This window comes from Ranitomeya imitator, chromosome 2 (assembly GCF_032444005.1).
Source record: "Ranitomeya imitator isolate aRanImi1 chromosome 2, aRanImi1.pri, whole genome shotgun sequence".
In the NCBI taxonomy this organism is placed as follows: Eukaryota; Metazoa; Chordata; class Amphibia; order Anura; family Dendrobatidae; genus Ranitomeya; species Ranitomeya imitator.
Window position 1 is genome coordinate 47694970 of NC_091283.1, and position 144179 is coordinate 47839148.

The 144179-nt window shown below is 43.5% G+C and overlaps 2 protein-coding genes across 6 annotated transcripts; both read left to right on the plus strand.

Annotated features, from left to right (window-relative positions):
• The first annotated feature begins 17179 nt into the window (after positions 1-17179).
• On the plus strand, positions 17180-80693 carry LOC138661754 (cytochrome P450 2A4-like). 5 transcript variants are annotated; one of them, XR_011317963.1, is made up of 12 exons: positions 17180-17410; positions 19231-19393; positions 20870-21022; positions 22914-23074; positions 34230-34406; positions 43351-43492; positions 47064-47251; positions 47678-47819; positions 50185-50317; positions 78232-78334; positions 78451-78665; positions 79067-80691. XR_011317963.1 is itself a non-coding variant. In XM_069746648.1 (10 exons), exons 1-10 carry the CDS (start codon positions 17231-17233, stop codon positions 51013-51015), a joined length of 1527 nt encoding a protein of 508 aa, XP_069602749.1. In that variant the 5' UTR covers positions 17180-17230; the 3' UTR covers positions 51016-51183. The 5 variants fall into 5 exon arrangements, 3 of the variants coding, with proteins under 3 accessions (XP_069602749.1, XP_069602752.1, XP_069602751.1); XR_011317962.1 differs by having other exon boundaries at positions 78232-78665; positions 79067-80693; XM_069746648.1 differs by lacking the exons at positions 78232-78334; positions 78451-78665; positions 79067-80691 and adding an exon at positions 50928-51183.
• A 13532-nt stretch (positions 80694-94225) lies between these two features.
• On the plus strand, positions 94226-134552 carry LOC138661755 (cytochrome P450 2G1-like). Its single transcript, XM_069746652.1, has 9 exons — positions 94226-94462; positions 97237-97399; positions 99040-99192; positions 119983-120143; positions 122448-122624; positions 125812-125953; positions 127768-127955; positions 128052-128193; positions 132377-134552. The coding sequence occupies exons 1-9, from the start codon at positions 94283-94285 to the stop codon at positions 132556-132558; spliced, it is 1488 nt and encodes a 495-aa protein (XP_069602753.1). The 5' UTR covers positions 94226-94282; the 3' UTR covers positions 132559-134552.
• Positions 134553-144179: the final 9627 nt, after the last annotated feature.

Genomic DNA, 144179 nt, shown 5'->3' on the forward strand with positions numbered 1-144179 from the left:
AAAAATTGGCATGTTTTACAGGCAGACAGGGATCTCACATTAATTTGTAATAATGCTCCAAGGTTTTCTTATAAACGAGCTCATAATTTGGCAGATTTATTAGTGCATAATAAAATTACAGTGCCCAGAAATATCTGGTTATCTAATAATGCCCCAGCCGGAAACCATAAATGCGGCAATTGTAGATTTTGTCACCTACACATTACAAAAAATCCTTTACATATAGGTTCTATTTTTCATTCAGTAAAAGATTTCATATCTTGCAAAAGTAGGTTTGTTATTTATGTTCTATTTTGCCCCTGCCGATATTTTTATATCGGAAAAACAATAAGACCGCTAATCACCAGGTTCAAAGAACATTATAATTCTATAAAAACAGGTAAAGGTTGCCTGAGACTAATTGAACATGTGGCACCCCTAGGGGTATTTGCCACAAAAACAGTTACTGACACTGGATACAAATACTAAAATAGCAAGACTGCACTACCACCTCCGGCCAGAAGGGGGAGCTCCAGAGACTCCCCTTGATCTATTCTGGTCTGAGAGAAGAAATGGCAGTTGGGCCAAGGAGCTGAAAGTGAGAGGTCATACAGTTGAATCTCTAACAGCCCTGTGACTGTTACCAGGCCTAAATCACCGGCCTGAGGAGAAAAGGGAGAGAGAAAAAGGACATTGTGAGAACCGGGTAGCATTAATCACTACCCAGAACAGGCGCAAAGACGGATACCGGATCCGTGGCTGTATTCATTATATATAATACAGCAACCGGAAAAAGGTGAGGTGATATCAGCTTCACTAGGGCCGGACGCAGCAACAGACACAGAGTTCAGCTGTACTCCTGGAGAGGGTAAGCCGATAAAAGGACTCGGGTTGCCCGTCGAACCAAGACCCGGAGGGGACAGATTGGGCCGGCAGCCAGTTCACATACAGCAGCAGGGCCATACAGAAACTGCGTACAATAAGAGGCGAAGACCCCAGCAAGGTCAAAGTAACTCAGAGTTCCCATACAGACTCCGGTGACAGGACTGGTTGTAAATCCCTTTATGTTGAAGTAAATTGGTTAAATGTTTCAGTGCCTCAGTCTTTCATTTGGACAATAGCTATCTATCCAGGATCGGGATCATCACCGCTGGGAGAACCTGCTGCTGATCAAGTAAGTGCCTGTTCCCTCACGATACCCTTACACTGTGCATTGCCTGAGGCCACAGCACCGGGTCAAGCCACCCGTGACATACCCCTCGAGACAGACTCCATTGGTCCTGTGCTGGGTACCCCGGTCTCCTGGGCGTCACAATTGGCGTCATAAACAGGATTCAGCCAGCCCGTATACCGGGTATTGTGTGCCGTGATTGGAGCCCAAAACTGTGAAAACTTGGATGAAAAATCTTGAAAATTGACTTTATTAAAGAAAATTCCATTTCCCATTAAAAACTATTGAAAGTGACTTTTCCCCATTGGTTATAATGGAGTAAAGATGGCCGCCATCACCTCATAACCGTTAGGCACGAGACTGTTAATTGAGCTACGCCATTACCTGAGCCCCAGTCTGACTGAAAAACTTCAGAATCCGCCATTACAGAGCGCGCGGCGGGCGGGAGCAGCAGGGGGCGTGTCATTGTGGGCGGCACCAAGCTGAGCGCTCTGACGTCAGAGCAAGGGGAAAACCAATCCTGCTGCACAGTGGAACGAATCTACACTATCCCGACGGAAGCGGAGGACCGGAAGGGTCCGGATTAACTAAGGGGGCACAGTATGTCGCAGCACGGAGACGCCGCAGCACCCGGCGACGCTAATGCAGCTGAAAGACAGAGTGTCGATAGAGAGTCCGGTAGCGCAGCGGTGCAAGGAGTGGTGCCCTTCATGCCGGTGCTGATGCCATATACCCCGGGTGGCCCATGGCTTCCAATGTATGAAGGTGAGCCTAATACCCTTGACGATTTCAGAGAAAAGATGCTGGCCCATTTTGACATGTTCCCCGTGAGTGAAGTTCAGCGTGTTAGTCTCCTGATGATGCAGTTAAGTGGCCATGCTAAGCGAGAAGTCACAGCATGGGCAGCTGATCTAAAAGGCACTGTTGAACGCATATTTGCTGGATTAAAAGCTACATTTGAAACCACTGCCAGCAGCAAAGCTAAAGTACGATTCTTTAATTGCAAACAAAAAGTTAATGAGGGCGTGAGAGACTTTGCCTTAAACCTGCAGGAAGCCCTTAAATCACTTACACTGGCTGAACCCATTTTTAACACCGGAGCGGATAAACTGCTAAGAGATCAATTTATTGAGGGACTCTACACCCCTTCTCACCGGGGGCATGTGAGCATGCTTGTTTTTAAGAACTCTGAATTGACATTTGCCCAATTAAAGGAGAGCGCTATACGTCCAGCTGGCAGAGGCACCTCGGGATCAGGAGCCTGCGCAACCCATGGCAGAGGCTCCTCAACAACACGGAGTGCCAGTGACATCAGCTATGTCCGGGGCCATTGCTAAGCCCCTGGGGCCCAGTACTAATGAGGCTCTTCAACAAAAGCTTGACTCTTTAACTGATGTTGTTGCTTCAATGGCTAAAACCATGCAGGAGATGAGAGGACCCAAGATGGAGTTGGCAAACCATAGAGAAGATGTTCCATGGGTGAGACCCCGGAGATACCCGACATGGAGAGGACGACCCCGCGACCGCTACCAACCGGATGGACAGCCCATTTGCTGCCGTTGCCAGCAGCCAGGCCACTTTGCACGAGATTGTGATTTAAACGGGAATCCCCTGGGAATGCGGGCCGCTTCGCAGGAATGAACTTTCAAGGCCCAACACCCTGGCACGACAGGTACATCGGAGGACGACCCATTATCCCTATCGTGCTGGACGGAATGCCCCTCAATGCTTTGCTGGACACAGGTTCCCAGATTTCATCTATACCGTATATCCTTTATAAGAGGTACTGGGCTGATGCAGATATTGATAAAGGGCCCTCTGATGTTTAACTAGATATATGGGCCAGTAATGGTAAGTTGGTACCGAAACTAGGATTCAGGGAGATGACCATAAAGATTGGTAAAGTAGAATTGAAGAAACAGGGTATAATTGTTGTTGATGTTGACCGGCGGAACTGTGAACCAACTGTATTGATAGGAATGAATGTGTTAGAGAACTGCTTTTCCGAAGTTATTTCTGTCTTACAGCAAATTGCTGAAACTGCCCAATCCTGCCAGCAGAGAGTTCTCCAAAGGGAAATAAAAGTATTGATGTTAAGGCAACAGGTAGAAGTTGCAGGTGGAGAAATCGGCAGTGTGAGGGTAAGTGATTCAACGTCTATTGTAATCCCACCAAAAACAGAAATGCTGGTATGGTGTAGAGCAGCCATTGGTACTAAGGGACGAGATTATCAAGCCTTAATAGAACCAGTGTACACCAACAGCAGGCCCACTATACTCACAGCACGAGGGGTAGTCGAGGTACACCGGGGACGAGTGCCGGTACGACTTTTGAACTGTGGAGAGGAAGAGGTCACTTTGCCAAGGTATGCTACAGTGGCAAAGCTATATACTGTTGACAACAATGCCATCACAACCATTGAGCCCTTAGAACCAACCTGTCAGGTGGAAGGCAACGGCTCAGACGGAGAATTGGAGGATTGGTGCCAACAGCTACACGTGGGCATAAGTTCAACACCTACCCATCGAAAACAAGGGGTGTATAGGCTAGTGACGGAATATGAACAAGTCTTCAGTAAACACCCATTGGACTTCGGACGGATAGGAGGGGTAGAACACACAATCCCCACCGGTGACCATCCCCCAATAAAAGAAAGATATAGACCCATACCGCCCGCTCACTATCAATGTGCAAAAGATATGCTGAGGGATATGAAACAGGCCGGGGTAATAAGAGACAGCTGTAGCCCCTGGGCGGCCCCTCTAGTGATTGTCAAAAAAAAAGATGGAACCATGAGAATGTGCGTAGACTACCGGCAGATTAATAACATCACCCATAAAGACGCCTACCCCTTGCCTAGGATAGAAGAGTCCTTGACCGCTTTGAAATCTGCTAATTATTTTTCCACCTTAGACTTAACAAGCGGGTATTGGCAAGTCCCTGTGGCTGAGAGAGATAAGGAAAAGACGGCATTCACCACCCCAATGGGTCTAAGTGAATTTAATCGCATGCCGTTCGGACTCTGCAATGCATCCGGTACCTTCCAGCGGCTGATGGAATGCTGCCTCGGACACAAAAACTTCGAGACCGTCCTGTACCTAGATGATGTGATCGTCTACTCAAAGACTTACGAACAACACTTAAAAGACCTGGCAGAAGTGTTCGAAGCCTTATCCAGGTATGGCATGAAAATCAAGCCATCCAAATGTCACCTTCTCAAGCCAAAGGTACAGTACCTGGGACACATCGTGAGTTCGGAGGGAGTAGCACCGGATCCCGAGAAAATAATCGCCATAAGGGATTGGCCGAGACCTACCAGCGCAAAAGAAGTGAGGCAATTCCTGGGATTGGTGGGTTACTATCGCAGATTTATAAAAGGATTTACCAAGTTGGCAGCACCCTTGCAAGACGCCTTGGTAGGGCAGACGAAGAAACCTTCAAACCGAAACCCTCCTTTCCAGTGGAACGACGAAAGGGAAGACTCCTTTGAACAACTAAAGAAGGCACTAACCGGTGAAGAGGTTCTGGCATACCCAGATTACCATCAACCTTTCATCCTCTACACCGATGCCAGTAATGTGGGACTAGGAGCGGTGCTGTCACAAAAGCAAAAAGGTCGGGAGAAAGTCATCGCCTTTGCAAGTAGAAAGCTCCGGCCTACTGAAAGAAATCCAGAAAATTATAGCTCCTTCAAATTGGAACTACTGGCAGTAGTTTGGGCTGTGACGGAATGTTTCAAACACTATCTGGCCGCTGCAGAATTTATTGTCTATACTGACAACAATCCGTTGACCCACCTGGACACAGCCAAATTAGGTGCGTTAGAACAGCGATGGATAGCCCGGTTATCTAATTACAACTTCAAGATCAAGTATCGAGCAGGTCGCAAGAATGGAAATGCTGATACCCTATCCCGGATGCCACACTTGAGAGATGTAGAAGAAGAAACGGGGGAGCTTGAAGAAATTGAACTACCAGCCTTCCATCATCCCAAGGCAAAACATCATCAGTCAAGTACCTATCAGAAACAACAAGAGGTGAATTTTAATCCGTTAGCACACCATAGATGGGCTGACACCCAAGACAGCAATCCGGCTGTGAAGTTGGTGAAGGAACTGCTGACTGAGCAAAGTGCATATCTCGATGAGGATGCCCCAGAACAGACGCATCAACTCTGGAAAGAGAGAGGCAAAATGTTCCTGTATCAAGGGAAGCTCTGTAGAAGGTACACCAATCCGAAAACACATGAATTGGTTTGGCAGATTATCGTGCCTAAACAAGATGTGAAGATGGTCCTCGAAGCTTACCATAATGGTGCTGGTCACTTCGGTTGGAAAAAGTTAGAAGTACTTCTAAGAGAAAGATTTTATTGGGTCGGGATGAGAAAATCAATCGAACAGTGGTGCAGAAACTGTGGCCCGTGCAACCTCAGAAGAAACGATCAAAAAAACCAAAGAGCACCACTGCAGCCCATAATCACCAAACAACCACTTGAACTTGTAGCCATAGACCACGTGAAGTTGACACCAAGCCGGTCCGGCTATGTCTATGCCTTGACCATCGTGGACCATTATTCACGCTTCTTGGTAGTAGTACCCATAAAAGATCTGACAGAAAAAACAGCAGCCAAAGCGTTCCAAACATACTTTTGTAGACCCCATGGATATCCGGAACAGGTTCTCACCGACCAAGGTACAGCCTTTGAATCAGAGATCTTCAGAGAATTCTGTAATATGTATGGTTGCAAAAAGATCTGGACGACGGCCTATCATCCACAAACAAACGGCTTATGCGAGAAGATGAACCATATTGTAATAGACCTACTAAAGACTTTACCTGAGGCAGAAAGGAATCAATGGCCAGAGAAATTGCCTGACTTGGTGGATCTGTATAATCATGTCCCGGTGAGCTCCACCAATTGCACCCCAGCTTACCTTATGCGTGCAAGACCCGGCCAATTACCAATCGATCTAGAAATGGGAATTCTGAAACCAGACGCAGAAGTCCAAGACTCCAATTGGGATATCATACGGCAAAAGCAGTATCGCCAAGTGCAAGAGAGTGTGGAAAGAAGCCTTCAGCAAACTAGAGAAAGACAAGAGCGAACTTTCAACCAGAATGCTCTAGCGACCCCATTAAGACCGGGTGACCAAGTGCTCAAGAGAAACCATCGAACCAATAAACTAGACAATCAGTGGGAAGCCGTACCCTACACAGTTTTACCAACAAGAATGGATAATCCTAAAATGTGTCTCATTAGCAAAAACGGAGGCTTAACATCTGCATTAGTGTCAAGAGACAATCTTAAATTGTGTCCGGAAGCATTGAAAGAGCCAGAAGTTGTCCAGCCAGAATCAGAAGTTATTCAACCCTTACAGGTTCAACCAGTAAAGGAAAAAGAAGAGGAAATGTATCACACCTGTATAGGAGACTTTCCCAAAACCCTACTAACATACCATGGTGCAGTAGTGGTTCCCATGGTGGCCTTTTACCCAACACCGAACCCAATACCAGAAGTCCCAAGACAGGAAGAGGCTGACCCCGTACTACAGGAGGTTCCAGGCCAGGAAGAACAGATTCCTGATCAGAGTAATCCCATTCACGGTGGACTTGCCAACTCCATAGTCATGGAATTATCTTTAGCAGAGCGGGCAGATACTACATCCGCAGTAGACAGTAGTACACCACATGAAGAGATACCGCTATTACGTAGATCACAGCGTAGTACCCAGGGTCAATTACCGGCCAGGTATGCAGATTACCAATTATAAAACTATAGTCATTGTTATCATTCTGCAACGTTTAAGCCCAGTACCTACAGAGACTTGTCTGTATGAACTTCTTGCATATTCTTGAACTTGTTATTAGCCCGGAGGCACTAAATCAAAGCTCCGGAAAGACTGCTTTTTAAACTTTGCTTTTTGCTCTTTTTGAACTTTCTTTAGACTTTATATTGACAACTTCGTTGGAAAAATGGAACTAAATTCCTGGACACAAAGTGCAGTGCCTTTCCTAGTACCTTCAAGGATAGGACTGTATTAATGGACGCTATTTGAAGTGACTTTTTACAGAACTCTATTTTTGTTTCCTTGAGTGGTTTTTGTAACTTTTCATTTTTAAGACTCTGTACATATTAATTGTTATTTCAAAATGTTATCGTCCCACAGTCCCGGAGTACTGTTCTTAACTAAGGGGGAATGTGGCACCCCTAGGGGTATTTGCCACAAAAACAGTTACTGACACTGGATACAAATACTAAAATAGCAAGACTGCACTACCACCTCCGGCCAGAAGGGGGAGCTCCAGAGACTCCCCTTGATCTATTCTGGTCTGAGAGAAGAACTGGCAGTTGGGCTAAGGAGCTGAAAGTGAGAGGTCATACAGCTGAATTTCTAACAGCCCTATGACGGTTTCCAGGCCCAAATCACCGGCCTGAGGAGAAAAGGGACAGAGAAAAAGGACATTGTGAGAACCGGGTAGCATTAATCACTACCCAGAACAGGCGCAAAGACGGATACCGGATCCGTGGCTGTATTCATTACATATAATACAGCAACCGGAAAAACGTGAGGTGATATCAGCTTCACTAGGGCCGGACGCAGCAACAGACACAGAGTTCAGCGGTACTCCCGGAGGGGGTAAGCCGATAAAAGGACTCGGGTTGCCCGTCGAACCAAGACCCGGAGGGGACAGATTGGGCCGGCAGCCAGTTCACATACAGCAGCAGGGCCACACAGAAACTGCGTACAATAAGAGGCGAAGACCCCAGCAAGGTCAAAGTAACTCAGAGTTCCCATACAGACTCCGGTGACAGGACTGGTTGTAAATCCCTTTATGTTGAAGTAAATTGGTTAAATGTTTCAGTGCCTCAGTCTTTCATTTGGACAGTAGCCATCTATCTAGGATCGGGATCATCACCGCTGGGAGAACCTGCTGCTGATCAAGTAAGTGTCTGTTCCCTCACAATACCCTTACACTGTGCATTGCCTGAGGCCACAGCACCGGGTCAAGCCACCCATGACATACCCCTCAAGAGACAGACCCCATTGGTCCGGTGCTGGGTACCCCGGTCTCTTGGGCGTCACAAACACATGAGAGAAAAACATGATGCAAATCCTGAGGCGCTTAGTTTTGCTGGCATAGAAGTAGTTAAATATCCTCCGCAAGGAGGAGATCAAAATAAAATCTTACTACAAAAAAAGCCAAATGGATCTTAAATTCTAACGCACAGGGACCTATCGGACTAAATGACAGATTAGATTTCTCTGTTTTTTTGTAAATCTTAGAGGTTAAAGTACTAATATATTTTCTAAAAAAGAAATTCTTTAAATATAATGATAATATATACGTCACTATATATTGTTATAGATCGTATAATTGTATTATTCCCGCAGTTCTATCAATCTGTATGTAGATTACTTATGTATAAGCCACATATTGTCAGTTATTTATATTTTTATGTTTATTCACATCTTGTCTATGTATACACGTCATAGATCCTTTAAAAGGAAATGACGTGCAGTAATCTAGCAGCTGGACCCGTCGAAGCACCTGTGTGTGCGAAACAGCCGTCGTCCACACTCCAACACCGCACCCTCCTTTGTACCCGATGTCCTGACGGACGTTTTTCTTTCAGTTTCTCCAATAAAATTCACGATTTCCACTGCCAGATTGGGGTGAGTGCCGCATATTTTTCTGCTTTGGCTATTTTAGTAGCATAGATCACTTTACATGCAAGGAAAGCAGCAACATCCAAATAACATCAAAGGGTAAGACCTGTGCTGAAGAGCCAGCTCAATGGGAAGAATAAAATCCGCGCCATCAATACATATGCCCTGCCAGTTATCAGATACCCTGCTGGCATAGTGTGCTGGCCAAAAGAAGAGATGGAAGTAGTAGATGTGAAGACAAGAATGCTCCTCACAATACATGGAGTTCTCCACCCTACGTCTAGCACACAAAGATTGTATACCAACAGGAAGGAGGGTGAGCGAGGCTTGATCAGCATCTAAGGCACCATCACGGATGAAACAAGGAGTATCCAGGAATACATCAGGAAAAAGGCACCAAATGATGAGATGCTGAGAGAAAGCCTAAGGCAGCAACAACAGATCTTGAAGGAAAAACAGGAACATGAAGCACCATGGCAAGACAAGCCGCTGCATGGGATGTACATTCGACAGATAATGGAGGTGGCTGACATGGAGAAATCCTGCCAATGGCTGGAGAAAGCGGGACTCTGAGATAGCACAGAGGCACTAATCTTAGTGGCACAAGAGCAAGCACTAAGTGCCAGAACCATAGAAGCAGAAATCTACCACACAAGACAAGACCCAAGGTGCAGACTATGCAAAGAAACCTCAGAAACCGTCCAACACATAGTGGCAGGATGCAAAATGCAAGCAGGAATAGCGTATACCGAACAACACAACCAAGTAGCGGGGATTGTATGCAGGAACATCTCCACAGCATATGGGCTAAGTCCCAGTGGGAGACCCCAGATAAAGTGGTGTAGAATGAAAGGGCAAAAATCCTGTGGGACTTTAAGATCCAGATGGATAAGCAGGTGTTGGCTAACCAACCAGACATTGTGATGGGAGACAAGGATCAGAAGACAGCAATGATAATAGATGTGGCAGTGCCAAGTGACAGCAACATCAGAAAGAAGGAATATGATAAGCTGAAGAAATACCACGGCCTCAAAGGAGAACTGGAGAAGATGTGGAAGGTGAAGGCAACAGTGATTCCAGTGGTGATAAGAGCACTTGGAGCAGTGACCCCTAAGTTGGGAAAATGGCTGTAACAGATCCCAGGAGCAACATCTGAGCTCCAGAAAAAGGACAATGCTGGGAACAGCTAAGATCCTGCTCAGAACCCTCAAACTGGTAGTTTGTCCTCTTTCCCTGCAGCCCTGCTCTGATGTAATTTAACCCCTCTTTTCATCCTCCAGTATATATAATTGTATGAACATATAATTTAATATCATATAAGAATGAATAACGAACAATAAACAGTGATTGAAAAGGAACAAAGGAACAGAGATCAGAGTCGAATTTCGAGATTTTCTATGGATACAATAACATTGTCATTTCTAGTGTAGAAGTCATTCTTGTCACCAGTGTAATATCTGAGGGGACATTCCTCAACAATGTGCTGAATTGTTTGACGGTCAGCTCCACAGTCACCGGCAGGGGAGTCAGATTTTCCCCACTTATGCATAGGATCTGCACAGACACCAAAGTTTGTTCTGATATGATTCAGAGTAACCCAGGTTTTCCTTGGCAGATTGAAGCCTGGTGGTGGATTTTGTAAGTGACGAAACGTTTGAGGCTCACCGTCTACTGCACTGACCCAAAGTTCTCGCCTTTTCTCTTCTAAATTGAAATTATGTTCATACAGGGTAATTGCTGTTCGGATGGGTGGATGTCTTGATTTCAGTCGCTCTATTTAAACATCTTGGATATTTTAATGTATTGGCAGATTTTCATTATTCACTACTTTGGTGTTTTCTTTAAGTATGAGCTTTTGTCTTCTCAGGTTTGCAGGTGCGATATGGCTCAAAACAGGTAACCAGTGGACGGGCGTAGGTCTGATGCCACCAGATATTATGCAAATAGAGTTGTTCAGCTGAGTGTCGATTGCATTCACGTGACTATTGTTCAACCATTCTGGAGCACAATATTCTGCGGCAGAGTGCACCAAGGCAAGGGTAGACATTCGCAAGACAGGCGTGGAGGAACACCAAGAGGATCCGCAGAGTTTCTGAGTAATATTATTGTGTGCTTTCAGTTTCTGTGCTGTCTTATCCAAGTGAGATTTGAAAGTTTGGCTTCTATAAAGGGTTACGCCTAAATACTTAGGATTGAAATTGTGTTTGACAAGTTGACCTTCAAAATATACTTTAAGTTCAGTCTTAGCGCTTGCCTTGTGTAAATGAAAGCAACATACTTCAGTTTTGATGGATTGGGCTTTAGCCTCCATTGTGGAAAATACTTTCACATTACACTAAGATCTTCTATTAAAACTTCCTCTGCTGCCTCCATTGTTTTGCTCACTGTAGCAAGTGCCCGGTTATCGACGTATCCAAATGTCCGTGATATTGTCAGGAATGTCAGGTTCCTTCAGTTGACAGTGTTTGTCATCTATCTTTGGCTGAGGATCATCTCTATTCATCTCCAAATCAGAATTGTCTTTCTACATACTGCAATTGCATATTGTGCCTCTGCAGTCGAGTTGAAGCTATCTGATGAAATCACTTTGTGTGAGTAGTACTGATTCGACAGACATCCATAGAACCTGTGTGTCAAGAGATCCACATTTGCAACCTAGTTATAGAGTCAGAATAGTCACCTAGCTAATATAAGTTACTTTGTATTGGTGATTATGGTTCAGATATACTTAGATCACATAATTGAGCCAATTCATCAAAACTTTTTCTCCATAATTCAGGTGTAAAAAGTATTGAAAAGTTGCACCGTTATCATAATCATGATGAGTGGCTTTGTTCTCTCTGCCACAAATCTTACTCCACCAAGGACTAGAGTAGAATTTGTTGCAAGGTGCACAAAACAGTGTATGCAACTCGTCCGGTCCTGATTCTTGAAGAGGCGTAAGACTCCAGTATATTTCCTCATCAAAACTGGAGTGAACAACTGGAAATATCTTGATGAAGATCTCTTCATGTCTAGAATTCAGCAAAAGTAGATTCAGTTAAAGAAGAAAATTCCTTAAAATGTGGATTTATTTTTTTTGCCTTGCCATAACCTTTTTTTTATCTTTTAGTCAAAATGGCCATATGAGGGCTAGTTTTGTGCGGGACTAGTTGTACTTTTGAATGACATTATAATGTGTACTGGAAATCGGTAAACAAAAAATTCAAAGTGTGTTGAAATTGTAAAAAAGTGCAATTCCACAATTTTTTTTTTACCATGTTCATTAAATGCTAAAACTGACCAGCCATTATGATTCTCCAGGTCATTACTAGCTCACAGATACCAAACGTGTATTGGTCCTTTTTATTTACAATGAACCTATAACTAAAAATGTTATTCAATTTAAAAGCAGATTTCAATTTAACAGCAGATGTAACAATTAATGGTTTGATAAAAAAAAAAACACTTTTTGACTAAGGATATAGCAAAATGGAGAAAAACTACTCTTGATGGCAGTCAAATAATTCAATGTAGGTTTAATAATCGCAATTGCGCCACTTTTTTTGTTTTTTCTAAAAAAAAAGAAAAAAGTTTTCATGTGTCTTAATTACGGTTAATAAATCTACATTGAATTATGTCCAATCGCATGGGGATCCTTCTTTAAACCTAAGAGCCGTCAGAGACTCCACCTACCTTTGCATCCATGTAAAGTGTCTTCAGGGCTGGAAAGCACACTGCCACACTATCATACAGTGGGTACGGAAAATATTCAGAACCTCTCTCCAGCCCTCCTGAGCACTGAATGTGTCTGGAGGCCAACTATTTGAACCCCAGATCCCACCCTGGGGTGGAGATAAGGTCGACAACCTCCCACCCGCTCTATGGTTGTCAACAAAAACCCAGCCCTTAAAATGGCCAATTAACCCCTCTCAACACATAGTGTGCTGGAGGAAAGTTCTAGGTTTCATATAACTGAAGCTAATTGCTTCAGTGAAATGGATCTCCCCTCCAGGACTTTGCCAGTGAGTTTGTCTCAGTGTGTTAGTCTCCTGTCAAACTGAAATTAGACAAGCTGTATAGACCAGTTCTTCTACAGAAGCGATTGTTGCAATAAAAAAAAAGCTCACCGACACAAAATGAGGACTTAAAAATCCTCCAAAAATTTGAAAAAGTCACAGAGAGAAGCAGAGATGATTACTTGCTCAGGCCTCCAAACAAATACACTGGCAGGGTGCAGCGGACCCGATTAATGATGGCAGAAACACAGTTGCAGCAATACCGATGAAACAAACTCTTTCAATCCAGTGTTGGCTGTTTGGTATTTTAGTGCACAAAAGATAAATGATAATAATCTGTGTGCGGCGTTATTCACACAAGCAATGCAGAGCATCTGGCTAACAGCCTATTAGTAACGCACATACAGGCGGGCCGCCCAGTGCTACAAAATGCACACTGTGTGAACAGAGGCCTCAGTTCACAGAGCCATCTTGGTCCAACTGCACCCTGTTTGATAAAGTGCAAAATAAAATCAATATATGTAAGGTATTAGTTAATATTGGGGCCACAATATGTAAGCTGGCAACCCGCATCAAGGGTCCATACATATGCCAGTCCTAGCGCTAAGCATAAAAAGAAAGCTCACAGACACAAAAAGAGGACCTAAAAATCTTCCAAAAATTTGAAAAAAATCACAGGGAAAATAAGCAGAGATGATTACCTGCTCAGGCCTCCAAAAAAAGGAGGCTTGAGCTGTAATAAAAGAAGCAGTCAGGGCAGCCAGGAGCATCTTTATTACCTCAAGATAGAAGTGAGAAAGTTACAAGACAGGACTCACCCCCCTCCCCCACCTTGGTGCATGTGCAACTTTGTGTGAAGAGAAGATATCTGTAAAGAGACTTTCATATTTGTTGATGGAATATTAGAGAAGAGATTCTGTGTGATGAAAAGAGTTTTGAATAAAACCCCTGTGATCAACTTCAGCTCAGAACTGTGTCATAGCTATGTGCCTATGAACTGTTTCCTCCCCTCTACTGTAAAAAATTATCATTAATGGTCAACCCTGAGTGAGATTTACCCAGGATTCAAAAGAACTCATGTTTACATTGTATCGCCTTCATATACTGAGTGGTTTGTATGCAACCCAGTTAATACAGTGATCACAAGTGACATTATACACAGGAGCTCTATATATAGTGTCAGTGTACAGGTAATACAGTGATCACTGGTGACATTATACACAGGCGCTCTGTATATAGTGCCAGTGTACAGGTAATACAGTGACCACCGGTGACATTACACACCGGAGCTCTATATATAGTGCCAGCATACAGGTAATACAGTGATCACCGGTGACATTATACACGGGAAGCTCTTTATATAGTGTCAGTTTACAGTTTTTACAGTGATCAGTGATCACTAGTGACATTATACACAGGAGCTCTGTATATAGTGCCAGTGTACAGGTAATACAGTGATCACCGGTGACATTATACACAGGAGCTCTTTATACAGAGTCAGTTTACAGGTTTTACAGTGATCACCAGTGACATTATACACAGGAGCTCTGTATATAGTGTATAGTGTACAGACAATACAGTGATCACTGGTGACATTACATTCAGCTCTGTGTATAGTATAAATATACAGGTAACGCATTGATTCACCAGTGACGTCTGTAATTGATGTCCTTCATCTTCACTTTTCTACTTCAGCCAGCACAGACCATTATAACGTCTTCCAGCCAGGACTTATCACTGCAGAAAATAACATAGTTATCTAAAGCATCGCTTCCAAAGCAACACTTTCCACTTTCCCCCAACTTTTACATCACTGTGCCCCACTAACTACAAATAGCCACTTATCCCACCCAATGAATATATAAATTAATTAGCCCCAGTACTCTTTCCCCAATTCAAAACCACACAATCCTGCATCCTCCCCGCTCCCACTTAGTACCTCCCACTTCCTTGATTAATTATATTGACATGACCCCACCACCCAGATTCATTATGTTATGTATTCACTCTCTCCCACCACCACCCTCTATTCATTATCAACTCCTCACCTCCACTTTCAATTTTATCATCATTTCATTTCCCCCACAATCAATATATCATTTACTATCCCGCACACTCAATTTATCAATATTTGCTGCCCTCACCCCAATTCATCATCATTTTCTGTCCTCCACCCTCAGTTTGTCATTTGCTTTTCCCTACCTTCAACACATATTCCTTTAATCACCCTACCCCCAATTCATTATTTGCTTTCCCCCACCCCACACTTAATTCAATACCATTTGCTGTCCCCACCCTCAATTCATGTTTGCTTTCCCCACCTTCAATTTATAATTAGCTGTTGCTTGTCCGCCATCCCCAATTCATCATTATTTGCACTTCCCTGCCTCCATACGTCATCATTGATGTCTCCTCACTCTCAATTCGTCATCGTTTACTGTCCTCATCCCCCCCCCCTCAAAACATCTTTTGCTTCCCCACACCCATGCCATTCATTTTATTTTATTTTTTTTAAAAAGGTTTTCATAATTACTTCTTATGCCAGTGCTGACAGCTTTGAGATTACATCATCGCGTAGACACCATCACCAGCAAGTCACAGAAAAAGCGGTGGGAGTGCCCCTGGAGCAGCGCTGCGGTTCTGTTTTGACAGACATGGAGCTCCAGGAAACCTCCTAGCGCTCTGTTACTTAATGCATCATTTTGCTCAGGGGCCCAGAGATTAGAAGCAAAAGAGATGGGGCCCACATACACCAGTTAGGGCCTTAATGCCCTGATGGCAGCCCTGGTGGAAGCAGCGGTCTGATCCATCACTCGCCAGCCAATTGCATAATTATCCTGACGATTGGGGGCAGCGAGGTTGCATTCCCTTGACTACTGGTGGCAGCGGTGGGATCTGTGTGATCTCTCCGCTATCATCTGAGACAAATTGGTAACTGGTAACTGCATGACCCCCTCTCCCTCCCTTGGGTGTGTCCCTGTGTCAATCACCATTAAAAGTAGTCATTACCTCTATGTATGTTACTCTCCATACCTGTTATGCTTATGCCCTCCTTTTTATTATTATGCTGTATTCATGTCTAAGTATTGTCTACATTTATTTAATAAAGGCTTGTTTGTTTTTATAAGTCTTGCAGTTTGTCCTTCCTTTTTGCTTAATATATATGTATTAGTGATGAGAGAGTATACTCGTTGCTCGGGTTTTCTCCGAGTATTTGTTATTGCTCGGAGATATAGTTTTCATCGCCTCAGTTGCATGATTTACGGCTTCCAGAAACGCTGAATACATGTGAGGAATGCCTGTTTGCTAGGGAATTCCCACATGTATTCAGCCTGTCCAGCAGTCGTAAATCTTGCTGCTGAAGTGATGAAAACTATATCTCCGAGCAATAACAAATACTCGGAGTTCACCCAAGCGTGCTCGGGAAAACCCGAGCAACGAGTATACTCGCTCATCAATAATATGTATGCTAAAAATACATTTTACTGTGCTGGCAATTACATAGTAACATAGTAACATAGTTAGTAAGGCCGAAAAAAGACATTTGTCCATCCAGTTCAGCCTATATTCCATCATAATAAATCCCCAGATCTACGTCCTTCTACAGAACCTAATAATTGTATGATACAATATTGTTCTGCTCCAGGAAGACATCCAGGCCTCTCTTGAACCCCTCGACTGAGTTCGCCATCACCACCTCCTCAGGCAAGCAATTCCAGATTCTCACTGCCCTAACAGTAAAGAATCCTCTTCTATGTTGGTGGAAAAACCTTCTCTCCTCCAGACGCAAAGAATGCCCCCTTGTGCCCGTCACCTTCCTTGGTATAAACAGATCCTCAGCGAGATATTTGTATTGTCCCCTTATATACTTATACATGGTTATTAGATCGCCCCTCAGTCGTCTTTTTTCTAGACTAAATAATCCTAATTTCGCTAATCTATCTGGGTATTGTAGTTCTCCCATCCCCTTTATTAATTTTGTTGCCCTCCTTTGTACTCTCTTTAGTTCCATTATATCCTTCCTGAGCACCTTTGTACTCTCTCTAGTTCCATTATATCCTTCCTGAGCATCCTTCCTATAAAGCAATCCTTGCTTTATAGGATTGCATAAAACCAAGTACACAATCCAAGCAATCAAAGGAGCTTTTGCAGCCGGGGCCCCAGCTCTTAGGGACTGTATTATTATATAGGGTATTTTGCTAAATAGCACAAAACACCTAGTTCATTAAATACAGTCTCTTCCTAAACCTAACCCCAAAAAGTTTCTAAAAACTTCCTGAGTTACAAATAGACAAAACACGTGCCAAATGAGGCAACACTTAGCCTCACCCATGTGCTAATCCTTACTTGTCATATCAAGAACAGAATTGTCTTCAAGCAAGAAATCACCTGAAGAACGATCAGAAGCCAGAATGCATTTGTCAGAAAATATTACCTTCCTTCTGACAGTGGTGATTTACTGTCTTATCTTAATCATAAGTTTCATGCATTTTTGGAGAAAGAGGAACTTACCACCTGGACCTACCCCACTGCCAATAATGGGAAACCTACTACAACTAAGCAAAGGAGACATAGTTAAATCTCTGCTGAACGTAAGTGTTTACCAAGATCTGATCAACCTATGAGTGACTAATCTAAAGTTATATTTGCTGCATGTACTGTATGGGCTCGCTATTGTGCCAGCAGAAAGGACAAACGTCAGTCCATGCTGCCATCAGTAAACCACCAATGGTGCAGCAACTGACTTAGGTAAGAGATTCGGCACAGTGGCTGGCACTTTTATTGTATTGAAGGTAAAAAATATTAATGGTCAAGAATAGAGATGACCAAGCCATTCAAGGTTTATTTTGGATACATCCATTCCTGATGTTCGCAGAACAGTTCTCCGAACATACCCAAAGCCTATTGACTTCAATTGGAGGCAAAACCAAAGGCATAGACAACACCCTTATGGGTGCCCAAAAGTTGAAAAAAACATCTAAAATCAGGGGTGAACACCATCAAAAGTGGCATCATTTGACCCATCAATTGTGCTATAAATAAATACTTTAAAAAAAATTGACGTTGGTTCCTCTGTATTTTTGATAACCAGCCAGGCAAAGCTGACAGCTGCGGGCTGCAGCGTTAGCAATGCTTGTTATCAAGAATAGAACCCCACAAATATGAACCCCACTTGCCATTGCCACAGATCAAGTGGGAATAGTCAGGCAAGGCGCTAGAATTGGGGCATCAAATAGAAGATTTTCTGGGGTGGCTGCTATTTTTAGGATGGAGGGAACCAATATACATGGCCCTTACCAGCTTGAGAAAACCAGCCCCCAGCTGTCTGCCTTAGATGTGGTTAGTTGTCAAAAATTGGAGGGTCCCCACACTGTTTTTTTTTAAATTATTTATTTAAATAATTAAAAAGTACGGCATGGGGACCTCTCTGTTCTTGATAACCAGCCTTGCTGAAGCTGACAGATGTCAGTTTTGCCTGGCTGATTATCAAAAATACAGGGGAACCCACATCATTTTTAACATTTATTTATAGAGCAGGCAGCGGCTGATGAATACTCCGATTAGCTGCCACCTGCTCTCACTATTAACAGTTGAATACAACTCTCAACATTGTCCCCTGCTAGTGCTGATCGTAACGCGAGCAGGGGACAGTGATGTGAGATCTCATCAATTCAGCACCCAGCACTGGGGAACAGCGCGAACAGTACTGCTGATTCCCAGGTGCCTGTACTTCTCACATTGGCGACACAGGGATGTCATCCGTGTGTCATCAGTGTGCACATGTTCGGGATGTCTTGTGGCCTGTGCTGCTACCGGAAATACTGACGTCTGAAAAGAGCCCTTAGTTAACTCTGTCATTTACTGAACTTCTGCCAGACTTTTACAGATTTTTAGGAAAATAGCTCGGGAACCAGAAAATTAATCAGGGCAACATTTATGCCAAATTTGAGATTGGTGAACGTTTTCTGAACAAGTTTGCTCATTGCTTGTCAAAACTTACAGGATATCACGTGGACTGATGCAGTATTCTTTTTCCTTTATGGTGCTGTCCCACAGACCAAACTACATAAGTGATGGGGTTTATCCTGACTTCATTAAAAGGGGTGTTTCATGTAGATTTGATTTGTAGATACAGGCAATTTAAAAGTGACCTGCTTTGCGATCCTCCCTTGACTTTGAGCTGCAATCGCCCTTTTTTGTACTGTCTCCTCTGGAAGAGTCTCTCATATAAAGAAAGATTTTCCTCTCATTATGGCTAATAATCCACAGATCATTTGAGGAAGTCGGTTTATTTGCATTACAACAGCGTCATTTTTTTTATCCCAAGTGGAAACCTCAGATTTGTAGGGATTTTGATTAAGGGACTGACATTACTTTGAAATGACAATATTCATTTTCATATTCCATCCAGCTTAGTGAGAAATACGGAGAAGTGTTCACCATCTACCTGGGTTCCCGGCCAGTCATAGTGGTCACAGGATACAAAGCTGTGAAAGAAGTTCTCTTGGACAGGGGGGATGATTTCTTAGCTCGAGGCAATGTCGCTTCCTTTGATTCTGTCTACAAAAACTATGGTGAGTCTTTATTTCAACACTTTAGACGTTCAAAGATCCTGGTGATTCCTGTCTAGGAAAAAACATTACTGGTGAGATCTGTGGTCCTTGTCTGTGTGTACGTATGTAACATCAATATGCAGTCTGTGTGCTGTCCGTGCTTGCTGTCCATATGTCCGCGTGTCCGTGTGTTACATCCGTGTGCCATACATGTGATACATACCTACGCGTGGGAAGAAGTGGTACAGTTTGCGCTGTTCCCAAGTTCCAGCGTCTGCTGAAGGCAGCCCTCATCATTGTCTCCTGCTCGTGCTGAGATCAGCGCGGCCAGGAGACAGTGATGGGAGTTTTATTCAGCAGCAACTGTGCCCCTCCTTTGTAGAATGAATAATTACATAAAAAAATGGCTTGGGCTCTAGTGCATTTTCATAACCAGCACAGGGAAAGCCCACAGGTGAGGGCTGATATTAAAGGGAACCTGTCACCCCCAAAAATCGAAGATGAGCTAAGCCCTTCGGCATCAGTGGCTTATCTACAGCATTCTGTAACGCTATAGATAAGCCCTCGATGTAACCTGAAAGGTGAGAAAAAAGAGGTTATAATATACTCACGGTCCCGCTGCGGTCCGATTCAATTGGCATCGCCGTCCGGGTCCAGGGCCTCCTATCTTCATAGGATGACGTCCTTTTCTTTTCTTCATTCTACGGCTTCGGCGCAGGCGTACTTTGTCTGCCCTGTTGAGGGCAAAGCAAAGTACTGCAGTGCGCAGGTGGCGGGCCTCTCTGAGGGATCAGTGAACTTTCAACAGTCTGCATTATGAATACCTAATCACAGCACCACATGAAGACCTCCCCAAAGGCCACCCCGGAGCACCGGTATATCATTAACTCAAAACTGAAAATAAAGATTAAAAAAACAACCACAAGACAGATTTCAACAACCAAGGTATCATTGAAATCAGTATAACGGTGCCGACCTGACACTGTCTGTAGGTTACTGAGCACAATCCTGCACACAGGTTCCCTTTAAGAAAAGTAAATCATTATGTGCCAAATACTTTGCTAATATCTACTTAAAGGAGAGTCAAAATTGAAAAAGAAAAAGTTTTATTCCACTCTTCGGGCACTATTACATCCTGTATCCAGTTCGTACGTGATCAAACTGCTCCACACCTTCTAAGGATACATGATTTTTCTATCCAAGTTCCATTCAAGTACTAACCAGTCACAACCCTGCGCAGCATCCAAGATCTGATGAGATCGGGCATGTTCAGGGTGGTGTGGATGAAAGCAAATGATTTACATGTTCTAAGCAACCTGCACTTATTGGAAATATCTCCTAATGTGAAAAAAAGTTTTTTTTCCAAAACAACCTAAGAGAACAAGGAAACAAATTACGGTACTACATTATCAACTCCAGTTGATAAATAGATTGCTATGTTACTTGCTTGATTGAACTGGTTGAGAAAAATCTTTCTTGCTATTTTCACCCTCTTAGGAATTGCCTTCACGAGCGACATGGAGAGATGGAAGACGCTTCGCAGGTTTTCTGCTTCTACAATGAAAGATTTTGGCATGGGAAACAGGACAATGGAGGATCGGATTCAAGAAGAAGCTTTGTGTCTAGTGACGGAACTCAAGAAAACAAAAGGTTGTTACGGGCGATAATAACCTGATGTCTTATGCGATGGTTTCTAAAATCAAAACATCTTTTGTTTTAGCAAGAAAATCTTATCACAACCCAAAAATATAATACAAATCACATACATAAAGACATGGATGTAAAAACACATACATACAGTGACTACAATGTTTGCTATATCGTTGCGAATTAATTTGGCGGCAATTTTCCTCCAGGCTTTATATGTGAAAATATCAAGGTGTCTCCTGGCTAGGCCCTGACATGTTTGATTATCATGTTTGCGTACATAATTAAAAGGGAGGATTTATTAATTTTATTTAGCTTTTAAAGGAACATAATAATCCACAACGCTTTACCAACTGTATTATCTCTGTTGCCATTGAGGCTCACAATCTAAATTCTAAATTGGATTGTGGGAGGATATCAAAGAATCCAGAGGAAGCCCACACAAATCTGGGAAAGAACATAAAAACTTGTCAGAAATGTAATGACAAAATAAGAGCAATTTCTAAAATCCTCTCGAGAGGGGACGTGTCACCCTTATATTGAGAATAGAAGCATGGCTTCATTGTAAAATGGAAATGGGAAAAAGAGCTGGCAATTATTGCATATGGAAAATAGATCTCTTACCTCTTTTTCGTTAAAGGGAACCTGTCACCCCCAAAATCGAAGATGAGCTAAGCCCACCGGCATCAGGGGCTTATCTACAGCATTCTGTAATGCTGTAGATAAGCCCCGGATGTATCCTGAAAGATGAGAAAAAGAGGTTAGATTATACTCACTCGGGGCGGTCCCGCTCTGGTCCGGTCCAATGGGTGTCGCGGTCCGGGGCCTCCCATCTTCTTATGATGATTTCCTCTTCTTGTCTTCACGCTGTGGCTCTGGCGCAGGTGTACTGATTTGCCAAGTTGAGGGCAGAGCAAAGTACTGCACTGCGCAGGCATCGGGAAAGGTAAGAGAGGCCCAGCACCTGCGCACTGCAGTACTTTGCTCTGCCCTCAATAGGGCAGACAAGTACGCCTGCGCCGGAGCTGCAGCGTGAAGACAAGAAGAGGACGTCATCCTATGAAGATAGGAGACGCCGGACCGGACTGCGACGCCCATCGGATCGGACCGCCCACCCAGGTGAGTATAATCTAACCTCTTTTTCTCATCTTTCAGGATACATCGGGGGCTTATCTACAGCATTCCAGAATGCTGTAGATAAGCCCCTGATGCTGGTGAGCTTAGCTCATCTTCGATTTTGGGGGTGACAGGTTCCCTTTAAACTCTCCTACCCCATGACTGCTGTGGACAGGTAATTGAAGTGGGTTATCTGATGGTGAGTAGACATAAATTCTGTAAAAAGTCTGAGAGGTGAGACTTTTCTGACCTGTGTGGATAACTCTTCCTGTCTTCGAAAGCAACACAGGACAATGATATCAGATGTTCTGGCACCAGATACTAGATATGAATTTTTGTTTTGTTCTAAAAGAAGATTTTGAATTATTGTCATTGTTCATTGCTGGGAGATACAGCTCACTGTAGGATTGTTACATTGTCAAATGGAGAGATCCCCTATATTTTATAAAGCATCTGGCCTAAAACCTTCATATATTGAAAAAGTTTAAAAGTACTTGTAGGTATAAGGTGCCAGGGCTAAACCATCGGCACAAATTCTAATACTGTAAGTATGTGGAGTCAAACTACCTTATTTCATGGGAATTGTAGTGATCTATGATGCTGTTAGGTCAAGGAAGTTTGCAGGTTTTGACTTTTTGACCAATGCATGAAAGTCCTAGGTAAGGGTCTTTTAAATGGGCTGCATCTTTCTTTCTGTAGTTTTTGATGCACATGGGGGGCGTGGCAGCAATGTGTATAAATATCTAAATAGTTCATGCATATCATTTTCTTTCTCTAGAATCATTGGTGGAGCCTCGCCAATACCTCAGTAAAGCTGCCTATAATGTTATCTTTACCACCATGTTTGGAAATCGTCATGATTACGAGGATGCAGATCTCCTGAATGTTATGTCCATGATGTATACCACAGTCTCAATCGCCAGCTCGAAATGGGGCCAGGTAAGAAGTAAGGATGGATTAATTCCAAATAGACATTGACTTTTGCAAAGTATATTTTTTTTCTAATTTGGAAGCCCAGGTTCCTTTGATAGCAGCCTTCAGCTCATCTGCATTGTTGGGTCTGGTGTCTCTCATCTTCCTCTTTACAGTACCCTATAGATTACCCCATAGGGTTAAGGTCATGCAAGCTTGCTGATCAATCAAGCACAGTGATACTGTTGTTTTTAAACCAGGTATTGGTACTTTAGGCAGTGTGGACAAGTGCCAAGTCCTGCTGGGGAATGACATTTCCATCTCCAAAAAGCTTGTCGGCAGAGGGAAGCATGAAGAGTAGTGATGTGTGAGCACTAAAATGTTCGGGTGCCAGTTGCTCGGGTCAAGCAAATTGGAATACTCGGGTACTTGACCCGAGCAACGAGCCCAATGTAAGTCTAGGGGAAACCCGAGTATTTTTACCGCTATCCTCCCAGTGGTCCTTTTAAGGTCTAAAAACGTCAGAAAATGATGGAAACACAGAAAATGATGGAAACACTGCTCAAATGACACAGGAACATCATGGGGATCGCCCCTGGAAGCATTTCTGACTCCTAGGTCACAGCGGTAAGCAATGTTGTCAGAGTTTCATACCATTTTTGCAGGTGCACCAAAAAACATACAAAGTGTAACCAAGAAGAATTTTGCTGGGAAATATGTTAAGGTACATCCTTTCTAGGTTAATGACTTGTTTATAAGGCAAAATAATTTACCCCAGACCAAAATGTTCCTCCACCACTTGGGCTATGTTCACACGCAGAGTTTTTGATGCGTTTTTCAACTTTAACATTGCTTTCAACCAATACAAATGCATTCACTGGGAAATGTCATTGTAACATTTAACATTCCTAGCTGGCCATGTGGTGTGCGACACATAAGGAGACCCATCTTGTTTCGTTAATGAGGGAGGGACTCTTAAAGTCACAAAGCCTACTTTTAGAAGGGCATCAGGTGGCATTACTATTCTTAAAGGGCCATTGTTAAACAGTGGGTCTTCCATGCTGTTATTGCCTATGCAGTGAGTGGCTGGGCTGCTAAGAATTACAACGCACCCCAATACCCCTCTCACGAGAGGTACAGGAGGGCTTCCTGAAAAAATGTTGCATTGAATGCAAGGCCTGCACTGCTATCAAGTCATATGCACCCCAAGAAGCCTTTGAACCCAGGTACTGGATGGCCACAGGAAAACCCACTTCACAGTCTTCAGTTGGTCCTGCCATACAGTCTCCTTATCCATTGAATGCAAGGGCTGCCTTGACTCAAATTTGCACGCACCCCAATCCCCCCTTGGAAGAAACATTGAGGAGGGCCTCATAAAAAAAACTGTCCCATTACAAAGGAGCGGGTCTCCTAGACTCATAATGCCCATACACTACGTGTATGGGATGACAAACATTTCCCCATGGGGGGTACATTTTTTAAACAATTTTTTTATGGGGATCATAGACACCCTTTCCAAAAAATTGACTGGCTGTAGCAGCATAGAACACGTTCAACCTTGTGTGGCAGTGGATGATGAGACGTGGAGAAAGGCCTCATTAAAAAAGTCACAATTTAGAAGGAGCGGGTCTCCTAGACTCAAAATGCCCATACACTAAATGTACGTGCTGACAAACATTTCCCCATGGGGAAGGGGGGGGGAGGGGGTTCATTTAAAAAAAAAAAAAAATTCAGCCCAAAATAGTGTTTACTGTTTAAAGCTAGGGTAACCCACAGCAAAAAAGGTGAATGGAAGTCTGAAAATCACACTTTGTAGACCATGAGGCGTGTCATGGAGATACTACACTGTAAAATATGTGGTTTTTTTATTTTGGCCCCAAAAATACTGTATAGAAATCAGGTCAAAGACTGCAAATACAGTGGAATGTAGCCCTGAAATGCCACAATTTGTAGGCCACAGATAGAAAAGACATGTGACTGAGATAACAGACTGTTTCAATATGTGGCCTGTATTTTGTAAAAATTTTTGAACCACAAAATACTGTAAACACCAAGGGTAGCAGACCAAAAACTGGAATGTATGCCTGACTTATTTATTTTTCCGTCAATATGGCCATGTGAGGGCTTATTTTTTGCAAGGCAAGTTGTACTTTTGAACGACACCATTGGTTTTAGCATGTCATGTACTAGAATGAGAAAAAAAAATTGCAGTGCAATTGCAAAAAAAAGTGCAATCCCATGCTTTTTTTTTTGTTTGGCTTTTTTGCTAGCTTTACTAAATGCTAAAACTGTCCTGCCATTATGATTCTCCAGGTCATTACGAGTTACACAAAACATTTCTAGGTTATTTTTTATCTAAGTGGTGAAAAAAAATTCAAAACTTTGCTAAAAAAAAGGCGACATTTTCCAATACCCTTGGGTCTCCATTTTTCGTGATCTGGGGTAAGATGAGAGCTTATTTTTTGCATGCTGAACTGACGTTTTTAATGATTCCATTTTGGAGCAGACATGTTCTTTTGATCGCCCGTTATTGCATTTTAATGCAATGTCGCGGCGACCCAAAAAACGTAATTTTGGCGGTTCAAATTTTTTCTCGCTATGCCATTTACTGATCAGGTTAATCCTTTTTGTTTATTGATAGATCGGGCGATTCTGAATGCGGCGATACCAAATATGTGTACATTTGATTTTATTTTTATTGTTTTATTTTGAATGGGGCGAACGGGGGGTGATTTAAACTTTTATATTTTTTTCATTTATTTCATATTTTTTTAAACAGATTTTTTTTTTTACTTTTGCCATGCTTCAATTGCCTACATGAGAGGCTAGAAGCTGGCATAGCCTGATCGGCTCTGTTACATAGCAGCGATCATCAGATCGCTCCTATGTAGCTTAATTACAGGCTTGCTATGAGCATCGACCACAGGGTGGCGCTCACAGCAAGCCGGCATCAGTAACCATAGAGGTCTCAAAGACCTCTATGGTTACTATCCTGACACATTGCTGACCCCCGATCATGTGACGGGGGTCAGCGATGAGCGCATTTCCGGCCACACGGCCTGAAGCGCTAGTTAAATGCCGCTGTCAGAGTTTGACAGCGGCATTTAACTAGTTAATAGCGGCGGGTGGATCGCAATTCCATTCGCCGCTATTGCGCACACATGTCAGCTGTTCAAAACAGCTGACATGTTGCGGCTTTGATGTGGGCTCACCGCCGGAGCCCACATCAAAGCAGGGGATCTGACCTCAGACGTACTATCCCATCATAAAGGGGTTAATAACTAACTTTTAGATAAAATTTAAATGTTTGGACATAGAAATTGAAATAAACCTACAAAAAAGTGTAAGACGGAATTATTAATAACCCCGCAACTCCATTGTCAATTATTTTTTGGATACTTGATGACATTTACCTTAAGCTGCTCCCACCGACTCATGGGTACCCAGACTAAACTTATATTGACCGTACTTTTTAGTGCACTTGGTGACATTTAGCCTTCGTCGCTCCCACTGACTCAAGGGCACATAGGAACGGCATATTGCCATTGGTTTTAATGCACTTGATTACTTTACCCCTAGCTTCTTCCGCAGACTCAATGGTCTCCAGGTTAGGAATACTGTTTTTCCTTTTGATGCACTAGATTACTGCATTGTCCCGACAGCAACCTTGAAAGAAACAGGAATTGGTTGATTTAAGCAAAGTCCCTACCTCAGAATTTTCAAGTTGCATGGAAAAAAGAGAGTGCTGCAGATCGGCATGTTTTCAATACAACTAGTTATGAGCAAGTGTGCTGGTCACTGCTCGATACTTGTTTAAGCATCACGGTTCTCAGGTGTGCTCGTTACTTGATTGAGTGTGTGTTGTGCATGTTAGAAAGCCAATAAACATCCAGGGATATCCTGCCATACACGGTAATGCCATAGCCATGTTGGCTACTGACATTACTGTGATTGACAGGCTGCATCGCATAAACGGGTCTTATAAAAGATTTAGTGACGAGATGCTTGGCACACAGTCCACTGGAAGCAGTTTGGGGACAGTGGATCGAGGAAGGAGAACTTAGATTAGAGCAGGCATAAGGGCAGTGTTTAATTGCAGTACTTGTATACTGTCTCTGCCCCGTTAAAACAAAACTCCTTTTCAGGGCTACACATTTTCTTTTCCCTATTAATACAGTAAAGTTTTCACGCATATATTATATACCAAATTTAAAATGCACAAGTAATTTAAAATGTGCATTAAGGGACCAGGAAGTGAGCGTGCTGCTGACGCTGCACGCAGAGGCTGAGACCATAGGCCAGGTGAAGCTGTGCCTGCCGGGGGAGCACAACAAACATGCTCATCCACAAGATCTATGCAACAGAAAACAAAAATGCGTCTGTAATGTAATTAGGTCTCTCCGCCATGTACCATGCCGCATACAGGTTACACAATATTCTACTTTATTTTAGTTGGCTATTTGATGTCTATTTCTATGTCCTTTTGTTGATTTGGTTCAGTAACTTTGTTCTTGATGATTTACACATCCATTTACTCTTCCTATATTTCATAGCCATAATTTGCACCTAATTGATTTAGGTTACACTGTAAGTTTATTTCTTTGTGCGTTTTGATTGCCTTAGGCGCAATTGTCGCAATTAATGCTATGTAACGGGTCCGTTAGCGCACCCATTGACCGCAATGTGCTAACGGGTCGCTAACGCATCGCTAACATATGCCATTTTTGGCATGCATCAGCGATGTCCCATTATTTTCGGACGGACCTCGAACGCTGCTTGCAGCGTCCGAGGTCCATTCCTCGCTAGTGCAGATTGGGCATCTGCGCTAGCGGAATCGCCAAACGCGATCCCTTTTGGGACATTGCGTTAGCGCAATCCGTTAGCGTATGCAGTACACGGATTGCTCTAACGCAATGTGAACCTAGCCTAAGACAGTGTATAACTCTATTTTTTTACTATCTCACTTTATTGCCTATTTTACACATTGTCTCTTGTGATCTTTTCCATGTGGATGGCATTCATTGGAAGGTTATACTATAATACACTCCCTGATACTGCAGACATGTTTCCTCCTGTTCCTTTGGTGAGCGACAGAAGGACTAGTAGATTATGGAGACAAAAAGCGAATATAGGGTCTTATCCTCAGATTAAGTGCAGTTTTTTAACAGGGAGTTGCTCACCTGATGGCGTAAGGCAAAGAGCATGTGCATATCGGCTGCTGCAGATCCACGGGCCGCCCACGCGACCTTCTCAGAGACGCTGTGCAGAATAGTTGGTGGATTAAGTCTGCGCTGCCACAATAAAAGCAGGTTCAAATGTAATGAAAAGCTTTGGTGGTTTATTCAACGCGTTTCAAGGTCTATCTGACCTCTTCATCAGAAAAATACCTCAACATTCCAAGAGACCGAAGTAGAGAGATAACACAGAAGGTAAAGGTTCCGATAGACTAAGCGACTTACCAACGATCACGACCAGCGATACGACCTGGCCGTGATCGTTGTTAAGTCGTTGTGTGGTCGCTGGGGAGCTGTCACACAGGCAGCTCTCTCCAGTGACCAACGATCAGGGGAACGACTTCGGCATCGTTGAAACTGTCTTCAACGATGCCGAAGTCCCCGGGTAACCAGGGTAAACATCGGGATACTAAGTGCAGGGCCGCGCTTAGTAACCCGATATTTACCCTGGTTACCATTGTAAAAGTAAAAAAAAAACACTACATACTCACATTCTGATGTCTGTCACGTCCCCTGCCGTCAGCTTCCCTGCACTTTCTGTGTCAGCGCCGGCAGTAACAGCGGTGATGTCACCGCTGTGCTCTGCTTTACTGCCGGCGCTGACACAGTCAGTGCAGGGAAGCTGACAGCGGGGGACGTGACAGACATCAGAATGTATGTAGTGTTTTTTTTTTTTACTTTTATAATGGTAACCAGGGTAAATATCAGCTTAATAAGCGCGGCCCTGCACTCAGTAACCCGATATTTACCCTGGTTACAAGTGAACACATCGCTGGATCGGCGTCACACACGCCGATCCAGCGATGACAGCGGGTGATCAGCGACCAAAAAAAGGTACTGATCATTCCCCAACGACCAACGATCTCCCAGCAAGGGCCTGATCGTTGGTCGCTGTCACACATAACGAGATCGTTAGCGGGATCGTTGCTACGTCACAAAGAGTGACGTTGCAACGATATCATTAATGATATCATTATGTGTGAAGGTACCTTAACAGGTTATATCCTCTATACCAGTCCCATCCTTCACACAGTAAGACATCAGGCACAGACAATACTGTCTTGCTTCCTCTTAAGGTACCGTTACACTAAACGATTTACCAATGATCACGACCAGCGATACGACCTGGCTGTGATCGTTGGTAAGTCGTTGTGTGGTCGCTGGAGAGCTGTCACACAGACAGCTCTCCAGCGACCAACGATGCCGAAGTCCCGGGGTAACCATGGTAAACATCGGGTTACTAAGCGCAGGGCCGCGCTTAGTAACCCGATGTTTACCCTGGTTACCATTGTAAATGTAAAAAAAAAAACACTACATACTTACATTCCGGTGTCTGTCGCGTCCCCTGGCGTCAGTTTCCCTGCACTGTGTCAGCGCCAGCCGTAATGCAGAGCGGTAACGTCACCGCTGTCCTCTGCTTTACAGACGGCCGGCGCTGACACAGTGTAGGGAAGCTGACGCCGGGGGACGCGACAGACACCGGAATGTAAGTATGTAGTGTTTTTTTTTTTACATTTACAATGGTAACCAGGGTAAACATCGGGTTACTAAGCACGGCCCTGCGCTTAGTAACCCGATATTTACCCTGGTTACCAGTGAACACATCGCTGGATCGGCGTCACACACGCCAATTCAGCGGTGACAGCGGGTGATCAGCGACCAAATAAAGGTCCTGATCATTCGCAGCGACCAACGATCACCCAGCAGGGGCATGATCGTTGGTCCCTGTCACGCATAACAATTTCGTTAACGATATCGTTGCTATGTCACAAAAAGCAACGATATCGTTAACTAAATCGTTATGTGTGACGGTACCTTTAAAGCAGAATCACTCTTGCTTAACCCCTTCATGACCGGAGGTATTTTCAGTTTTGAGTTTTTGTTTTTTGTTACCCTTTTTCCAAGAGCCACTTGAACTTTTCAATTTTTCTGTCAATATGGCCTTGTTTTTTTTTTGCAGAACGAGTTGTACTTTTGAATGACAACATTGGTTTTAACATATCATGTCCTGGAAAACGGTAAAAAAAATTCTAAGTGTGGTGAAATTGCAAAAAAATTGCAATCCCACAGTTGTTTTTTTGTTTTGCTTTTTTACTACGTTCCCTAAATGCTAAAACTGACCTGTCATTATGATTCTCCAGGTCCTTACGAGTTCAGAGATACCAAACATGTCTAGGTTCTTTTTTTTATCTGAGTGGTGAAAAAAAATTTCCAAACTCTGGTAAATAAAAATTGCGCCATTTTCTAATAGCTGTAGGGTCTCAATTTCTCATGATCTCGAATTGAGTGCAGGCTTATTTTTTGTGCACTGAGCTGACATTTTATTGATACCATTTTATTTTTATTGATACCAGACCTAATACTATCTAATAGACCTGACAGAATAACAAATCTGCAGGTGGTTGGGCATCTAGGAAATAGCGACCACAATATTGTACAGTTTCACCTGTCTTTCACTAGGGGGACTTGTCAGGGAGTCACAAAAACACTGAACTTTAGGAAGGCAAAGTTTGACCAGCTTAGAGATGCCCTTAATCTGGTAGACTGGGACAATATCCTCAGAAATAAGAATACAGATAATAAATGGGAAATGTTTAAGAACATCCTAAATAGGCACTGTAAGCGGTTTATACCTTGTGGGAATAAAAGGACTAGAAATAGGAAAAACCCAATGTGGCTAAACAAAGAAGTAAGACAGGCAATTAACAGTAAAAAGAAAGCATTTGCACTACTAAAGCAGGATGGCACCATTGAAGCTCTAAAAAACTATAGGGAGAAAAATACTTTATCTAAAAAACTAATTAAAGCTGCCAAAAAGGAAACAGAGAAGCACATTGCTAAGGAGAGTAAAACTAATCCCAAACTGTTCTTCAACTATATCAATAGTAAAAGAATAAAAACTGAAAATGTAGGCCCCTTAAAAAATAGTGAGGAAAGAATGGTTGTAGATGACGAGGAAAAAGCTAACATATTAAACACCTTCTTCTCCACGGTATTCACGGTGGAAAATGAAATGCTAGGTGAAATCCCAAGAAACAATGAAAACCCTATATTAAGGGTCACCAATCTAACCCAAGAAGAGGTGCGAAACCGGCTAAATAAGATTAAAATAAATAAATCTCCGGGTCCGGATGGCTCCTGTCAAACCAATCTAATCAGTTTTTATGAAGAGGTAAGCTATAGGCTGGACCACGGTGAGTCATTGGACGTGGTATATCTTGATTTTTCCAAAGCGTTGGATACCGTGCCGCACAAGAGGTTGGTACACAAAATGAGAATGCTTGGTCTGGGGGAAAATGTGTGTAAATGGGTTAGTAACTGGCTTAGTGATAGAAAGCAGAGGGTGGTTATAAATGGTATAGTCTCTAACTGGGTCGCTGTGACCAGTGGGGTACCGCAGGGGTCAGTATTGGGACCTGTTCTCTTCAACATATTCATTAATGATCTGGTAGAAGGTTTACACAGTAAAATATCGATATTTGCAGATGATACAAAACTATGTAAAGCAGTTAATACAAGAGAAGATAGTATTCTGCTACAGATGGATCTGGATAAGTTGGAAACTTGGGCTGAAAGGTGGCAGATGAGGTTTAACAATGATAAATGTAAGGTTATACACATGGGAAGAAGGAATCAATGTCACCATTACACACTGAATGGGAAACCACTGGGTAAATCTGACAGGGAGAAGGACTTGGGGATCCTAGTTAATGATAAACTTACCTGGAGCAGCCAGTGCCAGGCAGCAGCTGCCAAGGCAAACTGGATCATGGGGTGCATTAAAAGAGGTCTGGATACACATGATGAGAGCATTATACTGCCTCTGTACAAATCCCTAGTTAGACCGCACATGGAGTACTGTGTCCAGTTTTGGGCACCGGTGCTCAGGAAGGATATAATGGAACTAGAGAGAGTACAAAGGAGGGCAACAAAATTAATAAAGGGGATGGGAGAACTACAATACCCAGATAGATTAGCGAAATTAGGATTATTTAGTCTAGAAAAAAGACGACTGAGGGGTGATCTAATAACCATGTATAAGTATATAAGGGGACAATACAAATATCTCGCTGAGGATCTGTTTATACCAAGGAAGGTGACGGGCACAAGGGGACATTCTTTGCGTCTGGAGGAGAGAAGGTTTTTCCACCAACATAGAAGAGGATTCTTTACTGTTAGGGCAGTGAGAATCTGGAATTGCTTGCCTGAGGAGGTGGTGATGGCGAACTCAGTCGAGGGGTTCAAGAGAGGCCTGGATGTCTTCCTGGAGCAGAACAATATTGTATCATACAATTAGGTTCTGTAGAAGGACGTAGATCTGGGGATTTATTATGATGGAATATAGGCTGAACTGGATGGACAAATGTCTTTTTTCGGCCTTACTAACTATGTTACTATGTTACTATGTATTTTGGTGCAGATACGATCTTTTGATCGCCCGTTGTTGCATTTTAATGCAGTGTCGCCGCAACCAAAAAAAATGTAATTCTGGTAATTCTTGGGTTTTGACTATTTTTCCCACTATGCCGTTTAGCGATCAGTCTAATCCTTTTTTTATATTGATAGATCTGGTGATTCTGAACTCGGCGATAGCAAATATGTATATGTTTGATTTTTTTTTTACTGCCTTATTTTGAGTGGGGCAAAAGAGGGGAGATTTGAACTTTTATTTTTTTTATATTTTTAAAAACATTTTTTTCACTTTTGACATGCTTCAATAGTCTCCATGGGAGACTAGAAGCTGCCAGAACCCAATCGTCTCTGCTACATACAGGCGATGATCAGATCGCCTGCATGTAGCAGAATACCTCACTTGCTATGAGCGCTGACCACCAGGTGGTGCTCACAGCAATCTGGCAGTGACAACCATAGAGATCTCCAGGAGACATCTGGTTGTCATGCCAAGTCATTAGTGACCCACAATCACGTCACGGGGATCACTGATAGGCGGATTTCCTGCACAATTGCCAGAAATGCATGTTAAATGCCACTGTCAGCGTTTGACGGGTTTACAGCCCACGATTCCTCCCTTGGCTGTTAGCGGCACAAGTCAGCTGATCAGATCAGCAGTCATGTGCCAAAAAAGGTGTGGGCTCTGGCGAAGGGGGAAGGCATCCAATGTTAGGCCGGTTTCACACGTCAGTGGCTCCGGTACGTGAGGTGACAGTTTCCTCACGTACCGGAGACACTGACTCATGTAGACACATTAAAATCAATGTGTCTCTGCACATGTCAGCGTGTTTTCATGGACCGTGTGTCCGTTTGGAAAACACAGAGACATGTCAGTGTTCGTGGGAGCGCACGTATTACACGGGCACATTAAAGTCAATGGGTCCATGTAAAACACTATGGGAGGTGGAGCCGCATATTCATCACTGTAATAGGCGGTACCACGTGACCGCTCATACAGGAGAAGCTGCGGCGAGGACAGGAAGCAGCGCCAGCGAGGGAGTCGGGTAAGTATTTTATTAACAGCGGGGGGCGCACAGGGGGTGGGAGGGGGTTGGGGACAGGGATCTTTTTTAAAACAACAACAAAAAAAGATTTTTCATATCTTCTCTCCAGCGAACGATGCTGAAGAGAAGAAATGAGTGGCGGCTTCAGCACCAGATGCAGGGGACAGCGCTTAACTCTAGCGCTGTCTCCTGCACGGTCCGTGTGGTCTTCAGTCGGCACACGAGCAGCACACGGCTGCCACACGTGTGCCACACTGATGTTCAGCATAAGCACACGGACACGGAAAATTCCGGTACCGATTTTTCCGGTACCGGAATTATCTGGACGTGTGAGACTGGCCTTAAGGAGTTAAAGTCTACGCCGCTATACAAACAAACCTGCCGGAGTTAGCGGTCCACCCCTCCCTAAGTAATTTCCCCCTTTGCTTACTGCTCTGAGGGTGTCTTTATTATGATTTTGCTCTAACCGCACATTTCTTTTCTTAAATTTAGTTATACGAGATGTTTCCCTGGGTCATGCGATATATTCCTGGGAGACACCAGAAGATCTTGATCAGTCTGAAACAACTCCTTCAGTTTGTGAAAAAAAGAGTTGAACTGAACAAAAAAAAACTGGTTGAGAATAACCCCCGGAGTTATGCTGATGTCTTTCTCATTAGAATGGAAAAGGTAAATGCAAAAAGAGCCGCGTGTACAGGACTCTCCCAGCCGATCACTGCAAAAAATGCAAGTAACATAGTAACATAGTAACATAGTTAGTAAGGCCGAAAAAAGACATTTGTCCATCCAGTTCAGCCTATATTCCATCATAATAAATCCCCAGATCTACGTCCTTCTACAGAACCTAATAATTGTATGATACAATATTGTTCTGCTCCAGGAAGACATCCAGGCCTCTCTTGAACCCCTCGACTGAGTTCGCCATCACCACCTCCTCAGGCAAGCAATTCCAGATTCTCACTGCCCTAACAGTAAAGAATCCTCTTCTATGTTGGTGGAAAAACCTTCTCTCCTCCAGACGCAAAGAATGCCCCCTTGTGCCCGTCACCTTCCTTGGTATAAACAGATCCTCAGCGAGATATTTGTATTGTCCCCTTATATACTTATACATGGTTATTAGATCGCCCCTCAGTCGTCTTTTTTCTAGACTAAATAATCCTAATTTCGCTAATCTATCTGGGTATTGTAGTTCTCCCATCCCCTTTATTAATTTTGTTGCCCTCCTTTGTACTCTCTCTAGTTCCATTATATCCTTCCTGAGCACCGGTGCCCAAAACTGGACACAGTACTCCATGTGCGGTCTAACTAGGGATTTGTACAGAGGCAGTATAATGCTCTCATCATGTGTATCCAGACCTCTTTTAATGCACCCCATGATCCTGTTTGCCTTGGCAGCTGCTGCCTGGCACTGGCTGCTCCAGGTAAGTTTATCATTAACTAGGATCCCCAAGTCCTTCTCCCTGTCAGATTTACCCAGTGGTTTCCCGTTCAGTGTGTAATGGTGATATTGATTCCCTCTTCCCATGTGTATAACCTTACATTTATCATTGTTAAACCTCATCTGCCACCTTTCAGCCCAAGTTTCCAACTTATCCAGATCCATCTGTAGCAGAATACTATCTTCTCTTGTATTAACTGCTTTACATAGTTTTGTATCATCTGCAAATATCGATATTTTACTGTGTAAACCTTCTACCACATCATTAATGAATATGTTGAAGAGAACAGGTCCCAATACTGACCCCTGCGGTACCCCACTGGTCACAGCGACCCAGTTAGAGACTATACCATTTATAACCACCCTCTGCTTTCTATCACTAAGCCAGTTACTAACCCATTTACACACATTTTCCCCCAGACCAAGCATTCTCATTTTGTGTACCAACCTCTTGTGCGGCACGGTATCAAACGCTTTGGAAAAATCGAGATATACCACGTCCAATGACTCACCGTGGTCCAGTCTATAGCTTACCTCTTCATAAAAACTGATTAGATTGGTTTGACAGGAGCGATTTCTCATAAACCCATGCTGATATGGAGTTAAACAGTTATTCTCATTGAGATAATCCAGAATAACATCCCTCAGAAACCCTTCAAATATTTTACCAACAATAGAGGTTAGACTTACTGGCCTATAATTTCCAGGTTCACTTTTAGAGCCCTCACTTTTTATAAGCCCAAGTGGCTTATAAAAAAAATAATTTAGACTTCTGCATTAATATCAAACACCAGACCAATCCTGTATTTTCGAGGAAGGCTGGAGCATTGTTATTACCCACCTCAGCTACTATATTATTGTCCCTTTCACTCTTTTTATACACCAGACTACTGTGTTCCCTGTCTTAAAGGGAACATGTCATCAGAAAATTACTTATTTGTTTAAGTCACCTTTTTTTGTTGCAAGCAGTTTTTTGCATTTGCTTTTTTGTTCATATTCCAATCTTTCCAAAAAAAAAAAACCCAAATGAGTCATCTTGCAGTTTCTACACTGGCCACCAGGGCTTTTTTAGACTCATAATTAGTGTTGAACATTCCGATACTGCAAATATCGGGTATCGGTATCGGAAGTTCCTATTGTGCAATGATGCACTATAATGGAGTGTGGGCGGTGCATGGGCGGAGACTGTGTGTTTGTGTGTGCGGGAGGGGTCTGTACGTGACCGTGGGGGGTCTGTGCGGGCCTGCCGAGAGTCTGTACGGGCCTCCTGGGAGTCTGTGTGACCTGCCCGGGGGTCTGTGCGGCCTGCACGGGGTCTGTATGGGCCTCTCGGAGGTCTGTGCGGCCTGCCAGGGGTCTGTGCGGCCTGTCGGGGATCTGTACGGGCCTCTCGGGGGTCTCTGCGGCCTGCCGGGGGTCTTTGTGTTTGTGTGCAGGCATCGTCCAATGGGACTACAAGTCCCATCGGGCTATGTCTGCTACAATGGCATTGATTGACACATTGATGGGACAGTAGTAGTCCCAAAATCCGGCTAATGTGTTGAATGTAAAAAAATAAAACTGCATTCTACATACATAGATACATACATACATACATACATACTCCATACATACATACTACATACATACTACATACAACATACATACATACAGTTAGGGCCAGAAATATTTGGACAGTGACACAATTTTCGCGAGTTGGGCTCTGCATGCCACCACATTGGATTTGAAATGAAACCTCTACAACAGAATTCAAGTGCAGATTGTAACGTTTAATTTGAAGGGTTGAACAAAAATATCTGATAGAAAATGTAGGAATTGTACACATTTCTTTACAAACACTCCACATTTTAGGAGGTCAAAAGTAATTGGACAAATAAACATAACCCAAACAAAATATTTTTATTTTCAATATTTTGTTGCAAATCCTTTGGAGGCAATCACTGCCTTAAGTCTGGAACCCATGGACATCACCAAACGCTGGGTTTCCTCCTTCTTAATGCTTTGCCAGGCCTTTACAGCCGCAGCCTTCAGGTCTTGCTTGTTTGTGGGTCTTTCCGTCTTAAGTCTGGATTTGAGCAAGTGAAATGCATGCTCAATTGGGTTTAGATCTGGAGATTGACTTGGCCATTGCAGAATGTTCCACTTTTTGGCACTCATGAACTCCTGGGTAGCTTTGGATGTATGCTTGGGGTCATTGTCCATCTGTACTATGAAGCGCCGTCCAATCAACTTTGCAGCATTTGGCTGAATCTGGGCTGAAATTATATCCCGCTACACTTCAGAATTCATCCGGCTACTCTTGTCTGCTCTTATGTCATCAATAAACACAAGTGACCCAGTGCCATTGAAAGCCATGCATGCCCATGCCATCACGTTGCCTCCACCATGTTTTACAGAGGATGTGGTGTGCCTTGGATCATGTGCCGTTCCCTTTCTTCTCCAAACTTTTTTCTTCCCATCATTCTGGTACAGGTTGATCTTTGTCTCATCTGTCCATAGAATACTTTTCCAGAACTGAGCTGGCTTCTTGAGGTGTTTTTCTGCAAATTTAACTCTGGCCTGTCTATTTTTGTTATTGATGAATGGTTTGCATCTAGATGTGAACCCTTTGTATTTACTGTCATGGAGTCTTCTCTTTACTGTTGACTTAGAGACAGATACACCTACTTCACTGAGAGTGTTCTGGACTTCAGTTGATGTTGTGAACGGGTTCTTCTTCACCAAATTAAGTATGCGGCGATCATCCACCACTGTTGTCATCCGTGGACGCCCAGGCCTTTTTGAGTTCCCAAGCTCACCAGTCAATTCCTTTTTTCTCAGAATGTACCCAACTGTTGATTTTGCTACTCCAAGCATGTCTGCTATCTCTCTGATGGATTTTTTCTTTTTTTTCAGCCTCAGGATGTTCTGCTTCACCTCAATTGAGAGTTCCTTTGACCGCATGTTGTCTGCTCACAGCAACAGCTTCCAAATGCAAAACCACACACCTGGAATCCACCCCTGACCTTTTAACTACTTCATTGATTACAGGTTAACGAGGGAGACGCCTTCAGAGTTAATTGCAGCCCTTAGAGTCCATTGTCCAATTACTTTTGGTCCCTTGAAAAAGAGGACGCTATGCATTACAGAGCTATGATTCCTAAACCCTTTCTCCGATTTGGATGTGGAAACTATCATATTGCAGCTGGGAGTGTGCACTTTCAGCCCATATTATATATATAATTGTATTTCTGAACATGTTTTTGTAAACAGCTAAAATAACAAAACTTGTGTCACTGTCCAAATATTTCTGGCCCTAACTGTACATGCAACATAATACATACATACTACATACATACAACATACTGCATCCATGCTACATACATACATACTACATACATACTACATACTACACACATACTACATACATACAACATACTACATACATACAACATACATACAACATACATACTACATACAATACATTCATACATTACATACAATACATACATATAGACATACAGTACATATAACATAGAGTACATACTCACCATCACTTGTCACTTTGTTCCCCGAGGCCAGTGTCATCTGTAAAAAAGACTAAAATAACAAACAAACAATATACTCCCTGATCCGCAGAAATCCACGAGTGTCCCATGATGATCTCCCATGGAGAACGGCAGCATCAGCTGATGCGACCGCTATTGTATTCCTGGATCCCCTAGAGAGCGGTTGCATCAGCTGATGCTGCCGTTCTCCACAGGATATCGTTGTGGGACACTCGTGGATTTCTGCAGATCAGGGAGTATATTGTTTGATTGTTATTTTCATATTTTTTACAGATGACACTGGCTTCGGGGATCAAAATGACAGGTGATGGTGAGTATGTACTCTGTTATATGTACTGCATGTCTATATGTATGTATTGTATGTAATGTATGAATGTATTGTATGTAGTATGTATGTAGTATGTATGCAGTCTGTATGTAGTATGTATGTACAGTACAGACCAAAAGTTTGGGCACACCTTCTCATTTAAAGATTGTTCTGTATTTTCATTACTATGAAAATTGTAAATTCACACTAAAGGCATCAAAACTATGAATTAACACATGTGGAATTATATACTTAACAAAAAAGTGTGAAAAAACTGAAAATATGTCTTATATTCTAGATTCTTCAAAGTAGCCACCTTTTGCTTTGATGACTGCTTTACACACTCTTGGCATTCTATTGATGAGCTTCAAGAGGTAGTCACTGGAAATGGTCTTCCAACAATCTTGAAGGAGTTCCCAGAGATGCTTAGCACTTGTTGGCCCTTTTGCCTTCACTCTGCGGTCCAGCTCACCCCAAACCATCTCGATTAGGTTCAGGTCTGGTGATCATCTGGCATAGCATCCCATCACTCTCCTTCTTGGTCAAATAGCCCTTACACAGCCTGGAGGTGTGTTTTGGGTCATTGTCCTGTTGAAAAATAAATGATGGTTCAACTAAATGCAAACCGGATGGAATAGCATGCTGCTGCAAGATGCTGTGGTAGCCATGCTGGTTCAGTATGCCTTTAATTTTGAATAAATCCCCAAGAGTGTCACCAGCAAAGCACCCCCACACCATCACACCTCCTCCTCCATGCTTCACGGTGGGAACCAGGCATGTAGAGTCCATCCGGTCACCTTTTCTGCATCGCACAAAGACACGGTGGTTGGAACCAAAGATCTCAAATTTGGACTCATCAGACCAAAGCACAGATTTCCACTGATCTAATGTCCACTCCTTGTGTTCTTTAACCCAAAGAAGTCTCTTCTGCTTGTCGCCTGTCCTTAGCAGTGGTTTTCTAGCAGCTATTTTACCATGAAGGCCTGCTGCACAAAGTCTCCTCTTAACAGTTGTTGTAGAGATGTGTCTGCTGCTAGAACTTTGTGTGGCATTGACCTGGTCTCTTATTTGAGCTGCTTTTAACCTGCGATTTCTGAGGCTGGTAACTCGGATAAACTTATCCTCAGAAGCAGAGGTGACTCTTGATCTTCCTTTTCCTGGGACGGTCCTCATGTGAGCCAGTTTCTTTTTAGCGCTTGATGGTTTTTGAAACTGCACTTTGGGACACTTTCAAAGTTTTCCCAATTTTTCGGACTGACTGACCTTCATTTCTTAAAGTAATGATGGCCACTCGTTTTTTTTTACTTAGCTGCTTTTTTCTTGCCATAATACAAATTCTAACATTCTATTCAGTAGGACTATCAGCTGTGTATCCACCAGACTTCTGCACAACACAACTGATTGTCCCAACCCCATTTATAAGGCAATAAATTCTACTTATTAAACCTAACAGGGCACACCTGTGAAGTGAAAACCATTTCCGGTGACTACCTCTTGAAGCTCATCAAGAGAATGCCAAGAGTGTGCAAAGCAGTCATCAAAGTAAAAGGTGGCTATTTTTGAGAACCTAGAATATAAGACATATTTTCAGTTTTTTCACACTTTTTTGTTAAGTATATAATTCCACATGTGTTAATTCATAGTTTTGAAGCCTTCAGTGAGAATTTACAATTTTCATAGTCATAAAAATACAGATAAATCTTTAAATGAGAAGGCGTGTCCAAACATTTGGTCTGTACTGTATGTATGTTGTATGTAGTATGTATGTAGTACGTATGTATGTAGTATGTATGCTGTATGTATGTAGTATGTTGTATGTATGTAGTATGTATGTAGTATATAGCAATTTTGTATGTTTTTAGTATGTATGTAGTATGTTGTGTGCATGTATGTATATAGTATGTATGTATGTATGTATGTAGTATGTATGTATGCAGTATGTATGTGGTATGTATGTATGTTTTATGTATGTATTATGTATGTAGTATGTAGTTTTTTTTTGTTTTTTTTACATTCAACACATTGGCCGGATGATGGGACTACTACTGTCCCATCATTGGCTAATGTGTCAATCACTGCCATTGTAGCAGGCATAGCCCAATGGGACCTGTAGTCCCATTGGATGATGCCTGCACACAAACACAAAGACCCCCGGCAGGCCGCACAGACCCCCGGGAGGCCCGCATAGACCCCCGGCAGGCTTCACAGACCCCCGGCAGGCCGCACAGACCCCTGAGAGGCCCGTACAGACCCCTGGCAGGCTGCACAGACCCCCAAGAGGCCCGTACAGACCCCCAGCAGGCTGCACAGACCCTTGCAGGCCGCACAGACCCCCGAGAGGCCCGTACAGACCCCCGGCAGGCCACTCAGACCCCCGGCAGGCCCACACAGACACCTGGCTAGCCGCACAGACCCCCACGGTCCCACACAGACACGCAGTCTCCACCCACGGACCGCTCACACTCTTCCCCCTTCCGGAACAGGATGTACAAGGAAAGAAAGGGCTTATTTTCATTCCGATATTTGTGTCCCATTGACTTGCATTGGTTTCCAGTTTTTTTTTTGGATATCGGCTGATACAATCCGATCCCGATATTTCCGAATATCGGAAGGTATCGCTCAACACTACTTATAATTCCTGTTCTTTCAGGAAGAGCTTTTACAGATTCATAATCAGCTGAGGAAGGAATATAACAACTGATAACATCTGTACAAACAGCCGATAATACAGCAACTGCCAATCACAAATCACAATAGCCGTTGTCGCAGATCATTTCCTCAACCTCCTGTACAATGATTTATAGCTCCTCCATATAGCTAATAAAACAGAATCCATCATTCACAATAGGTAATATCAAAGCTCACCTCCCCCCACTCCTGTATAAGGATTGATAGCTCCTCTACATACAGTAGATAACACAAGATCCATCATTCACAATAAGCAATGTCACAGCTCACCTCCTCCTCCTGTACACTGACTGATAACACCTCCATATACAGTAGGTAACACAGATCCACCATTCACAATAGCTGATATCACAGCTCACCTCCTCCTCCTGTACAATGACTGATAACACCACTATATACAGTAGATAACACACTATCTACCATTCATAATAGGTGATGTCACAGCTCCCCTCCCCTCCTGTACAATGACTGATAACACATCTACATACAGTAGATAACACACTCTCTACCATTCACAACAGGTGATGGCACAGCTCACCTCCTCCTCCTGTACAATGGCTGATAATACCTCTATATACAGTAGATAGCACAGGATCCACCATTCACAATAGGTGATGTCACAGCTCACCTCCTCCTTCTGTACAATGACTGATAACACCTCTATATACAGTAGATAACACAGGATGCATCAATTACAATAGATGATGTCACAGCTCACCTCCTCCTCCTGTACAATGACTGATAACACCTCTATATACAGTAGATTATACAGGATCCACCATTCACAATAGGTGATGTCACAGCTCACCTCCTCCTCCTGTACAATGACTGATAACACCTCTATATACAGTAGATAACACAGGATCCACCATTCACAATAGGTGGTGTCACAGCTCACCACCTCCTCCTCCTGTACAATGACTGATAACACCTCTATATACAGTAGATAACACAGGATGCATCAATTACAATAGATGATGTCACAGCTCACCTCCTCCCCCTCCCATTAAAATGACCTCTGCACATGCTCATTAGAGGATTTAAATACAAAACATAACTTCATACTCTTTTCATGAGTGATTTACATGTGTTTCCTGAGAGAACAAGGAGTCTAGAAAAGCCCTAGTGGGCAGTATAAAGATGATAATATGGAAACACATTTGCTCACTTCATCTACCTCTTCATTTTATTTATACCGTACTTATTATGACCTCCGACAGTACTGCGACCACGACAAGCAAGTTGTAAGAAGTTCAACCTTTTTGGATTTTTTACAACTTGCTTGCTGCAGCTGCAGTACCCTCATGTTCTTTTGCCACACGATAGGTAAAGCAACCAAAAAAACGCTGTGCAGCGTCTAACCTAAGCCTTAGACAACGTTCACACGTCCAGTATTTGGTCAGTATTTTACCTCAGTATTTGTAAGCCAAAACCGTGAGTGGATGGAAAAATGCTGAAGTGGTGATGTGTTTCCATCATACTTTTTCTCTGTTCCATTTCCGATTTTGTCTTACAAATACTAATGTAAAATACTGACCAAAAACTAACTGTGTGAACGTGGCCATAATATGACAAATAATAATAGGCTACAGTATAATGTAGATGTAAATGTCTTTCCTCCTTTGTTCACAGGAAAATACTAATCCAAAAACTGAATTTCATATGAACAATTTATTGAACAGTATTTTACAGATTTTCTTTGCTGGGGTGGAGACCATCAGCACAACCCTGACCTATTCTCTACTTCTTCTTATGAAATACCCAAACATCCTTGGTAGGTAAAGACCTTTCTAGTATTTTCATGATTTTTATTTAACCTAGATATTAACCCTCCGTCACATACAATATTCGGACTAACGAGTTCACATACAATGTGCCTGTCAGGCGCCTGCTGGAAAAATACCTATAATATCTAATGTTTGCAATTTCAGTGCTCTAAAAGTGATCAGTGACCTTCATAGGGATGTAATAAAAGAGACTACACATAATCAGTTGCAAAAAAAACATTTACTTAACATAAAACTAATAACTATGAAATACAAACTTTTCAAAACTCCCGCCAAATAGTCCCCAGTTCGACTCTCTCAAAAAAATGTACAAAGAAAACTTTTGAACACAAACTTAATTTTAAGGTACCTTAAGTACTATTAAAAACATATTCAATCAGAAGTAGATGCTGAGGTTTCCCCAGAAAAGTCACACTTGCAGAGCAAATAGCAAGAATTACACACCATTTTTGCATGTGTCAGGCAAATTGCTTTATGACATTTGAGACATTCATAATTTGAAAGCCTTCTGGTTCCGCTTTCCGTTTGGCAGGTGGTGCATCTCCTTTTGTGAGGTGGTGCAGATGGTGACTTTTCACCATCATCTTCTGGGCGGAACCTTTTGAGCTGAACTTGAAGGCGAGAGGGGATACCGATTGTTTTCACGCTTCTCCTGCGTAGCTCTCCAAGTACTAGTTCATGGGCCAATTTTTTCAGATACAATCGTCTACGGAGTGGTTCAAGCTTGTTTTCAAGATAAATTACTTGTGAATTAATACCACCCAAATTCAACATAGCAAAAAATATGACCATTGGCCAGCGTTTGATGTTTCTGCTGACGTTGAAAGTGGAGCACATCTGATCTGCTGTATCCACACCACCTTTGGTGGCATTGTAAAATGTAATTATCTCCGGTTTTTTTTCTGCCCCAGTCCCAGGATCGATGGCAGCATCATCATGAAGTGTTGATAGAAGAAGTACGATTTTTTTGGCATGTGGTACATAGGAAACTAAAGCCTTTCCATTATGGATTGCAAACATACTGCTGTACTGTTGTCTCTCTTTCACACTTACAAACTGTGGCGGCAATTCCCTTTTGTTTTTTCTTACAGTTCCCACATATGACAGCTTCTGAATTTTCAGATAATCAATCAGATCACAACTTGTAAACCAATTGTCAGCTGTAATATTGCGACCCGATCCAAATAAGGGTTCAGCCAGTCTTTTTACAACATCAATGGGTTTGTTGCTCACACAGTAAGGACCTTCTGGTTGTTTTCCTGCATAAACTTCCAGGTTGTAAGTGTAGGTCTTACTGGCATCAACAAGGGCATACATTTTTATTCCATATTTGTTTGGCTTTGATGGAATATATTGACGAAAGGCACATCTACCACGAAAACCAGGGAGCATTTCGTCAATAGTGAGATTCTCTCCAGGGTAATAACTTTGTTTACAGTTTACAACAAATCTTTGAATTATATCACGAATTGGAGCAAGTCGGTCATGTGTTTTGCGTTCGGTTCGGGTAGTTCTGTCGTCAAACCGAAGGCAACGAATTAGAATCTTGAATCTCTTTATGGACATAACAAGGCTAAATTTTTCAACTCCATCCCCATCTTTACCCCAAAGTTCCTCCAAACTTTGTCTATTTGCCCTATAAGCTCCTGCAAGGTACAGTAATCCAAAAAAAGCACGCAGTTCTATTTCATCTGTGGGCTTGATGGTTCTGTTGCAGATGTACTTGTCCTTTATAATGTCTATATATTGGTTGGTATATGTGACAATAGAGTCCAGAATGTCATCTGTAAATATACTGTTCCAGCATTCAACTGCAATTTTTGCATTACGTGCAGTTCCTATTACTGCAGGAAGGTGAGTAATAATGTTTAAAGGTTCCCTACGTTTTTTCTGGAATGGCTTCTTGTTCCATTTAGTATTTTTATCTTTTCCAATATAATATGATCCAACTTCTTCATCCTCACCACTGTCACCATCTTGCTCTGTTTCAGAATCCAGGACACATTCTTCCACCTCATCATGAGAATCAATCTCACTTTCCTCTCCTAAATCCTCATTCAGTGTGAGGTCTCTATCATCTAACAGCATGTTTGTTACTTCCTCAACATCAAGTTGTTTGGATAAATTGTACATTTTCCTCTCCATTTCAGCAGATAATCTGAAGCAAGAGAAGGAATATGTTAGGGAACTACTGTATATGCCTGAGCAGCACACTTTCTTTTATAAAATCTCCCTTATTTCTATGAAATATCCTCACATTTTGTGCTATACATTCATAAAACAAGCTAAATAAACTATTGTGATGAATAAAAACATAAAATACCAACCTTACTGAATGTGACGTATTCACATACAATGAGCCTGAGAGATCTGTGCAGCTATATCCTCTCCCCTGAAGCTCTGAAATCCAACTGTGATATCAGGTTTCACAGACCTTCAAGAGACAGGAGACTACCTGGAGGGAGAGGGTTTCCTCACAATCTGGTGAGGAAGGAGAAATGAAAGTAAAAGAGAAGCGCCTGTCAGATCAGTTGTATGTGACAGAGGGTTAACACAGGAAAGGGTTGATTGTGCCTGTTTGGCTGCCAGGTGCACCTACACTAAAGGTACCTTCACACATAACGATTTTGTTAATGATATCGTTGCTTTTTGTGACGTAGCAACGATATCGTTAACGAAATCGTTATGCGTGACAGCGACCAATGATCAGGCCCCTGCTGGGAGATCGTTGGTCGCTGGGAATGATCAGGACCTTTTTTTTTGTCGCTGATCACCCGCTGACATCGCTGAATCGGCGTGTGTGACGCCGATCCAGCGATGTGTTCACTGGTAACCAGGGTAAATATCGGGTTACTAAGCGCAGGGCAGCGCTTAGTAACCCGATATTTACCCTGGTTACCATTGTAAAAGTTAAAAAAACCAAACAGTACATACTCACATTCCGGTGTCTGTCCCCCGGCCTCAGCTTCCCTGCACTGTCAGCGCCGGCCAGCCGTAAAGCAGAGCACAGCGGTGACATCACATCACCGCTGTGCTCAGCTTTACGGCCGGCCGGTGCTGACACAGTGCAGGGAAGCTGAGGCCGGGGGACAGATACCGGAATGTAAGTATGTACTGTTTGTTTTTTTTTTACTTTTACAATGGTAACCAGGCTCTCCAGTGACCACACAACGACCTAAACAGCGACACTGCAGCGATCGGCATCGTTGTCTATATCACTGCAGCGTCGCTAAATGTGACGGAACCCTAAGTGATGTCAATGCCGTCTCTGAGACCCGACAATGTGCACTTATTGACGGCGTGGTAGCAGGAGAAGATCCCCCTTCTGCTACTGATTGATATGAACAATTTAGTATTTAAGGGCCTGAGTGAAGGCCCTCATACACATTAGACTAATGTCGGCCGAACCACTCAGTATCGGTGGGTTTGGCAATGAAAGTTGCTGGAGCTCAGGCTAAAGGTGATGCCAAGACTGGTGGGATCATATGGGGGCACCAACCGAGAGAGATTTCGATCAAGCACCTCATATACAATATTTGAATTTCCCATTTCAATTAGAAAAAGTGCACAAAGAAATTGACCAAGTGATTGGTCGGGACCGATGCCCCAAGATGCAAGACCAGAGCCAGATGCCGTTCACTGATGCTGTTATACATGAAATACAAAGGTTCACAGATTTACTCCCTATGAGTTTACCACGGAAAACGACAAAAGACATTACATACAGAGGGTACTCCATTCCTAAGGTGGGTATCCCAAATATTCAAAAGTTTACTTTAATTTTGGTACAAAAGTAAAAACTTTTGGGTAGGCAGTAGTGATGAGCGAGTATACTCGTTACTCGAGATTTTCCGAGCATGCTCGGGTGATCTCCAAGTATTTGGATGTGCTCAGAGATTTAGTTTCTGTCTCCGTAGCTGCATGATTTGCAGCCGCTAGACAGCCTGAATACATGTGAGGATTCCCTAACAAACAGGCAACCCCCACATGACAAGCTGTCCTGCAGCCGCAAATCATACAGCTACAGAAACAGAAACTAAATCTCTAAGCAGGCCGAAATACTCGGAGATCTCCCGAGTATGCTTGGAAAACTTGAGTAACGAGTATACTCGCTCATTGCTAGTAGACAGTTATGGGTTTTCCTTCATAAGCTATACTGTCTGTATTTCCAGGACACCAATGTATATCCAATGTTGACCTCAGTGCTTAAAGACCCTACTCACTTTCCATACCCAAATGAATTCAACCCGCAAAATTTCCTGGATGAAAATGGTGAATTTAAAAAGAATGACGCCTTCATCCCTCTCGCTGCAGGTAAAAGTTTTACATATAACATAGGCATCTTGTAGAGTGAAGTAAAATAAATGGCTGAGGTTTTATGGAATTTTATCATTAAGGCTTAGGTTTGGGTTCAGGGGTAAAAAAAGAAAAAATTTGAGTTAAGAAAAAAAAAATTGTTTCTAGAACAGATTTCTTGGAATTTTGGCGTTTGCTAAAAATCTAAAGGATTCTGTACTAAATTTCCCTCCACAGGATGAAAGTTGCATCTCTAAGAGATTGTCATATGTAACTTTCATGTTCTTGGAAGTCCGGAAGTTTCTATTGATTCGACTGCTGCCTGGTTGACGATGAGGGGGAGATTAATCTCACATATCTATTAGACTGTCTAATTGCTGCCATTTGTTGAGTAATTTAGTGGGTTCCTTGTGTCCTTCTAGTTTATATTAGTTTACCTTAAAGGGAAACTTATAAGATTCATGCTGCCCGAGCCATGGGTAGTATCAAAACCCAACTGCTTGATTGTATTTTATTCCGAAACGTTTAGGAGTTTCAGAGATAACATAGTTTGAACAGATGATTAGGAACCATAGGGAGAGACTGGACCAGTTGATCAACAAGTCTATCCACATGTGCAAAAAAAGAAAACTACTAGTCAGATCACATCCATCTTTTCAAACTATCTTCTCTATGAAAAGCCACATAATTTCAGAGTAGAACATATCTGACTTCAGTCGTGAAGCCAGGCTCCAATTCATGCAGCCTGTGGTTTGGACAGCCATAATCTACTTGCAGGATACCTTTAAAGGGAACCTGTCACCCCGAAAATCGCGGGTGAGGTAAGACCTCCGGCATCAGGGGCTTATCTACAGCATTCTGTAATGCTGTAGATAAGCCCCCGATGTTACCTGAAAGAGGAGAAAAAGAGGTTAGATTATACTCACCCAGGGGCGGTCCCGCTGCTGGTCCGGTCGGATGGGCGTCTCTGGTCCGCTGCGGCGCCTCCCATCTTCATTCCAAGACATCCTCTTCTGATCTTCAGCCACGGCTCCGGCGCAGGCGTACTTTGTGTGCCCTGTTGAGGGCAGAACAAAGTACTGCAGTGCGCAGGCGCCGGAAAGGTCTGCAGTACTTTGCTCTGCCCTCAACAGGGCAGACAAAGTACGCCTGCGCCGGAGCCGTGGCTGAAAATCAGAAGAGGACGTCTTGGAATGAAGATAGGAGGCACCGCAGCGGACCAGAGACACCCAACCGACCGGACCAGCAGCGGGACCGCCCCTGGGTGAGTATAATCTAACCTCTTTTTCTCCTCTTTCAGGGAACATTGGGGGCTTATCTACAGCATTACAGAATGCTGTAGATAAGCCCCTGATGCTGGTGGGCTTACCTCACCCGTGATTTTCGGGGTGACAGGTTCCCTTTAAGTAGGTCTCAAAAGGTCTATCCATCTCTAAATTTTTGCTACCACATTTGAAGGGAAGAAATCCTGATTTCAGCAATGGGTTGCTTAGTCTGCTGACTGCTGTAGTTTTATAAAAATTTCTGTTATATCTGCTGCAGATCTGCTAGTCTTCTCAAAAATGGACTTACGCTATGTAGTTCTTGTTCAAAAGCTCAACCATCCTTATCGCCCACCACTGATTGCAGCTTAATGTCAATGTGCAGTGTTGGTAAAAAAGCTCCATTTTGGGCAAGAGATAGACCAGGTGCAGACGACCATATTTTCAGTCTGAGTGCGATGTGACAAAACAAAAAATGGCACTCGGACTAATCTTAGTCTATAGGGCTGCACACATATCCAATTATTTTTCTCAAACCAAGAAAAAAAAAATCACAATATGTCTGAGTTTCATCAGAAATTCGCATCGCACCCGACCGTGTAAGTCAATGAGTGAGTGGAAATCAATGGATTGCACTAGGATAACATCTGAGTGCGATCAAATTTCTACGAAATAACACAAGGGAGAGGATGGAGAACTTTTCTCTCCATCTTCTTTTCATCTGAGAGAATCAGAGCACAAGATGATCACACTATTATCGAACTCTGATCCAGAGTTTTGCATAATCTGCCCGATTCTCTCGGATTTGAGAATTTATGGTTGTGTAAACCCTTGCCTTAGATGGATGTTATCATTGAGAGCACTAGCAGAGCTGCAGCAAATAAAGCAGTGATTTTATTAAAATTACAGCAAAAAACCCTAAATGGAAAATATATTATAAAATTACCCACATACAATGTTTGAACAGAAGAATGTGGACATTGACTGTTTGCTTGGACCTTGACTGCTGTTGTCTACTCCTTTCCCACCACATGGCAGAAGTCGCCTATGTCCTGGTTATTATAGATGTTGAGTTGCATTATAATGTTGTGACTGCTGCTTTTCATTTTCATTCTGCTCAGGTAAGAGGATTTGCATGGGAGAAAATCTGGCTCGAGTTGAGATGTTTATTATACTAATCACCATATTGCAAAACTTCAGCCTGAAATCACCGGTTCCTCCACAGGACTTGGATATCACTCCGGAGATTTCTGGGTTGATAAACTTTCCAAAACTGTTCAAACTTGCCTTTATTCCACGTTAAGCATGACTGTAATGTTTATATCAGATTTTTATGGTAACATCTTAAAGGGAATCTGTCAGTGGATTTTCACTATTTAATCTGAAAGCTACATAATACAGGGACAAATACCCTGATTCCAGTGATGTGTCAGTTACTCAGCAGCTTGCTGTAGTTTCGACACAATCCATGATTTATCAGCAGGAGATTATCACTTAAGGACTAGGTCTCTTGTGCACAGCAGTCCAAATACTCTGTGTAACCCCACCCACACCACTGATTGGCAGATTTCTTACAGCCTGCCAATCAGTGGTGTGGGCGGGGTTATATACAGCTCAGTATTTGAGCTCTGCTAGATCTACAGAAAATAAAACAGGGATTCTGCTAAAACTGCATCAAGCAGCCCAGTAAGTGACACATCTTAGGAATCAGGCCTACATCGTAAAAAACTCTGCTGACAGATTCTCTTTAAGGTCGCAGCCAAATTTCAATTTTGCAATTTGATTTTTTCCTCCTCTTCTTCCAAGAGCCATAACTTTTTTATTAGTCAATTGACGTAGCTGTATGAGATTTTATCTTTTGCAGGACAAGTTCTGTTTTAAAAGGCGCCATTTTACTATACAAGGTGTCGAAAAACAGTAAAGAAACATTGAAATGGATAAAAATAATGTAATTTTGCCATTGTTCTTTGAGTTTCATTTTTGCAGTATTCATTGTGCTGTAAAAGTGACATTGAAACATGATTTCCCAGGACAGTATGATTACTGTGACAAGCCATATAGTGGTTTTAGTGAATTTAAAATTATGCAAAAAAATTGTAAAAATAAACAAATAAAATATGGTTTGTGTTAACATTTTTGAGATCTGTAACATATGTATTTTTTTGTTGATGGAGGAATGTGAGGGTCTTGTTTTATGGATACCAAGCTCTAGTTTTAAATGGTGCCATTTGGGGGTCCACGCAACATTTTGATCCCTTTTCAATGCATTTTAAGAAAGAAGAGCGGTAACCAAAAAATAAAAAAAAATGGTGTTTCGATATTTCTTTTTTAGTGTTTCCCTTATGGGTTAATTAGTTTTATGTTTTATTAGATTGGATGCTTCAATACCTAATAAGCATATTTATTTAATTTAGTTAAATTATTTATAAAAAAGGTGGAAAGAGAAGTGATTTCAAAGTTTTTGAGGTTTTTTTTTTTTTTTGCATTTATTAGTGCCAATGAGTTACTTTTAATTGCAGTCATTTGATCACTTGGTCTATACGCTGCCGAATTTCAATATTGGAAGTATACAAAAATCTACTGTGAAGCACCAAGTGAATGCCAATGGGGGCCTTTAGACATCCCCCTAGTGACCCCTAGTGATTGCGCCCCCTAGTGGTGGCGCCAGTCAGAAAGGATGCTATTTTTATAATCGCACCTCTGAAATGCTGTGATCAGGAATTGAAAGCAGCTGCATAACACCGCTCAGAACATCATGGAGCTAAAAGAGGTTATCTGCATTTTTCTAAATGATATTATGTTTGTTATATCACAATATTATATCACAATATTATCTCTCACTCTGATGTGTTTTCATGACCCTTGAGCTGTCTGTTCCTGAAGCAGATGGATTCCCATAGCAACAAGGACTGTGCTATATGTTATGTTTTTGTCTTTCTGCTAAGCCAGGAAGGCCAGATTTGTTTTTCCAATATTGCACTGGTTTATGAAGTACTTTATAATAAACCAGTGGAAGATTGAAATAGACCTGTGTCTACCTTTTATGTGCAACCAAGTGAGCCGATCTGCCACAGTTGGTGTTAGAAGTGCGGGCAAGATCCCTAGGAAGCAAGTGTGATGGCTGTGGACTAGCTGCATGCCCTGGGTCAATGCGGCTATAGGGTTTGAACAGCGGTCAGATAAAATAAAGGACCTGATCAAGCACCTGGTTCAATTCCAGCAGCAGCAACAGCTACAGCAACAGCAGCTGGCAGAACAGGAGACACGTAAGCTTCTTCCCTGGGAAGAAGGTGGTTGTCTGCTGCATTCACGGCAATGCTAAAGACTATCCAATGGCCAGGGTGGTCATTGAATGGCCCGAAGTACTGAGTCCCATGAGGTCGGTGTGGTCCAAGATTTATTGCACCCAATTATCATAATTATATAGCTTAATGTCCTAGTAATACAGTATTCCTATAGCAATAGGTACACACTTCCTGTAAGTAATTGATGCAATATCTCAACCTATATGCTCATTAACCACAGGCAGAAGGAAGTGCTACAAAATGAAAATGAATGCATCAACTTTTTTCAATATTATTTATTATTATAGCGCCTTTTATTCCATGGCCCTTTGCATATGAGGAGGTGTATACATAATAAAAACAAGTACAATAATTTTAAACAATACATATATATATATATATATATATGTATATCTAATATATAATTGCCTAGAATACTACTTCCTGCAATTTGTGCCAACTTCCGTGGCTTTGTCCGGAGCTAATGTCCGGAGATAATGTCCGGAGCTAATGTCCGGAGATAATGTGCGGAGCTAATGTCCGGAGCTAATGTCCGGAGATAAGTGACATCAACAGTGTCCAGTGTCTGATTGGTTGCCGCCTGCTGCGAGCGACCAATCAGAAACGTGCCGTACTGTGACACACTCCGCCCGCCATTTTGGTGTGATTTTTGAATTTTTACCTCACAGCAAGTTTCTACTGCGTGGAGGCGGGCCCAGTGACGTTGCTCTTCAAGCTCCTGCCGACTTTCGTCAAAAAAATGATAATACCATTTACCAAAACTATATATATTTAGTTGTGAAGTGGTTCAGTGACATTTTCACACCAATTTTGAACTTTTGTTTGGTGTTTTCTCCATATACTGCCTATTATTTTTGTTCTTAATTACTATTATTTATTAATTGTATTATTCTTACATTTGAATAAATAAAGTATATATGGATTCTAGACTCCCGATTCTTTAGAATCGGGCTGCCATCTAGTATGTGTGTATATATATATATATATATATATATATATACATATATATAAATATATATATATATATATAGTATATACTAGCTATTGAACCCGTTCTACGCCCGGGTGGCAAGCATTTATATTGGTATATGGTCTCCATCCTGGTATGTGCTGCTCCACCCTGCGCCCCCATCCTGTCATGTGCTGTTCCAACCTGCATCCTCATCCTGTCATGTGTCGCTCCATCCTACATCCCTATCCTGTCAAGTGCTGCTCCATCCTGCGTCCCCATCCTGTCAAGTGCTCCCATCATGCGCCCCGTCTTGTCATGTGCTGCTCCCATCCTGCCCCCATCCTGTCATGTGGTGCTCCCATCCTGCGCAACCATTCTGTCATGTTCTGCTCCCATCCTGTGCCCCCAATCTGTTGTAATGTGCTGCACCCATTCTGCCTGTTCCTGTTTCCATTCTGCCATATGTTGCTCCCATCTTTCTCTCTCCGGCTGTGCTGCCCCAGTGCGGCTGTGCTGCCTGAGTGCGGCTGTGCTGCCTGAGTGCAGCTATACTGAGCGCGGCTGTACTGCATGAGTGTGGCTGTACTGTGAGTGTGGCTGTACTGTGTGAGTGTGGCTGTACTGCGTGAGTGTGGCTGTACTTACTGCCTGAGTGTAGCGCTGGCTATAATGGATACAGCACCCCTGCAGCCAGCACAGCGAGGGCTGACTCTGCCCACTCGCATCCGCCCACTCGCTATAAATCCAAAGACGTGTGCCATGGTAAAGATAAGTAAAAATACTTGGACTACTGTACAGAGTTGAAAAAGGAGGAATAAAGCCGCAAGTGAATAAGGGAGAGGGAATTCAAAATTGGCTGCAACTGGTCTCCAAGAAATAGATTCTGGCACTTCTGGGAATGGTGGGGTATTATAGGCGGGTTATCCTAAATTTTGCCATGATAACAGCACCCCTGACCAACCTTATTAAGGACACAAAATGGTCAAATGGTCTCTTGAAGCAGAGATGGCATTCCAAGAGTTGAAATTCAGGGCTACAGGACTTCTACTTTCATATGGATTACAGGCCTGGGAAGCTGAATGATAAATTAGATGCCCTGTCTAAACTTTCATGTTTGGTGACTGAAGGTGCCAAAATCCCTGGCTTTAGGCAAAGGGGGTGGATATGTGACAAAGTCATTGGCGAAGTACTGGAGGGGAGGAATGTGTCACTAAGGGTGTTCGTCTCAGTGATGGAAACCTAGCAAATGCTCCAGCGAACCAAGTGCTGAAAGGGGTTAATCAGCCAAATTTAGTACTAGGCTAATTGAATAGCTGTAGAGCAAAAGGAGTCTAAAGAAAAAAATACCCAGCCTTCTAGAGCATTGAGTGTGAGAATGGGACTGGAGGTGCAAGTTCTAGAGCTGTGTTTTCATGTTAAGGGAAGTTGAAGCTTTAGTTGTCTCTTCCTGAAGCAGACGGATTCCCGTAGCAACAAGGACTGTACTATATGTTATGTTTTTGTTTTCCTGTTAGGCCAGGAAGGCTGGGTTTCTTTTGCTTACTTTGCATTGGTTTATGAAGCACTTTTTAATGAACCAGTGGAAGATTTAAAGAGTCAGTGTTCCTGTGTCTACCTCTATGTCGAGTTAAGTGAGTCGATCTACCTATATACAAGTGTTTCTCACTAAATTAGAATATCATCAAAAAGTTAATTTATTTCAGTTCTTCAAAAAGATAAACTCATATATTATATAGAGTCATTACATACAGCATCGTTTTGGATGCTGTCTGGGCTTTTTAAGTGTTGTTTTTAGATTAAAGTAAATGTTGCTTTTCATTTGGAAATCAAGGTCCCAGAGTCTGGAGGAAGAGTGGAGAGACACACAATCCAAGCTGCTGGTGTAGGTCCACTGTGTTTTATGAAGACCAAAGTCAGCGGAGCTGTGTGCCAGGACATTTTAGAGCACTTCATGCTTCCCTCTGCCGACAAGTGTTTTGGAGATGGAAATTTCATTCTCCAGCAGGACTTGTCACCTGTCCACACTGCCAAAAGTACCAATACCTGGTTTAAAAACAACAGTATCACTGTGTTTGTTTGGCCAGCATGCTGCACCACTGACGAACCCAGACAAGTGCGAGGATGTTGTGGGTTGGATGGCAGACAAAGGATCCAGTGTGTTGACAAGCAGCGCCACAAACTCTTCCACATGGTCCAGTCTCAGTAGCCAAAAGGCTGGGCCTCTGAATCTTCAACCTGGTCTTCCTTCCTCCCACCATTAAGAGTCACCAAGAGTCACAGGAGACATATGACCCTAACCCTGGCCACTCTGAGGAACTGTTTAAATTTTCTTGTAATTTGTCAGGCCTTTCAATGTACACATTAAAGAGGGTCATGAGGAGGTGGAGTGCAGTGATGCCCAAACATTTGAGCACCCACAGTGAGGAGAAAGCCATATTGTGGAAGGTCAATTCATGTCTGAAGAGGTGGAGGACAATCATGATGCACAGTTGCCATCAGGTCAGCTTAAAATCACAACTCAGGAGGATCAGATTGAGGAATTGGAAGATGACGTGGTCGATGATGAGCCCACTGATCCAACCTGACATGGTGTCACACCTAGCAAGCACAGCAGTGCAGACAGGGAAGGATCCGTAGCACAAAAACAGGCAAGAATAGGTAGTGGTTTGACCAGTTGGAGAACTCGGTCAACTGTTCCACAGAGCCCCCCGCACTCAGCTAGATAACAGGCCAAGGGTGCATTGTTCCCCATTATGGCAGTTTTTTTCTGAAACTCCTCTAGACAATCCAACTGTAATTTGCGTTATCTACCAAACCAAGCTAAGAAGAGGCAAGAAAACTGCCAACTTGAGCACCACCAGCATGCAAAAGCACATGGCAGCCAAGCACCCTAGTAGGTGGGCGGAATGCCTGGGTACAAAATCTTTGTCTGATGGTGAAGCCACTGCCACTTCCCTTGTGTTACCGCCTTCCCAATCTGCTGTCCATGAAGCAGGTGCTGTTGCCTTCTGCCCACAACCTGCAGTTGTACAGTCACATCAGTAAGCAATCACGTCCAGTTTGTTGTCCCAGCTCAGCGTTCACTTTTCCCTGCCCCAAGCGTTTAACAGAAAGCAGAAGCATACTGGATGTTCTGCCTGAATACCTGCTACCCTGCAGGTCTGAATGCGCGGAGAGAGATCATGTTCCACTACTGAATTGCAACTATAATATGTATTATGTTTTTCTTGCGTTCCTCTTTATTTATTTTGTTGTAAGTTGTTCAAGTTATTCTTTGTTTTTTTTTGTAAATATAAGATTTTTAACCAGATGATTTGCTCTGTTTATCATGTGATCGACAGAGTAATTCTCATTTGTGACAGCTGGTATTTAACCTTGCTGCCACATGTATGCAGTAGCTTTGAGAAAGAACATACCATTGTTCGAAACGCGTAGCTTGCTACTCTTCACTATGTAATTTATTGGATTGGACTGGACTTTGCCTTTTATCCTGAATAAATTTGTAAGTTTTTGGAAGCTGGATTTTTTTCTCTTTTTTTGGATAGCAGAAATATCCACCCACACACGCGAGCCACAATGCTAAACACCCACATTGCCAGATTGATAGCACTGGAAATATTGCTGTTTTGACTGGTGGGAACTGTGTCTTTCCATGACCTATTGGCGGTGGCAGCCCCACGATGCTCGATTCCCATCTAACACTATTTTGCCTGGTGTGCCGTCAACGCATTACAAAACTATGTGTTACACAATATCAGCCGTGCTCTGGCCATCGCAGTCACAAGGAAGGTCTAGTTTACCACAGGCATGTGGACAATTTCTTGTGGACAGGGAAGCTACAGTTGCCTTATGGAACACTGGATGAATCTGGTGGAGTCTGGGACAAGTCAGAGGCTGGGACATCACACATCTTACCCACACCAAGAATAGCTATCCCAACTTCCATCAGGATTTCAGTCTCCTCTTATTACAGTTCCTTTCTCTCCTCCTCCTAACCAAAACTAGCCTCTCCATCACTCCCCAGCTGGGAGGTCTGCAGAACTGCTTGGCTAAGTGGCAGCGCGATCTGCTGAAGCTCATCTGTTTAGGTGATAAAGCTCACAATGCAGCCGAGCTGTTGAAGGTGATAAAAGAACAGACCGATCAGTGGCTTTCCTTGCTAAACCTCCAACCAGGTCTGGTGGTTGTGCAATAATGGGTGTAACTTGGCGGTGGCTTTAAAGCTCAGCAAGCTGGTAAACACGTTCCATGCATGGCCCACGTGCTAAACTTGGTTGTACAGCATTTTTTTAAAACATACCTTGACTTGTTAGTAGGGTTGAGCGAAACGGGTCGAACATTTTCAAAAGTCGCCGACTTTTGGCTAAGTCGGGGTTTCATGAAACCCGATCCGACCCCTGTGCGGGGTCGGCCATGCGGTACGCGACTTTCGCGCCAAAGTCGCGTTTCAATGACGCGAAAAGCGCCATTTCTCAGCCAATGAAGGTAAACGCAGAGTGTGGGCAGCGTGATGACATAGGTCCTGGTCCCCACCATCTTAGAGAAGGGCATTGCAGTGATTGGCTTGCTGTCTGCGACGTCACAGGGGCTATAAAGAGGCGTTCCCGCCGACCGCCATCTTACTGCTGCTGATCTGAGCTTAGGGAGAGGTTGCTGCCGCTTTGTCAGAAGCAGGGATAGCGTTAGGCAGGGTCCATTAACCACAAAACCGCTTGTGCTGCAGCGATTTGCACTGTCCAACACCACCCTCGGTGTGCAGGGACAGTGGAAGTTTTTTTTTTTTTTTTTTCCCCTCAGCGCTGTAGCTCATTGGGCTGCCCTAGAAGGCTCCCTGATAGCTGCATTGCTGTGTGTACGCCGCTGTGCAAACCAACTGCTTTTTTCAAAGCACAAATCCTCTTGTTCCTTCCTTTCTGCACAGCTATCTTTTTTGTTTGTCCACACTTTTTATTTCATTTGTGCATCAGTCCACTCCTTATTGCTGCCTGCCATACCTGGCTGAGATTACTGCAGGCAGGGAGATAGTAGCTGCCTGCCATACCTGGCTGAGATTACTGCAGGCAGGGAGATAGTAATTGTAGGACATTCCCTGTTTTTTTTTTTTTTTTTTTTTTGGTGGGAGATTAAGATTGGCAATTTGGCATTTCTGCTAGAGTGCCATCCCTGTGTGTGCCATCTCTCTCACATAGTGGGCCATAGAAAGCCTTTTCATTTTTCTGTATTTTTTTTTGTGGGGTGTATAAATTCTCCCTGATAAAAATACAGTGGGAGATTAATATTGGCCTTTGGGCTTGTGTGCCAGTCCTGAGTGTGCCATCTCTCTCACAAATAGTGGGCCATAGAAAGCCTATTTTATTTTTTTTTGGGTTTTATAAATTCTCCCTGAAAAAAGGGAGATTAATATTGGCCTCTGGGCTTGTGTGCCAGTCCTGAGCGTGCCATCTGTGCCAGCCCTGAGCGTGCCATCTCTCTCACAAATAGTGGGCCATAGAAAGCCTATTTAATTTTTTTTTTGGTTTTATAAATTCTCCCTGAAAAAAAGGGAGATTAATATTGGCCTCTGGGCTTGTGTGCCAGTTGTGAGCGTGCCATCTGTGCCAGTCCTGAGCGTGCCATCTCTCTCACAAATAGTGGGCCATAGAAAGCCTATTTAATTTTTTTTTTTGTTTTATAAATTTTCCCTGAAAAAAGGGAGATTAATATTGGCCTCTGGGCTTGTGTGCCAGTTGTGAGCGTGCCATCTGTGCCAGTCCTGAGCGTGCCATCTCTCTCACAAATAGTGGGCCATAGAAAGCCTATTTAATTTTTTTTTTGGTTTTATAAATTTTCCCTGAAAAAAGGGAGATTAATATTGGCCTCTGGGCTTGTGTGCCAGTTGTGAGCGTGCCATCTGTGCCAGTCCTGAGCGTGCCATCTCTCTCACAAATAGTGGGCCATAGAAAGCCTATTTAAATATTTTTTTGGTTTTATAAATTCTCCCAGAAAAAAAGGGAGATTAATATTGGCCTCTGGGCTTCTGTGCCAGTCCTGAGCGTGCCATCTGTGCCAGTCCTGAGCGTCCCATCTCTCTCACAAATAGTGGGCCATAGAAAGCCTATTTTTTTTTTTTGGGGGGTTTTACAAATTCTCCCTGGAAAAAAAAAGGGAGATTAATATTGCCCTTTGGGCTTGTGTGCCAGTACTAAGCGTTCCATCTCTCTCTCTCTCTCAGTCAGTGGGCCATAGAACGCCTATTTTTGGTTTTATTTGTTTTCTAAATTCTCCCTGAAAAAATCATTTTATTTTATTTGGTTTCTAAATTCTTCCTGATAAAATCATATTTTTTTTATTATTTTTTTTTCTAAAGTCTCCCTGAAAAAAAAAAAAAAAAACAACCAAAAAAAACAGTGGGAGATTAATATTGGCCTTTCTGCTTGTGTGCCAGTCTTGACTCCTGGGTGTGCCATCTCTCTCTCTCTCTCTCTCTCCAATTGTGGTCCATAGAAAGCCTATATTTTTTTTCCTTGATTTGGGTTCCAAAATCTACCAGAGAAAATAACTACATCAATCATTGGTAGAAAAATATTGGCCTCTGGGCTTGTGTGCCACTCCTGACTCCTGTGTGCGTCATCTCTCAGTCAGTGGGCCATAGAACGCCTATTTTTGTTTTTATTTGTTTTATAAATTCTCCCTGAAAAAATCATTTTATTTTATTTGGTTTCTAAATTCTTCCTGATAAAATCATATTTTTTTTATTATTTTTTTTTCTAAAGTCTCCCTGAAAAAAAAAAAAAAAAAACAACCAAAAAAAACAGTGGGAGATTAATATTGGCCTTTCTGCTTGTGTGCCAGTCTTGACTCCTGGGTGTGCCATCTCTCTCTCTCTCTCTCTCTCTCTCTCCAATTGTGGTCCATAGAAAGCCTATATTTTTTTTCCTTGATTTGGGTTCCAAAATCTACCAGAGAAAATAACTACATCAATCATTGGTAGAAAAATATTGGCCTCTGGGCTTGTGTGCCACTCCTGACTCCTGTGTGCGTCATCTCTCAGTCAGTGGGCCATAGAACGCCTATTTTTGTTTTTATTTTTTTTATAAATTCTCCCTGAAAAAATCATTTTATTTTATTTGGTTTCTAAATTCTTCCTGATAAAATCATATTTTTTTTATTATTTTTTTTTCTAAAGTCTCCCTGAAAAAAAAAAAAAAAAAACAAACAAAAAAAACAGTGGGAGATTAATATTGGCCTTTCTGCTTGTGTGCCAGTCTTGACTCCTGGGTGTGCCCTCTCTCTCTCTCTCTCTCTCTCTCTCTCTCTCTCCAATTGTGGTCCATAGAAAGCCTATATTTTTTTTCCTTGATTTGGGTTCCAAAATCTACCAGAGAAAATAACTACATCAATCATTGGTAGAAAAATATTGGCCTCTGGGCTTGTGTGCCACTCCTGATTCCTGTGTGCGTCATCTCTCACTCAGTGGCCCATAGAAAGCATATAGTTTGTTACATTTGTTTTCTAAATTCTCCCTGCAAAAATCTATTTTTTTTTTTTTGGGGGGTTTCTAAAGTGTTCCTGAAAAAAATAAAAATAAAAAAAAAATAATAGTGTGACATTAATATTAACATTTGTGCTTCAGTGACAGTCCTGCGTGTGGGGCATCTCTCTAATTTGCAGCCACCAAAAAAAGAGTGTGTAACATTGGGCCTGATTTTCGCTGTGGTCTCACCAACCTGTAAAGGGGTAGCTAAATCATACTGAAGTTATAGCTCACCGTGTAAGTTGTGTGACTGCAACAAATAACGTTAGTTTGGTTACGTTTTTAAAACAATGAGGAAGTCTAGTGGAAGAGGTCGTGGCCGGGGGCGTTCATTGTCAGCTGGTAATGAGGGTAGTGGTAGTGGTGGAGCATCAGGTGGTCGTGGGGAAAAAAATATTGCACCTAAGTCTGGAGCTGTGGAGCCAGGTTCGTCGTCCGGCTACACAAGGCCTCGAACGCTCCCTTTTCTGGGATTAGGAAAACCGCTTTTAAAGCCGGAGCAGCAAGAGCAAGTTTTGGCTTATCTTGCTGACTCAGCCTCTAGCTCTTTTGCCTCCTCTCGTGAAACTGGTAAAAGTAAAAGCAGCGCGTCGTTAGTGGATGTTCACGGTCAGGGACAAGTCACTTCCTTGTCCTCTTCAGCAAAAACAACAACAGAGAAGAATGCAGCAGGCGACACAACGGGTTACTCCATGGAGCTCTTTACACATACCGTCCCTGGCTTAGAAAGTGAAGCAGTTAACAGTCCATGCCCATTACAAATTGAATCTGACATGGAGTGCACTGACGCACAGCCACAGCCAGACTACTATGCTGGTCCTTTGACTCAGACCACAACATTGCCCTCGCAGGGTGCTGATCAAGAATCAGACCCTGATGAGACTATGTTGCCCCATCACGAACGCTATACCACCGAACGACACGGTGACACAGACGAAGTTGCGCAGGAGGTACAAGAAGAGTTATTAGATGACCCAGTTCTTGACCCCGATTGGCAGCCATTGGGGGAACAGGGTGCAGGCAGCAGCAGTTCTGAAGCAGAGGAGGAGGAGGGGCCGCAGCAGGCATCAACATCGCCACAGGTTCCATCTGCCGGGCCCGTATCTTGCCCAAAACGCGTGGCAAAGCCAAAACCTGGTGGAGGACAGCGTGGCCATCCGGTTAAAGCTCAGTCTGCAATGCCTGAAAAGGTATCCGATGCTAGAAAGAGTGCAGTCTGGCATTTTTTTAAACAACATCCAATTGATCAGCGCAAAGTCATCTGTCAAAAATGTTCTACTTCCTTAAGCAGAGGTCAGAATCTGAAAAGTCTCAATACTAGTTGCATGCATAGACATTTAACCACCATGCATTTGAAAGCTTGGACTAACTACCAAACGTCCCTTAAGGTTGTTGCACCCTCGGCCAATGAAGCTAGTCATCAACGCAACATCCCTTCCGGCAGTGTAGGACCACCATTTAGCGCACCACCTGCTGTATCTGTGCAGGTATCTTTGCCAGGCCAAAGCAGTCAGGGTCAGGGAATCACCAGTTTCGTAGTAGGAAACACTGCATCTAGGGCACCGGCGGCAACAATACCATCTCCCACCGTCTCTCAGTCTGCCATGTCCACCGGCACCCCCGCTAGTTCCACGATCTCCATCTCTCCAGTCCAGCTCACCCTACATGAGACTATGGTTAGAAAAAGGAAATACTTAGCCTCGCATCCGCGTACACAGGGTTTGAACGCCCACATAGCTAGACTAATCTCGTTAGAGATGATGCCCTACCGGTTAGTTGAAAGCGAAGCTTTCAAAGACCTGATGGACTACGCTGTACCACGCTACGAGCTACCCAGTCGACACTTTTTTTCCAGAAAAGCCATCCCAGCCCTCCACCAGCATGTTAAAGAGCGCATCGTCCATGCACTCAGGCAATCTGTGAGCACAAAGGTGCACCTGACAACAGATGCATGGACCAGTAGGCATGGCCAGGGACGTTACGTGTCCATCACGGCACACTGGGTAAATGTGGTGGATTCAGGGTCCACAGGGGACAGCAAGTTTGGGACAGTTCTGCCTAGCCCACGGTCTAGTAAACAGTTGTCTGTAGCCGTTCGCACCCCCTCCTCCTCCTCCTCCTCCTCGTCCTCCTGCAGAAGCAAGAGCTCGTCCACAGACCGCAGTCGCACAAACACTCCATCCGCACCTGCCACTGTTGCACACCAGGTCTCCCATTATGGGGCAGCTACTGGCATACGTCAGCAGGCTGTATTGGCTATGAAGTGTTTGGGCGACAATAGACACACCGCGGAAGTTCTGTCCGAGTTCTTGCAGCAAGAAACGCAGTCGTGGCTGGGCACTGTAGATCTTGAGGCAGGCAAGGTAGTGAGTGATAACGGAAGGAATTTCATGGCTGCCATCTCCCTTTCCCAACTGAAACACATTCCTTGCCTGGCTCACACCTTAAACCTGGTGGTGCAGTGCTTCCTGAAAAGTTATCCGGGGTTATCCGACCTGCTCCTCAAAGTGCGTGGACTTTGCGCACATATCCGCCGTTCGCCTGTACACTCCAGCCGTATGCAGACCTATCAGCGTTCTTTGAACCTTCCCCAGCATCGCCTAATCATAGACGTTGCAACAAGGTGGAACTCAACACTGCACATGCTTCAGAGACTGTGCGAACAGAGGCGGGCTGTTATGTTTTTGTGGGAGGATACACATACACGGGCAGGCAGTAGGATGGCAGACATGGAGTTGTCAGGTGTGCAGTGGTCGAAGATTCAAGACATGTGTCAAGTCCTTCAGTGTTTTGAGGAATGCACACGGCTGGTTAGTGCAGACAACGCCATAATAAGCATGAGCATCCCCCTAATGCGTCTGCTGATGCAAAGTTTGACGCACATAAAGGATCAGGCGTCTGCACCAGAGGAAGAGGAAAGCCTTGATGACAGTCAGCGATTGTCTGGTCAGGGCAGTGTACATGACGAGGTACCGGGCGAAGAGGAGGTGGAGGATGAGGAGGATGATGGGGATGAGTATATTTTTAATGAGGAAGCTTTCCCGGGGGCACGGGAAATTGGTGGCGTGGCAAGGCCGGGTTCTGGTTTTTTGAGGGACACAAGTGACGTAGATTTGCCTGCAACTGCCCCTCAACCAAGCACAACCGCAGATTTGACAACGGGAACTTTGGCCCACATGGCGGATTATGCCTTGCGTATCCTCAAAAGGGACACACGCATTACAAAAATGATGAACGATGACGATTACTGGTTGGCCTGCCTCCTTGATCCTCGCTATAAAGGCAAATTGCAAAATATTATGCCACATGAGAACTTGGAACTAATATTAGCAACAAAACAATCAACTCTTGTTGACCGTTTGCTTCTGGCATTCCCTGCATACAGCGCCCGTGATCGTTCTCACACGAGCTCCAGGGGCCAGCAGACCAGAGGTGTTAGAGGGGCAGAAATCAGAAGTGGCGTTGGCCAGAGGGGTTTTCTGACCAGGTTGTGGAGTGATTTTTCTATGACCGCAGACAGGACAGGTACTGCAGCATCAATTCAAAGTGACAGGAGACAACATTTGTCCAGTATGGTTACAAACTATTTTTCATCCCTTATCGACGTTCTCCCTCAACCGTCATTCCCATTTGATTACTGGGCATCCAAATTAGACACCTGGCCAGAATTGGCAGAATATGCATTGCAGGAGCTTGCTTGCCCGGCAGCTAGTGTCCTATCAGAAAGAGTATTCAGTGCTGCAGGTTCAATACTAACAGAAAAAAGGACTCGTCTGGCTACCCAAAATGTAGATGATCTAACCTTCATTAAAATGAACCACAACTGGATTTCAAAATCTTTTGCCCCACCCTGCCCGGCTGACACCTAGCTTTCCTATGAAAAGGTCTTGCCTGTGGACTATTCTGAATGACTTTTCCAATCTCGTAATTTTCTTCACCTGATTGTCCAGCATACGACATGTTTCCACCTCACGAAATGGCCAAACTCCCCACACGGGGCCGTGCTATCGCCACTTTGCGCTTGGACCCTTGAGAGTGCTGTTTGTCTGAAGAGGTGGGTGTGGCCGCTTTTGGTCGACGGCACTGCCACTGGGTCCCTCATAGTACAATAAAGTGTCTCTGGCGGTGGTGGTGCGCACCCAACGTCAGACACACCGTTGTAATATGAGGGGCCCTGTGCCTGTACCGCCGGCCACAAGACAGTTCCCCCCCCCAGCTCAAACAGTGCTCTACCACTAGCAAAATTATCTCTCACAGCTTCACCAATGTGTAGTCTAGGCGCTGACATCCTTCAATGCCTGGCACTGACAATACCATTGTTTTGACATTTTTGTTATGTTAGGCCTTCGAAGCCTGTCTGCGGTCCCTTCTTTCTACAACTACTACACTGACCAGGCCACTGCTGGCCGTGTTACCCTGGAACCAATTTAAAAGTGCCTACAGTCAGCCCAATTTTGTTATGTTAGGCCTTCGAAGACTGTCTGCCGTCACTCCTTCCACTAGACTTCCACTGACCATACACTGCTGCCCATGTACCCCTGGAACCAATTTAAAGTGCCTACAGCCAGCCCAATTTTGTTATGTTAGGCCTTGGAAGCCTGTCTGCGGTCACTCCTTCCACTAGACTTCCACTGACCAGACCACTGCTGCCCGTGTACCCCTGGAACCAATTTAAAAGTGCCTACAGCCAGGCCAAGTTTGTTATGTTAGGCCTTCGAAGCCTGTCTGCGGTCACTCCTTCCACTAGACTTCCACAGACCAGACCACTGCTGCCCGTGTACCCCTGGAACCAATTTAAAAGTGCCTACAGCCAGCCCAAGTTTGTTATGTTAGGCCTTGGAAGCCTGTCTGCGGTCACTCCTTCCACTAGACTTCCACTGACCAGACCACTGCTGCCCGTGTACCCCTGGAACCAATTTAAAAGTGCCTACAGCCAGCCCAAGTTTGTTATGTTAGGCCTTGGAAGCCTGTCTGCGGTCACTCCTTCCACTAGACTTCCACTGACCAGACCACTGCTGCCCGTGTACCCCTGGAACCAATTTAAAAGTGCCTACAGCCAGCCCAAGTTTGTTATGTTAGGCCTTCGAAGCCTGTCTGCGGTCACTCCTTCCACTAGACTTCCACAGACCAGACCACTGCTGCCCGTGTACCCCTGGAACCAATTTAAAAGTGCCTACAGCCAGCCCAAGTTTGTTATGTTAGGCCTTGGAAGCCTGTCTGCGGTCACTCCTTCCACTAGACTTCCACTGACCAGACCACTGCTGCCTGTGTACCCCTGGAACCAATTTAAAAGTGCCTACAGCCAGCCCAAGTTTGTTATGTTAGGCCTTGGAAGCCTGTCTGCGGTCACTCCTTCCACTAGACTTCCACTGACCATACACTGCTGCCCATGTACCCCTGGAACAAATTTAAAAGTGCCTACAGCCAGCCCAAGTTTGTTATGTTAGGCCTTCGAAGCCTGTCTGCGTCCCGTTCTTTCAACTACAACTACACTGACCAGGCCACTGATGGCCGTGTTCCCTTGGAACCAATTTTAACTTGCCTACAGCCAGCCCTATGTTATTATGTTAGGCCTTCGAAGCCTGTCTGCGGTCACTCCTTCCACTAGACTTCCACAGACCAGACCACTGCTGCCCGTGTACCCCTGGAACCAATTTAAAAGTGCCTACAGCCAGCCCAAGTTTGTTATGTTAGGCCTTGGAAGCCTGTCTGCGGTCACTCCTTCCACTAGACTTCCACTGACCAGACCACTGCTGCCCGTGTACCCCTGGAACCAATTTAAAAGTGCCTACAGCCAGCCCAAGTTTGTTATGTTAGGCCTTCGAAGCCTGTCTGCGGTCACTCCTTCCACTAGACTTCCACAGACCAGACCACTGCTGCCCGTGTACCCCTGGAACCAATTTAAAAGTGCCTACAGCCAGCCCAAGTTTGTTATGTTAGGCCTTGGAAGCCTGTCTGCGGTCACTCCTTCCACTAGACTTCCACTGACCAGACCACTGCTGCCCGTGTACCCCTGGAACCAATTTAAAAGTGCCTACAGCCAGCCCAAGTTTGTTATGTTATGCCTTGGAAGCCTGTCTGCGGTCACTCCTTCCACTAGACTTCCACTGACCATACACTGCTGCCCATGTACCCCTGGAACAAATTTAAAAGTGCCTACAGCCAGCCCAAGTTTGTTATGTTAGGCCTTCGAAGCCTGTCTGCGTCCCGTTCTTTCAACTACAACTACACTGACCAGGCCACTGATGGCCGTGTTCCCTTGGAACCAATTTTAACTTGCCTACAGCCAGCCCTATGTTATTATGTTAGGCCTTCGAAGCCTGTCTGCGTCCCGTTCTTTCAACTACAACTACACTGACCAGGCCACTGATGGCCGTGTTCCCCTGGAACCAATTTTAACTTGCCTACAGCCAGCCCAATGTTAGGCCTTTGATGCCTGTCTGCCGTCACTCCTTCCACTAGGCCTCCACTGACCTGTCTATTGCTGCCCGTGTACCCCTTGAACCAACATCATTAAATATAAAAAAAATTAATTTGATTATAAAAAATAAGATCGTGTTGAGATCTCAAATGCAGACATTTTAACAATCAAAACAAACACACAACAAATATCTGGAACTGTACTACAAAGGTCCAACAGCTACAATTTCTTTCTCCTGCAAGAAGTTAACTGAAAGTTTTTTGGAGTTGTTAACACAGATATGGCATCCACCGAGTGTTGTCCTGTCGCGTCTCCTTTAAATTATTTCCAATAAGATGTTAAACTATTAATTTAATAAAATCAATAATTAAAAAAATAATTGAGTAAGTCAAAAGCACATTGCAAATAAACATTAATTACAAATCAAGAAGCATGGCGCGTCCGAGGGTGAGTAGATACCGAATAAGAATATAATCACCCTCGGACGCGCAATGCTTATTTACAACAGCCTTCCTTCCTAAGAATCAGCCCTTCCGTGGTGTAGAGAGAGGTTGTGTTACACTCCAAGGTGTTCCCCAGGTTGCCTTTCCTGAGCTTCGATCTTCCGGCTCTCGTTTAGTAGCTGTTGGAAACTACGCTGCATTAGGCCTACTAATTGTGTATGGGTGAAACAGTGGCGCATCTGCGGTCCCTCCTTCCACTAGGCCTCCACTGACCTGTCTACTGCGGCCCGTGTACCCCTTGAACCAACCTAATAAAATATTTAAAAAATTAATTTGATTATAAAAAATAAGATCGTGTTGAGATCTCAAATGCAGACATTTTAACAATCAAAACAAGCACACAACAAATATCTGGAACTGTACTACAAAGGTCCAACAGCTACAATTTCTTTCTCCTGCAAGAAGTTAACTGAAAGTTTTTTGGAGTTGTTAACACAGATATGGCATCCACCGAGTGTTGTCCTGTCGCGTCTCCTTTAAATTATTTCCAATAAGATGTTAAACTATTAATTTAATAAAATCAATAATTAAAAAAATAATTGAGTAAGTCAAAAGCACATTGCAAATAAACATTAATTACAAATCAAGAAGCATGGCGCGTCCGAGGGTGAGTAGATACCGAATAAGAATATAATCACCCTCGGACGCGCAATGCTTATTTACAACAGCCTTCCTTCCTAAGAATCAGCCCTTTCGTGGTGTAGAGAGAGGTTGTGTTACACTCCAAGGTGTTCCCCGGGTTGCCTTTCATGAGCTTCGATCTTCCGGCTCTCGTTTAGTAGTTGGTGGAAACTACGCTGCATTAGGCCTACAAATTTGGTATGGGGTGTAGAGACAGGTTGTGTTACACTCCAAGGTTTTCACCAGGTTGCCTTTCCTGAGCTTCGATCTTCATGCTCTCGTTTAGTAGGTGTCGGAAAGTAGGCTGCATTAGGCCTACAAATTGGGTATGGGGTGGAGAGAGATGGTGTGTTACACTCCAAGGTGTTCCCCAGGTTTCCTTGCCATTGCTTCGGTCTTCCGACTCTCGTTTAGTAGTTGTAGAAAAGTACACAGCATTAGGCCTACAAAATGGGTATGGGGTGGAGAGAGATGGTGTGTTACACTCCAAGGTGTTCCCCAGGTTGCCTTTCCTGAGCTTCGATCTTCATGCTCTCGTTTAGTAGGTGTCGGAAAGTAGGCTGCATTAGGCCTAAAAAATGGGGAATGGGGTGGAGAGAGATGGTGTGTTACACTCCAAGGTGTTCCCCAGGTTTCCTTGCCATTGCTTCGGTCTTCCGACTCTCGTTTAGTAGTTGTAGAAAAGTACACAGCATTAGGCCTACAAAATGGGTATGGGGTGGAGAGAGATGGTGTGTTACACTCCAAGGTGTTCCCCAGGTTGCCTTTCCTGAGCTTCTATCTTCAGGCTCTCATTAAATTGTGGTTAAATGGAACAACTGCATTTGGCGTACTAGTTGGTTTGGGGCCTACTATCGGTGTCTGCCACTCCTTGCTGTTCTCCTGGTTTCCTGTCCTGAAATACCATTTTCAGCCTCTCGTTAAGTAGTTGTTAATGTTAGACTGCATTTGGCCTACTAGTTGGGTTGGGGCCTACTATCGGTGTCTGCCACTCCTTGCTGTTCTCCTCCACTGAACAAAGCTGTGCCGCCTGTTTACTACAGTTGCCAATTTTGAACTGCATTTCGACTACTTACTGATTTGGCCCTACTCTCTGTGTCAGCCTCTCATTCCAGTTGTCCTCCACTGCAATGCCCCCTGGTTATTCCTGTGTTACCAATTTTGAACTGCATTTAGCCCACTTTCTTCTTTGGGCCTATATCTGTGTTTCCACTTCATCGTGCCCATTGCCCAGCCAGTGATAGATGAGTCTGCTGGTACATTGACCCATAACGCAACATTCCCCGTGCACGCTACACAACAACATTGTGACCCTGCTGAAAGTCAGGTTGCTCTTCCCGCATACCATACCACCTTACACGGGGACAAAGAGGAAGGTGCAGATGAAAGTGCAGGTTCCTTCATCAGGTGGGGGGAGGAATACTAGTTGGCGACGTCACTGGCACAGGGCCTCTCATAGTACGCAAAAGTGTTGCTGCCGGTGGGAGGCGCCCCCGCCGTGCAAACACACCGCTGTACTTTGAGGGGCCCTGTGCCAGTGCCAATGCCAACGAGTGGGCCCCCCCTGCTTGCTCAGGTTCACAGCACTTGCAAAGTTGAAATACTTACCTCTCCCTGCTCCACTGCCGTGACGTGGTCCAGATTTCCTGGGCCCACTAATTACTTGAACCAGCCCTACCCCCCACAACTTTAGCCAAATGACCCCCAATTTCAAATGCCTTCCAATTATTATAAGGTAAATTACGCTTGACAAGCTTCATTAAGAAGAATGGATGGTTTTGACATTAAAATGGGCACTCTAGGTGTTTTCCTGGCCCCCACTCACTGCCGACTATGCTGCCCCATTGACTTGCATTGGGTTTCGTGTTTCGGTCGATCCCGACTTTACGTCATAATCGGCCGATTTCACTCGACCCGACTTTGGACATAGTCGGGTTTCGCAAAACCCGGCTCGACTCTAAAAAGGTCAAGGTCGCTCAACTCTACTTGTTAGACCTACTTGCCAAGGTACTGCGTGTCAGCGCGCATTTCTGAAAGTCTTCTCAGGCTTTTGCCAGACTAGCTTTGCTGCAGCTGCGCTTTAATTTGCTTAGTCACCGACCAATTTGTGACCTGCCTACACACTGTAATTCAACCTTTCATAATAATAATAATAATATTTTTATTTCTATAGTGCCAACATTGTTGTGAATTCTGTGGCAGAGCTCCTTCCTGTGGTCACAAGTGGTACTTCGGCTGATTCTCTCTGTGAGCTTCCGTTGGTGGAGGAAAGTGGTACTGCGGCTTCTGAGTTTCCTTCCTCAGGTGATGTGGTGAAGTCGTTAGGTGCTGCTCTATTTAACTCCACCTAGTGCCTTGATCCTGGCCTCCAGTCAATGTTCTAGTATTGGACCTGTTTTCCTTCTGGATCGTTCCTGTGGCCTGCTGCTCTGCATAGCTAAGTTCCGCTTTGCTATTTTGTTTGCTGTTTTTTCTGTCCAGCTTGTATATTTGTTTTTTCCTGCTTGCTGGAAGCTCTGGGACGCAGAGGGTGTACCTCCGTGCCGTTAGTTCAGTACGGAGGGTCTTTTTGCCCCCTTTGCGTGGTTTTTGTAGGGTTTGGTGTTGACCGCAAAGTTACCTTTCCAATCCTCGCTCTGTTCAGAAAGTCGGGCCTCACTTTGCTAAATCTATTTCATCTCTACGTTTGTCTTTTCATCTTAACTCACAGTCATTATATGTGGGGGGCTGCCTTTTCCTTTGGGGTATTTCTCTGAGGCAAGGTAGGCTTATTTTCTATCTTCAGGCTAGCTAGTTTCTCAGGCTGTGCCGAGTTGCATAGGGAGCGTTAGGCGCAATCCACGGCTGCCTCTAGTGTGGTTGGAGAGGATTAGGGATTGCGGTCAGCAGAGTTCCCACGTCTCAGAGCTCGTTCTATGTTTTTGGGTTATTGTCAGGTCACTGTATGTGCTCTGACCTCTATGTCCATTGTGGTGCTGAATTACCTTATCATAACACAACATATTCCGCAGCACTTTACCTTTTAGAGGAGACTTGTACATAAAATAAGACATTACAGAATACCAATAATCACATAAACAAGAGATACCAAGAGGAATGAGGGCCCTGCTTGCAAGCTTACAAGTTATGAGGAAATAGGGGAAATACGAAAGGTGGATGGTAGCAATTGCTTTGTCCTGATCAGCCATAATGTAATAAATCGGGTGCTCATGTAATGCTGCATGAACCAGTTATCAACCATTATGTGTAAAAGTACAGACACAGAGGGCTATTAAATGCATAAAGCGTATGAGACCATGATACAAGGATCCTGGATATGAAGAAAATTTTGAACACAGGGACGGCAAGAGTACAAAATATTCAAGACTTTGTGGTTCCGAATTCTATGTTAGAACCGAGAATTCCTATTCCTGATTTGTTTTTTGGAGATAGAACTAAATTTCTGAGTTTCAAAAATAATTGTAAACTATTTCTAGCTTTAAAACCTCGCTCCTCTGGTGACCCAGTTCAACAGGTTAGGATCATTATTTCTTTTTTGCGTGGCGACCCTCAGGACTGGGCATTTTCTCTTACGTCAGGGGATCCTGCATTAAGTAATATCGATGCGTTTTTCCTGGCTCTCGGATTGCTGTACGATGAACCTAATTCAGTGGATCAGGCAGAGAAAAATTTGCTGGCTCTGTGTCAGGGTCAGGATGAGATAGAGGTATATTGTCAGAAATTTAGAAAGTGGTCCTTACTCACTCAATGGAATGAAGGTGTGCTCGCAGCTATTTTCAGAAAGGGTCTCTCTGAAGGCCTTAAGGATGTCATGGTGGGATTTCCTATGCCTGCTGGTCTGAATGACTCTATGTCTTTGGCCATTCAGATCGGTCGACGCTTGTGTGAGCATAAATCTGTGCACCATTTGGCGGTATTACCTGAGCTTAAACCTGAGCCTATGCAGTGCGATAGGACTTTGACCAGAGTTGAACGGCAAGAACACAGACGTCTGAATGGGCTGTGTTTCTACTGTGGTGATTCCACTCATGCTATCTCTGATTGTCCTAAGCGCACTAAGCGGTTTGCTAGGTCTGCCACCATTGGTACGGTACAGTCAAAATTTCTTCTGTCCGTTACCTTGATCTGCTCTTTGTCATCGTATTCTGTCATGGCATTTGTGGATTCAGGCGCTGCCCTGAATTTGATGGACTTGGAGTATGCTAGGTGTTGTGGGTTTTTCTTGGAGCCCTTGCAGTGTCCTATTCCATTGAGAGGAATTGATGCTACGCCTTTGGCCAAGAATAAGCCTCAGTACTGGACCCAGCTGACCATGTGCATGGCTCCTGCACATCAGGAGGTTATTCGCTTTCTGGTGTTGCATAATCTGCATGATGTGGTCGTGTTGGGGTTGCCATGGCTACAAGTCCATAATCCAGTATTAGATTGGAAATCCATGTCTGTGTCCAGCTGGGGTTGTCAGGGGGTACATGGTGATGTCCCATTTCTGACTATTTCATCATCCACCCCTTCTGAGGTTCCAGAGTTCTTGTCTGATTACCGGGATGTATTTGATGAGCCCAAGTCCGATACCCTACCTCCGCATAGGGATTGTGATTGTGCTATCGATTTGATTCCTGGTAGTAAATTCCCAAAAGGTCGACTGTTTAATTTATCTGTGCCTGAGCACGCCGATATGCGGAGTTATGTGAAGGAGTCCTTGGAGAAGGGGCATATTCGCCCGTCATCGTCGCCATTAGGAGCTGGGTTCTTTTTTGTAGCCAAGAAGGATGGTTCGCTGAGACCTTGTATAGATTACCGCCTTCTAAATAAGATCACGGTTAAATTTCAGTACCCCTTGCCGTTGTTATCAGATTTGTTTGCTCGGATTAAGGGGGCTAGTTGGTTCACCAAGATAGATCTTCGTGGTGCGTATAATCTTGTGCGTATTAAGCGAGGCGATGAATGGAAAACTGCATTTAATACGCCCGAGGGCCATTTTGAGTATCTAGTAATGCCATTCGGACTTGCCAATGCTCCATCAGTGTTTCAGTCCTTTATGCATGACATCTTCCGAGAGTACCTGGATAAATTCCTGATTGTGTACTTGGATGACATTTTGATCTTCTCGGATGATTGGGAGTCTCATGTGAAGCAGGTCAGAACGGTGTTTCAGGTCCTGCGTGCTAATTCTTTGTTTGTGAAGTGATCAAAGTGTCTCTTTGGGGTTCAGAAGGTTTCATTTTTGGGGTTCATCTTTTCCCCTTCTACTATCGAGATGGACCCTGTTAAGGTCCAAGCCATCCATGATTGGACTCAGCCGACATCTCTGAAAAGTCTGCAAAAGTTCCTGGGCTTTGCTAATTTTTATCGTCGCTTCATCGGCAATTTTTCTAGTATTGCTAAACCATTGACCGATTTGACCAAGAAGGGTGCTGATGTGGTCAATTGGTCTTCTGCTGCTGTGGAAGCTTTTCAAGAGTTGAAGTGTCATTTTTCTTCTGCCCCTGTGTTGTGTCAACCAGATGTTTCGCTTCCGTTCCAGGTCGAGGTTGATGCTTCTGAGATTGGAGCAGGGGCTGTTTTGTCGCAGAGAAGTTCTGATTGCTCGGTGATGAAACCATGCGCCTTCTTTTCCAGGAAGTTTTCGCCTGCTGAGCGAAATTATGATGTGGGCAATCGAGAGTTGCTGGCCATGAAGTGGGCATTCGAGGAGTGGCGTCATTGGCTTGAAGGAGCTAAGCATCGCGTGGTGGTCTTGACTGGTCATAAGAACTTGACTTATCTCGAGTCTGCCAAGCGGTTGAATCCTAGACAGGCTCGTTGGTCGCTGTTTTTTGCCCGTTTTGACTTTGTGATTTCGTACCTTCCGGGCTCTAAAAATGTGAAGGCGGATGCTCTGTCTAGGAGTTTTGTGCCCGACTCTCCGGGTTTATCTGAGCCGGCGGGTATCCTCAAAGAGGGAGTAATTGTGTCTGCCATCTCCCCTGATTTGCGGCGGGTGCTGCAAAAATTTCAGGCTAATAAACCTGATCGTTGCCCAGCGGAGAAACTGTTTGTCCCTGATAGGTGGACGAATAAAGTTATCTCTGAGGTTCATTGTTCGGTGTTGGCTGGTCATCCTGGAATCTTTGGTACCAGAGAGTTAGTGGCTAGATCCTTTTGGTGGCCATCTCTGTCGCGGGATGTGCATTCTTTTGTACAGTCCTGTGGGATTTGTGCTCGGGCTAAGCCCTGCTGTTCTCGTGCCAGTGGGTTGCTTTTGCCCTTGCCGGTCCCGAAGAGGCCTTGGACACATATCTCTATGGATTTTATTTCAGATCTTCCCGTCTCTCAAAAGATGTCAGTCATTTGGGTGGTCTGTGATCGCTTCTCTAAGATGGTCCATTTGGTACCCTTGTCTAAATTACCTTCCTCCTCTGATTTGGTGCCATTGTTCTTCCAGCATGTGGTTCGTTTACATGGCATTCCAGAGAATATCGTTTCTGACAGAGGTTCCCAGTTTGTTTCGAGGTTTTGGCGAGCCTTTTGTGGTAGGATGGGCATTGATTTGTCTTTTTCCTCGGCTTTCCATCCTCAGACTAATGGCCAGACCGAACGAACCAATCAGACCTTGGAAACATATCTGAGATGCTTTGTTTCTGCTGATCAGGATGACTGGGTGTCCTTTTTGCCTTTGGCTGAGTTCGCCCTTAATAATCGGGTCAGCTCGGCTACCTTGGTTTCGCCGTTTTTCTGCAACTCTGGGTTCCATCCTCGTTTCTCTTCAGGGCAGGTTGAGTCTTCGGACTGTCCTGGTGTGGATACTGTGGTGGACAGGTTGCAGCAGATTTGGACTCATGTAGTGGACAATTTGACCTTGTCCCAGGAGAAGGCTCAACATTTCGCTAATCGCAGACGCTGTGTGGGTCCCCGACTTCGTGTTGGGGATTTGGTTTGGTTGTCTTCTCGTCATATTCCTAGGGGGGGTACTGTTGTGAATTCTGTGGCAGAGCTCCCTCCTGTGGTCACAAGTGGTACTTCGGCTGATTCTCTCTGTGAGCTTCCGTTGGTGGAGGAAAGTGGTACTGCGGCTTCTGAGTTTCCTTCCTCAGGTGATGTGGTGAAGTCGTTAGGTGCTGCTCTATTTAACTCCACCTAGTGCTTTGATCCTGGCCTCCAGTCAATGTTCTAGTATTGGACCTGTTTTCCTTCTGGATCGTTCCTGTGGCCTGCTGCTCTGCATAGCTAAGTTCCGCTTTGCTATTTTGTTTGCTGTTTTTTCTGTCCAGCTTGTATATTTGTTTTTTCCTGCTTGCTGGAAGCTCTGGGACGCAGAGGGTGTACCTCCGTGCCGTTAGTTCTGTACGGAGGGTCTTTTTGCCCCCTTTGCGTGGTTTTTGTAGGGTTTGGTGTTGACCGCAAAGTTACCTTTCCAATCCTCGCTCTGTTCAGAAAGTCGGGCCTCACTTTGCTAAATCTATTTCATCTCTACGTTTGTCTTTTCATCTTAACTCACAGTCATTATATGTAGGGGGCTGCCTTTTCCTTTGGGGTATTTCTCTGAGGCAAGGTAGGCTTATTTTCTATCTTCAGGCTAGCTAGTTTCTCAGGCTGTGCCGAGTTGCATAGGGAGCGTTAGGCGCAATCCACGGCTGCCTCTAGTGTGGTTGGAGAGGATTAGGGATTGCGGTCAGCAGAGTTCCCACGTCTCAGAGCTCGTTCTATGTTTTTGGGTTATTGTCAGGTCACTGTATGTGCTCTGACCTCTATGTCCATTGTGGTGCTGAATTACCTTATCATAACACAACATATTCCGCAGCACTTTACCTTTTAGAGGAGACTTGTACATAAAATAAGACATTACAGAATAACAATAATCACATAAACAAGAGATACCAAGAGGAATGAGGGCCCTGCTTGCAAGCTTACAAGTTATGAGGAAATAGGGGAAATACGAAAGGTGGATGGTAGCAATTGCTTTGTCCTGATCAGCCATAATGTAATAAATCGGGTGCTCATGTAATGCTGCATGAACCAGTTATCAACCATTATGTGTAAAAGTACAGACACAGAGGGCTATTAAATGCATAAAGCGTATGAGACCATGATACAAGGATCCTGGATATGAAGAAAATTTTGAACACAGGGATAGCTAGATAAATGTGTTAGGTGGTGTTCGGTACATATATTGGCAAGGCTTGGTGAGCAGCAGAGAGCAGTGTCTGAATTCCAGCTTCTCAATGCCCATCATTGTAACACTCAGCCCCCACACGTAACAACTGCCGAGTGGGTGTGGATCAATCATATGCAAGGTTCATCAAAACTTTGAGTGCTGAACTTAGATAGTGAGCGCTGACGATGCTATTGTCAGCATAACCATCCCACTGCTCTGTCCACTAAAACATTCACTGCAGAATCTCACAGAGGAAGCTTTGAATGCCTATGGCTATGGAGCAAGATTTTACAGTGGCTGATACCACACAGCCCAGCCTCACACAATATTCTCAAGCTACATTGGGTGATGATAAGGTACAGGAGGAGGAGGAAGATTAGGAGGAACAGGAGTTTGTGGTCTGTGCTACAGAGGGGACCCCCAATCCAGGCATCATCTCTGTCTAGCATTGACGGCCTGAAGAGGAGGAGGAGGAGTCTGTGCATTGTGAGGAGAGGATGGTTAGTGTTCTTCCTCATCAGGACACTGAACTTTTAACTCTTTGCAGGCTGCCACACAAGGCAGAGTTCATGTCCAGATGCCTTTCCCAAGACCCTCGAATGAATTGTATTTTGCCCAACATGAAATACTGGCTGTGGACCTTTGTTGACACATGGTGCAAGGAGAAATTTCCTTTTCTCATGTCGGAGGCAGACTTGCCGTTTTCAATGCAGGCACCCAGAGGGCCATTGTGGAAGACTTGATAAAACTATTACCCTCAGACAATGCTGCTGGCAGAGGTACCAGCTTTTTTCACCCACAAGTATTACAGGGGAGGGCCATGCACACCAGATGCAACTTGGGAGGGGAAATGTCCACCAACTGGGCCATTTTCATGAGATCGTCACATCAGCAAGAGCTATCTGTGGGTGTAACTATGACAAGGAGGGAGAAGTTGACAAAGATGGTGAAGGACTACTTAAGTGACCATACCAGCATCCTTCCTTATTCTTCAGTGCCCTTTAACTGTTGATTGTCCAAGCTCCACATCTGGCCCGACCTCTCCGTGTACACCTTGGAGGTGCTGCCATGCCCTGCCGCAAGTGTGTTGTCTGAGCAGGTTTTTAGTTTGGCTGGTGCAATCATAACAGATATGTGCACACACCTGTTAATGGAAAATGCAGACAGGCTGACTCTTCTAAAATTTAGCAAGAGCTTGATTTCCTCCGACTTTGTAAGCCTTACTGATGACAGCAACATCATGTAAAAGCAGCTCAAATTTTTTTTAGGGATGTTGTATTAATACTGATGGAGTCATTTTGACTCCTTTCGTTTTTTATTTCTCTTCTGTGACTACATTTTTCAGAATTCCGGCTTGAAACTCGGTGACTTTTCCTCAAATATGATGTGAAAAAAGATTTTGTGAGAATAAATAATTTTGGTAAAAAATTTGCGCGTTTTTTTCAAAATTTACCAAGAACTACTGAAGGGAGTCATTTTGACTCCCTACTATATTTTGAGGTCCTTTTGTCACTAAATGTTGCTATAAAGTTTTGTGCATAATTTTTTCACTCTGTCTTATTTACCCTGATGTTCATATAGATGTAGTTCAATTTACATGTCAACATTTCACATTTTCCTTGTGTTTTACCTGCTTGTATTACTGTGTAATGCTGAACAAAATAGCTTGTTTACTCTACGCTCTTATCTTATGCTAATGAAGGGTGGTGTTTTTCTAAGGTCCTAGCAGGAGACAGTATTCTGGATACTAACTTTACTTTCAGTTCAGCTGAAGAGACAAAGAGAACAGACGCAGACATACGAGCTCTGAAGACTCATACAGGTATGAATTGTTATGAAATAGTTTAGCTGTCTGTCAACTTATTCAGCCCACCTACTTTTGAAGGTGGCAGAACAGTTATTATTTCTTTTAGTTTTCATTTCATTTCTATTTTTCAGCAGGGAACTATATAGAATTATGGAATTTGTGAGGAATATGGAGAGAAGACGTTTGATAAAGCCTCAGGATATTCTGGCTACTTTGCAATCCATACCGGAGGATGAATCGGAATCCGAATTGCAGGAACATGTATTTGATTCTGACAGTGATGAAGATTTCATTCCTCAGAACATATCAAGTGAATCTGAAGACTCAGAAGGAACAAATCCAGAAGGTAAGTAGTTATGTGTATTTATTTGCTCTTCCACACACTGAGTTAGGGCCTGTGCACACTAGCAGAATTCTGGCTGAATAGCCATCTGGATATTCTTGCCGCAATACAGGCCGTACCTGCCCGCTCATGCCTGAAGCTCCGCTCCGAACCCAGGGCTGAAGCCGCTGTCAGGGACAGAGCAGCGCTTGCTTACGTGCGAGCACGGCTCCATCCCAGACAGCGGCTCCAGCCCGGGGTTCGGAGCGGAGCTTCAGGTATGAAACTCCGCTCTGTACCTGAGCGGGCAGGTACGGGCCGGATTGTGGTGAGAATATCCGGTCGGATATTCCGCCGCTAATCCAGCCAGTGTGCACGGACCCTTACAAAACAAAAATTCTAAATATTCATCAACTTTTTTCCAGATATTCCAAGCACATCAACTGGGGATCGGGCTCATGCAGTTATGTTGCCTCGTGACCATCCTCCTGGTCGTGGACAGAAAAAATCAGCAAAACGTCCCAGAAATGAAAGAACAACAGATAACGATGGCGGCGAAGGTAATGCAACAACAAACACCAGAGAAGACGAATCTGAAGGAATACTAGTTTCAGCGGATGGTATTCAATGGAAACCTGTTGAAATTGGACAACACTTGCCTGGTAGGCGTGACAGCCAAAATATTCTTCGAGAAGCACCTGGCCCTACAGGATACGCCAGAAGAAATATCATTATCGATAGTCCTTTGAGCGCATGGCATTTATTTTTTGATTCATATATATTGACACATATAAAGAACTGTACGCTTGCAGAAGCATGCAGGAACAATAGTTTACAGTTTACTCTATCTGATGAGGAGCTAGATGCATTCATTGCAATATTCTATGCTCGTGGAATATCTGGCACGAACCGTCACTCGATTAGCAGTATTTGGTGTAATGACTGGGGAATACCGTTTTGCAAAGTGACAATGTCTAGGGACCGCTTTGTTGAAATTATGAGGTTTCTCAGATTTGATGAGAAATCTACTCGATCGGAGAGACTGCAAACGGACAAGTTTGCTCTATTTTCTACTGTGTGGGACAGGTTTATTGAAAATTGTATTGCGTGTTACAAACCTGGCCCATACATAACGGTGGATGAGCAACTTTTCCCAAGCAAAACTAGGTGTCCATTCACGCAGTACATGCCTTCCAAACCAGATATATATGGCCACAAATATTGGCTAGCTGTTGATAAGGAGAGCAAATATCTGGCAAATGGCTTCCATTATCTAGGCAAAGATGACACACGCCGTGCTGAGGACCGTTTAGCTGACCATGTGGTAATGAAGTTATTGGACCCGTTTTTGAAAAAAGGTCGCAATGTTACAACCGATAATTATTTTACTTCATTAAAATTAGCTAAACAGCTAAAAAGCAAAGGAACAACCATCGTGGGAACACTGAATAAGATAAGGCGAGAAGTGCCTAAAGAAATAAAATCCATGAAAGAGGAATTGTACAACACTAAAGTGTTTAGAAATGAAGACAATTTTACACTTACAGTATATCAATGAAAGCCCAACAAAAATGTTGTCATTTTGAGTTCCGTCCATCCAGATGTTGTTGTTGCGTCTGATTCCGCTAAAAAAACTCCAGAAACGGTAAAGTTTTACAATGAAACAAAATATGGAGTAGATGTAGTGGATCAGATGGCACGAAAATATACCACACGAACATCCACAAGGAGATGGCCTGTTCATGCATTTGAAAATGCCTTAGACTTTGCGGGTATAAATGCATGTATAATATTCAAGGAGATTACCCACCAAAAAATGTCACGCAAGGCATTTTTGCAAACGCTTGTGAGAGAGTTGAGTGGTCCTTATGTCACAGATAGGGAAAAGGGTTCCACGTCCCAAGTTTCTACATGTTCAGAAGTGATGGTTCAAACAAAATTTTGCCAGATCAAAGAAAAGTGCAAGAAAAATAGATCTGTCGGCAATTGTAAGACTTGTGGTAAGTCTTTGTGTGGGCAATGTACTGCCATAAATCAAAGGCAATGCCTAAAATGCGAAACACCAAATGTTTAGAAGGTGAATTCTGCGCCATATTTTCATTTTTATGCTCCTCCACCTACATTTTCTCTGCTTTTTGTTCTTCAGTTGTTGTTTATATGTGTGCACTTGAATAAAAAAAAATGTTTGAAAAACGTCTATTATAATTATTGTTATTTTCTGTAGAAAAATAAGAAAAGCAGAAAAAAAACAATCAAAAGCATTACTGTTGGATCTCACAATAATAATACATTACAAAAAATATAATTATTAATAAATAACCACAAATGAAACTCTAAAAATAAACGAAAACAAGCAAGGAGTCAAAATGACTCCTTTCAGTAGTTCTAGGCGGGGTCACGAGTCCAGTAGTCCTAGTGTTAATAACCATCCCTTACTATCCAAACCCATTTTTTTCAGTAAATTACCTCCTCCTCCTGCTTCTGCAACAAGTACTTAGTGGTCATGTATGTATCCCCAACGTGGCTAATGTTTTGTACTTTGTGAAAACTTGGCATATTGTGCAATGGTGAAACTTGTAGTCGCTATTGATTCCCTTGCTGACACACTGCAATAGCAGAGTAATGAAGATTATTGCCCCCGCGAAATTGTCACATAAGCTTATCTGTACCCGGATTGTTCCAGTCATGCAACTGCTAGATAAAGATACCGTATTTTTTAAACCAATAGAAAATTATAATATTTTTAAAGATTGCCTTGCTGACTCACTCCAAATGCGGAGTAATGAAAATTATTGCCAATGCTAAATTGTCACGTAAGATTATCTCTACCGGTATTGCACCAGTCGCACAACTGCTAGATAAAGATATGCTATTTTTTTAACCAATAGAAAATTATGACTTTTGTTTAGGTTACCTTGCTGACACACTCCAAACTAATATTTTTGCCCCTGCTAAATTGTCATGTAAGATTATCCGTACCCGGATTGCGCCAGTCGCACAACTGCTAGATAAAGATACTCTATGTTTTAAGTCAATAGAAAATTATGATCTTTGTTTCGATCGCCTTGCTGACACACTTCAGATGTGGAGTAATGAAGATTATTGGCCCTACTAAATTGTCACGTATGATTATCTCTACCTGGATTGCGCCAGTCGCACAACTGCTAGACAAATATTAGGCATTTAAGCAATAGATGAGGAATATTATTTAGCAATTAGATTTTAAAATGGATGTTGCTATATGCTGCCACTGAAGAATGTTAAAAAAAATGTATAGACTGCTAAACAGGATTAGTATGTAGGGCTTTTGTATATGGTGTTACTACCTAATATTAATTCCCTCTCCAAATAGCTGATTTTTATATTTTGGTAGTGGATGAAACCTTTCCTACTTCACTCTAATCCCACAGTCTGTTCCAAATACTAACTACTATATAAGGCCTGTCCCACACGTCCAGATAATTCCGGTACCGGAAAAATCGGTACCGGAATTATCCTTGTGTCCATGTGCTTACGTAGCACATCAGTGTGGCACATGTGCGGCAGCCGTGTGCCGCCCATGTGCCGACTGAGGACCACACGGACCGTGCAGGAGACAGCGCTACAGTTAAGCGCTGTCCCCTGCGTGTGGTGCTGAAGCCGGTATTCATCCCTTCTTCCCAGCAGCGTTCGCTGGAAAGAAGGAATGATAAATCATTTTTTAACATTTTTTTTGTTTTTAAAATAAAGTTGCTGGTAATCTGCCCCCTCCCACCCCCTGTGCGCCTGCCCGCTTGCATTAAAATACTTACCCAGCTCCCTCGGTGCTTCTATCCTCTCAGCGTCGCAGCTCTTACTGTATGAGCGGTCACGTGGTGCCGCTTATTACAGTAATGAATATGCGGCTCCACCCCCATGGGAGGTGGAGCCGCATATTCCTCACTGTAATGAGCGGGACCACGTGACCGCTCACACAGCACAGGCTGCCGGCGCTGAGAGGAGACATCGCTGGAGCTGGGTGTCGGTGAGTATTTCCTGGCAAGCGGGGGGGGAGGGCACACAGGGTATGGGAGGCGGGAGGGGACGCAAATACTTTATTTTTAAGGGGAAAGACAAAAAAAAAGATTATTCATTCCTTCTTTACAGCGAATGCTGCTGGGAAGAAGGGATGAATTCCGGCTTCAGCACCACACGTGGGGGGGACAGCGCTTACAGTAGCGCTGTCTCCTGCACGGCACAGGGACTGCACACGGACAGCATCCACGTACGATACGTGTTTGACATGGACCCATTGACTTTAATGGGTCCATGTGATCCGTGCGCTCCCATGAACACTGACATGTCTCCATGTTTTCCAAACGGACACACGGTCCGTGAAAACATGCTGACATGTGCAGAGACACATTGATTTTAATGTGTCTGCATGAGTCAGTGTCTCCGTTACGTGAGGAAACTGTCACCTCATGTACCGGAGCCACTGACGTGTGAAACCGGCCTAACAGAGTGGAAAGTAGTAGAGATCTGCAGCATGTACTTGCAATGATGAGAACATCCTGCTGCCTGCATTTAACTCTCCTCCTATTAAATTTCTCCCTCCAAAATTCACACCTATCAAACAAATAATCTTGACAATCTTCAGCTCTTAAAAGAGCTTTTGGAAATGAATAACACTTACTATAAGCTCCAATCACTCTCCCTACGCTCCTTTCACACTCCCTACGCTCAAACTACGCTCTCCCTATGCTGTTTCCGGCTGCAATGTGCGCAAGATGGAGCCAGTAGTCTTTAAATATCTCCTATGATGCTGGAAGGCCAGAAATTGTCTGTAAATAAAGCTCCAAACATGCTGGGCGGGTTATTCAAATATACCGAGGCGAATATCTAATTTGTTCGAGGAACGAATAGCCCAAATACTGTACTCTTCGTGCAAGTAACGAATAGTGCTGAATGTATACGCTCATCACTAATAGTTATCTGTTATCTTACTTGCTGCTCATAGATTACAGAAATACTGATTGAAAATATTGTGCAATGCCTTAAAGAACAGTTTGTAGGACAAGCTAAACACGAATAGCTGGAATTCCAGTGCACTGAATATAGAGTTGAAAAACAGAGAACAGGTTGTGTAATAGGGATGCAGGAAATAGGATTTCATTACATAGTCTACCAAATAATACAAAAAGAAATGACCTTCCACTCTTGTTCTCCTACCAGGAAGCTGCAGCTAATTACATGCTTCGGCTGTGTCACTTAGGCTGGGTTCACAGTGCTTTATGGCGGTACGTTTAACGGACTACGTTACACCGCGGCATAACGCGGTGCAACATAGTCCGTTAATGCCGCCATAGACTGCAATGTCAGATGCATCGCTAGCGCATGCCCACAATGGGCGTGCGCTAGCGATGTGCCATCATTTGAGTGACGGACCCGAGACGCGGGCTGCAGCGTTTCCGGGTCAATTACTGCTAGCGCAGATGGAGCTAGCAGAAGCTCCATCCATGCTAGCGCTGTGCAAAGTCGGCACTTGCGTTAGCGCAGTCCGTTTAACGTATGCGTTGAACGGACTGCACTAACACAATGTGAACCTAGCCTTATGCACAGATCAAACACTCCATCCAGAGCCAGAGAAACCTCTTGCACACACTGCAGAGAATATCTACAGGGTAAACTGGTTGATATTACAAGTTTGAAAGTCATGACATGGTAATTTATGCTGTGAATGTCACTGTGGATGTTTCCCTGCACTGCAGTACATTTGGTTTCACACAAATGTATTTCATGGTCCACAAACAGATCCGAATGCATGGACAGACTAGATCTACCGACCTGAATATAAATTCTCATAGTAACAAGAGGCATTGTAGTCTTTACATGGACCTAGAAATACGCTCGTGTGAACCGGACTTACTTGCTTTCAATGGATAACACCTTATCGAGCACTATATCACCAATAAGTCATGTTAAAACATCATTTTTATTAGAAATGATTAAAATGTACCATAAATGTAATAAAATGCAACAGATTTAACCAAAAAATATCGCTTCTATGGATATCATAGAGGGAGTATAGATTTGCCCTATTGAGCGACTGATGTCTCCTACCTTGCCGGGGAGGTTGGCACCACGGAAGTTGACAAATGGCGCCTATGCTCACTGTCGGCTATGCCTATGCAGCAAATTTAAGTACAAAAAGTTCTAATCCCACCCAGGACAACATCTGCAAAGAGTTTGTATGTTCTCTCCGTGTTTGCGTGGGTTTCCTCCGGGTACTCCGGTTTCCTCCCACATTGCAAAGACATACTGATAGGGAATTTAGATTGTGAGCCCCAATGCGGGGACAGCGACGATAATGTGTGCAAACTGTAAAGCGCTGCGGAATATGTTAGGGCTATATAAAAATAAAGATTATTATTATTATTATTATTAGTATAACAAAGACAACATCCCAAACACAGTGTCATGGGTTAACCGTGACAGATAGGAGCCAGAAGACTGCAAGACTGATTTTTCATACTCCGGCACTGATTAGAAGCACTTCACCTTCACATTAAAAGGTGCAAATTTATTTTAGCAGTGCAGGGGTTAATCTGCCCAGTTGAGAGGTCCTGAAAACTTTAAGGCTCTCAGCTATGCAATGTTTGTCATTCCCATCTCCTACATAATCTGGACCCTGGCTAGCAATCATTGTCAGAGTAGCTTATGCTGCATGGTTGGAGGTTGTTGGTGGCTGTTATTAGAGAAGGCGTTTGGTGGATTTATCTGTAACTGTTGCTAGGTTTTTAGTGTATGCTAATTCCCTTTCTTCTACTTTGGTTTAACTGCCCAGTGTTTACCTCTGTTGTTTATGTGTGCATATTTGCATGATTGGCATTTTCCTTTATCTCTGTTCATATTACCTTGTTAGTCTGGTTGGTGTATTACAGTACTTCTCCCCTCTTCCCTGGGTGGGGGAAGGGTACAGACTGAAGACAGATTCAGAAGCTAAGGAAAGGTACGTGGGCCCAACATCTTCACCGTTCAGAGTAATCTGCGGAACACGGCAAGCCATGGTGCTCTTAGCGTTAGGGACAGGGAAGGAGCCAATCTCAAATTTGGCATGAACGTAGTGGATTCGGATTCGTGTTTGTTTTCATGAGCATTTTTACTCAAAGTTGGCAAAAGTCAGTCACAGTTCGGGAAATCAATAGGTTTCCACTAATGCTTTTGGATGACTTTGACTAGGATAGTAATGCTGTATGATGAGCGAGATGGACAAGGGGGAGGGGGTGTGGAGAGGTTAAAGGAGAGTCTGTAGAGATTACAGGAGCAGCACATGTTTTTTTCTCTTTACTTTATGTGTGTTGATTCCAGCAACCAACCAGGGCACCAAAACCATCCACAACATCATAACACAAGGATTTCTGTGATTGGCTGCTGAAGTTACATGTTTCTGGACATATAAAAAGTGGACATCTTGTTTGGCTGGTGCCATTTGCTCAGTGTCACAGTGTAGAGAGGTCGCTCCTGCACTAGTGCTGGTGCTGCTGATAGTGAACTTGTGTGTGAAATGGATTTTCCAGCATCGAAGTAGATTGTGCAAAAACTGTGTGGCAGTCTCCAGAAGGCTCAATTGCTACTCCAAATCGCTTGTGCTTAAATTGCGTTTCACAGGTAAATCAGAATGCCAGATTTCCACTTAAAAATTGTTAGTACTAATATAGTGTTCCAGCCATGGGGGCCCAATTCGTTATTCCAAATCATTTGTGCTAAAACTGTGTTTCAGTGGGAAATCAAAAGGACAGATTTCATTTAAAAATCATTAGGCCTAATATATGCAAATTGCCTCTTCAGAGAAAAACAGGACTTGAACTCTATAGCGCTTCCTTTTGGGAGTAGCGATCCTACAAGTCGCAATCAACCCTTTAACGAGTCTTGCAATATGGCTTAGGATAAAAGCCAAATCAGTATCTCAATTTTTCAGACACTATGTTTTGGGCTGTTGGCCCTCGTCAATGCGAAGCATGAGCTCTAATTTGGCTAGGTGACAGGCTCTGGACTGAGATTTGCATATTAAATTTTCCAGAGGAGCATTGCACAGCGAATAAGCCTCCTTACCTTGACAAGCCAGAGCTGGTAGATCACTCTCCACCAGGAGAAACCTTACCCCTTAGACCTTAGGCCTAATATAGTGTTGCATCCATGAGGCACAATTAGCTACTCCAAATTGTTTATGCTAAAACTATGTTTCAGAAGGCCATATTTCCACATAAAAATAATTAGGCCTATTATAGTGGTGCAGCCACAAGGCCCAATTAGGTTTGCCTTGTAGATGAGGTTCAGAAAGAGCATGTGCTCCAGTGGATGGCCAACGCTGCATCACATGTCCTCTCCTTTTCCTCCACCTTAACATCACACACAATACAATCCCTTTGAGGTGGCACCCCAATCATCCTTATTTCCCCCCCGCATCAAAAATTTCCAAACGCCCAACTGAATGTGGGACACCTCAGAAGAGCCATTATGAAGAGCTGTTCACACATTGTATTCAATAGCCAACAGAGGTCTGCTCCGAAGAATCACAAAGTCCAGAGGAGGAGAGCATCTGCATTGATGCTCAAATTTTTTTCATGTTGGATCCAAAGCCCGTCGAAATTGGGTCCGAGCAGAATCCAGCCCTCGTCACCAAACGTTGACCATCAAGAGTGGAGGTAATCCTGATGAGACTCAGATATCAGAGGCACGTGCAAACTGTACTTTGGTTTCAGGACAGGAAAAGGAGGAGGATGATTCTCGGGGTGAGGAATGTAAGAACAGAAGAATGATGATGAGGTTGTAGATCCCACTTGGTGTGAACCCAGAGGTACGCAGCTGAGTAGCTCAGCAGAGGAGGAGGAAGATGAGGAGGCTACTTTGCGTCTTCCTACGCAGATATAAAATAATGCAACCATGCCAAGCACTGCATCCTCAGCCCCAACTCTGGCTGTGACCAACACTGGTTGCGACTGTTCGCAAGTGCAGCATGGGTTGCCTAACCTAGGCTTTTTTTGAGACTACAAAGGATGACCCAACACATACCATCTGTCAAATTTGCAAAAAAAACTCAGTAGAGGCAAAAATTACAATAATTTGACAACAACATCCATGAACCAGCACATGTGCAATCAACATGCCTTAGTGTGGGAATCTCATTGTGCTAAAATGCGGATTAGTGGGTCTCGCCAACCACCGGCAGTCCCTTCAACCTCATCGCATGCTTCTTTCTCCTCCATCACCATTCCAAGTCTTCTCACACAGGTCTCTGGCCGCAGAAACTAAAATTGTTTACCCACTACAGTAGGGAAGAGTGAGAGATGGTCAGCTGTTATGGAAGAAGACATGACTGCTGCTTTTGTGTCACCTAGCACAACACATCTTTCTGAATCCATAATGACATCTCCCTCTGCACCTCACTCACAATCCAGCAGTTTGTCCTGTTCTCTGTACTCCTTCTTCTCTCTGCACAGCTGCCACTCTTGGTCTTGCAGTTGTCATCATGTAAAAGAATGTTTCCTCCTACACATGGCAAAGCTAAGAGCTTGAACTTCACCATCTCCAATCTGTTGGCCATTGAAATGTTGCCTTTCCACCTGGTGGATACACATGGTTTCAGAAAGTTGATGGCCATCACAGTCCTCCAATACCCATTGCCCATGTGCCATTACTTCTCTAAGAAAGTTGTGCATGTGCTGCACCAGCATGTCACAGACAACAACACTTGTTCCTTGAAAGAATCTATGTCTGCCAAAGTGCATTTTATCACTAACACCTGGATGAGCAAACATGGGTAGGTGCGTTACATCTCGCTGACTGGGCACTGGGGACTCTGGTGGCTGTGGATCAAGTGGTCAAGGGGCTGCTCCACAAGTCTTTGAATCCCCAAGGCTTGCGGAACAAACCTATGTATCTAACAGTTATTCCACTGCTTTTGCCTCCTCTACCTCTTCTAGAGTCTCCACCTGTGCCATCAGCCTCTCTCTTAATCAGACATGCATTCCAACAGTACAGATAGAATCTATCCCACCTCTGTACTGCACAGCTATGGCTCACCACAATTAGGCAGTGTTAAAATTAATATGCCTTGGGGATCTCAGCCAACAGCTCAAGAGTTGTGGACAAGTATCCAGGCCAAGTTGGAGCAATTGCTGTCTCCACTAAACCTGGAGCCAGGGAAGGCCATGTGCAATAATGGTGCCAGCTTGGTGGTGGCCCTATACCGTGAAAACCTCACACATGTACGTTGCATGGCTAACAGCCTCAACCTTTTGGAACAGCAAATTCTCTGCCACTATCCCAACCTTGATGCGCTGCTACAGAAAGCACGGTCGCTGTGTGCTCAATTCCACCGATCGCACCCCACAGGTCATCAACTTGCATTACTAAAGAGGTCTTTCAGTCTACCGGTTAGCAATTTGATATGCAATGTTTCTGCATGGTAGAATTCCTCTCTGCACATGTTGCAGTGGCTGTGACATCAGCGACGAGCTCTTGTGCAGTATGTCCTTTTGTTTAGCCTGGGCCAACGCAGTCTGGACATGTTGCAAATTAGGCTTGCGGAGTGGGCACAGGTGTAGGACCTCTGCACCCTTCTGCACAGCTTTGAAATAAGCATCAATATTCTGGTCATCTACAGTACAGACCAAAAGTTTGGACACACCTTCTCATTTAAAGACTTTTCTGCATTTTCATGACTATGAAAATTGTACATTCCCACTAAAGGCATCAAAACTATGAATTAACACATGTGGAATTATATACTTAACAAAAAAGTGTGAAACAACTGAAATTTTGTCTTATATTCTAGGTTTTTCAAAGTAGCCACCCTTTGCTTTGATGACTGCTTTGCACACTCTTGGCATTCTCTTGATGAGCTTCAAGAGGTAGTCACCAGGAATGGTCTTCCAACAATCTTGAAGGAGTTCCCAGAGATGCTTAGCACTTGTTGGCCCTTTTGCCTTCACTCTGCGGTCCAGGCCAGGTAATCTGGCGTAGCACCCCATCACTCTTCTTCTTGGTCAAATAGCCCTTACACAGCCTGGAGGTGTGTTTGGGGTCATGGTCCTGTTGAAAATTAAATGATGGTCCAACTAAACACAAACCGGATAGAATAGAATGCCGCTGCAAGATGCTGTGGTAGCCATGCTGGTTCAGTACGCCTTCAATTTTGAATAAATCCCCAACATTGTAACCAGCAAAGCACCCCCACACCATCACACCTCCTCCTCCATGCTTCACGGTGGGAACCAGGCATGTAGAGTCCATCCGGTCACCTTTTCTGCGTCGCACAAAGACACGGTGGTTGGAACCAAAGATCTCAAATTTGGACTCATCAGACCAAAGCACAGATTTCCACTGGTCTCATGTCCATTGCTTGTCTTCTTTAACCCAAACAAGTCTCTTCTGCTTGTTGCCTGTCCTTAGCAGTGGTTTCCTAGCAGCTATTTTACCATGAAGGCCTGCTGCACAAAGTCTCCTCTTAACAGTTGTTGTAGAGATGTGTCTGCTGCTAAAACTGGTGGCATTTACCTGGTCTCTAATCTGAGTTGCTGTTAACCTGTGATTTCTGAGGCTGGTGACTCGGATAAACTTATCCTCAGAAGCAGAGGTGACTCTTGGTTTTCCTTTCCTGGGGGTCCTCATGTGTGCCAGTTTATTTGTAGCGCTTGTTGGTTTTTGCCACTGCACTTGGGGATACTTTCAAAGTTTTCCCAATTTTTCGGACTGAATGAGCTTCATTTCTTAAACTAATGATGGCCACACATTTTTCTTTACTTAGCTGCTTTTTTCTTGCCATAAAACAAATTCTAACAGTCTATTCAGTAGGACTATCAGCTGTGTATCCACCAGACTTCTGCACAACACAACTGGTGGTCCCAACACCATTTATAAGGCACGAAATCCCACTTATTAAACCTGACAGGCCACACCTGTGAAGTGAAAACCATTCCCGGTGACAACCTCTTGAAGCTCATCAAGAGAATGCCAAGAGTGTGCAAAGCAGTGATCAAAAGAAAAGGTGGCTACTTTGAAGAACCTAGAATATAAGACATAACTTTTGTTGTTAAGTATATAATTCCACATGTGTTCATTCATAGTTTTGATGCCTTCAGTGTGAATGTACAATTTTCATAGTCATGAAAATACAGAAAAAATCTTTAAATGAGAAGGTGTGTCCAAACTTTTGGTCTGTACTGTATATGCTGGAGCACACTTTAAATAGTCTGTGTGAGGAGGTGATGGTCCCAGAGCAAGCAGTGGAAGCGGAGTAGGATGCGGAAGGGAAAACAATATTTCAAATTTCTGGACTGTCATCACACAGGTGGGTGCCATGGGACGATGGCTTACAGTGATCAAGGGAGGCTCATGGTACCAGAAAAATTGTTAGGGAAGTTGAATGAGCCGAGGAACAAATGGAGGAAGAGGAGGTGATGGTCATACAACAGTCAGGAGATGAGAATAATGAGCCACTCTCTGTTGTCTGTGGTTGGCGGGAGGGGTTGGAGGAAGCAATCTTGAGTGTTACCCCGCCACCAACACACCATGGACTTGGACCTCATGGAAGTTCCTTTTTGCTGCACTATCTTCAGGCACTATGCCCCTTATTGGTAGGGTTATAAATGGAGCTGACTACTGGGTTGCCACTCTGTTAGATCCATGGTACAAGAGTAAATTTATCCGTATGCTTCTCCCATGGAAAGGGATAACCACATGCTGGAGTATTGAAATACGCTTGTAGACAATTTTAAGAGTGGTTTCTCCAATACAGCAGTGAGGGTCTTAGTGTGCATCCCAGTTGTAGACGTCCAATCCTGGGAAAGTCAAGGCGTCACCGCCAAATCATTAGCAGCAGCAGCAGTGTAAATGGCATAAGCAATTTCTGTGAGTCATTTAACATATTTTTTAGACCAGCCTGTGAACCACCAGAACAGAATACATGTCTGACATGAGAAACAACTGGATAGGATGGTGCAGGTGTATCTGGATCTCAATATCAATGCCATCTGGGGACATTTAGACCCTTTTGCATTTTGCTCTTCAAAAATGGAAGAGTCCTGAGCTCACCTGTCACGCCTTGGAGGTTTTTTCATGCCCGGCAGCCATCATTCTGTCAGAATGTGCCTTCATCGCTGCTGGTGGTATCCCAATATATAAGCGCATTCGGCTATCCCCTCAAAGTGTAGACCGCCTAACTTTCATCAAATCTAACAAGTCATGGCTCTGATGAGTTTTGCACACCAATTGCAGATTGGGCAGACTAGGTGATGGTGTCATTTTTAGTGTCATGTATTGATCTCACATTATTGCAGTCTGTGCCATCTTTGCAGTGTTTTCTGTGCCTGCTGTTGCTACTGCTGCTAATGTTACAATTTATTTTTAAATATGGAGACTCCAAATTGTTTCTTCATCTGGTGGGCTGCCTGTAGTAGAAGGTGTGTCAGAGACCAATTATAATGTTTCTACTCTGTAGAAATTAATGCCACTTTAGTGATATGTGACGATTAATTTTTTGAAATGTGGAGACACCAAGTTAGGTCTCCATCTGGTGGGTTGCCTATGTCAGTAGGGCTCCCAGACAGGCAGGCCAGCACAACTACCTGTGTTACTTTCTTTATATTTTTCTACTAATATTACTATATGAAACTGATATTTGGGCCATCTGAGTGTGGCTGGAATAATAAAAAAAAATTGGAGGTGTTGCATTTGGTATGAGGTCTCCGAGCTAAGAAAACTTACACTGCTTTCTTAACCACTAGATCCTCATTAAAACTTCAATTCCAAGCTGTAAATGCTGGGCCAGACACTGATACCTCATGAAGGGCCCATGGCTGACTGCTGCTGTGCCATTTGTAAATTTCAACTTTGACTCAATGATGCCACATTTCATTGTGTCTGCCCCTAATTTTAGCTGTTTGAGAATCTTTTTGTCACCCCTTAAGACTTGGTTTTGCCTCCCATTGAATCTAGTGGGGTTTGAGTACGTTCAACGAACTTTTTGACAATGTGTTTGTCAAACTGCGGTCCGTTTGGCAAATCCGAACCAAACTCTAAAAGGTTCGCTCATCTCTACACCTGACAAAAGTGACATGCAGATTGGAGAATATTTTGATATATATGTAGATTATACTAGGGCATTAAGAAATTCGAACCCCCCCAATAGAAAAACTTGTAGGAATCCCTTACCTAAAGCTCTCCAGATGAAACACGCTCTATGTCTTAAATGATAAGCTATATTAGCCTGCATACATAGCTCATACTAATGTATGGCAGCTCACACTTATGAATAGCGATATCTTGTGCCAGGACACTTTTAACCCAAAGTAAGGTGCACAAAAAGTGCTAAGCACATGTCGAAATTTATTGGCTATGCGATCACAGAGGTGAATATTCCTGTACATACATAATTGCAACGTTAAAAAAGTCAACCAATATTTATATAATTACAACCTTTTCCCAACAAAAAACGTAAACCACTATTTTATATACACAGAGATATTGTGCATATTACCATTCAAGTTTGCATATTCTAGACCCGTTTCCTCTCCAATGGGTTCGTCAGGAGAACATGCTCCGCTTTCATCATGGCCAAAGAAACATGCAAGTATAGACTTGCCACAGTAGACAACTTAAAAGATGGTTTAGTCACTCAGAGAGTCCAGAAGGCTTGAGGGGAACAGTGTGTATTTTCTCTCTAGAGGAAAGATATATATCTTGGTACCGTGTTAGCCAGTAGATAGAAAAATATTTAGAATTGAGAGTCCTCAGTGGTTGATACCTTTTAATGGCTAAAGATGGTAACAAATTGCAAGCTTTCGAGACTACACAGGTCAAGACTAAAAGAAATTCTGAAGAATCAGATATTTATGCACAACATTTTTTTTTCTGTGCTATGCTGTGCATAAATATGTGATTCTTCAGGATTTCTTTTAGTCTTTGCCTGATGAAGAGACCTGTGTAGTCTCGAAAGCTGGCAATTTGTTACCATCTTTAGCCATTAAAAGGTATCAACCACTGAGGACTCTCAATTCTAAATATTTTCTCTCTTGCATTTACTACTTGACATACATTGATTTGTGGATTACACCTTATCATCTAACCTCAAGATAAGTATAAACTCAGTGTTTTGCCAGTTGTTGTGGGTTACAGCAGTCTGACCACCACTGATCAGTAAGTTATCTGTCCTGTGGATAGATAACTTAAATACTTAAAAACTTAAAAACGTTAAATACTTTTACTTTCTTTATGACTGCTATATTTACCACTGTATTCTTTGTTGCAATAAAGGTGGTAAAAGAAGATCTCTCAGGAGATTAGCTGTCATATAAATGACTAAAACTCTATAACGTATGGGATTTAAGCAAAGAAACAAGAACCTGCAGCTGTGGGCCTTAACTTTTGGCAATGGTATTTTTGCAAGAAGTCAGCACATAGTGTTCAGTTGCAGGTTGAACTGTCTCTCCCATGCCTAAAGGAACTCCATACTTTATAAACTGTACATTTCAAATCTAGAAATTTAAAGACTACAGGGGAGATTGAGCAACACCTTCCCCACCCATAAACTTATTGTACTTAAGTAACGTGTCCTTAAAAAGAACAATCTGTCTTCAGAGGTGTTATTTGGGAAAAGAAAAGAACTATCAGCAGCCAAGATGTTCCTACTAGAAGATGTTACTCTCCTCCTTACAGTGATGGTATCTTGTCTCATCTTATTCTTAAGCTTTATGCATTTTTGGAGAAAAGGAAACTTACCACCTGGACCTACCCCACTGCCGATAGTGGGAAACTTACTACAGCTAAGCAAAGGGGGCATAGTGAAATCTCTGCTGAACGTAAGTGTTTACCAAGCTCTGATCAACTTGTCACTAATTAACTTAAACTTATATTTGCCTTGATGCACCTATACACAAAAGGAGGCTTAAGTGGTGGCGCTTCCCACAACAATAACACAATCCAAACCGAAAAACACCCTTTGGGGCGCTGGGAAGAGCCGTGGGAGGATGCACACCTTCTAGACCTCAATTAGGTAACCGCATTTGTACTTTCTTACTTACCTTACGTCATATGTCATGTGTTACATGGTTAGTTTATGGTGGTATGGTGGAGTAGTAAGGTCCTAAGGGTTGCTTCTATGTATGGGACACTGATATTAAGAAGGGATGCTGTAAGCACCTTATATTTTCTATGTGTTTGTTAAGAAGCACAGGCGGTTTGTGAGATATGTACCTTATTTGTCTGAAGATATGTATTGGTGGGCTTCTCACGGCTTTCCCATGGGGTATTACCCGGAAAGAATGAAGTAGCTTTTTAATATGTATATGTATTGTCTTTATTTTTTTCTGCAATAAAATTTATTGGAGTTTTTATCTATGGTTGGCTTCTTTATAGATGACAGGGATCTTACTGCCATCTTGTGGTTGTTCATATAAGTGTACAAGGGTATACGACCTGGTTAGGCAGCGTGGGTCCCCGACGTGCATTTCGCGTACCGCTTCTTCCTGGGGGGTTTTGTCGCCGGCACGCACACCTCCATCCGACGCCCTGGAGACGCGTCTGAACTGTGGCTGGCTCCGCCCCTCCATCCTGACGCATCGGATGGAGGTGTGCGCGCCGGCGGCACATGACGCCGAGAGGGGCTGACGTCATGCCCGGTATGGAGGCGGAAGCGCCGCAACAAACCACTGCCACCATTGATTTACGGGTAGATAAAAGCACGCTAGACATGCTCACATACACGGCAAAACCCCCCAGGAAGAAGCGGTACGTGAAACGCGCGTCGGGGACCCATGCTGCCTAACCAGTTCGTATACCCTTGTACACTTATGTTGATTCAGACTGATCTCCTGTGTCCATATGCGGCTGCTGCTAATATTATATTGGAGGTGTATGCCCCTGTCTATTGAATGTATGCAACATCTTTATTTGTGACTGCTATACCTGTGTCTGCTACATTGGGATTATATTCAGGCATTATCCTGCTAAAGATCTGTGACAGACTTTAATTAAGCACTGTGCACTTTATTTGTGGTTTAGGTTATCATCACTATACTGGAGACGCATGCTCCAAATATACTAATATATATGTAACATACCTTGAAGCAATTGTATGCCCATGTTAAACTGATCTTACAGCTTTATCTGTGTCTGCCACATAGAGATTATATTGAGATTCTTACCTGGTTGATTAATACATATGTAATATAACTTGTGACAGACCCTGAACAGGCACTATGCGCCTTACTTTATGGCACTAGTTTACATTCTCTTATAAGCAGTCACCCAAGTTTACTATAGACCTCATATACAGCTTTATATTTCTGCTAGTTTCTTTGATATCAGAATAATTCTATATCCTCCTAGGATAGAGGGTTGTAGGCTAAGATTATCCACTCTGAACAAGAGGAATATATATAGTGCGGCATTATATGCATTCTTTCTAGCCCTCAGTCTGTATGTGATGTCCAGCATAATGGATGGTAACTTATGGTGATAATGACAGGATATTCAGGGGTACACTACCTAGTTGGCCAGCTATATTGTGCACTAGTATCTTCATTTTTAAATTGTTTTGTATTTTGTTTCTAAATTGTTTCTAATAAAGTGTTTATAAATTTTATAATGGCATTTGCTTCCGGTGTTTTTCGGTTTGGATTGTGTTATATTTGCCTTGAGTATGCACTCGCTATTGTATCAGCAGCAGGGACAAAAGCCAACCGCTGCTGCCATCTTTGAACCAACAATGGCATCATGACTACCCAAGGCAAAAGATACGGCACAATACCTGGCTGGCACAGTTATTGTACTGACAGTAATTAGTTTGGGGGTATATCTTGTATTTTATTTTATTTTTATGTTCCAATTACATAGAGTCAATTATTACCTTTACCTCTGCAATGTCAAAATATTGACCTTTAGATCAGCAGAAGACACCTTAGTAGAAGTGAATCCGAGCGGTAAAGTTCGAGGTTCTTACCGGACACCCAGTGTTGTCCGGTGCTGAACACCGAACACAGACTTCTCCTTGAAGTCTATTTTACAGTTTGGGAGTTTGGAGAGGAGAGAGAGATTCCAAACTCCATTGATTTCAAGAAGTTTTCAAAACTTTGGACGAAAGTTCGGTCGGGTACCAGAAACCGAACTTCCACAGGTGGTCATCCCTAGTTAGTACCAAAAGAAATGTAGGGACAGTCAAGAATCAGTCAATTCTTGCAGGATAGCATATGGACTGGTGCAGTAGTCTTTTGCCTTAATGGAATTGTCCCCTGACCAAACTAGAAATGAAATTGGGTTTATACTAACTCCATAGGTTTTTTTTTAATGTAGGCTTAGGAGATATAGCGGGTTGAGATGGACAATTTGTAAATGAACTGCTTTTTAGCACCCACTATTGACTTTCAATTGCAATCACCCTTTTTCTGCAGTACCACCTGGAGAAGAGAGTCTCATGTAAAGAAACTTCTTGCTGTCATTTTAGCTAATAAGCCACAGAGCTTAAAACAGTTTACATGCATTACAACAGTGTTATTTTTCATCCCCAGAACCTCAAGTTTTGAGGAATGTGCAGATTACTTTGACATAACAGTATCTATTTTTGAATTCCATCCAGATTACTCAGAAATATGGAGAAGTGTTCACCGTCTACCTAGGTTCCCGACCAGTCATTGTGGTAACGGGATACAAAGCTGTGAAAGAAGTTTATGTGGACAGAGGGGATGATTTCTTAGCTCGAGGTGATGTCTTTTGCTTTGATCTTGACTACAAAAACTATGGTGAGTAGTTTGTCATTATTTCCTTAATCCAATGTGTTCAGAGGCAGCAATGGTGTAGCTAGATGGCAGAGGATCATCTGTTTTGGAATCTGTGTGCTCTCCCGGATCATCAAGATCCATTGAGGGAAAAGATTACTATCTAATTGCTCTTTAGCAAATTCTAAACTAATTTCAATTTTTTGGTGTATACAAAATTATACATTTGTTATGTGAACAGTTTTTATGGTTCCACCCACAAACTATTTGATGTCTGTAGTTTAAACCTCTCTCCTTACAAGACACAAGGCATATGAGAAAATTCTGCCGATTTGTCTACTATTTCATTGAATTTGGAAGTCCACATTCCGGCTTTATGTACTGAGCTGCCAAATTTTTGGCAGTCAAATTGAAGAAATTCCCAGAGGATACCTCTCATAGAGAATAGACTGGGGTACTAAAAATGTCCGCACCACCAATATGCTTGATTTTTTTTTATTACAAACTTCCTATACAATACTTTGCCCATGTTCATTTGTAGAGATGACCAAGTCAATTCTAATTTTATCAAATATGCTATAAACATTCCTAAAAACTAAAATTATTTAGGAATTCAATTTCTAACAGGGGGACACTTTTTGAGGCTTGTAATAGGATAAAAAAATCAAACTATGATGATCGCCAATTTTTGTCCCCCGTCAAGGTTGACCAGCAGCCACCTGGTCCTCCAAAGGCTCCAATTTTGTCTTCCTCTTGTTTTGGGAAAGTAGATGACATAAGTAGTGCCCCATGTGACTGTATAGGGCTTGGCACAGAATGGAAGTCTCAGAGTTCTGGAATGAGAAGAAGATAGACAATAGAAGAGAGAAGATGGAAGAACTGATCAGAGGACTTGTGGTGGTAGAAGAAGTATAGGGAGGGCTGAGGAGAAGTGAATATAAAATTTATCTTAACCACTTCCCAGTAGTGATGAGCAAGTGTGCTTGTGACGTTAGTTTTCCGAGAATGCTCGGGTGTTCTCCGAGTATCTTGAGCATGCTCTTAGATTATTTTTGTGTCCCCGCAGCTGCATGATTTGTGTCTGTTAAACAACCTGAACACATGCAAGGATTGCCTGTTTGTTAGGGAATCCCCACATGTGTTCAGGCTGTCAAGCAGCCGTAAGTCTTGCAGCTGCAGGGACACCAACATGATCTACGAGCACGAACAATATACTCGGAGAACACCCGAGCATGCTCGGAAAACTCGAGTAACGAGCACACTCGCTCATCACTACTTCCCAGTGGATTAGATTTTTGCTGAATTTATTCTTAGTTAGTCAATTTTCCAAGCTAAAGATAACTAAATCTGACAAATTTTGAACTTCTATATAGTCAGATATCTCTATCCATGGGTCTGTGTACGCTTAGATGGTTTCTTTTTTAGTGTTCTGTCCCTGTAACTGCACTGCACCTAGGACTAAATATTTTATCTAAGCCATTTTCCTGTGCTAGACTATTCTACGGAGGTGTATACATAACAAAAAGAAATTTTCCACAACAACCTAATGAAACGGCTAAAAAGTCTCACTTTGTACTGTAGTTGATGTAGTTGGTGAAGCTATCTGTTTGCATCAATGTGAAATTGTAAAACAAAATATATTCTGAATATTTTCATCCCTCCAGGAATTACTTTCACAAGTGACATGGACAGATGGAGAGACCTTCGTAAATTTTCTCTTTCCACATTGCGAGATTTCGGCATGGGAAAAACTAAAGTGGAGGATATGATTCAGGAAGAAGCTCTGTTTCTTGTGACGGAATTCAAGAAAGCAAAAGGTAGTTACAGGCGATAGCAAGATTACCAAAAGTCTAAATTTTAAATAAAAATCATACTATTAAAAATCACATTTATACACATAAAGAAACACATCATGAACAGTGAGTAAAATGAGTACATCTTTGTAGATTACCACAAAAGCATTTATCGTCCAGGCTTTGTTAGTAAAAGTATTTGTATTGGCGAAAAGAGGCACCCGTGATACACTGAGACACATTTGTTGCGTTGTTTAGTGCCGACATCTTTAACTATCATGATTTGTATCAAAATCAAAAGGGAGAATGAACTTCTTTCTTGTCTTTTGTATAGTGTCCTATTCTATATTTGGAGAGCAGTAAATGACAGTACTCAATTAAATGAGTTAATGAACGAACCCAACCTAATTCCCCATTTATTTTGTTGTAAAGTCCTGAATCAAGAGCGAGTCCTAATGAAAGCATAATAGATCCCCAATTTTGTTGTTAACTCAGATTATTTCCCCCAAACTGGACTTCTCTTTAGACATTCCAATGAAGCTTTAATCTATTGATTGTTTAAAGTCAATGTGCCATTAGAAAATGTCCAATTGTTTAAATTGGGTTTCTGTGTTAAATATATAGATATATGTATATATAAAATTTTGTCTAAATTTTTACTATATTACAATCTGAATTAGGAATATAAATTCGAAATCTTGCAATTTTCACAGTCCTGTGAGGCTTTTTAGACTAAAGGCGCAGTCAAATGGTCGTACAAATCGGACCGAGATTGGAATGCAGTGCATGGGTTAGCCACCGACAGATTCATGTATTTCTATGCAGCTGTGGCACTCGAGTCAGGAGAGCTACTGGCCAGTTTGCGCATCACTGTCCAATCTCAGTCCAATTTATATGGCAGATACAATAAACAGAAATGGATCTATCCTGGACGGTTATTGAAGCATCTTGTTAGGACTGGCGGAACGCACCAAGAGAGATGATATAGATGCGTTCGCAGTCCGGGGTCCACCGTGCAGGTGAAACCTGCTGCTAGGAAATGACAGACTATATGGCGGTATCCAAAAGTATACACGCGTGGGTTAAACCTCACCCAGCATGAAGAAAGCGATCCTGTTGCGTCACAGGACCGCGGTACCGCACATAGAGCGTGAGCAAGTGGTCAGCAAACTTAACCCCAACAGGGATTGTAGTCCGATTAGACCCTTGCTGGCACTACACCGCTACTGGGTGTGTAAGGAAATATATAATTATAGCACCGAAGTGCGAACTGTGCCGTGCTGGCAGGTACCACAAAGCACCCAGACGTGGGTCAGGAAGCGCACACTGGCGCGTGGCACCGCACTGGCGGTCACAGCGATAGACGCTGATACGTGTGTGACACGTTGAGTGATTAGTCGGGCGCTAGATAGCAGCCATACACCATACGCGAACAGTCATACAATAGGGTAGGGGTATTTAAAGAACGACTTGCACTCACAACAAACACACGTATTAAATTGTACACTAGCGCATGGCCGTGCGGTCATGCGCAGTTTATATAGTTGCAGGACAGGAAGTGGCCACAGAAACTTTGCCCTTCCAAGACCTGCCAAGAGGACCAATAGAATGCGCTGCAGAGTCTGAGCACATGACCCTCGATCTCCAACGGGAGATCTTGCCCTGGGCATGCTCAGTGTGCGCAGACAAGGACTTAGTCCCAGAGAAGTCCACTCGCTGCTGACCAGCACTGACTTTAATGGCAGGAGCTGAAGAAGCAGCAGTAACTCTCTGAACAGAGTGAGACCGAGCAAGACGCTGGGACCGACGTCCCTGCTGAGCAGGCTCCACTGCGGCTGGATAGGAATGGGGGACCGCAGCGGAGACGGCTCGAGATTCCCCCTGTGCAGAAGCGGGAACTCGAGACCTAACATTACCTCCCCTCCTAGGGCCCCCCCCTCCTTGGGCCTCGCTACGCTCAAAGGCAGCAATGAGCTGTGGGGCCCGAATGTTTTCAGCAGGCTCCCATGACCTGTTCTCTGGACCATAACCCTTCCAATCCACCAGATAGAACTTTTTGCCGCGTACCACCTTACACCCCAAAATAGCGTTCACCTCGTAATCGTCCGTAGACGAACCCGATGTCCCGGCAGATGACTCGGAAAACCGGGACATGTATACGGGTTTCAAGAGGGACACATGAAAGGTGTCGGTGATACCCAAGCGAGGAGGAAGAGCCAGGCGGTAGACCACAGGATTAACCTGTTCGAGAACCTTGAAGGGACCCAAGTAGCGAGGAGCAAACTTAGTGGACTCAACTCGCAGCCTGATGTTACGGGCGGAGAGCCACACCAAGTCGCCAGGAGCAAAGGTCGGAGCGGGGCGCCGATGAACGGCGTAGGACCTCATTCTCTCCTTGGAAGCCCGAATGGCATCCTGAGTGCGATCCCAAATGTCCCGTGCCTCCACAGCCCAGTCTGCCACCCTGGAATCGGCCGAAGACACGGTCATGGGCACAGGTACCCGCGGATGCTGACCATAGTTAAGGAGGAATGGAGTCTGTCCAGTGGAGTCAGCTACAGCATTGTTAAAAGCAAACTCCGCCCACGGTAGCAAAGATGCCCAGTCATCTTGCTTAGCAGAGACAAAATGTTGCAGATATGTGACCAAGGTCTGGTTGGCTCTCTCCACCAACCCATTCGTCTCGGGATGATATGTCGAAGAGAGATTAAACTCGATACTGAGAAGGCGACAAAGCTCTCTCCAGAACCGAGACGCAAACTGGGGACCCCGGTCACTGACAATTTTGTCTGGCATACCGTGAAGACGGAAGATGTGTTTAACAAACAATGCTGCCAAGGCCCAGGCAGAAGGTAGCCGAGGAAGCGGCACCAAATGCACCATTTTAGAAAAATGGTCGGTGATAACCCAAATGACAGTACAGCCACGTGACTTGGGCAAACCCACCACAAAGTCCATCCCGACCATCTCCCAGGGCCTGTCTGCCACCGGCAGAGGGTATAACAACTGTTGTGAATTCTGTGGCTGAGTTCACTTCGGTGGTCACAAGTGGTATTGCAGTCTCTGGGCTTCCTCCCTCAGGTGTTTTGGTGAGCTCGTTGGCTGCCTTGCTATTTAGCTCCACCTGAGTCTGTCTTCCTTGCTCCTTGTCAATGTTCCAGTGTTGGATCTGAGCTACTGCATCTTTCCTTGGGCCTGCTGCTCTGCTAGATAAGTGCTTCTAGTTTGTTTTCTGTTTTTTCTGTCCAGCTTGCTATTAACTTTTGCTGGAAGCTCTGAGAAGCAAAGGGGTGCACCGCCGTGCTGTTAGTTCGGCACGGTGGGTCTTTTTGCCCCTTTGCGTGGTTTTCGTTTTAGGGTTTTTTGTAGAGTGCATAGTTCTCTTTGCTATCCTCGCTCTGTCTAGAATATTGGGCCTCACTTTGCTGAATCTATTTCATTCCTACGTTTGTCATTTCATCTTGCTAACAGTCATTATATGTGGGGGGCTGCCTATTCCTTTGGGGTATTTCTCTGAGGTAAGTCAGGCTTGTATTTCTCTCTTCAGGCTAGTCAGCTCCTCAGGCAGTGCCGAGTTGCATAGGTAGTGATAGGCGCAATCCACTGCTGCTTATAGTTGTGTGAGGATAGATCAGGTACTGCAGTCTACAGAGATTCCACGTCTCAGAGCTCGTCCTATTGTTTTTGGTTATTGCCAGATCTCTGTATGTGCGCTGATTACTGCACGCTGTGTTGCCTGATTGCCAGCCATAACAGTACAAGGAGCCACCCAATGATTCCCAATAGAGGGAAAAAAGAAATCCTGACATCATTTTTTTTTCTTAGCTCTGTCTTCAGTCTTTTTTTCCCCCTAGACATTAGAGTGCTTCAGGACACAGCTGTGGACATGGATATTCAGGCTCTGTGCTCCTCAATGGATAATCTCGTTGTAAATGTACAAAAGATTCAAGATACTATTGATCAGAAATCGATGCTAGAACCAAGAATTCCGATTCCTGATTTGTTTTTTGGTGACAGAACTAAGTTCCTGAGCTTCAGAAATAATTGTAAGCTATTTTTGGCCTTGAAACCTCATTCTTCTGGTAATCCTATTCAACAGGTTTTGATTATTATTTCTTTTTTGCGCGGCGACCCACAGGACTGGGCGTTTTCTCTTGCACCAGGAGATTCTGCATTGAGTAATGTTGATGCATTTTTCCAGGCGCTGGGATTGCTTTACGATGAGCCTAATTCAGTGGATCAGGCTGAGAAAAATCTGCTGGCTTTATGCCAGGGTCAGGATGATGTAGAAGTATATTGTCAGAAATTTAGGAAGTGGTCAGTACTCACTCTGTGGAATGAATCTGCACTAGCGGCTTTGTTCAGAAAGGGTCTCTCTGAAGCTCTTAAGGATGTAATGGTGGGATTTCCTATGCTTGCTGGTTTGAATGAGTCTATGTCCTTGGCCATTCAGATCGGTCGTCGCTTGCGCGAGCGTAAATCTGTGCACCATCTGGCGGTATTGTCTGAGAGTAAACCTGAGCCTATGCAGTGCGACAGGACTATGACTAAAGTAGAACGGCAAGAACACAGACGTCTGAACAGACTGTGTTTCTATTGTGGTGATTCTACTCATGCTATTTCTAATTGTCCTAAACGCACTAGGCGGTTCGATAGCTCTGCCGTTATTGGTACTGTACAGTCCAAATTCCTTTTGTTCATTACCTTAATGTGCTCTTTGTCATCGTATTCTGTCATGGCGTTTGTGGATTCAGGCGCTGCCCTGAATCTGATGGATTTGGATTATGCTAAACGTTGTGGATTTTTCTTGGAGCCTTTGCGGTGTCCTATTCCGTTGAGAGGAATTGATGCTACACCTTTGGCCAAGAATAAGCCTCAGTACTGGGCCCAGCTGACCATGTGCATGGCTCCTGCACATCAGGAAGTTATTCGCTTTCTGGTACTGCATAATTTGCATGATGTGGTCGTGTTGGGGTTGCCATGGCTACAAACCCATAATCCAGTATTGGATTGGAACTCTATGTCGGTAACCAGCTGGGGTTGTCAGGGAGTACATGGTGATGTTCCATTTTTGTCTATTTCGTCATCCATTCCTTCTGACATCCCAGAGTTCTTGTCGGACTTTCAGGATGTATTTGAAGAGTCCAAGTCTGATGCCCTACCTCCGCATAGGAATTGTGATTGTGCTATCGATTTGATTCCTGGTAGTAAATTCCCTAAGGGTCGTTTATTTAATTTGTCCGTACCTGAACACACCGCTATGCGCAGTTATGTGAAGGAGTCCCTGGAGAAGGGACATATTCGCCCATCGTCGTCACCATTGGGAGCAGGGTTTTTTTTTGTAGCCAAGAAGGATGGTTCGCTAAGACCGTGTATTGATTACCGCCTTCTTAATAAGATCACTGTTAAGTTTCAGTATCCCTTGCCATTGATTTCTGACTTGTTCGCTCGGATTAAGGGGGCTAGTTGGTTTACTAAGATTGATCTTCGTGGTGCGTATAATCTGGTGAGAATCAGGCAGGGAGATGAATGGAAAACGGCATTTAATACGCCCGAGGGTCATTTTGAGTATCTGGTGATGCCGTTCGGACTTGCCAATGCTCCATCTGTTTTTCAGTCTTTTATGCATGACATTTTCCGTGAGTATCTGGATAAATTCTTGATTGTTTACTTGGATGACATTTTGATCTTCTCAGATGATTGGGAGTCTCATGTGAAGCAAGTCAGAATGGTTTTCCAGGTACTGCGTGCTAATTCCTTGTTCGTGAAGGGATCAAAGTGTCTCTTCGGTGTGCAGAAAGTTTCATTTTTGGGGTTCATCTTTTCCCCTTCTACTATCGAGATGGATCCGGTTAAGGTTCAGGCCATCCAGGATTGGACTCAGCCGACATCTCTAAAAAGTCTGCAGAAATTCCTGGGCTTTGCTAATTTTTATCGTCGCTTCATCTGTAATTTTTCTAGCATTGCCAGACCATTGACCGATTTGACCAAGAAGGGTGCTGATTTGGTTAATTGGTCTTCTGCTGCCGTGGAAGCTTCTCAGGAGTTGAAGCGTCGTTTTTGCTGTGCCCCTGTGTTGTGTCAACCTGATGTTTCTCTTCCGTTCCAGGTCGAGGTTGATGCTTCTGAGATTGGTGCAGGGGCGGTTTTGTCACAGAGAGGTTCTGGTTGCTCAGTGTTCAAACCATGTGCTTTCTTTTCCAGGAAATTTTCTGCTGCTGAGCGTAATTATGATGTGGGCAACCGAGAGTTGCTGGCCATGAAGTGGGCATTCGAGGAGTGGCGTCATTGGCTTGAGGGTGCTAAGCATCGCGTGGTGGTTTTGACTGATCATAAGAACCTTACTTATCTTGAGTCTGCCAAGCGCTTGAATCCTAGACAGGCCCGTTGGTCGTTATTTTTTGCTCGTTTTGATTTTGTGATTTCATACCTTCCGGGCTCTAAAAATGTGAAGGCGGATGCTCTGTCTAGGAGTTTTGTGCCCGACTCTCCGGGGTTATCTGAGCCGGCGAGTATCCTCAAGGAAGGAGTCATTGTGTCTGCCATCTCCCCTGATTTGCGGAGAGTGTTGCAGAAATTTCAGGCTAATAAACCTGATCGTTGTCCGGCCGAGAAACTGTTCGTCCCTGATAGGTGGACTAGTAAAGTTATCTCTGAACTTCATTGTTCGGTGCTGGCCGGTCATCCAGGAATCTTTGGTACCAGGGAGTTGGTTGCTAGATCCTTCTGGTGGCCATCTCTGTCACGGGATGTGCGTGCTTTTGTGCAGTCCTGTGGAATTTGTGCTAGGGCTAAGCCCTGTTGTTCACGTGCCAGTGGGTTGCTTTTGCCCTTGCCGGTCCCGAAGAGGCCTTGGACACATATTTCGATGGATTTCATTTCTGACCTTCCCGTTTCTCAAAAAATGTCGGTCATTTGGGTGGTCTGTGATCGCTTTTCTAAAATGGTCCATCTGGTGCCCTTGGTTAAATTGCCTTCCTCCTCTGATTTGGTGCCTTTGTTCTTCCAGCATGTGGTTCGTTTACATGGCATTCCTGAGAATATTGTTTCTGACAGAGGTTCCCAGTTTGTCTCGAGGTTCTGGCGAGCCTTTTGTGGTAGGATGGGCATTGACCTATCTTTCTCCTCGGCCTTCCATCCTCAGACTAATGGCCAGACCGAACGAACCAATCAGACCTTGGAAACATATCTGAGATGTTTTGTTTCCGCTGACCAGGATGATTGGGTGTCATTTTTGCCGTTGGCTGAGTTCGCCCTTAATAATCGGGCCAGCTCGGCTACCTTGGTCTCTCCATTTTTCTGCAATTCTGGGTTCCATCCTCGTTTCTCTTCAGGACAGGTTGAGTCTTCGGACTGTCCTGGTGTGGATTCTGTGGTGGACAGGTTGCAGCAGATCTGGACTCAGGTAGTGGACAATTTGACCTTGTCCCAGGAGAAGGCTCAGCTTTTCGCTAATCGCAGACGCCGTGTGGGACCCCGACTTCGTGTTGGGGATCTGGTTTGGTTATCTTCTCGTCATATTCCTATGAAGGTTTCCTCTCCTAAATTTAAACCTCGTTTTATTGGTCCGTATAGGATTTCTGAGATTCTCAATCCGGTGTCTTTTCGTCTGACCCTCCCAGACTCCTTTTCCATACATAATGTATTCCATAGGTCGTTGTTGAGGAGATACGTGGCACCTATGGTTCCATCTGTGGAGCCTCCTGCCCCTGTTTTGGTGGAGGGGGAATTGGAGTATATTGTGGAGAAGATTTTGGATTCTCGTGTCTCTAGACGGAAACTCCAGTATCTGGTCAAATGGAAGGGTTATGCTCAGGAAGATAATTCCTGGGTTTTTGCCTCTGATGTCCATGCCCCAGATCTTGTTCGTGCCTTTCATGTGGCTCATCCTGGTCGGCCTGGGGGTTCTGGTGAGGGTTCGGTGACCCCTCCTCAAGGGGGGGGTACTGTTGTGAATTCTGTGGCTGAGTTCACTTCGGTGGTCACAAGTGGTATTGCAGTCTCTGGGCTTCCTCCCTCAGGTGTTTTGGTGAGCTCGTTGGCTGCCTTGCTATTTAGCTCCACCTGAGTCTGTCTTCCTTGCTCCTTGTCAATGTTCCAGTGTTGGATCTGAGCTACTGCATCTTTCCTTGGGCCTGCTGCTCTGCTAGATAAGTGCTTCTAGTTTGTTTTCTGTTTTTTCTGTCCAGCTTGCTATTAACTTTTGCTGGAAGCTCTGAGAAGCAAAGGGGTGCACCGCCGTGCTGTTAGTTCGGCACGGTGGGTCTTTTTGCCCCTTTGCGTGGTTTTCGTTTTAGGGATTTTTGTAGACTGCATAGTTCTCTTTGCTATCCTCGCTCTGTCTAGAATATCGGGCCTCACTTTGCTGAATCTATTTCATTCCTACGTTTGTCTTTTTATCTTGCTAACAGTCATTATATGTGGGGGGCTGCCTATTCCTTTGGGGTATTTCTCTGAGGTAAGTCAGGCTTGTATTTCTATCTTCAGGCTAGTCAGCTCCTCAGGCAGTGCCGAGTTGCATAGGTAGTGATAGGCGCAATCCACTGCTGCTTATAGTTGTGTGAGGATAGATCAGGTACTGCAGTCTACAGAGATTCCACGTCTCAGAGCTCGTCCTATTGTTTTTGGTTATTGCCAGATCTCTGTATGTGCGCTGATTACTGCACGCTGTGTTGCCTGATTGCCAGCCATAACAAACAACCCAGCTGGCCGTTGACGGAGAGACTTATTTTTGGCACAAGAGACACATGCCCGAACGTAGTCTCCTACGTCACGAACCATATGTGGCCACCAATACATTCTCGCCAACAACTCAGATGTCCTCTTTGCCCCAAAGTGTCCACCCACTCTGGACGAATGAGCCCACGAGAGAACCTCCGGACGCAAATTGATGGGAACAAAAGTCTTGCCCGGAGACACAGACTCAAGCGAAACCGGAGCTACGGTTCTCAGACTCTCTGAAGGGACAATGAGCCGAGGCTCGTCCTCCTCCTCCACAGTTGACACCAGGGAGCGAGAGAGAGCGTCAGCACGAATGTTCTTCTCCCCGGCGAGATAATGTAGAGTGAAGTGGAACCGGGAGAAAAACAAGGACCATCTGGCCTGACGAGAATTCAGCCGCTGGGCTGTCTGTAAATAGACCAAATTCTTGTGATCCGTGAAGACTTGGAATGGGAACTGAGCACCCTCCAAGAGATGTCTCCATTCCGAAAAGGCCAACTTCATTGCCAGCAGCTCCCTATCCCCGATGGAGTAATTTCTCTCCGCTGGTGAGAAGGTCTTTGAGAAGAAGAAGCATGGGTGCTTCCGACCTTGAGCATCCTTTTGATAGAGGACTGCTCCTGCACCAACGGATGAGGCATCCACCCCCATTAGGAATGGCTTATCCACATCGGGACGATGTAAGATGGGAGCGCTAGCAAAGTGGGACTTAATAGAAGTGAAGGCCTTGGAGACCTCTTCGGACCACAATTTAGGATTCGCTCCCTTCTTGGTGAGGGATACCAAGGGAGCTACCAGGGTTGAGAAGTGGGGGATGAACTGACGATAGTAATTTATGAACCCCATAAAGCGCTGCACCACTTTCAGAGAATGGGGTTCCTGCCAGTCCATCACTGCCTGTAGTTTGGCAGGATCCATAGCCAATCCCTGGGCCGAGATGATTTAGCCCAGGAAAGGTAAAGACTCCTGCTCAAACATACACTTCTCCAACTTGGCATAGAGGGAGTTTGCCCGTAGGAGGTCGAAGACTTTGCAAACATCTCTCCGGTGGGAGTCAATATCTGGAGAGTAGATGAGAATATCATCCAGATAGACTACGACCGAGGTGGAAAGCATATCCCGGAAGATATCGTTCACAAAGTCTTGGAAAATGGCTGGGGCATTACAGAGCCTGAAGGGCATCACCAGATATTCATAGTGCCCATCCCTGGTGTTAAAGGCCGTCTTCCATTCGTCCCCCTCACGGATGCGAATCAGGTTGTAAGCACCCCGCAGATCTAATTTAGTAAATACCCTTGCTCCCCGAAGTCTATCGAATAACTCAGATATCAAGGGCAAAGGATACTTATTCTTAACGGTGATGGCGTTAAGACCCCTGTAGTCTATGCATGAGCGCAATTCCCCATTCTTCTTCTGCACGAAGAAGAACCCTGCCCCAGCAGGTGACACTGACTTCCTAATGAATCCTCTTGCCAGATTTTCCTGGATGTACTGTGACATTGCCTCCGTCTCCGGGAGAGATAGCGGATAAACTCGACCCCGGGGAGGCTCAGCACCAGGCAAGAGATCAATAGGACAGTCATAGGGGCGATGAGGCGGAAGGACCTCCGCCGCCTTTTTGGAGAACACGTCTGCATAAGACCAATACTGCTTGGGGAGAGAGGATAGATCTGCGGGTACCTCAGTAGTAGCAACCTGAACGCACTCCCTCTGACATCTACCCCCACAAGATTCACCCCAACCCAGAATTCTGCCTGAGGACCACTCAATATGAGGAGAGTGGTACCGTAGCCAAGGTATTCCCAACAGGACCTCATCAATTCCTTCCGGAATGACGAGCAGAGAAATTATCTCCTGATGAGATGGCGACATGGACAGAGTAAAAGGGATGGTCTGGTGTGTTATCTGTGAGGGCAATGTCGACCCATTCACCACTCGCACCGTTACTGGTTGAGCAAGCATTACCACGGGTATTGCGTGACGTTGGGCGAAGGCAGAAGACATAAAATTGCCCTCCGCCCCAGACATAAAATTGCCGAGTGGGAGAATGAGCCAATAGTAATTGTCCCCTTAAAGGACAACTTAGAGGCAAACGTCGCCGTGTCTAGTGTACCTCCACCTACTACCACTAGACGCTGACGTTTCCTCGACCGCTGAGGACATCTGGTGGCTAGATGTCCTGACTGCTGGCAAACATGACAGACCCTGAGTGCACAAGCGGTCCGGGACTTAGATCCTGCTTGTGACACTTCCCTGGCCTCATGTGGCTCAGTAACCAGGACCGGAGATTCCAGAGGTTTGGCGAAAGTAGGAGGGCAATTTTATGTCCGAGTGGGAGAATGAGCCAATAGTAATTGTCCCCTTAAAGGACAACTTAGAGGCAAACGTCGCCGTGTCTAGTGTACCTCCACCTACTACCACTAGACGCTGATGTTTCCTCGACCGCTGAGGACATCTGGTGGCTAGATGTCCTGACTGCTGGCAAACATGACAGACCCTGAGTGCACAAGCGGTCCGGGACTTAGATCCTGCTTGTGACACTTCCCTGGCCTCATGTGGCTCAGTAACCAGGACCGGAGATTCCAGAGGTTTGGCGAAAGTAGGAGCCAGCCGAAACCTCTGCCTACACTGGGCTCGCTCTAACCTCCGCTCGTTAAAACGGAGGTCAATTCGAGTGGAGACAGTTATTAACTCCTCCAGTGTGGCAGGAATCTCCCTAGTGGCCAAAGCGTCCTTTACGTGGTCAGCCAAGCCCCTCCAAAATATGGGGATAAGAGCTTTATCCGACCAATCCAGCTCAGATGCTAAGGTGCGGAATTGGACGGCAAAATGACTGACCAAGGACTCACCCTGAGTTAATGCCAGCAATTGGAGCGCAGTATCATGGGTGACTTGAGGTCCTAAAAAGACCTGTTTCAGAGCGCTCAGAAACAGCGGAGCACTCTGCACCACATGATCGCCACGCTCCCACAGCGGCGTAGCCCATTCCAACGCCCTGTCCGACAATAGAGACAGAATAAATCCCACCTTAGCCCGCTCTGTGGGAAAACGTGCAGCCAGGAGCTCGAGGTGAATAGAGCACTGACTCACAAATCCCCTACAAAACTTGCTATCACCAGAAAATTTTTCTGGCAGCGGGAGGCGAGATAGTGTCGGAACAGGGGTGGCAATGGACATAGTAGCTGCAGCCACGCTGGCAGCCTGTACAGCTACTGCAGTAACATCCACAGCTGAAGTCGCGCTCTCGAGAGCCGCCAACCTACCCTCCAGCTGCTGGATATACCGCAGAGATTGCTGTTTGTCTGTCATCACTAGCCAGACCCTGGCGCTAGTGTAATGTTAGGACTGGCGGAACGCACCAAGAGAGATGATATAGATGCGTTCGCAGTCCGGGGTCCACCGTGCAGGTGAAACCTGCTGCTAGGAAATGACAGACTATATGGCGGTATCCAAAAGTTTACACGCGTGGGTTAAACCTCACCCAGCGTGAAGAAAGCAATCCTGTTGCGTCACAGGACCGCGGTACCGTACATAGAGCGCGAGCAAGTGGTCAGCGAACTTAACCCCAACAGGGATTGTAGTCCGATTAGACCCTTGCTGGCACTACACCGCTACTGGGTGTGTAAGGAAATATATAATTATAGCACTGAAGTGCGAACTGTGCCGTGCTGGCAGGTACCACAAAGCACCCAGACGTGGGTCAGGAAGCGCACACTGGCGCGTGGCACCGCACTGGCGGTCACAGCGATAGACGCTGATACGTGTGTGACACGTTGAGTGATTAGTCAGGCGCTAGATAGCAGCCATACACTATACGCGAACAGTCATACAATAGGGTAGGGGTATTTAAAGAACGACTTGCACTCACAACAAACACACGTATTAAATTGTACACTAGCGCATGGCCGTGCGGTCATGCGCAGTTTATATAGTTGCAGGACAGGAAGTGGCCACAGAAACTTTGCCCTTCCAAGACCTGCCAAGAGGACCAATAGAATGCGCTGCAGAGTCTGAGCACATGACCCTCGATCTCCAACGGGAGATCTTGCCCTGGGCATGCTCAGTGTGCGCAGACAAGGACTTAGTCCCAGAGAAGTCCACTCGCTGCTGACCAGCACTGACTTTAATGGCAGGAGCTGAAGAAGCAGCAGTAACTCTCTGAACAGAGTGAGACCGAGCAAGACGCTGGGACCGACGTCCCTGCTGAGCAGGCTCCACTGCGGCTGGATAGGAATGGGGGACCGCAGCGGAGACGGCTCGAGATTCCCCCTGTGCAGAAGCGGGAACTCGAGACCTAACACATCTAATGAGTGTGTTCAAAATTGTAGTTGTTACATCTCCTTAGTGTGAATGAAAGCCAAAGTCAAAGCCAAACAAAGCCAAAATCTGACAACTTGGACAACCACTCCATTCCAGACACAAAAGCATCTATCTGTTTCATTAATCTCTCAACCACTGAGGACTCTCAATTTTAAATATTTTTTTAGTGTGAATGATGAATTCTCTGCTATATCTTGTAAATAGAGATGTTAGCTTTCATTATATTGCTGTCTGTGATGATAATGAGACAGCTGAAAAGTCTTCTGTTCAGAACAGGAAGTATAAGTCAAGTATAGAGCCTATTGGACAGTTTGAAAATTGTAAGATTTCCTACTTTTTCATAGTGATATGGAAAATCATGGATGGATCCTGTGTTATCAGCTGTGTATAGGGATTTAATCTGTTATTGTAATCCTGACTCTGATGGTAATGAGCCTGCCGAGAACTCTTTCTGAAGTATGAGTCTAAAATTCTAAAATAGACACAGTGGTCAGTGTGAAAATTGGAAGATTAATAGTCTTGTATTATTTAATCTTAGAGATTGCAATATAAGAAAGTAAAAAACATTTCCAACATTTAAAAAAAAAATCTTCATAAAAGAAAAACCTGATTCAAACAATAGGTCATTTTCACATGGCAAATTCCATTAAAAAAGCAAAAGAAGACTGGTAAGATTAAAAGAAAAGTTTGGACTATCTACAGTATTAATGAATTAGCTTTGTAGCGGATCATGCTAAGTAAATAGGACAGATTCCTTAACTTCTGGGAGAAATGGACAATTTTCATTTTTTTGACTTCTGCTTTTAACTTCTTTCTTTATAAGAGTCATAACTTTTATTTTCTTAAATCAACAATAGCCATACGAGTCTTGTTTTATTTGAACAAGTTGTAGTTTTGAACTAAAGTATTCATTTTATCATATAGTTTACTGAAAATGGGAAAAAATTAAATGGGACAGAATTGAAGAACAAAACACATCAAGTTCATCATTGCTTTTTTCAGTTTTGTAGTTACAACATTCGCCTTGCGGAAAAAAATACTCGATTACTTTTTCCATAGATCAGTATTCAGTACGTTTTTGGAGATATACAGTAAAACAATATTTTTGTTTGGTTAACTACATTAAAAAAACAAAAAAATTACAAAGATAAAATGTGGCTTCAATCATTGCATTCTGAGACCCATAATATTTTTATTTTTTGGTCAACAAAGTTATAGAGATGTTTTTATGGGATGAGCTTCAGTTTTTACTGATACTATTTTGGTGTCCAAATACTTTCTGAATGATCTATTTTTATTCCAATTTTTTGGGGGGGAAATGACAACCCAAAATGATTTTTGCTATTTTTTTTTATTTCTCATTCACTATTTGGAAAAACTTATTTTAATATTTTGTTAGTTCACATGCCTTGAGAAACTTGAGAAATTCACTACAAGTAGTTCTAAGGCTTTGGTATTTCATTATCTTAACGGGAACCTGTCAGCACGATTGTGCACAGTAGCCTACAGACAGTGTCAGGTCGGAGCCGTTATACTGACTAAAATTATAACTTGGTTGATGAAATCCGTCTTGTGGTTGTTGTTTAATCTTTATTTTCAGTTTTGAGTTAATGATATGCGTGTGCTTTGGGGCAGCCAGTGGGGGGTCTTTATAAGGGGCTCTGCTTAGGTATTCATTATGCAGATTGTTGACAAGTCACTGATCCCTCACTGACCTGCCCCCTTGTTTGCATAATGAATATTATATATACATACTGAAAATAAACCCCTTCTTCATATAGGTGATCCGATAGCTGTTCTTGCACAGGCGCCAGAAGTGCCATCTTGCTGAAGAAAATCCTCTTCCAAGATGGCGATGCCTGCGCAGTAGCAGTTCACAGAGATCGCTGAGAGCACAATAGTAGCTATCGGATTTCTATACTCACCGATAGCTGCTACTGCGCAGGTGCGGCGGGTGCCATTTTCAAATTGATTTTTTTTTGTACTTGCTCAATAACATCAAGAATAGTTATTGCTAGGACATTAAACATGTGATTATGCTGCAGCGCAGGGACCACGACAGGCACCTGCCTGCAGAAGGTTTTTGGTCTTCTTCAGTATGTACAGATATTCATCATGCAAACTAGAGGATGGATCAGTGAAGGATCAGTGACCTGTTAGCAGTCTGCAATATGAATACCTAAGTAGAGCACCACATAAATTACCCCCTACAGGCCTGCCCTGGAGCACGAGCATATCATTAACTAAAAACTGAAAATAAAGATTACACAAGAACCACAAAACGGATTTCATCATCAGATATCATTGTAATCAGTATAACGGCTCCTACCAACATGGTCTGTAGGTTACTGTGCACAATCCTGCTGACATAAGCCCCTTTAAGAGGCTAGGATAAGCAGACACAGTTGTCTGGTAGCTGCTTGGACACACTCAGACACAGGGTTTACTATAAAAAAAAAGTAAAGTTTATTCTCCTTCATAAACTTTCTAGCTCCAAAAATGGAAAAACAACCTTTTTCAGCAAAAATGAAAACAAAACAGTCCTTTTTTTGGGTACGGCAAGACAAATTACATGGTCTCACCAACTTGCTGTCACAAGTACTTCTCTGCCTCTAACATAGACTATCCACCATGAATAGTCTTTCCCCAGCTCCAGCGCAATACACCCTGCTGAGCTACCATATATACTCGAGAATAAGCCGACCCGAGTATAAGCCGACCCCCCTAATTTTGCCACAAAAAAACTGGGAAAACTTAATGAAAAAATAAAAATATGTACCAATAATAGTCAAATTAATTGAGACATCAAAAGGTTGTGTTTTTGAATATCCATATTGAATCAGGAGCCCCATATAATGCTCCATATAGTTCATGATGGCGCCATAAGATGCTCCATATTAAAATATGCCCCATATAATGCTCCACACAGTTCATGATGGGCTCCATAAGATGCTCCATATTAAAATATGCCCCATATAATGCTGCACAAATGTTGATTATGACCCCATAAGATGCTCCATACAGACATTTGCCCCATACAATGCTGCACAAATACTGATTATGGCCCCATAAGATGGTCCATAGAGATATTTGGCCCATATAATGCTGCACATGGCCCCATAAGATGCTCCAATACCGATATTTGCCCCATATAATGCTGCACATGGCCCCATAAGATGCTCCATACAGATATTTGCCCTATATAATGCTGCACATGGCCCCATACAGATATTTGTCCCATATAATGCTGTACATGGCCCCATAAGATGCTCTATACTGATATGTGCCTCATATAATGCTGCACATGGCCCCATAAGATGCTCCATACAGACATTTGCCCTATACAGGTCCTTCTCAAAAAATTAGCATATAGTGTTAAATTTCATTATTTACCATAATGTAATGATTACAATTAAACTTTCATATATTATAGATTCATTATCCACCAACTGAAATTTGTCAGGTCTTTTATTGTTTTAATACTGATGATTTTGGCATACAACTCCTGATAACCCAAAAAACCTGTCTCAATAAATTAGCATATTTCACCCATCCAATCAAATAAAAGTGTTTTTTAATAACAAACAAAAAAACCAACAAATAATAATGTTCAGTTATGCACTCAATACTTGGTCGGGAATCCTTTGGCAGAAATGACTGCTTCAATGCGGCGTGGCATGGAGGCAATCAGCCTGTGACACTGCTGAGATGTTATGGAGGCCCAGGATGCTTCAATAGCGGCCTTAAGCTCATCCAGAGTGTTGGGTCTTGCGTCTCTCAACTTTCTCTTCACAATATCCCACAGATTCTCTATGGGGTTCAGGTCAGGAGAGTTGGCAGGCCAATTGAGCACAGTAATACCATGGTCAGTAAACCATTTACCAGTGGTTTTGGCACTGTGAGCAGGTGCCAGGTCGTGCTGAAAAATGAAATCTTCATCTCCATAAAGCATTTCAGCCGATGGAAGCATGAAGTGCTCCAAAATCTCCTGATAGCTAGCTGCATTGACCCTGCCCTTGATGAAACACAGTGGACCAACACCAGCAGCTGACATGGCACCCCACACCATCACTGACTGTGGGTACTTGACACTGGACTTCAGGCATTTTGGCATTTCCTTCTCCCCAGTCTTCCTCCAGACTCTGGCACCTTGATTTCCGAATGACATGCAAAATTTGCTTTCATCAGAAAAAAGTACTTGGGACCACTTAGCAACAGTCCAGTGCTGCTTCTCTGTAGCTCAAAAGTGGCTTTACCTGGGGAATGCGGCACCTGTAGCCCATTTCCTGCACACGCCTGTGCACGGTGGCTCTGGATGTTTCCACACCAGACTCAGTCCACTGCTTCCTCAGGTTCCCCAAGGTCTGGAATCGGTCCTTCTCCACAATCTTCCTCAGGGTCCGGTCTCCTCTTCTCGTTGTACAGCGTTTTCTGCCACATTGTTTCCTTCCAACAGACTTACCATTGAGGTGCCTTGATACAGCACTCTGGGAACAGCCTATTTGTTGAGAAATTTCTTTCTGGGTCTTACCCTCTTGCTTGAGGGTGTCAATGATGGCCTTCTTGACATCTGTCAGGTCGCTAGTCTTACCCATGATGGGGGTTTTGAGCAATGAACCAGGCAGGGAGTTTATAAAAGCCTCAGGTATCTTTTGCATGTGTTTAGAGTTAATTAGTTGATTCAGAAGATTAGGGTAATAGGTCGTTTAGAGAACCTTTTCTTGATATGCTAATTTATTGAGACAGGTTTTTTGGGTTATCAGGAGTTGTATGCCAAAATCATCAGTATTAAAACAATAAAAGACCTGACAAATTTCAGTTGGTGGATAATGAATCTATAATATATGAAAGTTTAATTGTAATCATTACATTATGGTAAATAATGAAATTTAACACTATATGCTAATTTTTTGAGAAGGACCTGTATAATGCTGCACATGGCCCATACAGATATTTGTCCCATATAATGCTGTACATGGCCCCATAAGATGCTCCATACAGGTATTTGCCCCATATAATGCTGCACATGGCTCCATAAGATGCTCCATACAGACATTTGCCCCATATGCTGTTGCTGCATTTAAAAAAATAAAAAATATCACATACTTACCTCTCAGGCCCCCGATACTTGCTATATTCACCTGCTGCATGTTCCACCGTCGGCGCGCTGTGTCTTCCTGTCCTCTGCACCGACGTTCAGGCAGAGGGCAGCGTGCACTAATCGCGTCATCGCATCCTCTGACTGGGGCGTCACTGCAGAGGACACAGAAGACGCAGCAACGCCGATGGTTGAACAGGGAGCAGGTGAATATCGCGCACTGCCCCCGTCATACTCACCTGCTCCTGGCGCCGTCGTTGCACGTCTGTTCCCCCGGCGCCGGCAGCTTCTTCCTGTAGTGAGCGGTCACATGGTACCGCTCATTACAGTAATTAATATGCAGCTCCGCCCCTATAGGAGTGGGGTCCATATTCATTACCTGTAATGAGCGGTACCATGTGACCGCTCACTACAGGAAGAAGCTGCCGGCGCCGGAGAAAAGACGTGCAGTGACAGCGCCAAGAGCAGGTGGGTATTATTACACAGCTCCGCTCCCCCTACTCTGCCGACCCGTGGGTATGACTCGAGTATAAGCCGAGAGAGTTACTTTCAGCCCCAAAAAATGGGCTGAAAATCTTGGCTTATACTCTAGTATATACGGTAACTAAGCTGCCTATTATTAGGCATGTAAAACCTGGACTGGATTATGGGAGCAACCTTTCCTTTTGGTCACTCCTATAACTCTGACCCAAAATCTAGTAAAAATAAAAACATTTCAGTAACTCATTGTTATTGGTGCACTTTCTTCCCCGACTTAAATCACTGAGGCCAGCCACCTGAGTGACAAATATCTGTCTTCCGGGACCTTGCCTCCTGCTTTCTTATACGACAAAGAAAGAACCTGAGTCTTTAGGTGACAACTTTGTATATTAATATGTATCTCTCTAAACCTTTTTTGAAATATAACACGGATTATCAGCCACAACTTCTGCATCAATACTCAAAGCACAGCCAACCAAAACCCTATTCTTAAAGGGACTCTGTCACCTGAATTTGGAGGGAACAATTTTCAGCCATAGGGGCGGGGTTTTCGGGAGTTTGATTCACCCTTTCCTTACCCGCTGGCTGCATGCTGGCTGCAATATTGGATTGAAGTTCATTCTCTGTCCTCCATAGTACATGCCTGCACAAGTCAAGATTGCCTTGTGAATAGGATAGCCATCTATCTGTGTCAAAAGTAAGACCGTTTTCTTTCTTTTTGAGGAGCAATATTTTCTTACTTTATACCCTTCTGATTGAGACTTTTTCAATAATGTTTTTTGTGATAACTAGTGTTGAGCGATACCGTCCGATACTTGAAAGTATCGGTATCGGATAGTATCGGCCGATACCCGAAAAATATCGGATATCGCCGATACCGATATCCGATACCAATACAAGTCAATGGGACATCAAGTATCGGAAGGTATTCTCATGGTTCCCAGGGTCTGAAGGAGAGGAAACTCTCCTTCAGGCCCTGGGATCCATAGGGATGTGTAAAATAAAGAATTAAAATAAAAAATATTGATATATTTACCTCTCCGGCGGCCCCTGAACTCAGCGCGGGTAACCGGCAGGCTTCGTTGTTCAAAATCAGCGCTTTTAGGACCTGAGAATCACGTCCCGGCTTCTGATTGGTCGCGGGCCGCCCATGTGACCACCACGCGACCAATCACAAGCCGCGACGTCACCGCAAGCTATTAACGCGCTCATTTTTAAAAATGAGCGCGTTAATGGCTTTCAAAGACGTAGCGGCTTGTGATTGGTCGCGGCCAAGCGACCAATCACAAGCCGCGACGTCACCGCAAGCTATTAACGCGCTCATTTTTAAAAATGAGCGCGTTAATGGCTTTCAAAGATGTAGCGGCTTGTGATTGGTCGCGGCCACGCGACCAATCACAAGCCGCGACGTCACCACAAGCTATTAACGCGCTCATTTTTAAAAATGAGCGCGGTAATGACTTTCAAAGACGTAGCGGCTTGTGATTGGTCGCGGCCACGCGACCAATCACAAGCCGCTACGTCTTTGAAAGTCATTACCGCGCTCATTTTTAAAAATGAGCGCGTTAATAGCTTGCGGTGACGTCGCGGCTTGTGATTGGTCGCGTGGCGGTCACATGGGCGGCCCGCGACCAATCAGAAGCCGGGACGTGATTCTCAGGTCCTAAAAGCGCTGATTTTGAACAACGAAGCCTGCCGGTTACCCGCGCTGAGTCCAGGGGCCGCCGGAGAGGTAAATATATCAATATTTTTTATTTTAATTCTTTATTTTACACATCGCTATGTATCCGATACCGATACCCGATACCACAAAAGTATCGGATCTCGGTATCGGAATTCCGATACCGCAAGTATCGGCCGATACCCGATACTTGCGGTATCGGAATGCTCAATACTAGTGATAACTCATACCAAAATCTTGATTTGGCAAACATTTTATAGAATTACTGCCCTTGCTTGGGCTCTACATGCCATCATTTGGGGGCAAATTTTGGTCTGTCTGTGGATCTACTGGTGATGGTGTTAGCTTGAGGCACTTTGTTGATTTTGACTTTTTGACCAATGCTTTGACGTTATCTCCTTTCCTTAGAAGTTTGCAAAGGGCTGTATCCCTATATAGTGTTTTGGAACATTTGGGTGGCAGAAATGTATCTAAACATCTAAGTTTTTAATGAATTTCATTCTTTTTTCTTTAGAGTCATTCATAGAACCTCGCCACTACTTAAGTAAAGCGGCCTGTAACGTTATTTTTGCCATTGTGTTTGGAAATCGTCATGATTATGAGGATGCAGAGCTCCTGAATGTTATGTCATTGATGTATGCCACACTCTCAATTGCTAGTTCAGAATGGGGACAGGTGAGAACTAAGGAAGAATTGATAAATTAGAGAAAAGCAGAGTTTTTTTTACTCATTGAATTTTTTTTACTGTTTAGCGTTTTGACAAATAGAAAAAAATTGTGAAATGGAGTCTGATTAATAGAGGTCACGGTCATTTTAATAATATAGCTGCAGAATTGGGCAGGGCTTGCAAAAATTAGCAGTAATAGGCCCCCTTCACCGATCCGCTTCGAAATTATTATGAGCATGACTAGTTACTTTGTAGTGACTTGCTTCGAACCAGCAAAAGTACAGACACAGATGCCCTTTGTGCAATCCACCACTGCTAGGCAAGTCCTTAAAGGCCAGGATATTCTTCACCCACTCCAGAAGGGGAGGAGGACTTTACATATCCCTTCCCAGACTGCTGTCGCAGGATACCTGGCGTCTGGTGACACGGAAGATGAAGAGTCAGGTAACAAGAGTAAATCCAAAGCTAGCAGCATAAAATCCAATAAAAAAACAAATGGAAACCCTAAGACAATAGACAAAACTACTGAGAAGCAGCCAGAACCCAACCAGGAAATACTCACCATACCACTACGCAAGGGAACTCAATAAACAGCACTGGACTGGATTGGATTGGTAGCAGGCTTTACATAGCCAGCCCAAATCTACATATAACAATCCACTCCCTGCTCCCCTGTACAGCAGGATGCATACATTTCCACCATTGGCTAACACTGGGCAAGGCATCACACACGACTTCCACACATGAGGCATCACCGTGTGTAGTCGCACCACCGAAGTGCGTGATAGCTTTGCACCCAGCATGGCAGAGCAGTCTGAAAACTGGAGTAGGACGATTGTGTCCATGGCAGGTATTCCTAACAACAAAAAGTATGCATGAAACAGTCCGTTTTTACTATCTTTGTAGATTTCTGTTGGTCATTCGTGTATGTGTGTACCATCTTTGTGAAATCCATGCAGATCCGTATGCCATTTATATATTGGCTGTGTAACACATACTGGAATAAAATGCATTCAATAAATTACTGCTTTTTATGTGTTAAAGATGTGAAAAGATAATAGATAATAAATAGATGATAGATATCCTTCAGATATATAATTTGTTTCTTGCATGTGTAGCTTATTGTACATGTAGTAAGTAAATAAATAAATAAGTGAATAAAAGGACGTGGGGTCCCCCCATTTTCGGTAACCAGCAATGGTAAAGCAGGCAGCTGAGAACTGATATTATCAGGCTCAGAAAATCCATTGTTATTGGGCCTTTCCCAGTTTAGAACTGCCAGCCCACAGCCGCCCCAGAAGTGAGGCATTTCAGGAGAGGCTCCAAATCTGGCGCTTCTCCTTCGTTCTTCCCGATTTCCTTGGTAATGGGATTTGGAGTTGATGTCAGCTGTGATCTGTACAAAAGCACACCTGACATCAATCCATGGTGCTATTAATGGAGACGTGTCTATCAGACAACCCCTTTTGTAACCCAGTAATAAAAAAACATAATAAAAAAATTACATTATTGAAATAAACACTCACGAAACATTTTCTTGTTCACTACTTTATTAAAAAGAAACAAAATCTCATGAAGCTCTAATGTAGTCCAGCGAATCTGACCAAGTCCAGCGAATTTATCGATTGCCAACCCATGGCAAAGTGCCAGAAATGTAGCATCTAATGTGATGCTCCACTTCTGGGGCGTCTGCGGGGTGCTATATTTAGGCTGAGAAAAGCCCAATAACTAGGGACCTTCCCAGACTGAGAATATCAGCTCTCAGCTGCCTGCTTAACCTTTGCTGGTTACCAAAAATGGGGTGGAACCCACATTTTTTATTTATTTGTTTATTCATTAGGTTAATACATGACAGTAAGCTACACACTCACGGCACTAATTATACATCTCACAGATATCTGTTATCTTTGCACATCTTTAATACATTAAAAACAGTAATTTCTTGAATGCATTTCATTCTGGTATTTGTCACAAAGATGAAATCTGTCTGCTGCACATATTTACACAGACTCATTGACTTATATTGGCCCTCGTCATCCGTTTTGCCATAGAAAAAGAGTGGACATTTTTCCATGTGGATCAAACGGACACACGAACACGTAAAGATCACCTTAGGATTTAATAGGTATGTGAAGAACACCTTAGTGATGTTTTGAGGTAGAAAGGAGGCAGGGTGAGAGGGCACTGCTTGCTTGATGGTTTCACAATGCTTCGACAAATTATCTGTTGCTCTATTAGAAAACATTTGATGTTAACAGTCTATAATTATGATTAATACTATTATGTAAACCATTTTTATTTTTTCATTTCAGTTGTACGAAATGTTTCCCTGGGTCATGAGTTATATCCCTGGGAGACATCACAAAATATTTTCCAGTATGAAAAAACTTATCAAGTATGTGGAAAAAAGAGTTGACATGAACAAAAAAAATTTGGATGAGAGTAATCCTCGGAGTTATGTGGATGCTTTTCTCATTAAAACAGAAAAGGTAAATGCAAAAGAAATTTTCCCATTGTGTCACTGCAAAAACATAAGTGTATATATCAGGATCCTGCCTTATAAAAGTTATGTATTTAGTTCCAGTACATTAATATCAAATACCAGACCCCTTACCCCTAATTACTTTCGGATCCACACTCCCTGTTAAGGCTAGCGGAACGCACCAAATAATAAGACAGGTAGAGAATGGTGCGTTCGCAGCCCGGGGTCCACCGTGCAAAGATGGAACCTGATGCCAAGTAATGACGGATTATATGGCGGTACTCATAAGTATACACACGTGGGTTAAACTTCACCCAGCGTGAAGGAAGCGATCCTGTTGCATCACAGGACCGCGGTACCGCACATAGAGCGCGAGCAAGTAGTCAGCGAACTCAACCCCAACTAGGATTGAAGTCCGATTAGACCCTTGCTGGCACAACACCGCAACTGGGTGTGTAAGGAAACTATATAACAATATTAAGGCACAAGAGTGCATGCGGTGCCGCACTGACGAACGCCACTAACCACCCAGGCTTGGGTAAGGAAAGCACAGAGGAAGTGCACGGCGCCGTACTGGCGGTCACAGCAACTGGACGCTGTAATGTGTGATTCGTGCTGTAGGATAAGTCGGGCGCTAGATAGCAACCATACACCTTCCGCGAACAGACATTCAATAGGGTAGGGGCATCCAAGGACGACTTGCACTCACAACATACACACATTAACAATTGTACACTAGCGCATGGCCGTGCGGTCATGCGCAGTTTATATAGTTGCAGCACAGGAAGTGGCCACAGAAACTTTGCCCTTCCAAGACCTGCCAAGAGGACCAATGGAATGTGCTGCAGAGCCTGAGCACATGACCCTCGATCTCCAACGGGAGATCTTGCCCTGGGCATGCTCAGTGTGTGCAGACAAGGACTTAGTCCCAGAGAAGTCCGCTCGCTGCTGACCAGCACTGGCTTTAATGGCAGAAGCTGAAGAAGCAGCAGTAACTCTCTGTACAGAGTGAGACTGAGCAAGACGCTGGGACCGACGTCCCTGCTGAGCAGACTCCACTGCGGCTGAATAAGAATGGGAGACCGCAGCAGAGATGGCTCGAGATTCCCCCTGTGCAGAAGCGGGAACTCGAGACCTAACACTCCCTAAATAGATGTAGAGAACACTATAATAATATCGACCCTCAATCAAAACTAATATTATAACTTAAAATACCTGCAATGTCCATATTCTGGCTTTGCCCTTTTCATGTACCCAACTACTGTCCTTTCTTGATGAAATTTACAAAATTGCTTTTGTTCTTCACTTTTTGTACTACATCAATGTTAGCCCTCAGTCCATATAACAAATAAATATTCTTTCCTACTTACATATTGAACCAACCGATTTTGTACTGAATAATCTCAATGAGCCATGGCAACTAGTAGAGTTGTTGCCCGTTCGGTACACCACTGGCTCAGTGTGGAAGCCAGTGACTGCATTTAATTTTTACCAGCAATATTAGTTATAACTTATTGATAATTTTTACAAAGAATTTTCAAGTTACTCTGCCTTATCAGAGGAGGAAAATGAAAAAGAACAGGCAATATACCTTCCCCTTCCTTTCTGTATTTTACCAGTATGTTTGATTTTCATAATTGAATGCTAAGGATTACCGTCTGCTTCAGCGTACTAGAGTACAGAAGGTCCGACCATGGCTGCCCACCTTCAGTCAGGCTGCTTTAATTGTCAAAACCCCAATCACACTGACTTAATTCCTAGCACTGCATGTCTAAATTAGATGCACCTGCCAAGCTTTGACTAAGAACCAGAGCATGTGTTCATTTGGAAGTTGTCAGTTTGCTGGGAGTTGAACAGAGTTGAGTGTGTACAAGCTTATGAGTGATCAGTCAAAATATGAACTGTAACTGGGAGAGAGACAGGCCAGAGCTTCTTACTAAATGGAGGCAGCACGGGTCAGCTAGAAAAGCTGAGCAGTCTGTGTGTTGGAGCTGCATAGTAACATGTGGAAGCTGCAGCCGGTTCAGTGTAAACTGTGCATGGAATTAAACCATTCTGTTTAGTGCTGAAAGCTGCTGGAGCTCAGTTTGAAGATGGTACAGAGACTTGTAGGACCTTATCTCTTCTGTGTGTAAAGCTTGCTTTGGGAGAAAGGACTAGTCTGTTCGGGTGAGCCCAAACTGACATATATGTGCCCGCTGAGTTAGCTTTTTATTTGCTGTTATACCTTTGTGCCCAGAAGAGGCTATTTTTGGTTTTGAATCACTTTGAGTTTTATGAAAGCAAAAAAACTAATTCTTGGACCAAACCGCATTGCCTACCTACCAGCGCTATCTAATTCCTACCTGAGAGTGTGAATCCCGCTGTAGAAGCTGAATATGATACAGTTCTGAAACATTAGAAACCCTTAGGCAAAAAATTATCTGGTAAGGGAATGGCTCGCTGACAGAAGAGTAAATGTAGCCATTAAATAATGGGGTTGCCCAGTCATTGGTTTCACATCTGTAGTCACTCTGTGACTGCGGACTTGTGAGTCCTCACATCATGCATTGTGCACGCTGTCAGGATTGTCCGGAGAGCTGGAACAGGCTGGCGTCTGAGCACAAGTAAGCGATTTGTATATATACAGTCACATACCCAATAGTCGTGCACTTATACACTTTTATTGAGTGAGGAAGGACACTTCTAGTTGAAATGGGGCCAGAAGTATGCAAATCGCATACTGGTGCTTACATGACCGCCCATTCCCACCACCGACCCTGGAGAATCCTTACAGTGTGCAAACTGTGTGCTGTAAAATTTCAGACTTGTACCCCAAGCCTGGACAACCCCTTTTAATAAATAGGTCCTCATGCAGGATTGCCTCTTGGACCCCTTGCTGCTTTTCCCTCTCAGTCATGCAGCTTTATAATTACACAGCTCAGTGCCATGAAGATTGAAGACACATCGAGTTAAAGGGTTAAAAAATACCACATTTGGTTCTTTTCTCCCTCCCATTTGTTCCTCTCTCTATGGCTGGTGTGCTTGGGAATGTTATTCTCATCATGGAGTTGCAATGACTTTGTCCCTTAAAATTAAATCCTTCTATGCCGAAATGGGAATCGAATTTTAATGAAAGGATAATGATAATTTCAATATGAAAAGTAGGCTACAGTAATATACACATGTAAATATGTTGGTTCTTTTGTTTACAGGAAAAGAATAATCCCAAAACTGAATTCCAGATTACCAATTTAGTGTACAGTACTTTACAGATTTTCTTTGCTGGGGTAGAGTCTATCAGCACAGCCCTGAACTATTCTTTACTTCTTCTTATGAAATACCCAGATATCCTTGGTAGGTAAAGATCTTTTTAACTTTTTCATTTTATGTACCGAGCCTAGAAGATGACCTACTGTGTAAATAAGGTTTTTGTGTTAAATGTATTTATTAAACAATTTTGACATTTTTCTCTTCACATAATAATGATCTATTCTAAAATACATTGCTCAAAAAAAATAAAAAGAACACCAAAATCCCACATCCTAGATATCATTGAATGAAATATTCCAGTGGTAAATCTTTATTCATTACATAGCAGAATGAGTTGAGAACAATAAAACCTAAAAATGATCAATGTAAATCACAACGAATATCCCATGAAGGTCTGGATTTGTAACGATACTCAAAATGAAAGTGGAAAATCAAATTACAGGCTGATCCAACTTCAGTGGAATTGCCTCAAGAGAGTCAAGAGAAGAAGATGATTCTCAGTAATGCGTGTGGCCTCCACGTGCCTATATTACATCCCTACAATGCCTGTGCATGCTCCTGATAAGACAGCGCTGCCAATATCTGACAGCGGCATATAACTCGCGCTTATTGGAAGCGTGCTGCTAATCCCGCCCATCGGTGACCCCATCACATGATCGTGGGTCACCGATAGGTCGGAATGACAACCAGAGGTTGTTTGTCGTTCCCAGATTGCTATGAACGCCACCCAGTGGTCGGCGCTCATAGCAAGTGAGCATTTCTGCTACACACAGGCAATCTGATCATCGCATGTATATAGCAGAAGCGATGAAAGTACTGCAGCTTCTAGTCTCCCATGGAGAATACTGAAGCATGCAAAAAGTAAAAAAATATATTTTTTATCAATGAAAAAAATAAGTAAAAATTCAAATCACTCCCATTCCCCCCATTCAAAATAAAACAATTAAGAAATACAATCTTCTGATTGCAGGTTATTGCATTTTAATGCAATGTTGCGGTGACCAAAAAAACCATAATTCTGGCGTTTTGACTTTTTTGGTCGCTACGACGTTTACAATCAGATTAATTCAAAATATGTGTATATATATATATATATTTTTTAATTGTTTTATTTTGAATGGGGCAAATAGGGGGTGATTTGAACTTTTCTTTTTTTTTTAATTTTTTAAATATTTTTAAAAACATTTTTTTTTTACTTTTAACTTGCTTCAATAGTCTCCATGGGAAAAATCGAAGCTGTGATAACCCGATTGCCTCTGCTACACACAGGTGATGATCCGATCACCTGTGTGTAGCAGAAATGCTCCTTTGCTATGACAAACATAGAGGTCTGCTGGAGACCTCTGGTTGTCATACCGACCCATCGGTGACCCACGATCATGTGACGGGGTCACCGACGGGTGGGATTAGTGATGCGCTTCCAGTGCCGCTGTCAGAGATTGAGAGTGGCATTTGACGGGTTAACAGCCGTGGCTGTTAGGGGCACATGTCAGCTGTTCAATCATACATCTAAATTGCTTAAAATATGTTGATCATTGCACTGTGCGATTTGTACTATGCGAATGTTCATGTTAATTACTGATGCTTGCTGTTAGAAACTGTGTCTAAAAATATGATTATTTCAAATGTTTTTCATAATTTTATATTTATATTAAAAGAAGCAATTTTTTCACTTTCATTTTATTTATCTATTGTATTTTTCCTCAAGCAATGGCAACCGTGGTCTTCTTTTCTACAACTCCAGGATTGTCTGACCGCCTTTCCTTCTTAATAGATATCAATTCCTAAGGAAAAAAAATATAAAATGGAAATTTGGTAATGAAACAAAAAGTCTGGTTGTATCCCTACTTTTTACTACTGTATGTATTATTTGTTATTGTTTTTCCAATTAATATTAGCCAAAGTCCAAAAGGAGATTGACCAGGTGATTGGCAATGACCGATGCCCCAAGTTTCAAGACCGAAGCCAGATGCCGTTCACTGATGCGGTTATACATGAAATACTGCGATTCACAGATTTACTTCCCTTCGGTTTGCCACGGAAAACAACAAGAGACATTACATACAGAGGGTACTCCATTCCTAAGGTGCGTATCCCAAATAGTCAACTATTTACTTTTTTAATCTATTTTGGTAGACAGTTATGAGTTTTCCTTCATAAGCTATACTGTCTGTTTTTCCAGAACACCAATGTATATATCATGTTGTCCTCGGTTCTGAAAGACCCTACACACTTTGCGTACCCAAATGAATTCAACCCCAAAAATTTCCTGAATGAAAATGGTGAATTTAAAAAGAATGACGCCTTCATCCCTTTTGCTACAGGTATGTTTACATGCATTATTAACAACTTGCAGTGTAAAATAAAATTAAAGAGGTTTTCTAGAGTCTGTTACCATTATAACTTACAGTTCCTTATAAAACGTTTTGATGATAAGAATCTGAAAACCTAGAAAGAGCTATTTTTCGATAAAGGGAACCTGTCACCAGGATAAACACTATTGACCTTTAGATATCTGGGTAATCTGCAGGTTAATAGCGTTACTAATCTGCTCAGTGCCTGCACTTAGCCGAATGCTGCCTGGAGAAAATGACCTTTATTCTCGCTGGTAGCGCTCTGATTTCAGTCATGGGGCGGAGCTGGTTTAGTCACTGCTCTGACAATGCAGATCGGCCATTGTAACCGCTCCCCCTGTCATGACTGACACTGGCTCTGCATTGGGGCTGGCTGTCAGGCAAGGTCAGTCTATATTCTCAGAGCGGTGAACCGAACCAGCACTGGGGCCACCCCCGTGACTGAGACTGTAACGCTGCCGAGGAGAATAAAGTCAATTTTATCCCCGAAACGTTCGGTTAAGCGCATGCACCAGGCAGATCAGTAACGCTATTGACCTTAAAATCAGCCAGAAATCTGTAGTTTAATATCATTTTTCTGGTGGCAGGTTCCCTTTAAGGCTAAAAGTAGCAATAAGTGTGGCTTTTCGGATTCCCTCCCACAATTGAGCTTGAAAATGAATCTGTTCCTAGAACAGATTTTTTTAAAAGAGGACCTTCCTCCAAATTTTTCATGTTGAGCTGGATACGCAAGATAATAGTCACTGAAGAGTAGAACAAAACTTTTTGAATTTTTGCCTCTCCACTTCAGAAATGTTAGCAATCAAAGTATTTGGTGCCTAATAAGTTTACGTCCAAGTGGATGCTATTATAGACATTTTACAAAGGGATTGTACTTCTCCCTGTATGAGTTGTTATCTGATAACACCCACTTGGACTTAAAGGGAACCTGTCAACTGTGGATGGCAGCCTTCTTCCTGTGTTCAGCCCCGCCCACTGCCACTCCTCTTCCTTCAGCTCCGCCTACATCTGCATGTGTCCTGCGTACCCTCTCTTTAACATTGAGTATGCAGGCCATGTGGATGCATGCAGATGCCTTCACATGCGTCGTTTTGATGCTGCACTGACCTGCTTTGAACGCAACATGTTGCATCTTGTTGCTGTCGGCGCAGGGTTAAAACGACGTGTGCAGAGGCCTCCGCATACATCCGCATTGCCTGCACACCCAATGTTAAAGGTAGGGTATGCAGGACACATGCAGACGTAGGCAGAGCTGAAGGAAGAGGCACAGCAGTGGGCAGGGCTTAAAGGAGGAAGAAGGCTGCCATCCGCAGCCCTGCCGAACGCTGGTGTGAAACCAACCTAACCTACAGACACTGTCAGGATGGCGCTGTTATACTGATTACAATGATAGCTTAGTTGATAAGATATGTTTTGTGGTTGTCGTTTATTCTGTATTTGCAGTTTTCAGTTAATGAGATTCTCGTACTCTGGGGTGGCCAGTGGTAGTGCTTTGCTTACACGTGCATCTTTATGGGCTTATGACCGGTCACTCATCCTTCAGTTACCTGCGTCCTATTTTACAATATGCATATATAATATTGTGGGGTTAAAAAAAAATGCATCCAGCAAAATTTCTCAGGTGGCAGTGCCTGCGCAGTAGCATCTGTGGCATAATTCATATAATATTGTTGGATAGAAAAAAGTATTTTTCTCCAGCAAAATGGTACCGCGATGGCGCATGCGCATTCTGCTGCAGCCAAATTGTTTTTCTTCTAGCAAAATATTGCAGATGGTGGCACATGCACAGTGGCATCTATCACTTTCCGATAGATGCTACTGTGCAAGCGCCTCCACCATTTTGCTAGAGAAAAACAGATGTGGCTGCAGCAAAATGGCGCCGGTGGCAGCGCTTGAGCAGTAGCATTTATCGAAAGCAATAGATTCTATTGCGCATGTTTCGCTGCCGGTGTCATTTTACTGGAGAAAAAAATTGGTTGCAGGAAAATGGCGCTGGCAGCGGGGCTTGTGTAGCTTGTATTGGAAAGCGATAGATGCTACTGCGCATGCGCTGCTGGCACCAATTTGCTGAAGTGAATTATATTTTTGTACCAAAAAATTTTGTATGCATTATGCAATAGATGCTGCTGCACAGTTCCTGCCATTTTGCTGTATGTAAATTTTTATTTTCTAACCCAACAATAGTTTATGCAGAATGTAAAATAGGGGGCAGGTCACTGAAGTGTCCTGTCACAAGAATATAAGGATGCGTATGTAAGCAGAGCATCCCATAAAGACCCAAACACAGGCTGAGAATCTCATTAACTGAAAATTAAAATACAAATTAAACAACAACCACAAGGCGGATTTCATCACCCCAAGTATCAGTATAACGCTGCCAACCTGACAGTGTCTGTAGGTTACTAAGCAAAATCCTGCTGACAGGCTTGATTTAACATTAGATTCCAGTACTTAAAATTGCTAATATCTCCGCAATGTTTTACTCTCTGCAGCCGCTATTAAATCATGTGTCCAACATGAAAAATTTGATGAGAAGTCCTTAAAGAGGACCATACACCAAATTTTTTTATGCTGCACTGGATACATTTAGTTTGGGTGCATATTAAAAACATAAAGTTTCTGCATGTGCAAAATTTCCCAACCTATTTAAAACAGGGACATAAGTTACATTTCTAAAAGACATTATATCATGCGGACCAGGACATCAGTATAACTTCCATCTCTTTTGAAGCCTTAAAGGGAACCTGTCACCCCCAAAATCCCAAAATCGATGGTGAGGTAAGCTCACCGTCATCAGGGGCTTATCTACAGCATTCTGTAATGCTGTAGATAAGCCCCCGATGTAACCTGAAAGAGGAGAAAAAGAGGTTAGATTATACTCACCCAGGGGTGGTCCCGCTGCGGTCTGGTCAAATGGGTGTCTCAGGTCCACTCCGGCGCCTCCTATCTTCATTCCATGACGTCCTCTTCTGGTCTTCACGCCGCGGCTCCAGCGCAGGCGTACTTTGTCTGCCCTGTTGAGGGCAGAGCAAAGTACGGCAGTGCGCAGGCACCGGGCCTCTCTGACCTTTCATTACAGAATGCTGTAGATAAGCCCCTGATGACGGTGAGCTTACCTCACCATCCATTTTGGGGGTGACAGGTTCCCTTTAAATTGTTTCACATGAGTCCTTTGTTGTCTGATTGAGAAAGATCAATTCAAAGCGGCAAGCCATCACACATAGGGATCAGAGCATTTAATTTCTGCACTTTGCAGGCTGGCAGTTTTTATTAGGCATTTTAACCTTGACATACCCATGAGATGGCCATTAGATGAACAAACCTTCAGCCAACAGCCATCTCAGTTGACTTCCCCAAATATGGGAGAGATTGTTCGGCCAAGCATTCCTGTCTTCTCTATAGGCAGACGCCAACTGACACGTTAGGCAGCGTCTTCTCTCAGGGAGAACAATGGCAGTCGGAAATCATCAAGGGCCATCAATATCACACACAACCATCATTTGGCTGGTGCCCTCATACACATTAGACCAGTGTTCACCAACTTCAGTCCTTAAACACCACGAACAGATCACTTTTTCACCTTTTTTTAGTATCAGCCTGGTGTTAATTCAGTCACATATGAAATATTTGGCAAAATTCTGAAAACCTGATATGTTGGTGGTTGTTGAGGACAGGAGTTGAAGAACACTGCATAAGACTCCCAGCCGAATCTGTCAATATTAGAGGGTTGGCAAACATAAGTCTAATGTGTATGGCCAGCTTTACGCTAAGGTCCAAAGAGGTCCATTCTATAAGGAAACAAAAACACACAATTTAAAGCCGTTAAAAAGCAAAGGATTTACCTAGAGATAAGCAAATGGATTTGATGCGAATCAAATTCTTCTCAAATTTTTAGGAATTCGCAGAACCCAGCAAAATAAATAATTTGTTAGTCAGTTTGTGCAAATTGTCTAAAATTATACACATTGCAGAATATTGCATCAGCTCGAGAAGGTTCACAAGACCCCTCCAGGTTTCCCCATAATTGCCACATCACATAGTCCAGCACTGCCACCTTCTTTTCGAAATAAGCCCTGATAAATTACACATGCAAAGTTGGATTATTTTGTTCTGGTGCCTTTCGGTAACATTGTACATTTTTATTTTGCTTCAGGTAAAAAGCTTTGTTTGGGAGAAAGTCTGACTCGAGTTGAAACATTTATCATATTAATTACCTTATTGCAAAACTTCGAATTGAAATCAGCTGTTCCTCTGGAGGATTTGGATATCACACCAGGGATATCTGGCTTGGGAAACTTTCCAAAACCTTTCGAAATTTCCTTTGTTCCGCGCTAAATAATACTAGTATTTCTTGTTCAAATTGGAGTTTTTGTGTTACATTTATTGTTTTTATATTTATTTTTTTCCTTTTTATATCTTTATGTTAGTAAAATCTTGTAATTTCACACTGGCAACTAGACGTAACTTAAGATTCCTTCTTCCTGTAAAGTAACAGGAAGTATGAGTCCGGCATAAAGCCTAGTGGTCAATGTGAAAATCACAAGATTTCCTATTTTTTCATCGTGATATAGAAAACCGAAAAAAAAACTATTTTCAAAAATGTTTAAAAATACATTTAACATAAAAACTTGAAGTAAACATTAGTTTATTTGCTGATTACACCTTCCATCTTAGTCTACACTGCCCTGGTGTGATCAACCGGCGCACCCAGGCAAGTGCCCATTCGCCATCGGGAACACCAGCACACTATGAAGGCCACTATGAAGGCCTGGTGCCTGTGCCAGGGCTGGTGCCCGCGAGTGGGTCACTCCGCCTGCTCAGGGCCCCGGCACTTGCATACTTACCTCTCCCCGCTCCACCGCTGTGACGTATTCCACTTCCTCTGACTGTGATGTTCAGGTCAGAGGGCATCAAGACATCACGTCTGTGCACCCTCTGCCTGAACAGTCACAGAGCAGACAGCCGGAAGACACAGCCACAGTGCAGACAGTCACAGAGCAGAGCAGCGCCAGTGAGGAGAGGGGAGTATTTAATTTTCTTTTAATGCTTGGAGCATCTTAAGGGGCCAAAAACAAATGGAACAGCATATGGGGCCCATTATATGTGAAGCATCTAATGGGGCCAATTATATATGGAGCTTCTTATGAGGCCAATTACTTATGGAGCATCGTATGGGGCTCAATATATATGGGACATCTTATGGGGTCAGTTATATATGGAACATTATATGGGCCCTATTCTGTTTGGAGAAATATATGGGGCCCATCATAAACTGGAGCATTATATGGTGCCCATCATATGTATGGAGCACTCTATGGATCATTATATGGAGCCTATTCTGTATGGAGCATTATAAGGGGTCATTGTTTCTGTATGGAGCAATATATAGGACTCATTCTGTATGGAGCAATATATGGGGCTCATTATTCTGTATGGAGCAATACATGGGGCTTTTTATAATGTATGGAGTATTATATGTAGCCTATTCTATATGGAGCATTGTATGGGATCCATTATTCTTTAAGGAGCAATATATGGGGCTCATTATTCTGTATGGAGCAATATATGGGGCTTTTTATACTGTATGGAGCATTATATGGGATCCACAATACTGTATGGAGCAATATATGGGGCTCATTATTCTGTATCGAGCACTGTGTGGTGCCTATAATAATGTATGGAGCAATATTGCAATATATGGGGCTCATTATTCTGTATCGAGCACTGTGTCATGCCTATAATAATGTATGGAGCAATATATGGGGCTCATTAGTCTGTATGGAGCACTATGTGGTGCTCATGATACTGTATGGAGGACTATACTTTCTGAGCTACTGATATCACTCATGGAATGTAAGAAGTGAAATCTTTGGCATTGTGCTATCCCTATATTTCTCTGCTGCATCTGTGCATCATGAATTATGGTATGTGAAGGGGCCCTCTGAGACTCTTTCGACTGGGGCCCACAAAAACCTGGAGCCAGCTCTGACAACAGGATGTGCCTCAAACATTTTCAAACTATTCAACTCTCTTCGCTCTGCTTTCTTTTCCACAAGCTACAGCTGTAGGCAGATACAATTATTTTTTAATTCTGTGTGTATTTGCAGGTGATTTTGCAATCAAAATAAACCTATGACCACAAAAATGCATTATGAAGTGTAACTGCAGAGTTTTCGGTTGAATCAGCTAAGAAACAAAAGTAGTATGTTACTTACTTTTAGAAATCATCTTGAAAAAAATACTAGAAATGAAAAAAAAGAAAAAAGTCTCTCTTGTGTTTATTTTTAATCTATTTTCATTGCAATAAAGATATAAAATAAATATGAAAAGTACGAGTCATATATTTTGTTCTACTGGGATTTCCACTGTAAAGGGTTGCATCGGACGAGTGGTAAAGTTATATGAAAAAGTTTGGGCACTCCTATTAATCTTAAGCTTAATGTTTTCTAAAAATTGTTTTTTTTTGCAACAGCTATTTCAGTTTCATATATCTAATAACTGTTGGACACAGTAATGTTTCTGCCTTTAAATGAGCTTTATTGTACTAACAGAAAATGTGCAATCTGCATTCAAACAAAATTTGACAGGTGCATAAGTATCGGCACCATTATAATTTTCTTGTTTTAAATACTCCTTTCTACTTTTTACTGACTAAAGCACTTTTTTTGGTTTTCTAACCTCATTGAGCTTTGATCTTCATAGCCAGGTGTATGCAATCATGAGAAAAGCTACTTAAAGTGGCCATTTGCAAGTTGTTCTCCTGTTTGAATCTCCTCTGAAGAGTGGCATCATGGGCTCCTCAAAACAACTGTCTAATGATCTGAAAACAAAGATTATTCAACATAGTTGTTCAGGGGAAGGATACAAAAAGCTGTCTCAGAGATTTAACCTGTCAATTTCCAATGTGAGGAGCATAGTAAGGAAATGGAAGAACACAGGTACAGTTCTTGTTAAGGCCAGAAGTGGCAGGCCAAGAAAAACATCAGAAAGGCAGAGAAGAAGAATGGTGAGATCAGTCAAGGACAATCCTCAGACCACCTCCAGAGAGCTGCAGCATCAACTTGCTGCAGATGGTGTCACTGTGCATCGGTCAACTATACAACACACTTTGCACAAGGAGAAGCTGTATGGGAGAGTGATGTGAAAGAAGCTGTTTCTGCAAGCACGCCACAAACAGGGTCGGCTGAGGTATGCAAAAGCACATTTGGAGAAGCCAATTTCCTTTTGGAAGGAGGTCCTGTGGACTGATGAAACCAATATTGAGTTGTTTGGTCATACAAAAAGGCGTTATGCATGGCAGCCAAAAAACACAGCATTCCAAGAAAAACACTAGCTACCCACAGTAAAATTTGGTGGAGGTTCCATCATGCTTTGGGGCTGTGTGGCCAATGCCGGCACCGGGAATCTTGTTAAAGTTGAGGGACGCATGAATTCCTCTCAGTATCAGCAGATTCTTGACAATAATGTTCATGAATCAGTGACAAAGTTGAAGTTACGCAGGGGATGGATCTTTCAGCAAGACAATGATCCAAAACACTGCTCCAAATCTACTCAGGCATTCATGCAGACGAACAATTACACTCTTCTGGAATGGCCATCCCAGTCCCCAGACCTGAATATCATTGAACATATGTGGGATCATTTGAAGAGGGCTGTCCATGCTCGGCGACCATCAAACTTAACTGAACCGGAATTGTTTTGTAAAGAGGAATGGTCAAAAATACCTTCATCCAGGATCCAGGAACTCATTAAAAGCTACAGGAAGCGACTAGAGGCTGTTATTTTTGCAAAAGGAGGATCTACTAAATATTAATGTCACTTTTCTGGTGAGGTGCCCATACTTATGCACCTGTCAAATTTTGTTTGAATGCAGATTGCACATTTTCTGTTAGTACAATAAACCTGATTTCAAGGCAGAAACATTACTGTGTCCAACAGTTATTAGATATATGAAACTGAAACAGCTGTTGCCAAAAAAACAATTTTTAGAAAACATTAAGCTTAAGATTAATAGGGGTGCCCAAACTTTTTCATATAACTATGTGTAGTTTTCCCAGATAGTACTCATGCCCGTAATATTCTATGAGGCTGTGCACATGTCCATTTTTTTTCTTCCTTCGACCACTTTGGAGACAAGTCTAATTTTGATCTAAGGGTCGGATCAAAATTGTCAATGCAAGTCTCTGGAAAAACATCAAACCGCGCTTGGATGACATTCGAGTGTGTTCCGATTGTCATGGACTGACAGAAAGGAGAGGGTGGAGAAACTTCTTTTTTGTGTTCTCTCCTCCTCCAAAAAAAAAACAAAAAACTGATGTCACTCTGATCAAAGTCTGATTGGAATAATCACATGTAGGGTTGAGCAAAACGGGTCGGCCATTTTCAGAAGTCGCCGACTTTTGGCAAAGTCTGTGACCCCTGTGTGGGGTCGGCCATGAGGTCGGCGATCTTCTGAATCTGGTATCGGAATTCCGATACCGAGTTCCGATATGTTTGCAATATCGGAAATCGGTATCGGAATCCATATTTAAGTGTAAAATAAAGAATTGAAATAAAAAATATTGCTATACTCACCCTCGGACGCGCCCTGATACTAACTGGCAGCCTTCCTTCCTTAGAATTAGCGCGTGAAGGACCTTAGATGATGTTGCGGCTTGTGATTGGTCGCGCGACCGCCCATGTGACCGCTCACGCGACCAATCACAAGCTGCGACGTCACCGAAGGTCTTTCAAGCGCTGATTCTTAGGAAGGAAGGCTGCCGGAAAGAAGCAGGGCGCGTCCGAGGGTGAGTACAGGTCCTTCTCAAAAAATTAGCATATAGTGTTAAATTTCATTATTTACCATAATGTAATGATTACAATTAAACTTTCATATATTATAGATTCATTATCCACCAACTGAAATTTGTCAGGTCTTTTATTGTTTAAATACTGATGATTTTGGCATACAACTCCTGATAACCCAAAAAAACCCAAAAAAGTCTCAATAAATTAGCATATCAAGAAAAGGTTCTCTAAACGACCTATTACCCTAATCTTCTGAATCAACTAATTAACTCTAAACACATGCAAAAGATACCTGAGGCTTTTATAAACTCCCTGCCTGGTTCATTACTCAATACCCCCATCATGGGTAAGACTAGCGACCTGACAGATGTCAAGAAGGCCATCATTGACACCCTCAAGCAAGAGGGTAAGACCCAGAAAGAAATTTCTCAACAAATAGGCTGTTCCCAGAGTGCTGTATCAAGGCACCTCAATGGTAAGTCTGTTGGAAGGAAACAATGTGGCAGAAAACACTGTACAACGAGAAGAGGAGACCGGACCCTGAGGAAGATTGTGGAGAAGGACCGATTCCAGACCTTGGGGAACCTGAGGAAGCAGTGGACTGAGTCTGGGGTGGAAACATCCAGAGCCACCGTGCACAGGCGTTTGCAGGAAATGGGCTACAGGTGCCGCATTCCCCAGGTAAAGCCACTTTTGAACCATAACAGCGGCAGAGGCGCCTGACCTGGGCTACAGAGAAGCAGCACTGGACTGTTGCTAAGTGGTCCCAAGTACTTTTTTCTGATGAAAGCAAATTTTGCATGTCATTCGGAAATCAAGGTGCCAGAGTCTGGAGGAAGACTGGGGAGAAGGAAATGCCAAAATGCCTGAAGTCCAGTGTCAAGTACCCACAGTCAGTGATGGTGTGGGGTGCCATGTCAGCTGCTGGTGTTGGTCCACTGTGTTTCATCAAGGGCAGGGTCAATGCAGCTAGCTATCAGGAGATTCTGGAGCACTTCATGCTTCCATCGGCTGAAATGCTTTATGGAGATGAAGATTTCATTTTTCAGCACGACCTGGCACCTGCTCACAGTGCCAAAACCACTGGTAAATGGTTTACTGACCATGGTATTACTGTGCTAAATTGGCCTGCCAACTCTCCTGACCTGAACCCCATAGAGAATCTGTGGGATATTGTGAAGAGAAAGTTGAGAGACGCAAGACCCAACACTCTGGATGAGCTTAAGGCCACTATTGAAGCATCCTGGGCCTCCATAACATCTCAGCAGTGTCACAGGCTGATTGCCTCCATGCCACGCCGCATTGAAGCAGTCATTTCTGCCAAAGGATTCCCGACCAAGTATTGAGTGCATAACTGAACATTATTATTTGATGGTTTTTTTGTTTGTTATTAAAAAACACTTTTATTTGATTGGGTGAAATATGCTAATTTATTGAGACAGGTTTTTTGGGTTATCAGGAGTTGTATGCCAAAATCATCAGCATTTAAACAATAAAAGACCTGACAAATTTCAGTTGGTGGATAATGAATCTATAATATATGAAAGTTTAATTGTAATCATTACATTATGGTAAATAATGAAATTTAACACTATATGCTAATTTTTTGAGAAGGACCTGTATATACCTAATAGGAATATACTCACCCTCGGACGCGCCCTGCTTTTTTCCGGCAGCCTTCCTTCCTAAGAATCAGTGCTTGAAGGACCTTCGGTGACGTCGCGGCTTGTGATTGGTCGCGTGAGCGATCACATGGGCGGTCGTGCGACCAATCACAAGCCGCGACGTCATCTAAGGTCCTTCACGCGCTGATTCTAAGGAAGGAAGGCTGCCGGTTAGTACCAGGGCGCGTCAGAGGGTAAGTATAGCAATATTTTTTATTTTAATTCTTTATTTTACACTTAAATATGGATCCCAGGGCCTGAAGGAGAGTTTGCTCTCCTTCAGACCCTGGGAACCATTGGAAACCCAATGCACTGTATTTAGTTCTAGAACTGACTGTATAAAAAACTGCACTCTTCTGTATTTCAGGTAGCACTCGGCGATTCAAGTTTATGAGTGCAATTAACCATATAGCATTCGATTTTTATGGCTACATTAATTTTGTATTAACACAGTATATTGTATTGTATTAACACTGTGTCATACGGATAGCATACAGATGAAATCAGAGAACAAAAATTGTCCATTTTTGAAGGCTGAAATCCAGATGATTATTGTATATGCTCCTGTGAATTTCATCTGTTAGTACCTCTGTAGTCCTGCAAATGAAACACAGTGCCTGACAGCCATTGCAGCAAAATCTGTGTTCAAAAATTAGTGCCCTTTTCATTTTGAGATCCAAAAACCTGTTAATGACCAAACAATAGGAGGTGCAAAAATAATTTTAAAAAAATCCATTGTTATTGTAAAACCATGAAACTGTTCATATTTAAAGTCGATTACAGCAAGTTCTATGAAACATACATAAGGTCAAAATACTCCACTTATGCCCTATAGACACCTCGATCAAAGTCATGTAAAAATGGAATTAGTGCTTGGTAAATGTTTCCAATTTTCTAGAAAGTTTCAAAATTTGCTATTACAGATGATTTGTACGCTAGGTCAAACTTTTGGGGAGCAGGTCATCTTGCCAAATGCTAACCCTTTATTTTAACACCTAGAGCTCCCAAATTTTACACACAGACACTTCTAACATTATTACTGAGGAGTATGTAAAAATATAAGGGATATTAAATGGTTTACAGTATGTAAACCATGTCTCATATCCTGCCTGATTTGATAAAGAGATAGCAAAAGCCGGCAATTGAATTGGCTTTTACGCTATCTAGCTCTGTATTAAATATATATATATTTATATATATATATATATATATATATATATACCTATTCTATGTGTAGACATTTATTTCATCTATTCTATTCTAACCTGTCACTGTGACTTTACTGTACACCGCACTGAATTACCAGCTTTTCTATAGGACACCGCTGCGTATTTCTTGCAAGTCACACGCATGTGTAATTCGCATTTTTCTCGCCCCCATAGGCGGATTTTTTACGCAATATGCTGACAAACGCAGAAATATACTGTTTGGGTAGGCAGAACGCACCAAATAAATATATTTATAAGAAGAAGTTGGTGCGTTCGCAACCCGGGATCCACCGTGCAGGAAAGCACCTGCAGCTAGATATGGCGGTACTATATAGTAGTATAAAGAGACTATGTTACTTCACAGAGTCTGTTAGCAAGGATAATGCTGTGCCCTGTTTGGCTCACAGAGGAACACAGCTACTTAGTAGAGCAGATGGTGGTCATGCAGTCAAATGCAAACATGAAACTCCTCGCCAGAGGTGCCAGCATTCTAGGGGCTTATTTCAGCCGGGTCCCTGAATACACACACAAACATGACCACACTGGCGCTGAGCTCGTACATAAATTGACACTAGTGCATGGCCTGTGCGGTCATGCGCACCTCTTATAGCTGCAGCAAGTACAGGACCTTCTTAGAAGGACCAATGAGAGACTGCCACAGACATTGAACACCTTCAGGACCTTCCTAGAGGACCAATAGGATTAGCTGCAGTACCTGAGCATGTGACCCTTGATCTCCAATGAGAGATCTTACCTTGGGCATGCTCAGAAGGGGAAAAGTAGGACTTAGTCCCTAAGACGTCGGCTCACTGCTGACCAGTACTGGCCACAATGGCAGAAGCTGAAAGGACAGCAGTAACCCTTCGCACAGTATCAGACTGAGCATGACACTGGGACTGATACCTCCACTGAGCAGGCTCCACTGCGGCAGGAGAAGAATGGGAGACCGCAGCGGAGATTGCTCGAGATTCCCCCTGTGCAGAGGCAGGAACTCAACCCCTAACATATACGGCTGGTGGGAGCTGCCCCACAGAGAAAAAATGGTCCGAGTGCAATGCGTTGTTTTTGCGCCTCTCGCTCGTCCGTATTCCTCTCTGGTGTGACCCCGGCCTCACATTTATATGTATACTAGCTTCTTATCCATTTTTCTTAACCCCTTTCTGCCATTGGATGCACTATCCTGTCCATGTGACCTGGGACTTAATTCCCATGGACGGGATAGTAAATCATAGGCGATCAGCCGTACTCATAGGGGAAGCGCGGCCAATTGCGGCCAGTTGTCAGCTGATTATCACAGCTGACATCTGGCACTATGTGCCAGGAGCGGTCACGGACCGCTCCCGGAACTTTAACCTCCAGAACACTGCGATCAAACATGATCGCAGCATTCTGGTGGCATAGAGAAGCATCGCACAAGCAGGGGGCTCCCTGCGTGCTTCCCTGAGACGTGATCGCATTGTTCTGAGGGTCACCTCCGTTTTCCTCCCTGCAGGCCCCTGATCCAAGATGGCCGAGGGCTCCTTTTGGGTCCTGCTGGGAGGCGGCTTGTCGGTGCCTGCTGAGAGTAGGCGCCGGCAAGCCTCCTACACTGCCTGTCAGATCGCTGATCTGACCCAGTGCTGTGCAAAGTGTCAAATCAGCGATTTGACACTGTATAGGGATGTCCCATCCTGGGACAATGTAAAAAAGTTTTTAAAAAATTCCTAAATAAAGAAAAAATATATATAAATATTGTTCCAATAAATACATATCTTTATGTAAATAAAAAATCAATGAAATGACACATATTTAGAATCGCCTCACCCGTAACGACCCGAACTATAAAACTGTCCTTCTAGTTAACCCCTTCAGTGAACACCATAAAAAACGAGGCAAAAAACAATGCTATATCATCACACTACTTGTTCCACAAAAAATGAGCCGCTATACAGCGTGATAAGCAAAAAAATAAAAAAGTTATAGCCATCAGAATAAAGCGATGCAAAAATAATTATTTTTATCTAAAATAGTTTTTATTGTATAAAAGTGCCAAAACAAAAAAAATATAAATGAGGTATCGCTGTAATCATACTAACCCGAAGAATAAAACTGCTTTATCAATTTTACCACACGCGGAACGGTATAAACGCCCCCCCCCCCAAAAGAAATTCATGAATAGCTGGTTTTTGTTCATTCTGCCTAACAAAAATCGGAATAAAAAGCGATCAAAAAATGTCATGTGCCCGAAAATGGTACCAATAAAAACATCAACTCGTCCTGCAAAAAACAAGTCCTCACATGACTCTATGGACCAAAATATGGAAAAATTGTAGTTCTCAACATGGGGTGACGCAAAAACTATTTTTTGCAATAATAAGTGTCTTTTAGTGTGTGACAGCTGCCAAATATAAAAACCCGCTATAAAAACCTCTATAAATAGCAAATCAAACCCCCCATTATCACCGCCTTAGTTAGGGAAGAATAATAAAATAAAAAAATGTATTTATTTTCATTTTCCCATAAGGGTTAGGGTTGCGCTAAAGTTAGGTTTGGGGCTAAAGTTAGGGTTAGGGTTGGGGCTTAAGTTGCAGTTAGGGTATGGTTTACTTTTACGGTTGGGCTAGGGGTGTGTCATGGTTAGGGGTGTGGTTAGGTTTATAGTTAGGGTTGGGATTAGAGTTAGGGGTGTGTTGGGGTAAGGGTTGGAGTTAGAATTGGGAGGTTTCCACTGTTCAGGCACATCAGGGGCTCTGCAAACACGACATGGCGTCCGATCTCAATTCCAGCCAATTCTGCGTTGAAAAAGTAAAACGGCACTCCTTCACTTATGATCTCTGCCATGTGCCCAAACAGTGGTTTCCCCCCACATATGGGGTATCTGCGTACTCAAGACCAATTGTACAACAACTTTTGGGGTCCATTTTCTCCTGTTACCCTTGGTAAAATAAAACAAATTGGATCTGAAGTAAATTTTTTGTGAATAAAAGTAAAAAGTTCATTTTTTTTTAAACATTCCAAAAATTCCTGTGAAACACCTGAAGGGTTAATAGACTTCTTGAATGTGGTTTTGAGCACCTTGAGGGGTGCAGTTTTTAGAATGGTGTCACACTTGGTTATTTTCTATCATGTAGACCCCTCAAATGTGATGTGGTCCCTAAAAAAAATGGTGTTGTAAAAATGAGAAATTGCTGGTCAGCTTTCAACCCTTATAGCTCCCTAAGAAAAAAAAATGTTGGTTCCAAAATTGTGCTGATGTAAAGTAGACATGTGGGAAATGTTACTTATTAAGTATTTTGTGTGACATATCTCTGTGATTTCAGGGGATGAAAAATCAAAGTTGGAAAATTGTGAAATGTTCAAAATTTCCGTTTTTTTTCACAAATAAACGCAAGTAATGTCGAGGAAATTTTACCACTAACATGAAGTACGTTATGTCACACGAAAACAATGTCAGAATCACTGGGATCCATATAAGTGTTCAATAGTTATAACCTCATAAAGGGACAGTGGTCAGAATTGCAAAAATTGGCCCTGTCATTAACATGCAAACCACCCTTGGGGGTTAAGGGGTTAATGTTCTATTGAGAAATAGATGGATGAGAAGCTGGTTGGCATATAATCACATATTTTAGGTCATGTGATGAACGATCAAACTGTGTATCAATGGAAAATCCTAACAGTGTGCATATTAATAATATTAACGCATATTAATATTTGGAACATAACACCCATAAGAACGCAGTCACAAGTCCAAATACCGTATATACTCGAGTAAAAGCCGAGACTTTCAGCCCAAAATTTGGGGCTGAAAGTGCCCCTCTCGGCTTATACTCGAGTCACGGTGGGCGGCAGGGTCGGCGGGTGAGGGGGAGACGGCCCTGAGGTATACTTACCTAGCCCCGGCGATCCTGACGCTCCCCCTGCCTGTCACACTGTCTTCGGTGCTGCAGCTTCTTCCTCTATCAGCGGTCACGTGGGACAGCTCATTAGAGAAATGAATATGCGGCTCCACCTCCCATAGGGGTGGAGCCGCATATTCATTTCTCTAATCAGCGGTGACGGTGACCGCTGATAGAGGAAGAGGCTGCGGCACTGAAGACCAGCTGTCAAGGGGAAGGAGCGGGACGCCGGGAGCAGGTAAGTATGTCGTATTCACCTGTCCGCGTTCCACACGCCGGGCGCCGCTCTGTCTTTGCGTCCTCTTGCACTGATTGTTCAGGTCAGAGGGCGCGATGACGCATATAGTGTGCGCGGCGCCCTCTGCCTGATCAGTCAGTGCGGAGAGACGCCGGGACCGGACGCTGGGAGCTGCAAGCAA

What these genes read in the sequence shown, in the direction of transcription:
- LOC138661754 (XM_069746648.1), top strand. Translation starts at nt 17,231, where the DNA reads ATGCATTTGTCAGAAAATATTACCTTCCTTCTGACAGTGGTGATTTAC. An exon ending in TAGTTAAATCTCTGCTGAAC is followed by an intron (nt 17,411 to 19,230) that starts GTAAGTGTTTAC and finishes TATTCCATCCAG; the next exon opens with CTTAGTGAGAAATACGGAGA. An exon ending in GAAATACCCAAACATCCTTG is followed by an intron (nt 43,493 to 47,063) that starts GTAGGTAAAGAC and finishes CATTTCAATTAG; the next exon opens with AAAAAGTGCACAAAGAAATT.
- LOC138661755 (XM_069746652.1), top strand. Translation starts at nt 94,283, where the DNA reads ATGTTCCTACTAGAAGATGTTACTCTCCTCCTTACAGTGATGGTATCT. An exon ending in TAGTGAAATCTCTGCTGAAC is followed by an intron (nt 94,463 to 97,236) that starts GTAAGTGTTTAC and finishes AATTCCATCCAG; the next exon opens with ATTACTCAGAAATATGGAGA. An exon ending in TTCTCATTAAAACAGAAAAG is followed by an intron (nt 122,625 to 125,811) that starts GTAAATGCAAAA and finishes TTTTGTTTACAG; the next exon opens with GAAAAGAATAATCCCAAAAC.